Source organism: Abrus precatorius, unplaced genomic scaffold (genome assembly GCF_003935025.1).
Source record: "Abrus precatorius isolate BTA unplaced genomic scaffold, Abrus_2018 Scaffold6, whole genome shotgun sequence".
NCBI lineage: Eukaryota > Viridiplantae > Streptophyta > Magnoliopsida > Fabales > Fabaceae > Abrus > Abrus precatorius.
Genome location: NW_020874406.1, coordinates 13950914 through 14081878, shown reverse-complemented (window position 1 = coordinate 14081878; position 130965 = coordinate 13950914). Strand labels below are relative to the sequence as shown.

Sequence of the window (130965 nt, the reverse complement as noted above, 5' to 3'; positions counted from 1 at the left end):
TATGGAATATTTACTAATTATATTAATTAATTATCACAAATTTTCTTTTAGTAAAAAAGAGAAGAAAACAAAATGATATGATCGATCCATAATTGCTACGATTCAAGTCCAAGGGGGTGTGACACGAAAGCCCAATTGGGCCGAATGATTTGTATTACATAAAGCTGTTGCTTGCGTATATTCAGCAATTAATTTCCTGTACGAGTTGCTAGCTGTTGATGGCTAAGTTACAACTTGCCTTAGTTGTTGATAGCTAACTGTGTAGAGGTGAAAGGAGAATGTTTAAATATATTGTAATTATTATTTAAATTTTATTTATAATTATAAAAATTAAATTAAGAGGTAGAAAAAGTAAGTTTTTGACGATTTTTAATAATTTTTTTTGTTAATAATTAAACGTATGTTAAAGTTAATATTTTTCAAGGTCAAATATATAATATACAATGAGTAGTTAAACAAACATTACTGGATGTTTATATCTTTTAAAAGAAATTAATTTTTTAAAGCAAGAAGATATATAAATAAATATAAATTTATTATTGATTTAAATTTAAATATTTTTTTATACATGATTACTTTTTAAATTAAAAATAAATACAAATTTATTCTCTAATTATATATATATATATATTATAATTAAACTTTCAAATTAAATATTAAATAGTATCAATCATATATATTAGTCATTTATTTGTTTAAATTATCTCTTAGTCCCTCACATTTTAATTTGTCATATATTTAAGCTTCAATCATTAATTGAAGTCCAAAAACTATTATTTTTATACTTAATTGATATGTGAAAGTTAAAATAATGTAGTTTCATACTTTTCTTTCACTTTTTTTTTTTCTTTCTCCTTTTAACATTCTGTTGTCATCTTTTACTTTTCTCCTTTCCTTACATATAGGTTTCTTACAACCTTTTTAACTTTATGAGAAATAAAGCCTATCTCAATTTAAAGTAAGTAAAAGAAGAAGATTGATAATAATAAGTTCATATTAAGTATGACTCCAAATGGCAAAAGATCATTATTTTTTTATCGCATAACTTTTACACCAATAATAATAATAATGGATACAAAACATGAAACCTTATTAGTTGACTAAGAGAAGATTAAAAATGTTTGCTCTAAGCTATTTTTTTTTTTTAAACATCAACATTTTATTAAGAACAAATTTAGAGTACAAAAGATATTCTAACTCGTTACAATTTTAAAAAAAATTAACAATACATATCAAAAGATCATTAATTCAATTCACAATTGATCTTCTCAAACACTCTATTGCAAGTAACTTTCAAGATACATATTTCAAGCATTTAGCCTAAGCTTTGATCTTTTCACAAAATTTTTCATAAATTTAGATTTGCTCTAAATTATCTAACACATTGGAAGTTAGACTCCAAAATTCTTTTGCAAGTAGAGTTCACAGCTTTCACTAGATTTTTGGGTCTAACCTTAGCTATCCTCATGTTGGATTTAGGTGAATTCAAATTTTTCAAGTTCCATCAAATCCAACAAAACACTTACTCACATAGATATTGTGAATACCAACTTTTTTATTTCCCACAGTTAATCCTAAATTTTTATAGAATAAATGTTATTTTTTACAATATATATATATATATATATATATATATTAATATAAACAAAAAATAATTTTGGCCCTAGAAACGAAAATTTTGCAATGTATATTCAGCCCATCTGAACTTTAAACATGAAAAAGGAAACTGAAAATTTATAGCATTTTGTAAAAATTCTAAAAATTACTAGTATAAAAATACAAGTAAAAAATTTGAAAGAGATCTTTTTTTTTTTTTTTGGAAGAAGAAAGCAAAATTTGTTCGGAGAAGAGAGAACAAATTTTTAGAGAGAGAACAAAAAAATCAAAAGTAAAAATTCTTAAAAGAGACAACAAATTTTTTAGAGATTTAAAAAAGAGAAGAAAGGAGAGGGAGTAAATTTTTTTAAGAAACATAGAATATGAAAATGATGAAGAAGTAGAGAAAAAGAAAAGAGAATAACTTCTTTGACCACCCGTTGAACCAGCATCCTTGAACCATAGCTCGAGCCAGCATCCTTGGACGTCATTTTCTTGGGGTTTAAGTGTTCTACTCAACAATGAGTATAAAATCTACATCTTATTAAGAGTATTTAGATATGTTAAAAGTGAAAGAGAAGTAACTAGAATACTTAGTTCATGGTCCTTTACGTCTTTATTTTTATTTTTTTTACTTAACATTATTATTGTAATAATACTTTAGTATGATGGGTGACTCAAAATCATATCAATATGTGTTGATCCTTGCCTGACCACAAGCCACCCATTGAAAATTGAAAACCTGGAGTAAAACTTCCAACGTCTTTTCAAAACAATATTTGTTTACTTTACATGCTGAAAAAACTTATACACATCGATATATGCTTGGGGTGCATTTTAGCGATACCGAGACATGTGTTTTATTTTATTTCTTTATATATATATATATATATATATATATTATATACCTTTTATTTATTTAGTTTTTGATTTTTCTTTTACCCAGTTTTTGATTTTTTATTTTTCCTTTATTCTTATTATTGTTAGTATGTTTTAATCTATCTTAATAAAAAATGTCCCTTTTGTATATATATTTAAATTTAATTCTTTAATTTTTAAATTAGGACAATAATAGGAGAATTTAAAATTGACTGAAGGATAATATTATTTTTTATTTTTATAATAATGTGTACATATATACATATATATTATTTATTTATTTTTAATCTCCACTTATCAAATTTATCTCATCATAAAAAACTCTAAAAAATAAGTAGTGTAACATAAAAAAATTTTACTAATAATTCTCATACTTTTGTTTATATCTGACTTTTTTAACATTATGTTATATTACTTATTTATTTTAATTTTTAGATTGTTATTTCATTAGTATTATTATTTTTTATTGTATTGTTTAATTTTAGAATATTGATGTAATTTAATTTCATAGTTAATATTTTTTTATTTTGTAATAATGAATTATTATTGGGGAGGCCTTGGATTCATTATGCTGGAGTTGTACCATCCACATTGCACCAGAAATTAAAGTTTATTATTGATAATAAATTGGTGATTGTCTCTGGTGAAGAAGATGTGTTAGTGAGTAAGCCTTCATCCACTCCTTACATCAAAGCTTCTGAGGAAGCTCTAGAGATTTCTTTTTAGGCTTTAGAGATTGCCAATGCTACTTATGTTGGAGAGGGAGCTCCAATCATGAAGCCTCGGTTGTCTAATACATCTATCATGACTGCTAAAGTTGTGCTTGATGGAGGTTGTCAGTATGAATACGTGTTAGGGCAAGCCATGTTAAAAGCAACAAAATGGCTACAACTCCATGAGAACAAGGATAGGTTTGGGTTGGGGTACATACCCATTAAGGTCGATAAGAAAAGAGTCATAGAGGAGAAAAAAAAAGAAGATTAGCCAAGTCGAAGGGTGGAGAGCCTGAAAGTGAAGGGGTCCCCATTTGTGATCTTCTTAAGAGCTTCTATATTGTTGGATTTGAGTTTCAAGACTCAGTGGCTGCTACTGATAAAGATGTACCTAGAGAAGAGGTTGTGAACCTAGTCCATACTTGTCCGCTGAACATAGAAGACTGTAATTGAGAGATCATTGAGCTTCCTGTGATTTTTAATGGCTATTCAAAGTAATCATTGAAATTAATCCTATTGTTTTGTTCCAAAGCTTTAGGATATCATTACTTTTTGAAAAGACTGATATATGGTTTCTTTTTGTAATTTGAAATATCAATTTGTTTTGTAAGTTGGAACACATGTTTCCTTTTAAGCATATTTTTAAATGAAATGTAGTTTGAATTCTTAGTAACCTTTCGTGTCTTCCACCTTTATAGCTTGAATCTTGTCGTTTATTTTCTTTTTGTCTCAACTCTCACACAATGCAGATCTGAAAGTGACATGTTTGAAAGTAATCGTGCTAATATCTCATATACTAATTTTGATTGTCCCATTAATCAAGCTGTCGAAGATGTTAGTGATAGTGATTTATCCTCAGAATTTCCAAGATTGGTTGATCAAAAGGTGAAAAAGTTCTAACCTTATGAAGAAATCACTGAGATGATTAATTTAGGGACTAAAAATGATAAGATAGAAATCAAAATAGGCACCATTATGAAAAACAAGAGCGCACCAAGTTGATTAAACTCTTGCATGATTATAATGATGTCTTCGCATGGTCATATCAAGATATACCACGAGTAGATGTTGACATAGTCGAGCATAGATTACCACTAAAGTCAAAGTGTTTCCCGGTTAAGCAAAAATTAACGAGAATGAAACCTGAGATGTCATTGAAGATTAGGGAGGAGGTCAAGACGCAATTTGATGCAGGTTTCCTTGCCGTTACAAAATACCCCCAATGGGTTGCCAACATTGTGTCAGTTCCTAAGAAAGATGAGAAGGTTCGGATGTGTGTTGACTATCAGGATCTAAATATAGCTAGCCCTAAAGATAATTTTTCATTGCCTCACATTGATATGCCAGTAGATAATACAGTTCAACATTCATTCTTCTCTTTTATAGATGGTTACTTGGGTTATAATCAGATTAAAATGGCTGAAGAGGATATGAAGAAGACCACATTCATTACACCTTGGGGTACCCTTTGCTACAAGGTCATACCTTTCGGTTTGAAAAATGCTGGGGCAACATATCAAAGGGCGATGGTGACGTTATTTCATGATATGATGCACAAGGAGGTTGAAGTCTATGTGGATGATATGATTGCCAGATCAAGGATTGAAGAAGATCATGTTGTAAATTTATACAAGTTGTTTGAGTGGTTGAGGAAATTCAAATTGTGATTGAACCCTACGGCGAAATCAGGCAAATTGTTAGGATTCATAGTCAGTCAAAAAGGAACAGAAATTGATCCTGACAAGGCAAAAGTAATCATTGAAATGTTGCCTCCTCGCACTGAAAAGGAGGTTCTTAGATTTTTGGAGCGATTGAATTATATTGCTCGATGCATTTGCCAACTAACTGCCACTTGTGAACCAATTTTGAAGTTGTTACAGAAAAATCAGCCGATGGAATGGAATAAGGATTGTCAATAAGCTTTTGAGAAGATAAAACAGTATTTACAAAATACTCCGATACTAGTGCCGCTAGTGTCAGGGAGACTGCTCATTATGTATTTGACAATGTTAGACGGATCCATGGGATGTGTTTTAGGTCAGCATGATGAATTAGGTCGAAAAGAGCACACAATTTATTACTTGAGCAAGAAATTCACTGATTATGAAACTAGATACTCTTTGTTGGAGTGAACCTGTTGTGCCTTAGCTTCGGCAACTCGCAGGTTAAGGCAATACATGTTGAGTTACACGACTTGGTTGGTGTAAAAAATGGACCCAATCAAATATATTTTTGAGAAACCAACCCTTACTGGAAGAATTGTTCGTTGGTAGGTCCTATTGTTAGAATATAATATTGTGTATGTTACTCAAAAAACAATCAAAGGCAGCGCTCTCACAGATTATCTAGCTCATCAACTGGTGAATGATTATCAGTCAATACAGTACGAATTTTCTGCTAAAAATATAATGGTGTTGTTTAATGAGAAAGAATCTTCAGCAAAAGACGAATGGGTCATGATGTTTGATGGTACTTCTAATGCACTCGGACACGTGATTGGTGCTATACTGATTTTTTTAGAGAAACAATATATCCCAATCACCGCTAGATTATCATTTGATTGTACGAATAATGTAGCTGAATATGAAACATGTGCTATGGGAATTCAAATAGCTATAAAGTCAAAGATTAAAATTCTCGAGGTGTATGGTGACTTAACTTTGGTCATTCACTAGCTAAAAGGTGAATGGGAAACCTGAGATGCTAAATTGATCCCTTATCAAGCCTATATCAGGGAATTGGTGGAGTATTTCGATGAAATTACTTTTCAGCATATCTCTCGTGAGGAGAATCAATTGGTTGATGCTTTAGCCACTTTGTCATCAATGTTTATAGTGAGTCAAAAGGAAGACATGCTATTAATAAAGATGCAACAGCTTGATCATCCTTCCTATTGTCAAATGATTGAAGAAGAATTTGATAGTAAACCTTGGTATCATGACATTAAAAATTTCCTAAAACATAAAAAATATCCATTAAATGCTACTGATAATGACAGAAGGACATTGAGGAGGTTAGAAATGAGTTTCTTTCTGAATGGAGATGTGCTCTATAAAAGGAATCATGATAGGGTTCTGCTCAGATGTGTGGATGCTTCTGAAGCACGAAAGATCATGGAAGAGATTCATAAATGTTCATTTGGGACTCATGCCAATGGACATGCCATGGCAAAGAAAATTCTAAGGGCTGGATATTATTGGTTGACAATGGAGGCTAATTACTTTCGCTATATGAAGACATGTCATAAATGCCAAACATATGCTAACAATATTAATGTTCTCTTAACAACTCTAAATGTTTTATCATCGCCTTGGCCTTTCTCAATGTGGGGAATTGATGTTATTGGACCTATTGAACCTAAAGCCTCTAATGGTCATTGCTTCATTCTAGTTGCTATTGACTATTTCACAAAATGGGTTGAGGCTGCCTCATATGGTAGTGTGACCCGAAATATGATGGTAAGATTCATTAAAAAGGATTTGATCTGTCGGTATGGCCTTCCAAGCAAGTTGATCACAGACAACGACACTAATTTGAACAATAAAATGATGAAAGAATTGTGTGACAATTTCAAGATTTAACATCATAATTCCTCCCCTATTGCCTAAAGATGAATGGAGCAGTTGAAGCAGCCAATAAAAATATTAAGAAGATCATTCAAAAGATGGTGGTGACATACAGGGATTAGCATGAAATGCTGCCGTTTGCCTTACATGGATATTGAACTTCAGTTCGTACTTCAACTGGAGCAGCTCCATACTTTTTAATATATGGAATGAAAGCAATACTTCCTATTGAGGTTGAAATTCCCTCTTTAAGAGTAATGATGAAAACCAAATTAGAGGAGGCAGAATGGATTCAATCTCGTTTTGATCAATTGAATCTCATTGAAGAAAAAACGTTGAATGCGTTATGTCATGGTCAACTATATCAGAGAAAGATGAAGAAGGCTTTTGACCAAAAAGGTTCATTCAAAAGAATTCAGCGAGAGAGATATGGTGCTCAAAAAGATTTTGCCAATGTATAAAGATTATCGTGGCAAGTGGTCTCCAAATTATGAAGGACCTTACATGGTAAAAAATGCTTTCTTAGAAGGAGCTCTAATCCTCACAAACATGGATGGACAAGATCTTCCAAACTCCATCAATTTTGATGCTGTCAAAAAATACTATGCTTAAAAATAAAATAAAAAAAGAGAAAAGATAAAAAAGAGAAAAAAATAAAATAACTCGCTAGGTTGAAAACCCGAAAGGACAACCTAGGCAAAAGTTAGAGCAACCTGATGAGTTGAAAACTCGAAAGAGCGGCTCAGGCAAAAATTAGGGTCAAATAAATTCTGCACTGAACTGAAAACCTGAAAAGACGGTTTAGAAGGTGCATTGGACGTCAGTTGCAAAAAAGCGCTTCAAATTGGAAAATATGATGAACTGGAATACTAAATTGGAGCAATTTTGAGAGGTCAAAGTTGAATCAAACGGAAGATGAATTCAAAATACCATAGTGCGGCAATTTTATTTGGCAGTTTTTGTTAATGGATGATCAGTTTACATGAGAGATTAGCATTGTTCATCTAGAAGACGTCACTTAATCGGCATAATAGTTCACTATTTTTGTAGTCATTCTGATCCTTTGATGTATTTGTTTTCTTCGTTACTCATGTCGTAAGTCTTCTTTGTAAATTCACCTTTTCTTTATTACAGTCATCATGTTTTCTAAAAAATATTTATCTCTGACTTTTGTCACCTTCCATTCAACTTATACACCACTTTGTTTACTCGACTTCTTCAACAGCATTAACCAACATTTTTATTGTCATTTCAATAATTATATACTAAAAAGAAACATGTAAACTGTTAAAATGATAATAAGAAAATACGATTACAATAATAGGCTCTAAAAATTCACACGATAAGTATGGTGAATTTCCTCATAAGTACAACGTGATAAAAGTAGTTGGATCCTCTTGACAATTCAAAAATAAATGGTAGTCCAATTTGATTGATGCCTTACTTAGCTCCAATTTCATGAAAGATTTGATCTTGATCGATAAGCGTACTCATTCATGAACCTTGAGATGCATGTTCTGATAAGGTTGAAAAGTAGGATCTCCAAAAAAAAAAGTTTGTTTTAATTTAATGTCTCACCACATCATTTAACATCACCATCCATTAATTTTCTCCATATGTTAACATTCATCCGGTTTGTGCAATCACATCATTATATTAGCATATATTTATTTTTATCTCTTATCTGTCTTACAACCTTTATGTTTAGTCCATGTCTAGGATTTGACTGAGTACTTTACCTATTATCGAAATTTAGAAACTGATTGATCTCTTTACTTTCCCATCTCACTCTTACGTTAAGGTGTCCAAAAGCTGATTGATCTTTTTTTATTTTTCTGAACCTGACTGGTTTTCTTTATATTTCTTGTCAAAATCTCTTTACTTTTCTATTAAACTCTAGAATCTGACTGACATATTTTATTTTTCTGTCAAGGCCCAAAATTGACACATTTTACTTTTCTCTCAAATTTCAAAACCTGACTTGCAGCTTTTCACTTTTCTGTCAAAGGTAGGTCCCAGAACCTACCTGACACATTTCACTTTTTTATCAAAAGTCCAAAACCTAATTTGCTTCACTTGAAACTTTTATTTTTAGCATAAACCCAGTCTTTGCCTAGCAAGTTTTGTTTTTAATCAAAGTTCAATGGTGGTTAAATACAAATCGCCATGAATCAAGGCTCCTCTGAAAAACCTTTCACATTATCTCACTTACAATTATGTGTTCATTCCTTGTGCACCTTGGCATTTTAGAAAAAAATTGATTCACTTTTTTACTCAGTTCACATTAACTCTAACTTGAAAATATTTCTAGCTGATATGAACTAAGTAAAGAGGGACAACTGTGAATACTAATTTTTTTCTTTCCCAAGGTTAATCCCAAGTTTTTATAGAATAAATGTTATTTTTTACAATATATATATATATATATATATATAATTGAAAAATAATTTTGGTCCTAGAAATAAAAATTTTGCAGTGTATACCTAACTCATCTGAGCTTTAAACATGAGAAAAGAAACTAAAAATTTTTAGCGTTTTGTAAAAACTCTAAAAATGACCAGTATGAAAACACAAGTAAAAAATTTGGAAGGTTTTTTTTTTTTCAAAAGAAGAAAGCAAAAAAAATTTTAGAGAAGAGAGAACAAATTTTTAAGAAAAGAACAAAAAAAATCAAAAGCAAAAATTCTTAAGAGAGAATAAATTTTTGAGATATCTGAAAAAGAAAAGAAAAAAGAGGGATTAAATTTTTTAAGAAACATAAAATATGAAAATAATGAAGAAGTAGAAAAAAAGAAAAGAGAAGAACTTCTTCAACCAACTAGCATTCTTAGACCATAGCTCGAATAAGCATTCTTGGACGTCATCTTTTTGGGGTTTAAGTATTCTACTTTACATTAAGTATAAAACCCACATCTTGTTAAGAGTATTTAGATATGTTAAAAGTGAAAGAGAAATAACTAGAATACTTAGTTTACGGTCTTTTAAGTTTTTATTTTTATTTTTTTACTTAATATTATTATCATAACAGTACTTTAGTATAATGGGTGACAAAATCACATCAGTATGTGATGATCCTTGCCTGACCACACGGCACCCATTGAAAAGCTGGAGTAAAGATTCCAACGTCTTTTCAAAACAATATTTCTTTACTTTATGTGCTGGAAAAACTTATACACATCGATATATGCTTTGGGGGCATTTTTAGTGATACATGTGTTTTATTTTATTTCTTTATATATATATATATATATATATATATATATATATATATATATATGTGCCTTTTATTTATTTAGTTTTTAATTTTTCTTTTATCCAGATTTTGATTTTTTATTTTTCTTTTATTCTTATTATTATTAGTATGTTTTAATCTATCTTAATAAAAAAATATTTCTTTGTATTTACATTTAAATTTAATTCTTTAATTTTTAAATTAGGATAATAATAGGAGAATTTAAAATTGACTGGAGGATAATAATGTGTATATATATATATTATTTCTTTTTATAATAATGTGTGTATATATATATATATATATTATTTATTTTTAATCTCTACTTGTTAAATTTATCTTGTTATAAAGAACCCTAAAAAATAAGTAGTGTAACATAAAATTGTTTTACTAATAATTCTCATACTTTTGTTTATATCTGACTTTTTATGTTATGTTATATTATTTATTTATTTTAATTTTTAGATTGTTATTTCATTAGTATTGTTATTCTTTATTGTATTGCTTTGATGTAATTTAATTTGATAGTTAATATTTTTTTTTATTTTGTAGTAATGAATTATTATTTTTATAAATAGATAATACACAATTTACATTAATTTATAACACTAATATATAGCTTTTCTATATCATGTGTTATGGATTGAGAAAACCTATGTGTACCAACGTTATCTTAAGTTTTATATACCATCAATGTATTAAAATAATTTTATTCAATTTATAAAAGTAATCAATTATTATCATTTTTATCCATCTTCTATAATATTTTCATCAAATTAATGTGACAATTTATAGTGTTATTATGTAGTATCTCTACCTTTATACATTTTAAATTGTTAAAAATTTTGTATACTAGTGTTACCTTAGGTCTTACGCAATATAAATTTATCAAATTAAGTTATAATCTTTTTATTAAATAACTATTTTCTTTAATCAATTTAAATATGTTTATTTCTTTCATTAAATGAAATTAGTTTCATATTTTAAATTTTCTTAAGTCACATATCTAGCTTTAATGACTAATAATTAATTACATAATTTTATTTCTTCATTTTTATTATATAACATCGATGTGTAATTTACATTACTTTTAGTGGTTCAATAAATTATAAGAGATTTATGTATAGCTTACCCTATCTTAAATTTTCTTTGGACATTAATCATAATTAAAATTAAAATTCAAATATTTCATTTACGAACAAAATATTTTTTACGATTTGTAATATAATTATGTAATCTCCCTTCACTTTCTGTATTGTTTCTCGTATGGTACATATATAACTACGTTATCTTATATCCTAAATATTATAATTTTATGAAAATAATTTTAATTTAAAAATAAATTTTCTCTTACTATATTCAATTTTAATCAACCAATTTCATAATCTTTAGATAGAACTATTTGACTTTAAGTTCTCCATTGCACCCAGAGATACGTAGGAGCGGGAACTAGACCCGTCAAGTCAAAATAATTTTTTAAGGTATTCATCAACATTTTAATAAATAATGTCTTCTTTTAAAATAAAAAAAATTGTTGTTTAGGGGTTAAATAAATATTTTTTAAAATTAAAATAAATTTATAAAATTAATTTAACCTTACTATTTTTTTAAAGACAGACGTTGTAAGGTGTTAACACCTTTCCACGTAAATGACTTTTAGACTTATTTTTTGTTTCAAAGATATTTTTTAAAGTTTTTTTTCAAAATTTTTTTTAATAAACTTTAGTGGCAACTCCTCTGATTTTTAAAAAAAAAAATTATTCTTGAAAAATATTTAAACACATTTTTACCGTACCATTACGACTATTTGGTTGCGACAGATATCTCAGAGAGGAGTAGCAAGAGAGTGACCATTCTCATGAACAACAATGATAGTTGTCAACATTGTAACTACCGTAATAACATATTGAAGACCCTTAAAGTTTCCATAATTAAATCTAGCAATAGAAAAGGTTCTAAAATTTATCATGTTCCATCTTTTCATTATCTTGGTGATGTAAGAAGAAAGAAGAGAAAGAGGTAGCAATGAACCACATAGATTTGACAGGGTGAAGAGAGTAGATATAAGAGGTGTAAAATGAATTTTAACTTATAAATATTATTTAATAATAAAATTTAACATTTTTGAGATTTTATTATTTTTTTTAAAGAAGTTAAATTTGTTTTTAGAATTTATATTTGTTTCAGCGTGACATTGACTTTCATGAACATTGAGAAGAAAGTTTTTTACATCTAGTTTAGATCAACGTCTTATTATAAGTTTTAGACAATTTGCATATACAATTTTATTCATGTAACTATAAAACGAGTATCTTCAATATACAGATTAAAAAAAAAAAAAAGAACTTTAGGATTGGGGAGCTCAAATAGCAACTACCAAAATATTAGAACTTTGTCAAAACGTGTAAATGATTTGCTTTCCTTGTGAAGATCTTTTACCAAGGTTACTATGAAATTCAAAAAGTTATTCGTGTTACAAATTGGATGCACTTTAACTTTATACGATTTTTATTACTTCTGTAATCATTTTGTGTAAAAAGATTAACTTTTACTCTTAGCAAGTTATATTTTACTGAATAAAATGTATTTTTTTGAACCAAATGTTGATGAAAGGGCATATGATTTTATTTTGAGAAAAGAGGAATGTTTCTAATTTTGGCCAATTATGAACTCCAAATGATGAGTCATAACAAGGTCTTGTAGTTAACTTTTGTCAAATTTTAAATTATATTTTATTATTTTTGTTATGATGTTATACGTGATCTATTTTCTTTTAAAATATATTTTTTTAACCGTCGCAGTAATTCCTTAAATATCAATTAGCAATTACCTATTAATAATTATGATGATATTAGTAACAATTATTTTATCTTATACATCAGGCATATAAAGTTAATGAGTATAAAAAATGTAATAACTAATTTTGTATATTATAAATATAATATTTTTTGCTGTCTTAAAAAATTATATTTAACATTTTAATCACTACATATACATGATTAAGATATTAGAAAAATCGAATAAATAATGTCATTATCACCATGATCAGCACCTGTTATTCTAGTTCTAATTAAAGAAGAGCTTGTTGCAAAAATATTATATTCCAACCAAACCGTTTGGATGCATCTTAATTTGTACTCTTCTGTAAATTTTTAACCAATCAATATACTAATACTAATTTTATAATAATATATATTTGTCCTCACTTGAAAGCTAAATAATTGAGGAAAGTTTCTCCAGCGTAGAACTGATTCAATGTTAGCAGTTCAATCATGCAACGGTCAATTAAATTAATCAATTTTTAAAATTAGAACAAAGGCAATTTATTTGTATTATATTATATTTTTAAAAACTAAAAACTGTTTTTAAAAATCAAATCAAACATACTCTAAATTGTTCGATTTAACAAATTAAACCAAAACATGTTCGTCGTATATCACTTCATTTCATTAACAAATATAATGTTTATGGGAAAAAAGAAATCAATATTTCTTTCAATATAAATTACTATAATTTAAAAAAATGTATAACTTCAAGAGTTCTGATTCTAACATATCATATTTTAGTATTTGTTGTCTCATTTAATAAAGAGTGGATATAAAATGCAGTTTCGATGATAAAATGTAGAGTGCATTGTTGATTGAAAATTAATGATTAAAATGGAAAGCACTTCATAATTTATTTTCAACGTGCATGTATCGTGTTACAATGATCTAAACTATTTAATTTGTACAGTACTTATTATGTTTCTGCAACTTGTCTATTTAAAAAGGTGCACCTCTCACTTTAATCTTTAAAGTATAACTTTCAAAAGAGTCAGATCTCTTATTGTAATTAATACCATGTATAAGTTAAATGATGTGCACATTATGTTGCGCTTGACTTTAAAATAGTACGATAAAATGTAAAGAATTGCATACTTCATGTTTTGTAAATATCAAAAGTAAAGTGTACAAATGCTGTTAATATATTTGTATTTATCATATTTAGTTCGGAAGCTTTCTTTTTTCCTTTCAAAAGTTTTTTGGCTCCAACTTACATTCTGTATTAGACATGCTTTAGTGAACATTTAAGTTGTGATTAAAAACACTATTATCCAATAAAATGGATAAACCATCACATAGAAAAGAAAGAATTTAGTTTATAATAAAATTTTAAGAACTTTGGTAACCCTTCTCTCTTAGTCTTTAAAGTGCACTAATTCTTTTATGTTGGGCATCTGTTGATCTATCTCTTTAGTACGTCATTAGCCTCTTGACAGGTAAAATATTAAAGAACTCATTCCCCCGTGTCACTTTTGTTTATTTATTTTTATAAATAATCCAACCTTTTATATTGACCCCGATCAAATTTTTTTTCAAGATTCTAGCATTTAATTGTAACGAGTTACAGTGAAGACCCAACAGTGATTCCAAACTTGAATAGTATGAATTAGGCCGACAGCATATGGCCATGTGATGCAGAACTTTGTTGATCTCTTGCTATTTTTAATTTATATAATTGGCTCACATGATGTATTTGAGACTCTTGTTTGTAGTTAAAAAATATATATGTCAGGAGAAAAAATGTCTTCATATTAACTAGTCAAAAACATATCGAATAGGGACTGGTTCCATTCTTTTTTCTTTTTCACAGCAATATTATTATAATCATTATTATATTTTATTGTGTTGAAATAAACACCTGTCTACAGTACTTGCATCAAAAAAATTAATCAAATGGCTCATTACTATTTTTCCTCGACCATTGACCTCATGGAACACCCACCAAAACCAAGTACCATGGACACACAAGAAATTCAATGAAAATATAACTCAACGTTGCTTCGCACCAGATGTAAGTTTGTTAAGTAAAAGTCAAATTAAGGAACGACATTAACGTAAAACGGAGGGAGTACATAACGTTTATGTCAAAATGATGACAGGGTCCAAAGCATATATAGAAACAATACAAGGGTTAGAGACTATTTCTTCATGCTTAATTATTAATACATTGATAAAGCCAAGCTAGTAATCGAAATCTTCGAGGACCATTCTAGAAGCTGTCCTTTTCTTTTCCTCTTCCCTGCATCGATCTAAGCATTAGTTTCCAACTCCAATATGTTAATATGTAGCTCAAAGCCTTACCCACGATATGGATTGCTTTTACGACTTAGAGTATTAAAAGAAACGAACATTTTATGATTAACCAACATAGAATAATTATGATGTCACTGAAATTTAATTCTTTGCTTGCACGTTAAGTTTGGCTTTCTTAAACCTAGCCAATTCCAGGTTTAGTTTTCAACTCCACGATTTATCCGAAAGCAAAAAACATCTGAATCTGACTATCATGGCATTATTTTTATCTTCAAGATGCATTAATTTTATTATATTGTTGTTTGAAAAAAAAAAATTTCTAAGTTATGAAGTTGTCTACTAAACTTTTGTGGTAAAAAATAGACTATGTTCTTTTAAGGAGAAAATGTAACTCAAAATTCAGATATAACTTTTAACTAAAATCAAAGGATCCTAAACTCACACACTTTGACAAACCATATACTTGTAAAATTATTTAAGTCCTAAAATTCTGTTGATGGATATACTTTTCAAGAAGTTTTGAAGAGTTTGGAGAAGTGTCAGAAGTTTTTGAGGGATCATGAAAAGAGTTTCATTTTTCATCGAGAAAGATGTCATATTTCGAATAATCTTGAAGGGTTACGAGAAAGCTTATTCTTTGTCAAAGTGGGTAGCCTTTCAAGGAGTTTTTGAAGATTTGTAAGTCTCTAACACCCATAATTGGTTAAAAAATAGGAACAGATAAAGAAAATATTTTAAGTTTACAGGACTGAATGAACTTTCAGATTTCCTCAAAATTAGGCGAGAAATAGGAACTAACAGAAAAAATATTCTAAGTCTATGAGACTGAATGAACTATCAAATTTTTCTAAAATTGGTCGAGAAATAGGAACTGACATGAAAAATATTCTAAGTCCACAACATTAAATGAACTCTTAGATTTTTTCAAAATTGATCAAAAAATAGGAACTGATAGGAAAATTATTCTAAACCCACAAGACTGAAAGAGCTTTTAGATTTTCCCATAACTAGTCAAAAAGTAAAAATTGATAGGGAAAATTCTAAGTCTATAAGACTAAATGAGCTCTTAGATTTTTATCAGAATTGCTCAAAAAATAAAAATTGATAGAAAAATTTCTAAGTAGAGTTTTCAAATTTCCTTCAGAATTGCTTGAAAAATAATTATTAATAGGGTGAAATTATTCTAAGTCTAGGAGAGTTTCTGACAAGTTTCCCCAATTGTCAAAACATAATAAGAAATTTACTTTAAGGCCAAGGTGCAAGGTGGAATTCAGGAGGGCAGGAAACAGGACAAAAAAATCACTAGGCTTGAATAAACTTTGAAGCGGTTATAAGTAGTTATCGCTAATTGAAGGCCTTTGAGACACGAAGAAAAGATCATGGGTACGAAGAAACAAACATAGAGAACAATGATTATTGAGAAGCCACAATCATCAGCACAATAAAAAACAGTTGTAGATAATGGACAACAGTGGTTGAGGGCTAGCATGCACAACAAGCAATTATCAAAAAGTGTCTATAAAAGTAGGATAGCAGTTGAGGAGCACCATCTATAAATGTTACGAAGCTTCACTTTTGCAAGAGACAACTTTTTGTATCCAAATATTGCACCTAAATTCTCTACACTCTGAAATTCTACATCGAGCTAGACACTAGCTACCAAGAAATACAGTTGTTATTATGAATCGTACGTTTACATTCCTGTATATTTATATTTTTTGTATTTTAATTCTAATTCATTTTACTTGTTTCTGTTCTTTCAATTTAGTTTTTGTTTGGTATATTTTTGTAAAACTTCTACATTTAATTTATTTCTACATAATAGTTATTTATTATTCCCACTTAATATTTTACTTTACGACATCAATTTTGACATTACATTTAACAACACACTTAAAAGAATCTAAGAAAATTCAGTCTTCAAATTACTCTTAGATATATTTGTTTACAACTTACAATTTTTATCATAAATAATCTTAAAGGCGTAAAAATATAAATTATTATATACTAGTATTCATGAAACAAGTTATCTCATTTATAGTATAGCATACAGTTTTTAAAATATTAGCACATTTTCATAACGACAGCAGAAGGGAAGACAGCGAAGAATGGGTGGGTAATATGTCGAAAGTCAAAGGAGATGAAGTGGACGTGGACAACGAAGACCTTGAATAATCTGATTTCGGTTTGAAGAAACTTGGGTCGGGTAAGGATAATACAAATATGGGTTAAAGTTTTCATGACCGGGTTCAACTAGAGTGAGTCAAATAATTTGAGTAATTTTTTTTTGCCAGTAGTAATTTAATGATTATATTTGTTTTTTAGGTCATTCAATGATAATCATTTTAATCTTTAATATTATATAAATAAATATTAAAATCACCGATATTTAGTAATTTTTATATTAAAATAGTATTTTTATAATTTTATAAATTAAATTGATAGATAATCATAATTTTAGGAATTAATTTAATGTATTTTTAGAAAAACAAAAAATGTATGATTTGGAGAAATGACCTACCATTAGAGTGATACATGAGAGTAAAATTTTGACACATTTAAAATGTCTAATCTTTTATAGATGTTTTCTTATTTATAATTATATTTTTTATTTTAAATAAAATTAATTGGAAAATGGGCATGTTTTGCTTTCTTAAAAAAGGAATACACATTAGGATACAATTGACATAGATTCTGATAGGAAGAGAACATAAGGATATTTTATTTTTATTTTTAAATGAAACAATTAGGATATTTATAAAAATAATTTTTTTTGTTAATATATTATTTATTTTTCATTTTAAAAAACTTAAGCATATTTTAGTGTATATAAATATTTACAAAGACTATATATATATATATATATATATGTATACCACAAAATTAATAAATAGCAACATGAATTTTTAAAAAAAATTATAAAAATTATTATTAACAAAACAATCAAGAAAATTAATCAGATTTATTCATATTTATAAAGACTAAATATATTTTATCTTGTTTAAAAATTTTCAATTAAAATTATTTATTAAAGATAATAATTTTATAATTTAAATGTTTTCTATTCTTATATATATTTGAATTTTGTATTCAGTTCTTCCAAATACTTTTAGGGGATGTATTGGTTTAGGATTTCATAGGATTTTAAAAGCACAAGCTAGGATGAACAATATTGTTTTGGTGTTATTTTGGTTGCACTTGATTAAAATATTTTTTTTATAATTTAGTTGTGTATAAACACATGTTGAATTTGTCAAACTATATTGTTTTGGTGTTATTTTGGTTGCACTTAGATTGAAGTATTTGCTTTATATTTTGGTTATGTATGAATATATTTTGGAATGGTGGAACTATATTGTTTTGATGTTATTTTGGTCATACTTAATTGAAATATTTTAGTATGTTTTTTTTTATATTATTATATTTGGTTATATTCTTTTATATAGGTACAGTTTTACATTTGAGCATCTATGAAGGTAGTGACATAGATGAAGAAGAAATGAATGACGAAGAGATAGATGACGAAGAATTTTATGAAGCCATGTACGCATGTGTAATGGCAATTCATGCATTAATGCATGTTTTAATTCAGTTTCTAGTTATGATACGTAATGAACAAATTGAGTGTTCATTAAATCGACAACGAATTATTAACATAGAAAATGACTATATATACTAAGCATTAAATGATGATCCTGCAATATTTTGACAAGTTTATAGGATGTATCTTGATGTGTTTCGAAAGTTATGTGCAATTCTCAGAGAAAAAATACCTCTAGAGGATACACAATATATATATATACACACACACACACAAAATATATAGGCTAGTTAAAATTAGATGAAGCATAAGGTTCTTTCCTTTCTTCAAGGTATGTACTAATTATCTTACAATAAAAATTATAATTAAATTTGGAATTATTATATTTATATTTTTCATACGATGAAGTGCTATATATGCTAAATTTTAGGATTGCATTGAAGCTATTGATGGGATACATATTCAAGCAATAGTGAGGGGGCGAGATGTAAGTAATTATCCTAATCGTCATGGAAAGATATCACAAAATATACTAGCCGCATGTAATTTTGATTTGGAATTCATGTATATTCTTAATAGATGGAAGGGTTTACCTTATGATTCTAAGTTACTAAATAATGTTATAATAAGGAGGAATGGACTTAAAGTGGCTCAAGGTAAGTGCTTATTTTTTAAATAATAATAATAATAATAATAATAATAATAATAATAATAATAATAATTATTATTATTATTATTATTATTATACTAATATTATATATATTGCATATGTAATTAGGTAAATATTTCTTGATGGATTATAGATTTCCTAACCGATCTCAATTTTTAGCTTCATCTACAAGATTTTGCTAGTCAAGATAATATAACTCTGAAAATGAAAAAGAATTGTTCAATCTTTATCATATGTGTTTAAGGAATGTGATCGAGAGAATAATTAATATTTTTAAATTAAGGTTCATAATTTTTAAGTTAACACCTCCATTTTTATTTAAGACACATGTAGAACTTATATTAGCATATGCAACATTACATAACTTTATTAGTAAAAAATGTTACTCTGATAAATTTCTAATTGAACTGATGAATGAATCTTCATCTTCAACCTTACTGTTAATGAAGATCATCATTTTAAACCTATTATTCACATTTAAGAGCAAGAGCGAGAAGAAGCTAATACTTAGAAAACTAATATAGTCATGAATATGTGGATAAATGCTATTTAGGAAGATATGATATTACGGAGAATTATTAATATTATTTATCTAAACATTGTTGTTTTTTATTATTTTTGTCTTTAACTCTTTTTAAATTTGAATGTATAAAAAAAATCTTAAACTTTTTATGTCAAAAATTCACAAAATTCTATAAAGTTCACAAATTACTGCATAATTTATTAAAATCACGACTTAAAAATTTTGTAAAATCTATTAAAATTCTGATTTTAAAGTTTTACAAAATTTTATAAAATCTTAAAAGTTATAAAAATTTTGTTGTTAAATTCACAAGACTTTTTTCAACTAATTTTTTTTAAAATCCTAATTTAATACAGTCCTTTAATATTTCAATCTCCTATTTTTATGGTCGACACTTTCTAATCTTTAATAATTTCAAAATGATTATGTGGCTAAAAAAGGAGTTGTTATATGTCAATTGTTTATATCATTTAGTTAATAAAAGAGATTATAATATTAAAATCATCTACATGTGAAATAAAAACAAAAGAAAAATTAAGAGCGAAAGTTCATACTGTTAGTATTATAAGGTGACGATAAATTGAAAGTTGAAAAGGACATAGGATGCTTCCTGCTTCAATCATTGCACTTACCTCCGTTGAAAATTAAACACCTCTTTTTTTTTCTCCTATATATTATCCTTTTCCACTGTCTGATCCACTCAACTCAACTTCATCTTCTGAACATTTCAAACACTTCGCTCCTTCTTCTTCTTCCTCCTTTTTTCCTCAGAAAATCTTCATGGCCAACCCAGTCGACGTTTCTGCCATCAATCGCATCAAATTGCATCTTTTCGGCGAACTCTCTCCCCTCCCACCCTCTAACCTCTGCTTTCAATTTAACGGACCAAACCCAACTTCTTCTCCATCAAACTCTCTCTCTTCTCAATCTTCCAGTTCCGATTCTTCATCCACAGAGGAACGAGCATTCACTGAACTCTTCGAGTTCGCAACCGCTTCCGCGGAAAATCAATTTCCCCTCTTCGAACAGCAAACATCGGTGTTAGACATCAGTTTTTCAAACACAGAGACAACATCGGACCCTGCACCTCAAACCGTGGAGAAGAAACCTCAATCGAATCGAAAACCATCGTTGCAAATCTCCCTCCCGAAGAAGACCGAGTGGATCCAATTCGGAGACCCAGAGGTAACCGAAACGGTGTCGCATAATGATTCAAACGCAGAAGAGAAGAAGCACTACAGAGGAGTCCGACAGAGACCGTGGGGGAAGTACGCTGCGGAGATCCGAGACCCGAACAAGCGAGGATCCAGGGTGTGGCTCGGGACATTCGACACGGCTATCGAAGCCGCCAAAGCCTACGACCGAGCCGCGTTTAGGCTTCGCGGCTCCAAAGCCATCCTCAACTTCCCGCTGGAAGCCGGCGCCGAAGAACGAAAGCGCCACAGGGAAGAGGCTGAGGAGGAAGTCGTGAAGAGGAACAAAACGGCGGAATACGACGTTAGCGGCATTAATGATACTCCGTTAACGCCGTCTAGCTGGTTAGGGTTTTGGGACAGTGATTTAAAGGGAATTTTCACCGTGCCGCCGTTGTCGCCGTTATCTCCACACCCGCCGTTGGGTTATCCACAACTAATGGTTGTGTGAAATTCCCTTTTATTTTTTCTCGTGCTTTCCTGTTTGTTAAAACCTGTTAATACAGGGTACATACCATAATTTTCTCGACATCATTTTATTTATTTATTTATTCAAATTATTGCATTAATGTTACTATTTAATTTGATAGGAAGGAAAATATGTAAAAAAAAAAAAGAAAGATAAATATAATTTTTCCTAAAATTTATCATTTTAATGATCTATATGATTCACACTTGCTAAGCAAAATTTGTTATGTATCAAAATTACCGTAGAAATCGTTTGTTTGTATAATCAAAAGAGCAAATGTTGAATTACACTAAAATTTGACATCGATAAAAGGAATGTAAGATCATTAAATATAAAATTGTTATAATCATGTGGGGAGTTATTACACTCATGGAGGCCAAATGGCAACATCTAAATAAGTTTGCTAATTAATTCCATAAAATGTCAATTATTATATTCGTATGTTTAGTATTATTTTAATTTATTATTTTATACAAAATACTATAAAAAATAAGTATGTTTTAAATAAAAGTCATTTTAAAAAAATAATAATAGATATACGAGAGTGTGTTTAATCCAATAAATTAATTTTCTCGACGCAGTTCATCGAATACCATATGATAATTTTTATAAGCTCCCTTTAATGAAGTTATACAAAATAATAAAAGTAATTAAAGGTAGTTCATTTTTTAAATTGTAAATAATTTTACTCTTATTTGATATCTATGAACTTAATTTTATTGTCAACGTTTATCTTTCTTATTTTTCATTTTTAGCATAGATTCTTGGTTTTAATTTAAGTTCTTATTAATTCTATTTTTTAAATATAATATAATATAATATAATATAATAAATGCTTCATAAAATTATAATTTTTTATGTAGAATAATCATTTAAAAATTTAAAAATTGATTTATATAAAAAAAATATCTTACACACAAACTTATGATTGAATTGGATAATAGAGATGTATAGATGTTTTATAAGTTTTTTTAATAAAATATTTAGGAAGAGATGATAATATTTTATTTTATCATGAGACATTTAGTGTGAAGTTTGTTTTAAGCATTTTGAAAATTTGAAATAAAAAATATAAAATTATAATATTCAATATGAATACTTTGGAAGTATTTAAAGAAATAATTAAAATTTTTAAGAAAAAATATTATTTTAAAATACTTTAATTAAGTCATCTAATACCACTATTCAATGTAATGGTTTTTTATTTTTATTTTATATTTTATTTTTATTGTCTTATTATTACAAAATAAAATTAACGTTAAGGTTTTTCAATTAAAAATATAATTGTGAAAATGTAGCAATAATGTCTTGTACAATTGATAAATGATTGATTCCTTAGACATATTGGTTAGGGTTTAATTTCATTAATCACGCACTAAAGAAGCTTTGTAACTTATCTTGAAATACTAATTTACTTTCTATTTTCTAACTTGATCCCTCACTTTCTTACTTTTTTTCAAAAAATAAATAAATAAATTCGGTAGGTATACATTAAGAGTAAATACTAAATATATTTTTATAATAAAAATACTTTTTTATTTATTTTTAATTTCTCTCCAACCAAATAAGTGAAACTCTCTCTCTCTCTCTCTCTCGTTGTTTTCAATGTCAAATCTAAACTTAAAAGTCTAACATTTGTTTATTTATGTTCATAAATAAAAAATTCAAACCTGACATTTACCCAGTAAAAATCATAGAAAAATCAAACCTGATCCATGCATGATTGATGATTCGAATATTTTTAATTTATTCATACGTTAGATTCAACGGTTACCTGAACTTGGTCATCGTTTCATGTTTTATCATCCTCTCATCATATCATTCACTTTGACATATAATGTTTTAGTTTGGTCAAAAGGCTTGCTGAATTCACGTGCTCGTCCTATCCACATACTATAATTAAGAAACCATGTATACATTACATTAGGCAGGTAATGGGGTTAACCAATTTTTTTTTCAAATATGGTTATTTGGAAGACTTAAAAATAAACAAAAATAGAATAGAATTTGAATGCATGCAGATATAATTCATTGACCAACGAAATTAAAGATGATACCATCTAAACTCTATTAATATATTTTTTTTACTTAAAATATTTCCTGCAGTGTATAAAATTTTCACTCAGCAAATCCCCAAGTGTTTGTTTTAAAAACACAAAATGTGGCGCAAATGAAAAACACACACTGTCCAAGAAATCAAACCCCCTTTTAAGCTTACACTTTAAAGAATTAAATCATTTATCAATTATGTTAAGTTTTTATCATCACAAAACATGTTTTATGTAAGGAGTAAACTAGTATTTATTTAATTTAGAGTTTGATAGAATTAATTTTAAGAATATTAATTTTGAACTATTAAATTTAACTAATGCATATTTAAATTAATTTAAATCATATATTTATATTAAAATGAGTATTTTTTTTAGTAAAAATATCTTAATGCCGCTATTATACTAAGCTATTTAAATGTTATTTTATTAATTTTATGTAGAATTTACTTATATTCATTATTATTTTATAACTTAAATAAATTTTTTTAATCATACAAATCATAAAATTTTATTAAAATAATAAATCTCACAAATTATTCTATATATTTTTTTATATTTCTTGACATTTATAAATATAGTATAAGATGAGGGTCCCTTTTTCTTTAAAACAACTGGTTGCTTAAATAAACACCAATTGTTTTTTAGTTTTGCCAACTAAATGGAGTCCAACTCTTCTTTCCTTTAAGAAATCGACTCTTAACTTAAAAAGTAAAATAAGCACAGTCGTTTGTATAATATAAAACATTAAAGATGAGAAAAATGATTATTATACAATTTGTGGGTGTATATAACTAATAAGAAATAGAAAGAGATAAAAAATTATAAAAAATGTGATGAAATCTACCATAAAAAGAGAGGATAAAAAAAATTATCCAAGCATATAAAACATCCTTTCGTAGATATTAGTGTATGTGTGCATAAGTACTCTATTACCAATTTTCTCTCTCAAACACTTACTATACAAAAAAATATACATTAAACATTCTTATTTTAACTAAAATGTTTGTGTATAAAAAATATAATCTTGAGTATGAACAGCGATATGGGTGGGGATATAGAAAGGCTAAACAGTGAAATAGAGTCTGGTTGGTCTAAGTTGCATTTTGTTTTTCTTTGACATACAAAGTCGTCCCTTTTTGTTCTTTTTTTCTTTTAAGTCATCTTTTCCTTTTACATTGTGATTGTGAATACTGAAGTCGATCAACGAGATATGTGTAAGCAATCATGATTTGAACCCGCTTGTTGCATACATTTATAGTTCTTTTGTGTATCATAAATTAGGTTGATAGATTAAAGAATTCAAAAATAATTATTTGTTTTTAATATAGAGCTCATGATCTCTGAAATAAAAAAATATTTAGTTTAAATTCGAAATTTTTTCAGGTTCAATTTTTGTATTAAATTATACATTGATTATGTTTTATTTTATTTTATAAAGTTTAATTAGTAATTCACGGATGGATTTTATACAGGTTTATTTTATACAGTTTATTTTATACATGGACGTGATATGTGTAATCAATCATCGATTATGTTTTATTTTATTTTATACAGTTTAATTAGCACTTCGACCAAATCAAACAGTTGGCTAAATAGAATAACTAAGCCTAGTATTTCGATTGATAGAAAATATTTTGGAAGGAGATATTTTATAAGAAAATATTTTGATATAAAAATAATTTTTTTACTGTTTGATTTGGAAAAGAAAAATGAAATCTAGGAGGAAAAAATAAAAATAATGGTTCTAATAACACTAAGTATTCTATCCTACTCCAAGAAAATCATCTAAATCCTTTACAGTTTTATTTAAGTTAAAAATGAAAAAGTGATTTTTACTTAAATTTAAAAAAAATTACTTAAGTAAAAATTAAAAATTTCACTTAAAAAAAAGAAAGATGAAGAAAAGCAAGAGAGGAGCTGATAGGGAGAGAGAGCAAGGTGATGAGAAAAAAGAGAGTAGAAGGAAGAGGAGTCTAAGAAAGGGAGGAGAGGTGAGAGAAAGAAGATGGAAGAAGGAATGACTTTATCTAGAAAAACAAAGTCTAAAGAAACAATTTAGGTAAAGAAAGAGACATATCTTACATGTTTGTAAGAGATTTTTGTAAGCATTTTGTGTAGATAATAAATTAATAAAATTATATATATATATATATATATATATTATTTCTTTTATTAATATGAAATAATGAAGAGATAATATTTTTTTCTTTCGTTACAAAGAACTTTAAAAATGCATTTATTTTTTTCTTTTATTTTATTTTCAAGTCTAAATGTAAGGGATGAAATTTTTAACCAAAGTTTGCACTTACTAATTTTAGAAAAAAAAAACATTGAGAGATTTAATTATATTAGATAAATTCATTTTAATGATTTGAATCCTCATATGATATTAATTAACATGATTTAGTTATGTTAAAGAAAGAAAGATATATATATATATATATATATTTTATTAAATAACTTATCGTGATAATTAGTTATAAAATATATTAGTTAAACTTGATAAAATTTATTTATTTTTCTAATATCATCGTATCAATTTATTTAATAATATTACTAGCAAAACAATTTATTTAATAACATAAGATAATTTAAATCTTAATTTAAGATAAAAGAGAAGTTAATATTTTTTATTGATATATACATAATATAATATTTTTTATGTTTTGCTGTAATTTAGTATCCTCATTACGGTTCAAATACAGTTTCTCTTTCCTCAAAATTCAAAAATAAAAATGGCTTAGAAAACATATATTTTATAATGGGTTGACATGCTGACCGATTTAAAAATAAAAAAATATAATAAAAATAAAAAGAAAATATAATTTAACTTTAAATTAAATAAATAATTCATTGTAATATTTATTAAATTTAAATATATAAAAAGTATAATATATTAAAAGAATTTATTTTTTATTATATTTTAAAAAAAAATTTACCCGACGAATCAATTCTTTCATTATCCGCCTAACTTGTATTTTTAAACACAAACTAAATGGATTCACGAATTTAAAACCCTCAACCTGTGCTGCTGCAAAAAAATTGACAGATTCCTTATAATAATTAAATAACACTAATTTTTTTTTATTTACAAGTTCTTTGTGCCTTTTTAAATATTTCTAATCATGATCTCTGTTGAGGCCATTTCTTTCTTTTCTCAACTTTTATATTATGTTTTAGTATACATAGAAAATAATTTAAAAAGTTGTTTCATATAAAAATCAAAATGAAAAGTATAATATGTAAATAAAATAAAATAAAATTTGTATTATGCATGAGAACTAAGGTAAGAAATTGTATTTAAACATCATGTACCATTTTAAAAATGATTTTTTATTAAAGACTCGATAAAATTTTTCGTTCTATTGGGATAAATCGAAGGGAATTAAAAAGCATTTAAGCCTTATTATTTATGCGAATTTAAAAATACCCTTACTATTTAACGTTTTTCTAATAACGAACAAGAAATGTGGGAAAACTCAGAATTTGCGTGGGTAACCTGTTCCAATGTGGGATAATACTGGGGTGAATCAAGTCATAGAACACTACCAAGGACGATGAATCACTTGAACACGATACCTGTTAGAGAACTAAATCAGGCTTTCAATTTGGGATTTCGTTATCAAGCTTCTGACCCCTGATATCGATGGAGCTGAAATTCTTCTCTTATAACGTATTTCTGAGTTTTTCCCTGTGGGAAGAACAAGAACCTATGTATTCCACTTTGATCTCAAATTTCCTTGACTTTAGATTCTGTAGACAATTTAACTGTTCCGGTGGTAATTAACAACACTAAATAGATCTTTCTTTCTCATTTTGTCCTTCGGTTTGCATGGTTTCTTTTCCTGTATATGTTGGTGTATGGATAAAAACATGGTTGGTATATGGTTGTTGAATAATGAGCCACGGTTGCTTTCATTATGACATATCTAGAACTGACACTTTGCTAATGATTGATGCCCGCTTTTAACACACTCTTATCTTCGGTTTCAGGGTTATTAATTTTAAGTAGTTATTACGAAGCTTCAAGTAACACTTATTTGGTTGATAACGCTGGCACCAATTCGGTTGGTCCAGATAATCTTAGTTTACATTATCATATTAATGGCATAAATGGCTCAACTTTGAATTCTTGTTCAAGAAATCTGAGAATACTTGATGCCTTCGATGATGTGTACGAGGGGTTGGTTGTCATTAATTCAGAACGGTTACCACATAGCCCATCTACTTTTGCATCGTTTTGCGTTTTTTTCTTTCTAATTGAAAATTAGGATCAGGATTTTCTCGAGTTAATGACTCTTATTTTCTTTGTTTTTACATTTTTGTTCAAGCGAATAATTTTTTGTTTAAGTAAAAATGTAAAAATACAGACACATGAGTATTATGTTTGTGCTAAAAAATGACAGAATTTTGATCCATAGAAATTAATTGTAAACTTTCTGTCTATGTTCATGTCTGTTTAGGAGTTAGTCACATAGGTGAGAGACAAAATGTAAAAAGTAAACACTTTATCAAATATATTTATAAGTTTAAAAGTAAATAATTTAAATAATTAAGAAAGATGAAATGGTTATTAACCATAAACAAGTGTGTTAGTTCATGCCTATTGTTTTTAAAGTCACGACTTTTAAGTAAAAAGATATGACTTTCAACGATATCTCTTGGTTTTAAAGACACTACTCTTAAAATGTAATTCTTCACTTACTTTTAAATCATCAACTATAAATAATCTCTATTATTGAACATGTAATGAATTTTACTGTGTAATATGAGTTAGAGTATTCTTAAATTTCAAGTTCAAGAGAGAAATTTTTTTGTTATTACTAGACAAAAAATTTAAAAGTTTTATTGTATCTTGGAGAGTATCGTCATCAACCTATAGCAACTTCATGTGGGGGCGAATATCTCGCTAAAGATAGAGATTGATTTTGTGACTTGAAACTAGTATTTTAAATTCTTATTCATCATCTTCTACACCAATTTTATTAATTTTAGAGAGATATTATATTAAAGATGACTCAAAATCAAAATATTACTTTCAAGGTTATGAATCAAGTTTTTGTTCAACTAGATCGATTTAATGGGACAAACTTGATGGAAAGACAAAATGTTGTTTTTTCTTTCAGTACTAAATCTTGCTTATGTGCTTGATCCAAATACCACACAAATTCCTAATGTTGTTGAAGATGAAATCAATAAAGAAAAGGAAAGAATTGTCCAATTGAAGAAAAAGCATGATGATGACACTTTTGCATGTGAAGGGCACGTTCTCAACACCTTGTCAGATAGACTTTATGATCTTTACATGTCAATTCAATCGCCATTAGAGATTTAGAAGTCTTTAGAAGAAAAATACAATAATGAATGATAAGGTACAGATAGATTTATCATGTTGAAGTACTTTAAATTTAGTATGGTTGATAATATGCCTATCATGGATCAAGTTCATGAGTTACAAATTCTTATAAGTAGACTTAGTGATCTACAAGTAATAGTTCCTGAATCATTACAAGTTGGAGCAATTATTTTAGAATTGCCTTCATCTTGAAATGATTATAGGAAGAAACTCCTACATCTTGGAGAAGACTTCTTTGTTGAAAAATTACTAAGACATTTATGTATAGAAGAGGAAACTCGAAAGCGTGATGTTGTGTATCTTTCTCAAAGTTCTAAAGTGAATCATGTTGGAGAAGTAAATGCCAATAAAGGAAAAAGAAACAAATCCTTTATGGATGCTAAGCAAGATAAAAAGAGACAAAGAGAATGTTACTATTGCTACAAGAAAGGGCATTATATCAATGATTGTTAACTTATAAAAAAGGATAATAACTCAAAAGAAGCATTTAGGTCTAAGGCCAACCTTGTGGAAGAAAAAGACTTAGTTGCTATGACTATTGAAGGAGTTCAATGCATACACAATGGTATGATCACAAAACTAAACATAGCAACATATGAAAAATCCCATAAGTAGTGGTTAGATTCTGGTGCTACTGTTCATGTTTGCAATGATCGCAATCAATTCAAGACATATGAAGAAATGAACAACCGAGAAGTGCTAATAGGAAATGACAATTTGGTCAAAGTGTGTGGTCAAGGAATAGTAGAGTTGAACTTTACATCGAAAAAGAAGTTAAACTTGGTGAATGTACTTCATGTTCCAGATATAAAGAAGAACTTAGTCTCTGTTAGTCTTTTGTGTAAGAGAGGATTCAAAATTGTGATGGAATTTGATAAGATTATCTTACTTAAGAATGATATGTATGTAGGAAAATAATATTATACTCAAGGCAAGTTCAAATTTAGTATTGATAATAAAGTGAATGATTTTATGTATATTGTTGATTCTTGTGATATATGACATAATAGACTAGCACATTTAAATTATAAATCAATTGAATACATACAAAAACATAATTATATTAATCTTAGTAATAAAGATTTTACCATCTGGGATAATAGATATTGAGTTTCAAATTTTACAATTACAATAAATAAATAAATAAATACATAATTTTATCACACTTAATTTATTTTTGTAATTCTTTATATAAAACAATAAATTCATTATTTTTATTCAATAATAATTTTGTTTCTTAATCATAAAGTTTATTTTAAATATGTAATATTTTAAATAAATTTGATGAAATACTTAATATATTTTATTACTGTTTTTTTATGATTATAATATTTTAAATCTATTTATAATTATTATATATTTTTTTCATATTTTATCTATTCTATAATATAATTATATATGATGTTTTTTTATTAATAATTTTAATAAAAATATTCTATTTGCTCTTTTTCAAAAATTAAATATTATTTTTACTATGTCTAATATTATTTATTTCATAATTTTTTTTATTTCTTAATCTGCAATCATAATATAAAATTTATTATTTCTCCTACATTAATTATTTATTATTTTCATTGCATTCTATATATACTTTTTCATTACCATGTTTTTTATATTTTTTTCTGAACCATAAATTTATATATAATTTTCTTTCCTGTTAATTTATCAATTTATTACAATAACAATTTATCTTATTATTTAATAATTAATAAATATAATTTAGTTACTATAATTTTAATTTAATACATTTTTAAACAAACAAATTATAAATAATAAAAATTATATTATATAATTTCTAATAAAATTTATCTAAAATTTTAATTGTTACAAATACACAAATTAATATAATAAATATTTAAAAATAAAAAATTTGTACACCTTCACAGCCTGGGTTTCATTTGGATTTGGACCCTCTTCTTCACAGCTGTTCACCCCCCACAAATCTTTCACCTGCACCATCATCTCAAAGTTACATGCATGTAATCCAAATAAATATCACATTTAAAAATAAAATATATTCACATTATTGTTATTCTTATCTTTTATAATGTATTTTTCCACAAAAACTGAATATGAATGCCAACAAATTTTAACGGTATGCTGTTTTTTTTCCCATCAATTTACAAAATGTGCAATGCCCAAGAAGAAAAACAGAGAAGAAGGAAGGAGAAAGAGAAATTGCGTCCCTAAACAGTCAAATGCAATTGCCATGTGCACCAATCACATTATTGTTGTCCCTAACCCAGCCGATACTGGAATAGGCTTTGATCCAATCGACTCTCTAAGATTCAGACATGTGTCTTCTTTCTTTCCTAGCTGTTGATTAGTTTGAATCATTTAATTTTTTTTTTTCGATTTTGCCAACCACATGTGTCTCAAATATAAAAGTGTCGTCTATTAATTGGACAATTTTGATTTTTAGTGTCATTCTTCCTCTCGACGACTCTTGTGCTGTCTGACATTCCCTACTCTTGACTGTGAATTTGTTTCACTAAAACCCTATTTTGGTAATTTTTTTTTAAAATTTACCACAATAAGTTAAAAAAAAAACCGTGCTATAATGTCATCAACGTTGAAAAGATATTATCTGTATTGGCAGTTAAACACTACGTATACCCATTTTATTGATTGAGAATATGTAAGTGATTTTATTCCCAATGTACATAATAATGCCTTTAAAAACATTTTTTTTAGTTGTTCCTCATATTTATGATGTTCATTGCATCAAGCCTTGAAGAAAGAGTGCTACATTTCATTGAGTTCCCCAAATGATTTTTAGTTTATGAGTGCTTTCCACTCAAAAAAGAACATTCAAACAGAAAACGAGAAAGGGAAGAAATTTTCTCTGAAAAAATGTTAAAGGATGTTTCGATAAGAAACATGTTTGAAAATGTTTAAAATCACTAATTAATATCTTTTGGATGATAAGAATAATGTTATTTCTTTCTAAAAAAAATTAATTTCAAATCTTTTTATTTATTTTGATATGATTTTATAGAAAAGTATTAAATGAAAAAGGAAATATATTTAACATCTTAAAAATAAAAAATATGTATTTTAAAACTAACCATATTTAATTAGTTAAAAGATTAATAGAAGATAATTTAAGTGGATTTATAACTATTTGAATGATAATATCGATTTCGCTATAATGACAGCTTGCATGTTAATATAGCTTGCAAATTGATCTAACCTCGTGATGACTACGGGAGAGAAAACAATCGAATTTAAAGGATTTGATATTTTATGGCCCATTGGACCGAGTCCTATCTCGTCAAGGATTGAAATTTTGATTTTGAATTTGTTATTAACTTTACCATTAACTTATGATAAATACTAATTAATATTTTAAGAATACTAGCTAAAAATTTAAAATTAATTTTTATTAAAAATTATTAATGTGTCTCTTTTCATAAACTCTATTGAAATTGAATTGAAAAAGTGGGCTCCTGTAAGGCTCAAACCACTGTAGAATTGCGTTCATATCAAAATCACCGGTGAATTTGGAGTCATCATGGCGAAGAACGAGGAGAGGATTGGCTTCTTCCTCCAATCAGAGAGAGACAGCACCATGTGAAATTTCAGAGCTCCACACACGTGTAAGGAAATACCACATATCACTGTTAAGCTTCAACTATTTTCATTCCCAATTGCAGTTGATAGTTCATTCAATCTCGATGGACACACTCATTGTTTACAACATTGATTGAACAAGGTAAAAACATCATTTGGCTATTCAAATTTGAACAGGATGAAATCTTCACTATTTCAAATGAATTTTAAATTGTTGAAAAAACAAGAATTCTAATTTTAATACGTCTTTATGGTAACTTTACTTGTCCTTTATCTCATTCTTCTTTTATTTTTATTTTTTTCTTCTATCAAATTACTCTCTGCATGTTTGATTTTAAGTTTAGGAATTATAAGTTTCTATCAATCTTAACGCTACACAATATAACGTGTGTGAAAAGAACATATAGTTACAAGTTCTTAACGTTAGTTTAAACACACTTTATCTGTTATATATCTTCTTCTTTTTTTTCACTTCTCTGTTTTCTTTTCACTTTTCACTAAATATATACACCCAATGAATATATATATATATATATATATATATATATATATATATATACACCAATCAGTTTTCATTTCAAATAAGTCATTACCAATATAAAAAAAAGTGTGCAGATAACGTGTTCTTAAAAAAAAAAAAAGCTGCAAGAAGTAAATCTTACTTATTTAAAATATTTTAATCTTACTTATCACATGTTATAATGTATTTTTATAGCTATAATAATTCTTGAAACACATTAAATTTTTATGTAATTTAATATAATTAAACAAAAGGTTTTGCTTTTCTTAAACTTTCTCTTCATATTTCTTTTACTTCCTTTCTCCCTTTTTATTTAATGGTGGAACTAGGTTAATTTAATTGCAATGATAAAATACAAATAGTTAATATTTATTTATTTATTTACAATTGTTTATATCGATAAAGGTTGTGAAATAAAGATTACCTAAAACAAATAGTATTTCTCTTAAGAAAAATAATATTAGTTAAGATTTCCTTAGTTAGTATTTTAAGAATTATTTTTAATGAATTAATAAATGATAATTTTTCATTAAAAATTATAAGAGAACATTAACAATATTTTATTACAAATTATTATTTTTGACTTAATTATTTATTTATATAACTTCGTATACTCTGCGAAACGAACAGAAGAACCAATTGTCGACCACTGGACTAAACCTTGACAGAAAAAATAGAACGAAGTAAGAAATGTTAATTGACAGTTATAAATTCCGACATGGGAACAGAGGTCGTTATTATGAAAATAATCTTTGGTCAGTGTTCAGTGTTCACACATAATATCAATAGTTTGCTGCTAAATAATATTGGCGGCGAAGCCACTGAACCCAAACCTAAATCCGAAGCCATAGCCACTTTGATTTGAACTTAAGAACCAAATTCTTTTGATATCAAACTTTCGCACCTAATTATTTTTCAATTTTCAATTTCCCGTTCCTCCATTCACATCGTAAGTTACTCTTCCTTTTCTAGGGCTTTTTTCTTTCTGTGATCCACTTCTGCATATATACAATGCTTGCAAATTCCAAATAAACAATTATTTTATCAAATTAAAATCATTACTCTTTGTTTCCGCTTGAGAATTTCAGTGCACAAACTCTGTATCAGTATCTCTTGGTTTTAATTGTTGATACTCTTACAGGTCGCGACTCGCGTAGAAGATGTGGTTGTGATTCGTAATTGGAGAAGTGTGGAAACAATGCGGTGGTTTCCGTTGAGTACAAGTTCAAGCTCGGAGAGGGCGAGAGAAAGTGAGAATAATAGTCGTTCTTTGGTGTATCTCAATGTATACGATCTTACTCCTATAAACAATTATCTTTACATGTTTGGTCTTGGAATTTTTCACTCCGGTATACAAGGTTTGTCTGTGTGTTCCTTATGCTTCCTTTGTTGTAATTTTGTTTGTTTATTTACTTTGAACTTGTTTCTGTTATTTTTCTTCTCTCTGCTTATCGCGCGACATCGAGTGATATCACGAAAATTAGTTACAACTTACAAGAGAATTAATTAATTTACAGTTTAGCATTGCTAAATGATGTTATGGCACAATATTTAATAATTGAAAAAAGAGAGGAATGGATAATTCATAACAAAGTTGTTATAGTCTATATATAGATGTTATATAGGAGGGAGTTATTAGTTTGGGTCCTTAATTTGAACACTGCAATTGATAAGAATCTTGAGTGAACCGGACTACAAAAGAGCTTAAAGCTTTATAAACCCCACATTAGAATCACGTACTTCCAATGTGGAACTTAAATCCCACACCTTGCAATTGGATCCTAACACTAATGGTGTAATAGATATTTTGACAATGAAATGCAAGCACTCTGCTGAGTGTTGATGTATGTACCATTTTTGGTCATGTAAGCAAGGTAAAAGCTAAAAGCTTATGACATTTGGATGTGTTTAGATAACAACTTAGTTAAGCGCTTATTCAATATTCTCTTGTTGTATAAGGGGTTTTACACCATAACTTTGATCATGAAACTTATTGGTATAAGCTAAAAAATAATTTATTTTGGTAAGTTATATGAAGAAGCTTATTAAAATAAAATGAAAAGAGGACAACACTAAGTGACCTGTACCTTCCCTTTATTTTGAGGTTTTCTGCTCGTGTTATATTATTACAGTTATCTAGAGGCTCGTTACAGCTGTTCATAACTAAAACGTGCTCTCTGGATACAGTGATTATGAATTCTATTTTGAATCTAGTGACTAAGCTGGATAGAACTATCTCCCTAGAATATTGCTAAGGCGCTTAGATGTACTGTTATGTTGTTAATGCACCAACTTATAGCTTATTGTTTTCATGAACAGTGCATGGTGTGGAATATGGCTTTGGAGCACATGAATACCCAAGTAGTGGTGTGTTTGAGGTGGAACCTAGAAGCTGCCCTGGCTTCATCTTCAGACGATCGGTGTTGGTGGGAAGCACTAATATGTCTAACTCAGAATTTCAATCTTTCATAGAGTGCCTCTCTACAAAGTATCATGGAGACACTTATCATCTGATTGCAAAAAACTGCAACCATTTTACAGATGAAGTTTGCCAGCAACTAACAGGAAATCCTATCCCTGGATGGGTAAATCGGATGGCTCGTGTAGGTGAGAATCTTTCTGTTTGCTTATTCTTGTTGTGTAAAAGTCATAATTTGGTTATTTTTAATGCTCATATGTAACATACATAGTACCACCTTCCATTCTGTTTTTGTTTTAATAAGATGCGGCCCCTGCTTGCACCAAATGCGAATTTCATATTACAATGGAAATAAATTGTATATGGGTTTGATGGGGCAAGTGATTCAAGCATGCTTATGGGCTTCGTTTTGTGAATCTGGTGACTACACATACTAATTTTGTTATCGTCTGATCATGTGTGGTTTGATCTTTTAGGTTCTTTCTGCAATTGTCTTCTGCCAGAAAGCCTTCAGGTTGCTGCAGTTAGACATCTCCCTGAACGTCTTACATTTGCTGGTAAGATTCACAGAGTATAATGTTGGTCAAATTGGTTCACAGTCAATGTTTCCTTTCAGATTGTTTTTATTGTTTGTCCAACAAAGAAAATATTTATAATGGATGGCACATAGAATATATAATATAAACCAATATCTTTTTTATACATGTTATATAACGACCATTTTAATATTTTCGGAGTAAAGTTAAATAAAAATACTCTCCATTGTGTAAACAGAAGTAAACAGGGCTTATTTCTTCCCTTGTGAAAATCATTGATGGACATTTGGACACGTCTGATATTTTGAAGCACTTTGGTTAATTATTGAACTATTTACGTTTTAATTCTTACAATGTCTGAAATAGCTATTCAGCACTACTTGTCGCGAAGTTTTTTAAGACATAAATTTTGTCTTTGCATAGTTCATTGGATCATAGAATAATGCTATCTTGTGTCTGTTCCCATCCTTGATATTACCAAAACCAAGAGAAGATCTAAATTTCAGTCATTGCAGATGATGATGGATCAGGATCCGATGTCCTTTCTGCATCTGTTGAGAGTGAAGAGGATGAGCCCAATCACCATTTGCTAACTGCACCAAATGGTGATGTTGCCTTTCTAAAGGAAAAACCAGTTAGGTTGGCGCGGGAGCACTTATGATTTTAATTGGTTTATCTTGTGTTTTTTATTCTTTCTTTGTTCTCTTGCTTGTACCCTATGTATGATCTTAGCTTTGAATGCAACAAGTCTCTCAAGTAGAATATTTAAGACTCAAAATGCATGCATTGTAGAACAAAGACGATAATCTGCTGTATATGTCCTGTACGTGTCAAAATGGACTGGTTCTCCGATAGAAGCTATTAGAAATACAAACACAAAATCTTCAGTATACTTGAAATCTGATTGAGTGATTCCTTTGCCGAAGTCCATTAGTTTCAAGAAAAGTTTTCTGTTTCGTTTTTATTAAAAATTTGTTTCTTTATTATTTCTTGTACAAATATTTAAAAATAGGAAAGTATAATAAAAATTAGATGATATTTTTGTATTTATAAATACAAATATTTTTTTGAAATCAGACGGCCTTACTTTTCTCCCCTCATGTTGCACCACTAACTGCTAAATGCCAACAATGTTGAAGTGACGGACAAAATGACAAATTCATGTAAATCTTGTATTTGCTCTTTTCATGAAAATTAAATATTATCAGCTGCGATTTGATCTTGAATCAGTTGCAAAGTGTCACGCAAAGGTGGACGCTCTAGTTTTCTTTAGTGCCGGCATCTTTCGCAAAGACAGACTCTTTCTAAGTACGTAAAAATGGGACAACTCATTTGTGAGAAACGTCATTATGACTCAAGATGAAAGACCTGTTTATTTGCAGATTGTATTGTGCTCAAAACGATCAGAGCTATTTTGTGTTCATTATAGATGACGAGTAGGTGGAATTCAACGACCTTGGATTGTTAACGTGCTTTTACGTCTTCCAGGGAAGTAAAACAGCCCCACGGATGATGCCCTATATTCTTACCATCTTTTTCTTTCATTTCTAATTTGTATACTGTTTTTTTGGGATATTATTATCTTCAGCTGATTAGTAACTCAATTCCTATCTCCTTTAGTACAAGATTTCAATTTTTGCTAAAATACACTAATAAGTCTGAAACCGTTGCCAAAAGAGAACTACTCCAAGTCAAGCAAATAAGCCAGATAAATTTAGTTAGGACAGTGAAAGATGAATGGGGGACAAAGCCCTTGCTGCAAGGCACCGAATAGGTCAACGTTGAAGTTAAGACTTTAGACTAGCCCTTGGTGTGACTTTTGAAATGTTTATTCTAGTCTTCCTTTATTAATCGATTATTCTGCCTCCACTTGTTTGCATGAGAGAAAGAAAATATGTTATAAGTATATAGATATGTTTATTTGGTTAAAAAAAATATATTTTTATGACTTATATGATTTTGATGCTTAAAAAATTCAAGATTTTCTCATTTAGTTTATTTTTTAATTTCTAAATTATTTTTCATTTTTATTTAATCCCTCTGTCGGTTATTTGGTAACTTCTTTTATTATTTGTTTACATAACATGAGTGAATATATATTATTAATAATATTATATTTTTGTTTTTCAAATAAAATTATTATTTTTAAAATTGAAATTTAAGAAACACAAAGTACAGTACAGGTATTACATCATCATTCACATCAATTCTAAAAAATAAGTAACGACTCCGTATTGCGAAAAAAAAAAAGAGAGAAAATAAGATATCAAATTAAAAAAATGAAAATTTTGGAAATCAAAAACTTCTTTAAGTTAATTTTTATAAACAAAATTTCCAAAATTTATTTTTATTTTTATTTTTCTATTTTAAATTTTAAAAAGTTGCCTCCTCCTTTGTATTCTTTCCTTAGAACCAAACAGGGGGCAAGTCTACGACTGCTTTATAACCCGAAGCTTGTTGAAGACTTCGAGAAAGCAAGTCTTTTAATTCTTTTTGCAAAATTCTTCTAAGCGGCCAAAGCTTCTTCACGTAAGCAAGATTTATTGTTTATTATTGGTCTATGTCCCACCAAATACCAATTAATGACTTGGAAAAAAAAAAAAAAAAAACTCCTCTTATATTCTTTTGTTCTGGTAGACTTGACCTTGCATCCTCTGCATTCCCAAGTGATGGCTTCATTCGCCTTTCTCTTCCCCTTCCTATTCTGTGTTTTCAGCTTCCAAAGTTCTGTTACCAATGCAATCTGCCATATATCAAAGTGTGGAGACACTGGTCCTGACATCCTCTATCCATTTCACACAAAAGGTCAGAGACAAGACTATGATACCCTTCCTAGTTTTGAGCTTCTTTGTAAAAACAATGTCACCACTATCCAGTTTCCATCATATGGGAACTTGGTAGTGAAGTCCATTTCTTATGACACCAAAAAGATTGATCTTTTTGACCCCAAGAATTGTACCCATCTTGTCTTTATGAACCTCAACCTCTCCCTTACACCGTTCCACTACTTTAATGTTCTAAAAAATTACACATACCTCAATTGCTCTACCTCCCTTCCACCTCCTTTTGTGGAGGTACCATGTTTAAGTGCTTCAAGTTATCATGTTTACACGGTTGACCCTTCACTACCTGTGCCGGGTTCATGTAAGAGACTCAAAACCGTTGGCATTCCTTTTGCATATAGCCCTTATCTCTCAGACAACAGTCTTGGTCTTGGATTAACATGGGACTTGCGTGAATCTCAAGACATCCAATCAGGAAACCAGACAAGAGATTCCCACATAGCACGTAACGCAGGTAAATAATTTAAGGACTACTTTGGTAAACAGAACAGGAAAAGAAAAAGATACAACATTAGAATTTGATTATCTTGTTTTATAATTATTGCACACAAAAGTAATAGATTAAATATCTTGTTTGATTCTAAGTCATATTTCATTTCATTGGATAAAATCAGATAAGAAAAGATGTTATATCATGTGCACCAAAATACCTTAATTTCTTTTTCTGCTTTGGCCTTGTTGGAGTTTTGGATTGGACCCTTCAACATCGGATGGGTAATTTCGACATTAAAAGTTCTGTAGATTATATTAGTAATTTTCTTTCATAATTATTTTAAGAAAAATGTTAGCGTGAATCTTAAGCAGGGCTTTAAGATATATTTTTTTTATAAAAAATATTTATTACATGTTTATGTTCTTGACTAATAAATATACTTTTTTATAATTTCAGTTTTTAACTTCTCTAACAATGTTTTAATATGCTCGCAGTTATAGGGTTCAGCATCTGGGTTTTCGTGGTGGCAATGATTATTATAAGCATAAAGGTCGGTGGGTCCACGAGGAATCGCCAAGATAAAGAAGGAAAGTTATTGCAGAAGCTGGGGGATTTCTAGCTTAGTAATAGACATTTATGAGTTCTGTGATACTTCATTGTTTTGTTCTGAATTAAGAAAAACATATTTGCTCGTTATATATTATTTTTGTTACAAGGCAAAGCTGACAAGTAGTGTTTTTGCACAAGTATAGTATAAAATCTTTTAGTTTTTATTAATCTTTATGATAAAATATTTATTTCATTAGCTTTAATCATCATGAGCTATTTTGGATGAAGTATTTATAAAATAAAAATTTAAGTAATAAAATAAATTAAACCCTTCTTATAAATTTATTTTTTTATTTTTTTAAAAATTCATTTAACTTTTTTAAAACTTGAAGATGTAATTTATTTTAAATATTTATTTAAAATAAATTATAAAATAATAAATAAAAATTAAGTAACAACTTTAATCTCTAAAATTTAAAATATAATTAATCAAAATGTAAATAAATAATAAAATAATTATAACAAAAAATACAATTCACATATTCTTTTTAATTAATTTTAATTTTAAAATGTAAATATAACAAACTGTAAAGTTGGACTCTTTCAACAAATTTCATTTCATGGCGAGTCATGTAAGAAGCTGGCGTATACTTTGGTGTTTTTGGTCATCGTCCATGTGTACTCAAAACTGGGGTAATAGGCCTTGTGGGCCGAGTCACCGGCCCTTTTTCGGCACGTGGAAGGGGCTTAAAAGCCCTAAACACAAAAAGAAAAAGGCTTAATTACTTCTTCTATTTTTTTTACACTTTAGTAATTTTTGTTATTATTTTATAAAATTAGTGAACAATTAGCATTTTAAAATAATATTATTTTAATGAATAATTTTTCTTTAGTAGAAAAATAAGTAAGTGAAATAATTAATATAATAAATAAATGATATAATAAAAAGTTAAATAATAACATTTTTATGAAATTTAGAATATCAATTATTTTCTTAATTTTGTTCAAAGCTTTAAATGTTAAAAAAAGAAAAAGAAAGGATTACAGTTTACAAAGAGGAGCAACTCCACGTTATAAAGAACCCTAAAAATTATCACCAAGTACTCGTTTAGATGCAAGTTATTGAAATGTGATTATAAAAAAAATAATATTTGATTGCTTTTAATTATATTATTTTAATTATTATAATAAATTACAATTTTTTCAATAAAAAATATAATTTCTTTTCAAAATAACTTTTAAAAGAAGCTTCTAAATATATATTATGTTACTTTATAAGCGTGCACGAATGGATTTAAAATCTTTCTAAATTGCATAGAATTAAACGTCAAATTTTAAAAATAAATTTTTTTTACTAAACTTTTATTTTGATCCTTGAAATAATTTACATTGAATATTTTAGTCCTTAAAATATTAAAAGTCTCTTCTTGACTCTCATTTCTATCAAGTATTTTAGTTTTTAAATTCGAACATCATTAATAAACATAATATGATATTGTTTTACATAATTAAAGTAGTAAATATTGAAGTTTTCTTTTGTCTCACATAAAGAACCCTAAAATTTTCTCGTAATTCAATTTTTTCAATTTAAAAATTTTATTGTTGTCAAATCAAATAAAATAACTCTGTAGATATTCTTCGTCGCTTGATTTCAACCCTCTATTACTTCTACCTCTTCTATGATGACATACAATATGAAAAGTATGTTATCGATCAATTCTACCTTATTCAAGCCGTTGTTTAACCTTAAGTTCTTGCTATGCAAGTGTTTAAGAGCTTCTCCTTAAATTAATTTTTTGTGTTTTTGACTTTTTATTTTACAATTGTTAAAAATTCCAATTTTAATAGATAATGCAAGCGATTTTCTTTGATGTGCTTGATTTTTCCTAACTTAATGAAAAAATGATTTAATCCAAGAAGCAAGTTGGGATTGGATTTGATGATGAGTTTAGATAACGCTATGTTTTTGTTCTGGTTTGTGTGCTTGATTCACAGATCTTCTTGCTTGTTAGGTCAAATCCCTAGGTTGTCCATTGTTGTTAATGCAGGTTAGTAGGCAAGTTCTTTGAATCTTGTATTAGGCAAAATGATTTGAGAAAAAAATTTAGGATTCTTTGAGAGAAAATAAAAAATTTCTATGCTTGATACTCCATCTATATAAAATGACACAATATTTATTATATCAATCTTCTCACGTATAATTTAACGTGACATATCAATATTTATAACTATTTGTTATAAGTTTAAGAACTAAAACATAGAGCCAACAAAATGGGTCGGCCTGATGGATTGGGCCAAAAAATTCGTTAAATGGACAGGTTTGAGCTATAAAAAATAAGACCCGAAATTACCTTGGGCCATTTTGGCCTGGTCCAAATAAGCTCGGTACCCAATAGAGCTTTACCCAGGTTGGCCTATGCGGGTTCGGGCAACCCGTATATATATATATATATACTGAGATTAAATTATGAGTTTTAAAGGGTTTGGAAGAGAATATATTTTAGTTTCAAAACCCTAAAATATATGTTAATGGAAAAGAGACCTTACTCTTGATGATTCTAAGCTTTCTCAAGAAGTTTCATATTCTTAAATTTTGATATTTAAATCTTTAATGAACGTTTTTAATCTTTGTGAACTTGTTTTATATTTTTGTGGACTTTTTATGTGTATGGACTTTTTGTCGTAAGAAATTTGTTTAATTATGAACTTATTTATATTTTTGTGGACTTATTGTGTGTATAAAAATAAAAAATTGGCTGTTACAAAAATAATAATAATAAAAAAAATTAGTGGCCTTTTACATTTAAAAAAAATCAAATAAATAGTCTAATATAAAAATTGAATAAAAAAAATGAGTGGTCTATTAAGCTCTTACAAAAATAGCTTAAAATGGCCTGTTACAAATACTAAAAACATCAATAAAAACAATAATCCCATAAATATAAAACAAGTTGTTTACGTTTTTATTATTGTTATAAAAACAATAAAAAAAATGACATGTTACAAAAATAAGAAAAAAAATTATTCGAGTTGCCAAGCCGGCCCGTAGCCTGCATAGGGTAAGGCTTAGGCAGTAAGAATATAAGTCCAATTTTACATTGGGCTAATTAATCCCGACCCGTTTGAGCTCGTTACCCGTATCTGTTTTGACAGCTCTACTAAAATATCTAATAAAGATGAAAGTTAGGAACTAATGTAAAATTTTTAATATTTTTTATATTAAAATATTTGTAGGTAAATATCTCAAATGTAATATTAAAGACTTAATGTCTTGCATATGTACAAATTACAATCACAGAATTTACATTGACAAGAGGAAAATAATCTTATATATACACTTTTTGCTTAATGCCTTGAAAAAAAATTGTATGTCTTGTTAAAAAAACACTAGGAATCTATTGTGCTTAATATGTCTTTTAAATATCTATGGTACAGATATGCACACCACTTCTTTTGCACTTAGGAAAAGTTAGCATCTGGAACTCTGGAAAATATTAAAGACAAAAAATAATAAAACACAAAGCTTAATTAATTAAGTTAAATAATAAGCATATGACAGATAGTTAACATGATGAAATAGATTTTGTGATACTAGTTTAGCATATGGAAGGGTCTTACCTTAACTGGGATTATAATTTATCCATGGTGCAAAGCATCCCCAATGAATAAACACACATAATATGCATAGTTATCATTATTTTTTTGTTTTGGACACTGTGGAAGATAAAAACAAATAAACCACCACTAACACATAGAGATATACAGTGTAATTAATATTAACTTGAAAATTAAAAACACATTGTATCATAGTGTTACCTGTACAGTGACTCATCTTGTTTGATGCATTTTTTTCCTAGGGGGTTGCACTTCCCTCTCTGCTCGATGCATGACAAAAGCACTAACAATGGTGCATGAAAGAAGTTAGATACATTTGAACCACTTAACATTAATCATAGTTGTTTGACATAAATGCATGCTTACTGGTGAACTTTTTGGTAACACATGGCAAGCGGACTAAGCTTCGATGTAGTAATTTGATATCGTCCTCAGAGATTTGATGATAATAGTGATTTCCTTTCTTGTTGTATGTAAAAAAATAAAGAATGTGATAAAATATTAATTTGTTCTAAAATATATAAAAGCAACAAATTGAAATTTAGTAGAAAACCTTATGCGAGAAGAGATTGAATTCAAATATATTTTCTAACTTTTTTATCTTCATTGAATAAATATGATTCTAATTCTATTACTTCCACGTTCATTACATAACTTAACCAGATCCCTCAAAATTAAGTCATAAGGTAATTAACCCTACAACATGATTCCTCTATGTTTTAAGACTAATACCTTGCGTTAAGAACAAAACTGGAACATATGTGGCTAACAACTCCAAGTCTATTCCTAGTACAAGTGATTATTAGGTGTGTGATTCAGTTCGAGTTTTCAAAAGTGTTTTCCAACAGAATTCAAAAGCCAAAGATCATAAATCGGGTGATCAAGTTGAATTAAGCATTAAAAATAGAATCACACTCAAGTAAATAAACTGAAAATCATATAAACTCATGAAGTAATTGAGTTAGGAGTTATATTGAATCCAATCCAAAAGAAATTAACCACTCATAGTGAGGGCCATAGCAAGATGCAGAATGAAATTACAATGACAAAAAATGAAGATGCGATCCTCGTTCTGAAGCAATCCTCCCCACGTCTTCCGTTGCTCCGTTTTTCCTTTTCCCCCAAAAAAGTCCCATTTTTTCTCTGATATATTATGCTTTTATTGTCTTTTTCACTTCCTAGACGTTTTTCTTTTATGGGTCTTCAAAACAAGGAAAATTCGAACATATTTTAATTTCATGGCTATAACTATGAATTCACCGTTATAGCTGTAGCTTTGGCTTGCACTAATTCTCTCACGATTGTAGCTACAGATTCACAGCTTTGGCTGTAACTCTCTAGAATCCTCCTTTTGTTGCACACTTTCATGACTGTAGCTGTGGCTTTGGGGCTATAGCCTGAATTTCAGACTTTACCAAATTTTGCACAAAAGAGAGATATTTTAAAAGAAAACACTACCACTCTTGTGACTTCAATTAGATTAATTCATCCAATTGGGAGTTAAATATACCCATAATTATTTACATTTCAACCAAAAAAATGTTTTAAATTAATGATAGAATATGAATTTCTATCACTTAACAATTCTCCCCCAACTTACTCTTTTGTTTGTCCCCAAACAAAACAAGGACAACCCCAAGCCAAGTTGCAAATTATCTCTTTATCAACAAAAAGAAAGTTCACCAATCAATTCACTTTCATAGGACCATCTTTAACTCACTTGAAGTGCTTCCAAAAATCAATCATACTTAACCACATAATTCACATGACAAGTCAAACATGAACACTACAAATCAGTGACCAAATACGATTCTCACAAGTGTATAACTCTCATGGGTGAGTGTTTCTCTCTTTTCCACTCATCATTTCTGTGAACATAAACATTGATATCATCTCTCTACTATGACTCTTGAAAAAAAAAACATTAAGGATCACAAAGACTTTTGAGGGTTATAATGGGGTCTGGCTAACAAGGAAAGACATGATTTTTCTAGTTAAACAAAGTTCCAACTCTAGAGAGCAAAATAAACATGAATAACATCAATCAACAATGTTTCATTCTCTTCAGTTTTCAACTCCAATCACATCTCTCAGCCTAATTTCTTCTTTCAAATTCCACTTTGGCCCTCACAAATTTTCTTACTTAATTAGGAGAACACCTCCCTCTTTGAAACTTTATATATATATATATATATATATAAACTCTATATTTTATTTTTTTATTATCTTTTTTACTTTAGGTGAATTCAAAATATCAGTTTCATTCTCTTACGCTCTCTAAACTCATCACTAACCCTTCACCTTTCTTCCACTTCTCCTCAATTTCTTGTGCATTTTTAGACCTAATAATTTTTGTTCTTCAATTTTGGGCATCAAAGGTAAGTCTCTTTCTATTTTTCCTCCCTTTCTTCCACTTTTCTTTTTCCTTGTTCACCATGGAAGGAACCCAAGCTTCTTTCCTCTCTTATTGTATAATGAATTCATTGAAGGAATAGATTATCTTGCCTGAGTAAGTGCATTATGATATCATTGAGTTGCTTCTTACTTCCATGTGTATACATTTTTGAACTCCAGAGTTCATGTGCTGAACCCTAACTTTGGAAAATTATCATTATGAAATTTTCATGTTTTGGGTACCTTGATGTTTGATTCTAATATGCTGGATACCGTGATTTGAGTTGTGGATACCTTGTTGTACAATTTGGTTGAAGCATAAATGAAAATGTGTTTGAAAAATACACTTCAAATATTTGCATGCAAGGTGTTTGTTAAAATGAGTGTGTGAAATTAAAGGGATGATTGCATTGAAATGATGTGGTTATTGAAACATATCATAGAAGCTTGTCATGGATGGAATGCATTTGTATAATTTCTGTGATGATTGGTTCAAATTTTGGTGATTGATGAATTGTGCATGCAAAGTGTTTGGGAAATACTTGAATGATAGATGGATTGTGATTATGGTATATCTTATGTGCATAACTTAACCGTTTAGAAGCATTATTTGCATCCCTATGCTGACCATGGTGAAAAAGGGTCACAACCCACACATAAGATATCTGCTAACAGAAAAAGGAAAGGTGTAGCTTCCACTTCTCATCCTCAATCATCAGATTCTTCTGAAGAAGAGCAACAACATACACCACCACAAAGACCTTTAACCTTACAACTCAACAGGTTCAAAAATAAACATAAGCAACAGAAATTTTTGGATCTCCAAGATAAGCAAATAATAGCTGAAAGGCCCATTCCTAACTTGACACCAATGCTAGACTTTCATGATGAGTTGGGAAGAAGCAATTGGGACAAGAATGTTGAGCCAGAATTGCAGTATAATGATACTATCATTAGGGAGTTCTATGCAAATGCTTTCTTTACTTAAATGAATTCCAAAGATAGAATCTTTAGGATTAGAGGGAAGCGAGTACCTTATGACCTAGATGCTATCAATTCCTATTTAGAGATTCAATATAACATTCCAGAGGAAGATGACTATTCCAAGATGATGCCTACTACCCTGAATGAGGACATGTTAGCAGAGTTACTTAGTATATTATGTCTTCTAGGAGGCCAGTTTTGACAAGGTACAAAAGGGCAACTGACCTCTATTCTAAAGGCTGATATGAAAACTCTGGTTCGAATGTGGCAGGTAGTCATTGTTCATAATATCACTCCTAGTGGCCATTATTCTGACATCACCAATTGTTTCTTCTCAACTCATCATGAAAGTCTAGCATTGGTATCAAGTTAGGAATAGGCCTTTCAACTATTATTTGCTTATCTTGGAGATCCAAAAATTTCTGTTGCTTATGTTTATTTTTGAACCTGTTGGGCTGTAAGGTTAAAGGTCTTTATGGTGGCGTATGTTGTTGCTTCTCTTTAGAAGAATCTGATGATTGAGGATGAGAAGTGGAAGCTACATCTTTCCTTTTTTTGTTAGCGGATATCTCATGTGTGAGTTGTGACCCTCGTGCTGCACCCCCACCTCTAGAATGAACCATCTATACCACATCATTTACAAAAGAATTTTCACCATAGTCAACATAGGGATGCAAATAATGCTTCCAAACGGTTAAGTTATACACATAAGATATACCATAATCACAATCCATCCATCATTCAAGTATTTCCCAAACACTTTGCATGCAAAATTCATCAATCACCAAAATTTGAACCAATCATCACAGAAATTATACAAATCCATGACAAGCTTTTATAATATGTTTCAATAACCACATCATTTCAATGTAATCATCCCTTTAATTTCACACACTCATTTTAACAAACACCTTGCATGCAAATATTTGAAGTGTATTTTCCAAACACGTTTTCATTTATGCTTCAACCAAATTGTACAACAATGTATCCACAACTCAAATCACGGTATCCAGCATATTAGAATCAAACATCAAGGTACCCAAAACATGAAAATTTCACAATGATAATTTTTCAAAGTTAGGGTTCAGCACATGAACCCTGGGGTTCAAAAATGTATACACATGGAAGTAGGAAGCAACTCAATGATATTATAATGTACTTACTTAGGCAAGATAATTCATTCCTTCAATGAATTTATTATACAATAAAAGAGGAAAGAAGCTTGGGTTCCTTCCATGGTGAACAATGAAAAAGAAAAGTGGAAGAAAGGGAGGAAAAAGAGAAAAGAGACGTACCTTTGATGCCCAAAATTGAAGAACAAAAATTCATAGGTCTAAAAATGTGCAAGAAATTGAGGAGAAGTGGAAGAAAGGTGAAGGGTTAGTGATGAGTTTAAATAGCGTAAGGATGCGAAAGAAAAATGAATGAAACTGATGTTTTGAAATCACTTAAAGTGATTCTTGCGTCTCACCGCTGTAGCCATGGCTTTGACTGCTGCAGCGCTAGATAATATTACTTTTATGCCAAAAACAGAGAGTTGGTGCTATGGCCCTGGAATGAGCGCTACAGCTCTGGATATAAATTGATTTGGCAGAGAGTTGTAGCTATAGCCCTGAAATGAGTGCTACAGCGCTGGATACAAATTGATTGGGCAGAGAGTTGTAGCTATAGCCCTTAAATAAGCGCTACAACGCTCATATCAACAAATGATTTTAAGCTATTTTTCTAATAAAACGGCTGCAGCCGTGAGTGAGGGTTACAGATATGAGACTCAGAAAATATGAAATCTTGAATATTTATACTTCTAACTTTTCTTGAATCTTTGTCCTCCTACCCTGTCTTTCTACCAGCTTTAATTCACTCAATTAAACAAACTAACATAAAGCAAATCACACTAACTAATCATCTAACAACAATGCATAAGCTATATAAATGCATATCAAATTAACAAACTAACTAACATACCTTTAACCAAATGCATATCAATACTTATAAAAATGCTCAACTTTCACAACTACGCAAGCAAATGCATAACTAAAATGACTTCAACATTCAACACACACATACTTAATCACACAATATGGATAACACAAATTCAAATTCACACATAATTCACACTAAACATGCTAATTTAATGTCTTTAGCTTGACATTGCTGAATGATCAAATCACCTTGAGATGTGTGGTGGTAATGAGCTTTTCAACTTCACCACCCAAATAAGGCTTGAGTCTTTGACCATTAACTGTCCATGTTCTTCCCGTGGCAGGTTCTTCAAGTTTAATTGCTCCATATGGTTTAATAGATTTAACCAAAAATGGGCCTGACCACTTTAATTTGAGTTTGCCTGGAAATAGCTTCAATCTAGAATTGAATAACAAAACTGATGGACTAGGTTGTAAGTTCCTTTTCACTATGTTCTTGTCATGATAAGCCCTTACTTTACTCTTGTATAACTTATTATTTTCATAGGCCTGCAATCTCAATTCCTCTATGTTCTTGCAACTGAATTTTTTTTCACCAGTTATCTTCGTATCAAAATTCAATGCCTTCAAGGCCCAAAATGCCTTGTGCTCCAGCTCCACGGGCAAATGACACGCCTTACTATAAACCAGCTGAAATAGAGACAACCCAATTGGGGTCTTGAATTCTATTCTATATGCCCATAGGGTGTCATTCAGCTTCATAGCCCAATTTTTTCTTGAACTAGCTACAGTTTTCTCCAGGATCTTCTTTAATTCTCAATTGAAGACCTCAGCTTGACCATTGGTCTGAGGATGGTATGGTGTAGTCACTCTATGCCCCACTCCATAATGCTAAAGTACTTTTCTCAGTTGAGTATTACAAAAATGTGATCCATCATCACTAATGAGCACTCTTGGAGCACCAAACCTACAAAATACATTTTTTTTCAAGAACCTAATGACAATCTTGGCATCGACCTTCTGAGTAGCACTAGCTTCTACCTATTTTGATACATAGTCCACAACTACCAGTATATATTCATTGGAGTATGAAGATGGAAGTGAACCAACAAAATCAATCCCCAACAGTCAAATAATTCAACCTCAAGGATAGTCTATAAAGGTAACTTATGTTTTTTTTTTTTAAATTCTACTTGTTCTTTGGCATTTGTCACAACTTTTGCAATGCTCATGAGCATCCTTGAAGAGAGATGGCCAATAGAATCCTGCTTGTAAAACCTTGGCAGCTATATGCTCACCATTGTAATGGCCACCATATGGAGAATTATGGCAGTGCCATAGAATATCTTTGCATTCACTTCCTGATACACACCTTCTCAATAAACCATCAGCTCTTCTCTTGAATAAGTAAGGGTCATCCCAGACATAGAAGTTAGAGTCTTTGAAGAATTTCTTTTTCTTGTGCCAATTGTACTCTGTAGGAATGACTCCTGCTGCCTTGTAATTTGTCATATTAGCAAACTAAGGTCTTTAACTCACCGCAAATAAATTTTCATCTGGAAACTCCTCCAAGACCTCACCCTCTTGACTGGTCACTTGTTCATTTACAAGTCTTGATAAGTGATCAATAACATGATTCTCATAACCTTTTTTGTCTTTGATCTCCAAATCAAATTCTTGTAACAATAGAACCACTGGATCAACCTAGGCTTGGAGTCAGCTTTTGTCAACAAGTACTTTATAGTTGCATGGTCAGTATGTACAATGATTTTCGAACCAATGAAATAAGAACGAAATTTTTCAAATGCATACACTATAGCAAGTAACTCTTTCTCAGTTGTTGCATAATTTACTTGAGTTTCATTTAACACTTTACTTGCATAGTATATGATATGAAAAATTTTATTCTTCCTTTGACCCAATGAAGCTCCTATTGCATAATCACTAGCATCACACATGAGTTCAAAATCATATTTCCAGTCTGGTGTTGTGATTATGGGAGCTAAAGCAAGATTTTTCTTTAGTAATTCAAAAGCTTTTAAACAATCATCATTAAAATCAAAGTTAATGCTTTTGAGGAGAAGGTTACTAAGAGGCTTAGCTATCTTGGAGAAATCTTTGATGAATCTTCTATAAGAACCTGTATGCCCTAAGAAGCTCCTTATTTCTTTGACGTTGGTTGGTGGTGGAAGCTTAGCAATGACCTCCACTTTGGCTGGATCAACCTCTATTCCTCTTGCTGAGATTTTATACCCAGTACAATTCCTTCAGTTACCATAAAGTGACACTTCTCCCAGTTGAATACCAAATTGGTCTCCACACACCGCTTCAGTACGGTGTTTAAGTTTTTGAAGCAAACATCAAAAGAGGATCCAAAAACTAAGAAATTGTCCATTAATACTTCAATGCATCTCTCAAGTAAATCAGAAAAAATAGCTAACATACATCTCTGGAATGTGGCTGGTGCATTACACAAGCCAAATGGCATCCTCCTATAAGCAAATACACCAAAAGGACATGTGAAAGCTGTCTTTTCCTAGTTTTGAGGATTTACTGCTATCTAATTGTATCTAGAGTAATCATCTAAGAAACAATAGTATGATTGACCAGTCAATCTCTCAAGCATCTGGTCCATGAATGGTAGGGGAAAGTGATCTTTCCTATGACCTAGTTGAGCTTCCTGTAATCTATACACATACGTCACCCTATCACCGTCCTAGTTGGAATCAACTCATTTTTCTCATTTCTCACAACTGTCATACCCTTTTTTAGGAACAACTTGGACCGGACTGACCCAAGCACTATCTGAGATGAGGTAGATCATACCGGCTTCTAACAACTTAACCACTTCTTTTCTCACTGCCTCATTCATGGTCAGATTCAGGCGTCTTTGAGGTTGGGCTACTAGCTTATAATCTTTCTCCATATGTATCTTATGCATATAGTATGAAGGACCAATTCCCTTCAAATCTGCTAAAGTCCACTCAATAGCACCTTTATTGGCATTGATCACCTCAATCAATTGATTCTCTTGCTCCTTTGACAAATGACTGCTAATAGTAATTGGCTTCCCACAATCACTCTCCAAAAAGACATATTTCAAGTGAGATGGTAGTTGCTTCAGTTCTAGCTTTACAGGTTGCACTTTCTCTTCTTCCCTTACATCTTCTTGCAAATGAGCATTAGTAGAAGAACTTTCACCTTTATTCAAACTATCAATGCACTCTTGCACTTCCTTGTCTAAAGTCTCATCAAACTCCTCATTAGTATTAAACAAAACTTTTTCAAGTGGTGATGAGTTCCTAAGATTGCCTTGAGCTTCCAAGTATACATCATCCAATACATCAACTCTAAAACATTCTTTGGTACCTTTTGGAAACTTCATTGCTTCAAACACATTAAAATTAATCTCATCAACTTGAACTCACACCTTTAGCTTTCCGTCATCCATGTCAATGATAACTCGGGCTGTCTTCATGAATGGTCTACCTAAAATCAAAGGAACCTCTGCATCCTCTTCTATATCCATTACTACAAAATCCACTGAAAACATGAATTTGTCCACCTTTACTATCATATCTTCAACTATGCCATGTGGAAGCTTCATTGATCTGTCTGCTAGCTGCAAGGTCATCCTTGTAGGGCGTACCTCCACATCTCTAATTTTCTTGAGCATAGATAAAGGTATCAAATTGTTACTAGCACCAAGATCTAGAAGTGTCTTTCCCACTGATAAGTTTTCAATAGTCACTGGAAGAGTGAAACTGCCCGGATCTCTGGATTTCTGGGGTAGAGACTTTTGTATAATAGCATTGTATCCTGCTTCAAGCTCCACAGTTTTCTCTTCAGGAATCCTTCTCTTCTTGGTCAACAAATCCTTCATAAATTTAGCATATGTGGGCATTTGTTCCATAGCTTCAGTGAAAGGATTATTGATCTGGAGCTTGAAATCTTGCAAACTATCTTTCTCTCTTTCTTTGATGGTGCACGGGGGTAAGGTAGGTCTTTAATAGGAACTGTCGAAATTAGCTTCTTGCCCTTCTTCTTATTCTTTTCTTTTTCTACTCCGCTCTTTTGTTTTACTTCCTCTTTTTTATTTTCTTTTTCACTTCCACTCTTATTATTTACATCCTCACCTTTATTACTTTCTCCATCTTTCCTCTCAATCTCTTTCTCAACCACACCACGCTTCTCATGTTCTTTCTCCTTACTCTTTTTCTCACTCACTCCAACATCACTATGTACCACCTTACCACTCTTTGTTATGATGGCTTGGCATTACTCCTTAAGGTTGGTCTTTGTGTTTGCTGAGAATGGACCTTCAAACTTGTCAGTTAATTGTTTCACTAACTGACTCACCTGAACTTCTAGATTTTTTATGGAAGCCTCTGTATTCTTCTAGTTAGTGATAGATACTTGCATGAATTGATTCAGGGTGTCCTCCAACTTGCTAGTCCTCTCATGAATAGAAGGATAAGAAGCTTGTTGTTGTTGTTGTGGAGATCTATTGGAAGTCTCTGCTTCATTTCTCCATCCAAAGCCTTGGTTGTTATTAGCATTATTCCTCTAACCTTGATTTCCCTGCATGAAATTATTAGCATTCAAATTCCAGGAATTAAAATTACCTCATCTTGGTTGATTACCCATATAAGTGACTTCCTATTCATTGGTAGTTTCTAAATAGGACCCATTTGGATGGTCTCCTCCACATAAATCACACTTGAGTGGAGGATTGGTTTGAGGAATATGTATTGCATGGAGTTGTTATGGCAGCTTAGCCATTTGTTTTGTCAAGACTTCAATCTGTTGGGTTAGCAACTTATTCTAAGCAAGATTAACATCATTAGTGTTCAATTTAATGATTCCTCTTCTTGGAGATTGATATCTTCCATGTTGTGCTTGTTGATCAGAGATGCTAATGACTCAATGATCTGCGTGGCTTCATCAAGATTTGTAGACATCATAGTACCACCAGCTGCTGCATCTAACAACATCTTCACTTCAAGTTTGATTCCATTGCAAAAGAAGTTCAGTTGTGCTATATCTTCAAACCTATGGTTAGGATCAAGCCCGGTTCTGAGGGTAGGCTGAGAGTGCGATCGCCAAGGGCCCAGACCTAAAAGGGGCCCAAAATAAAAATTATAATACTTGTAATTTGCAGTTGAAAAAATAAAAAAAATAAAGAAGATTTTTCAATTTCTCACACAATCAAACTTTGCTTGCTAAAAACGTAATTACTTCTTCGACTTCTCCAGACCTTTTAACAGTGTGTGTGCAATTCTGTATTTTATCATAATCAAAAAGACAAAACCCACCATTGTTGCAGGTAGTTCTTTCCTCCTCACTTTTCTTTCTTTTTTCTTTCTTCCTCCCTGTTCCTCAATCCTTATTCGGCAAATGTTAAAAAAATCGTTTACCTAAAAAATTGATTTTGTTATTTACTATGTACAGATAACCCACTTACCCACATTTGTTTCAAAGACATCTTTGCTTTTCTTTTTAGTGGGAAAAGTAAGAGAGTTAAAAGAGCTATTCTGCAATTCAAACCCAGTTAGGCATTTCGCGTTAAGAAGGTGATTAATTCGCTATTTATATAAATGCTTTAGTAGGAATATTTATATTATGAATAAAAAGCGCCATTTTTATTTTTCTTTTGGTTTATTAATTATGTTCCATCTCCTGACTCTTGTTATAGCTGTGTTTTATTGCAGAATTTGTGCTGATTGCAATGCCATGATTGAATGTGTAATATTTGTGAGTTTCCTGGAGCTGTTTGGCATCCAAAACTAGCGACTGCTGTAATTAGGAATAATCATCACATTAATTAGGAGATTTGATTTACTATAATCCTTTGCATTGTGATTTTCAGGTTATACCTTTATGAAATATAGTATATTACATATTATATATAGCATGTTGCATACGAATTATAATTATAGTCTGCAAGTCTACAATATGTTGTTATGCCTTTGATTATCATCCTATTCCCTAATTGATTATTATAATTATATTTTCAGATTCCTAGGGACTGGATTATGCTTGTGGAATTTGCATATGTGAAAGCAAACATTTAAGTTGAATTCTTCTACCGGGTGCTATTGTTCTTTTTCCCTTGTTTTATGATTGTATTGTCTTATTTATCTTTTATATGCAATGTTACCTAAAAAGCATTTATCTGGAAGTGAAAAAAGAAAAAAAAGAAAACGTGCTGAAGAGTTAAAAAAATTATTTGAATGGTTTTTTTTTTGTGTAATTTTATTAGAAAAAAAATTCTATTTACTTAAAAAACATATTATTTTAATAGAATTATGCTTTTATTTTGTTGTATTATGTCATATAATTTTTTTTGAAAGGGCCCCAATTTAATATTTTGCCTAGGGCTCAAAAAAAGTCAGGAACGGGTCTGGTTAGGATATTTCTAAGCAATAATTTAAATCTCTCCCAAGCTTCACAAAATGGTTCATCTATGCTTTGCCTAAAAGTAGTAATCTCAGCCTTGGCTTTGTTATACTTGGATGAAGGGTAAAATCTGTTAACAAATTTGTTCTCCACATCACTCCAGCCGATCAAACTTTGATTAGGAAGAGATTGTAGCCATATTTTAGCTTTACATGTCAAAGAAAAAAGAAACAATCTTAAATAAACATCTTCTTCATCACCTTCTAGAATACTCATTGTACTATAAAGCTCATAAAAATTAGACAAATGAGAATATGGATCCTCATGGTCAAGTCTGTTGTGAGCTAACTAAGCTGAGAAAAGCTAGTTTCAATTCCATGGCTCTGGAAGCAGTAGGAGCTGCAATACTAGAAAAATGTCTTGGGCCTTGTTGTTGAGCATAATCACCCAATGTCCTTCTTGGAGGTCTACCTGGTTCAGCCCTACCATTATAATTTGCTTCTTCTTCAGCCATTTCTAACTCACGAAATGGTTGATTGGAAGAAGTTGAAAAAGATTGAAAAATTAACTCTTGTTGTTGTTCTCGAAGTGTCTCCAACTATCTGAGCCTTCTTGTTCTACTATTATTTCTCCTTGCTGTTCTCTCTATCTCAGGATCAAATTGCAAATCTTCAACTGGAGTTTTTCCTTGTATATAAGAAATCTTAACAAAAGGGTAAATCCAAGTAACAAAATAACTATATATACTATAAATATTCACAAAATTAACTATTAACAAAAATTAACAAGAAATGAATGTTATTAAATATCTGTGCCAAATCCCCGGCAATGGCGCCAGAAACTTGGTGAACTTTTTGGTAACACTTGGCAAGCGAACCAAGCTTCGATGCAGTAATTTGATATCATCCTCAAAAATTTCGTGATAATAGTAATTTTCTTTCTTGTTGTATGTAAAAAAAAATAAAGAATGTGATGAAATATTGATTTGTTCTAAAATATATAAAAACAACAAATTGAAATTTAGTAGAAAACCTTATGCGAGAAGAGATCGGATTCAAATATACTTTCTAACTCTTTTATCTTCATTGAATAATTATGATTCCAATTCTATTACTTCCACGTTCATTACATAACTTAACCAAATCCTTCAAAATTAAGTCCTAAAGTAATTAATCCTACAACATGATTCCTCTATGTTTTAAGACTAATACCTTGCATTAAGAACAAAACTTGAACATATGTGGCTAACAACTACAAGTCTATTCCTAGTATAAGTGATTATTAGGTGTGTGATTTAGTTTGGGTTTTCAAAAGCATTTCCCAATAGAATTCAAAAGTCAAAGATCATAAATCGAGTGATCAAGCCGAATTAAGCATTAAGAATAGACTCACACTCAAGTAAATAAACTGAAATTCATATAAACTCACGAAGTAATTGAGTTAGGAGTTATATTAAATCCAATCTAAAAGAAATTAGCCACTCATAGTGAGGGCCATAGCAAGATGCAGAATGAAATTACAATGACAAAAAATGAAGATGCGATCCTCGTTCTGAAGCAATCCTCCCCACGTCTTCCGTTGCTCCGTTTTTCCTTTTCCCCTCGAAAAAGTCCCATTTTTTTCTCTGATCTATTATGCTTTTATTGTCTTTTTCACTTCCTAGACGTTTTTCTTTTATGGGTCTTCAAAACAAGGGGAACTCGAATAGATTTTAACTCCACAGCTATAGTTATGGATTCACCGTTGTAGTTGTAGCTTTGGCTTGCACTAATTCTCTCACGGCTATAGCTGCAGATTCACAACTTTGGTTGTAATTCTCTGGAATCCTCATTTTGTTGCACACTTTCATGGCTGTAGCTGTGGTTTTGGGGCTATAGCCCTGAATTTCAGACTTCACCAAATTCTACACAAAAGAGAGATATTTTAAAAGAAAACACTACCACTCTTGTGACTTCGTCAATTAGATTAATTCATCTAATTGGGAGTTAAATACCCCATAATTATTTACATTTCAACCAAAAAATATGCCAAATTAATGACAGAATATGAATTTCTAGCACTTAACACTTACTTATTAAATAGGTTCTGCATATGTGTTCTAGTCTTCAGCAACTTGCATAGAGGATCCATATAATACATAGTCTTATCAAAGGTATTGATAGCAACCAAGACCTAATGTTACCTACCAAGAGTATAAATATATGTTTAAGATTACAAAAATTAAAAATTATATGCTAAATTATAAAACATAAAGCAATGCTCAATCAAATTGACTTACCCAACATTGTAAGGTGCAAAAATCAAGTGATCTTCACCCATATGACGCTTCAACATTTCAGCTATATGTTGATGTGGGTTCAGATTGAGCTCCTCATCCATTTCATATGGAGAAATAAATGAGAATCTACTTGCCTTAATTATCCCATGCAAGTAAGCTTTACACAAATATCTTGTAGTGCAAAAGAAGAATTGAAATGCATTATACAATGAAATGAACAAAAAGTTATAAATTGCTATAAAATTACATTATTTGTAAAGTAATTTACCATATGTAAAGGTTAATGCTAGAGGCACTCAATCAATATCGACGTATGACCTCTAAAATACTTTCCTTCCCCATAATGTCATAAAACTTTGTTCTCCAGTACTCATATGAATTGTAGTTGTATCAATGACTTAATCACTTCTCACAAAAAGCTTCATCATATCCAAGCATGCAGCACCTTGGGCTTGTGCCAACTCAAAAATCTCTAATGAATGACAAGCACTACTACCTTTATTGGATGAACCAGCAATCGACTCTTTTGAGTGACCTGTCTCTTTCCCTAACCCTTTACTTGATGAAGGGGCAACTTGAAATATATCAAAGTACTTGTTTATGTACCTAAACAGAATATATATGTACTATAACATCCAATCTTTCAAACTATAAAGAAACTTGCATGCATACCTTGGGTCTTAAAGTGATTAGGGACAATAACCAAGCAACATAAGTATCAATAGCATCTCTGAGGCAAATTAGTTTTGCTTGTTCATTTGAGACAGGCAATGCAAACTCTTCCTTATGTCTTTGCACAACCTCTATTGAAACCTTACCAAGCTTTAGAGGAAGAATCATATTGTGTAAGGAGTCCCCAACCACTATATGATATACTTTCACTCTTGCAACCACATGAAAAGTGGTATTCAAGTACAACATACAGTTATGATTACCCTACAAAAACAAATTTGTTATATTCTTTTCTAATTAAATCAGAAGCAGTAAATATTAAATGATAAATAATAATTTAATAGAGCTTAAATACCTCTGAAATCTCAACAGATACAACTGGTGCACAACTGCCTCTATGACTGCTAGAAGGTGCATTTGCAGGCATTTGGGGACCTACATCCGCCACTGGTTGAATTTAAGGAGCAATATTGAAAAGTGATAGCATGCATGATGATAGGGAAGCAGTAATGTTGAACAGCATCTGACCTGACATGAATGGGGCAGTCCCTAACCTCTTATCAATTGTGCCACTACATTGGTCAAATGCGTTACCCAATACTTCATTTTTTTACCACTCAATAGATGATGGGTGTGGATATGATAATGCTTGCCCAAATACAGATTTTTGGGTCATCCCAAAACCTACAGCTCTCACACAACTTGAATGCTCTCTTACACCAAATACTTAAGAGAGTATATCGTTTCTGGTTATTGATTCAGACTCAGCCTTTGGAGTGACCTGTGAAAGGGTTTCCTATAATAAACATAACATAAACTCAAAGGTCATTAAAGGAGAGTTCAAATACAAGGACAAATGCTAAAAGTACTAAGACATTAGGCCCAACTACTTACAAATTTATGGACCATTTTTTGAACTCCTTCATCATCAATACCACCTTATTTGTTTACCCTAGCAGCTTTCCATAGGACATGTCGAGGTATAGAGGTCAAATTACACCCAGATGTAGACACAAAAATGTAAATTAAATGCAAGTATTAAACAAAACAAAACATAATAGTAAAAAAAACAATTTCAACGTTATATACCACACAAAATTATATATCAAATCTTGCTCCAACTGAGCATATCCCTTAGCTAATTGCCTATATCTGTATGACATTTTTTTCATCCTTACTGCATACCTTCACTTTCTTTATAAAATTAGTAATTCAAAAATTAACGAAATCAATTACCAACTCTAAATGACACGATAATTGAAGTAAATAAAAAATAAATTACCTTTAAATTTTTTGTCCAGCTTTGGTTGACAAAGTCCATCCAGTGATCAGTCACTGAGATGAATCTTTAATACTTCTTTAGAGGATGGAGGAGACAATTTTCATCCTTGTCCAAGATATGTTTCCTCATCCATGTGCGGAATGCACGAAGATCCCATCTTGCTAATGCAAGAACAATATCTTTGTGGATATCTTCCACATCAAAAGTTTACTACATTGGAAACAAAACACATATCAGATACCAACATCATTTTATACTAATATAGAATTACTTAAAACAATAATATTTACCTCTACTTGCTCCCATATGTGTTTTTTTAAGATTACTAGGCATATTTGTCCAATCAGAATAACTGATTAGCATTGTACTCCTAGTAACAAATCTGATAAAATGTATAAATTTGGATCTGTTAAGGTCAATCGGTTATCCTTTTGAATTCCATCCGATCTATATGCAGTTATAAGGATAAGACATACAAGTGTTAATAATATTAACACAAAAGAGATGCACATTGACCTATTAGAGGTTTCAAATTACCTGTAGCTTTTGTCCTAACTTCCTTGATTTGCTAATGAACTTCAATTTGGTAATTCCTCGAGTCTTCTTTTTTTTCAATTTAGTGGAGTGATGAGGGGAATCTCCTTCCATGTTATCTGAAGAAGTCATATTTGCAAGAATAAACATAGAGATTAACATTAAATAGTTACATTCAAGTAAAGTAAAATCATAAAAACATAATATAATCAATTCAAATTTACTAATAGATGCACCTTTTTCTTTTTTTAGGAGCCTTACTAAGTTTCCTATGACCTTTTATGGAATGAAATGATGGGTTTAACCAAATACCCTCTTCATGATCATGTCTTGCATAAAAATTTCTGTCATCTGTCAATATATTTGCAATTGACGCGTTCAACACTTCTCAAAGAATCATCCTCCACATTAACTTCTTCTTCTGTATCACATTAACTTCTTCTTCTGTGAATTCTCCATCGGTGAAAGCATATACTTTATTAGATAGCAAGACAATTGACCATGACTTATTAACATGATCTAGGACGTAGAACACTTGTTGAGCCTGTGATGCAAGGATAAACGAATCATCTTGATAACTCACTTTCTTAAAATCAACTCTTATAAAGCCTAAGTCGTCAAATCGAACCCCACTATTGTTGTCCATCCACTTGCATCCAAACACTACTACTAGAAACTTAGTGTAATCCAACTCCTATATGTGTTCAATGACTCCAAAGTATGAGATATTTGAATATATTGGGTTTCTATCTTTTGCACTAGAGATATCTAATGATTTAGCAACAAGAGTTACCTCACTATTCTGCATTGTGCTTTGGTTGTCATGCTCTTTTGTGTAAAATATGAACTCATTGATTAAGTAAGAAGTATATGAAAAAGCATTGATGACCACGTCGCAATGGTATCAAACAAACTAGATTTTTTTTTTCTTAAAAATTTTGCAATAGAGGGAGTAAACCTAGGTCATCTCACAAGGACATAAAATACATTCTGTTTCTGGTTCCATCATGTAATTTCATATTGGCTTAGGGATGGATTATTTTGAATTGAATTGTAAACAACAGAAAAGGCAAGAACAAAGAATAATTCTAACGAAACAAAATATAAAGTTCAACCAAATCAAGATCTCAATCACTACAACGCAATTCTCATTGTTACACGAATACAATTCCAACGAATTTCCAATCAACATTAATTCAATACGACATTAATAACCCAAAATCTAAATCTAGACTATGAATTCCATCAAAACAAGAATTGCAATCGCAAATCCAATGCTCTAACAAAATTCAGAAAAATTGATTTATTGAATTAGGTGAATTCATTTATTTCAATTCTGAAATTCTCATTCTCTGTTTAGAATGCAAACGAAAATTCAATATCATAAAAAACGTAATTATCGTAATCAGAAAAGAGGAGGAAGAGCAAGAATTCGATAGAACCTAACTCGAAACTCAAATGCAATGTAGTTCTTGAAACCTTGAACCGATTGATGGATTAGCCTTGCTTCATGATCATGCTTGCTTCGGCCAAAACCAGAAAATACGAAAAGATGGAAGGTAGAGAGAGAGACGAAAATAAAGGAAAGAATTTAAAATAAAGACTTTGAATTCTGAAAAATAATGAGCGAGAAAAGAAAAACGAGGATTCGTACATAGAGTCATAACCTCTATTTAAAGACAAAATAATTGGGTTTAATTAAGGCCCAATTCCCTAATGAGGTTCCTAAACACCTAACTAAGTAAAAGACAAAATAATTGGGCTTAATTAAGGCCCAACTCCCTAATGAGGTTCCTAAACACCTAACTAAGTAAAATCAACAATATAATCAAATTCTGAAAATTTCAGTGCAGGGCCGCAACATTGTGACACAATTTTGGACCTGAAGATGCTCGAACTAGGCTTTTCTCCCAACAGAGAAGTTGTATATCTCTGTCTTATCTTTTCAGGGACACCAATTTTGTCTAATTCTGAGTAGTGTAGCTCCAGATATGGTCTTTGCAAGAAACTGTGTCAAAATAAGAAATTATAGCAAGAATTAAGAAAGATTTATATTTAAGTCCTAAATTACTTACTAATACAAATCTAAACTAACACATCAAAATAATGCACTAATGAAGCTCAATTAAACCAAAAACATGGAGAGAAATATGTACTAAAATATGACTATGAATCATCAATATAAGAACCTTTTGATAACCATCAAATCTTTTCTGTAACAAAATTATTATTTTCTATCAATTGTTCATCGACATATTCTTATAGCCATCTAATGAATCTCTGGTTATGTTCTTTTATTATCCAATTCTCACCTCTGTTAGGATTTCTATGCTTCAGAATTTTTTTCTACATGCTTATATAAGGTTCTATTTCATGGGTGTTTTGTAATACATATAAGTGTGCTTAATCCCATTGCAGTCTAGGAACCTCTATTTGTTGACAACCACTACTGGTAATCTTGTAGGATCAATCACTTTGCTACATATTGCCTTGAAAAGAAACACAACTTCGTGATTGCCATACAAACTTTTTTGGGTAAAATAGACCGTATAACAATAGGAATCAAATTCTCTATTAAGATATGTCAATCATGAGACTTCAATCCTTTTAACTTTAGGTCCTTAAATTATACAAGACTTTTAATGTGTATTCCATTTTCTACACTGTGAAATAGATGCCTTAATCTGGGTATTACTGGAAAATACCACACGACCTTCGCAGGTGTTGATTCTTTCTTTAGGTATCATGAGTCATTACACTTTGGACATTGACTTAGTGATGCATACTCATTTCAGAACAAAATGCAGTCATTAGGACAAACATGTATCTTCTCATGGGTCAATCCAATGGAACCAAGTACTTGTTTAGCATCATATGTTCTCGTAAGTAGCATATTATCCTCTGGTAGCATCTCTCATGTAATAAACTTAGCAAGTATGTGAAGCTCTTATCAATTTATTCATTTGAGGCTTTTAAGTTATAAAGCTTTAACACAAAACTCAATCTTGTGAACTTTGTACATCCATTATACAATGGTGTTTCTGCATCATCTTTCAGCCTCTCAAACATCTTTGGACAATCTCTAAGATCTTTTTCAACAAAAACTTGAAATGTCTTTAGCATGATCACTCTCATCTGTTCTAAATGTCTCCGAGTAATAGACACTCGATTCCATGTTAATTGATGTACTTCCACCTTCTATCTTACCGTACTTTATCCAACAAGTATATTTTTCATCTATCTCATTGTACATTATATGTTATTCCAATTCTTTTGCATTTACTTACAACATATTCAAACAATACCAACAAGGATAGGGAATAAGGTTGACATCAGTTGTATGCTTAATCGCAAATCTAATAAACTCCTTCACTCTGTCTTCATATTCTTCACTCAAACGATCAGTTACTATCTAACTTCAATCCATATTTGCTTTAACTACGGTCATGATAATTGCAAATGTGAATGTCTTATTAACTCTCACATGGTAGGGTTTATCCCATTTGAGAATAATTGTTTTCATACCTTAATTAACAACTACTACTTAAATATTATATTTTTTACTTGACAAAATTTTGGCAGCATTTCGCATTAGTCTCTTAGTACATAACTTGAATATGAAATGATTTACCTCAATCAAGTATGTACCAAGAGACAATGAGAAATGCTCCAAACTCAAATTTTGTCAAGTATTAAATACAACATTATGACAAGTAAATGGTAACCAATAAATGAATAATTTTGTTCACAAATTGTCCAACTTGGATAATTTAAGATTGCAAATAATGATTTATTAATCATTATTTGCAATCTCAAACAGGAAACTAAGGTTTCACTCAATTTTAGATTTCAAATTATACCCTATAAAGTTTAATCACTAACAATAATCATACATTCATAACATTCCATAAGGTAGAACATCAATTTCATTCATACATAGAGTAAATTTATATAATGGGGCAGAAAACACAACAATATCATGTTTAATAGATAAATTTCAATTCCCAGAACAACATAAAAGCATGTTTCTTTTCTATTTATATTGGAACCAAAAAAAAACACAATAGAATATGTTTTCAATTCACAACTTCAATTCAACAATAATCAAATGCATTTTCACATTAATCACCTGCATTACAGTCAACCAATGTCCTAATATAATATTCAATAAACCCTAAATAACCATTCCAACAATATCACAGGTTGCATTTTTACATTAATCTCCTGCATTACAATCAACTAGTGTCCTAATATCATGTTCAGTAAATCCTAAATAACCATTCCAACAATATTTAAAAGGTTAATTAACCTAAGTTCAACCTTTTAAAATCAACTTTTACTAAATAAAAACTAATTTCATGCTCTCTGTAACGCAGCAATGGTCAACATTTGAATATAATAAGTTTAACACAAATACAAACATAAGAGCACTAACCTGAAAGCAATGTAGTTCCATTAATTTGTCGCAGTTCACCTGAAGCCAAGGATGGAGAAGAGACGTTTGTAACTATTCAACATAAAAAAAAAAGGTGTGTATCAGTGAACAAACACAAAGTTGGAGTGCGAATGTCCAAACATAGCAAGAAAACAAAGAAACAATTATGAATATACATTAAAATTGCGAATGCAATGTCAATGGTGCTTGTTCTTCTATAAAAACTTCTCAAAAAACATTGAACAGAGACAAATTTAGACGTACAGACTGGGCACAAGAACAGGGATGACCAGATTTAGAGCTTACGGTTTAATTTGAAATACTCTAATATACACCTTTCAGAACGATTCCACGTGTCAACCGCTCTGTAAAGTTCTAAGAGCGGTTCCACGTGTCAACTACTTTCTAAAATATAGAATTTCTGAGAGCGGTTATTTAACGATTTTTTTATTTTTCTTAAAAATTTCTATGAAATAATATTTTTAGCAATAATTTAAAGAATTACTTATAATCTTTGATTGACATATTTACAAAAAAAAAATTATTTAACATAAATAACTTATTTTGTAATTAAATTTAATTTTTTAATTTATTCTTAAGATTTAATTATTTTAAATACAAATAACTTTGTATTCAGTTTTTATAATTCCACTCTAAAATAGGGATTCATTATACGATCCTAACATAAAATTTTTTTTGAAAGTTACCTCTCACTTATCATTTCTAAACATAAATTTTATTTTATATAATTTATTTGTTTAAATTAATCCAAACATAATTAGCAAAAAAATTAATCCAAACACATACTATTAAACTGAACGTTATTTAAGTAGTTTTTTTATAAACTAGTTTTTCAAACTTTATAATTTTTTCAATTATAAACTTTCTTATTTTTTTCATTCATTAAATAATTCTATTAATCTTTATATATATAAAAGTATATGAGTTTTAGAGGGAACTTTGCAATGCTTTTTGGATAGAAATTTGCCTTCACTCTTTAACAATAATCTTTATATTAATTATATATTATTAATAATTAATTACCATTTAAGGCCATTTTTAAACGATTTAATTTAAATCAGTTAAATCTATTGATTTTCATTTTTAATTAGCAGTTTTGATATATCTTTACCTTTAAGGTCTTCTTGAATGATTTAATTCAAATCACTTAAATGCATTCATTTCTAATTAGCAGTTTTCGTATATTCAAAAGGTCCATTCTTTACAGCAGATTTAATCTTAAATTTAATGTTTATTTTAAATGCATTCATTTCTAATTAGCAATTTTCGTATATTCAAAAGGTTCATTCTTTGCAGCAGATTTAACCTTAATATTAATGTTTATTTTAAATTTTAGTATTGAAAATTGATAACTAATAAAATTACAAAAAACTCTTGAACTTTAAATTAAGTTTATTATAAAAATAACAACAAAAAATAAGTAAAAAACTTTCTTAAAGTGAAAAATATATTGTTTGGTCTATAAAAGGAAAAGTACAGGTTGTTTTTTTTTTTAATTGTTTGGTCTATATTTTGAACTAAAATCCTTTCAAAATGGTGCCTACTATTTTAATGCTTTCTGAAATATGACCTAGGAAGGTGGATTGAAAGATAATGGTTCAGATTATTCATTTGTGATTTTTTCATGAGTTTCAAACTAAAACTCAAGTCAATAGCATGGACATGATTTTACACTTAGTGAAATTGAGAAATTGCTAGAGAGCAACAATAAAAGTTTGGCTGACTTCCCAACCATGCCTCAGCAAAACATGACAATGGTTTCAGAAACATAAAATAGGCTTATTCTTGATGAGATAAATTATGATACAGAAGCATTGGCTACTGAGCAGATTTACTTATTGTCTAAATTTACATATGAACAAAGAAGTATTTATGACAAAATTATGTTAGCTGTTTCTAAAAATGTTGAAGGAGTTTATTTCCTTTATGGTTATGGTGGTACTAGCAAAACTTTCATTTGGAAGACCATATTTGCAGCCATTCGATCTAAAAGAGAAATTGTTCTCACTGTTGCATCTAGTGGAATTGCTACTTTATTAATACCTAGAGGCAGAACTGCTTATTCGAGATTTGTCATTCCTATCAATGTGAATGAGGACTCCACTTGCAACATCAAACAGGGAAGTCACTTGGCTGAGTTAATTATTAGATCAAAATTGATAATATGGGATGAAGCTCTAATGTGTCATAAAAATTGTTTTGAGGCTATAGATAGAACATTTACAAATATTTTAAGATTCTCTAATTATGACAACCTAAACAGGCCATCTAGGGGGAAAGTAGTGGTTCTTGGTGGAGATTTTAGACAAATATTACCAGTAGTTCCAAAAGGAAGGAGACAAGACATCATTTATGCTTCTATTAGTTCTTCTTATTTGTGGGAGCATTGTCAAGTGTTGGAACTCACAAAAAAACATGAGACTTCAAACTGGAAGTTATAATTCAGAGGTTAATGATTTAAAAAAAAATTCAGATTGGATTCTAGGCATAGGTAATGGAACAATTGGTGAACAATTAAATGAAGAAATTAAAGTTCAAATACCAAATGATCTACTCATAAAGGAAACTGGTGATTCAATTGCTTTTATTGTGCAGTCAACATATCCATCTTTTTTGGACAACATGATGCATTCTTCGTTTTTTCAGGATCGTGCTATACTAGCACCAACAAATGAGATTGTTGACATGATAAATGATTACATGTTAGACTTAATGCCATCAGAACAAAAAACATATCTCAGTTTGGATTCCACATGTAGGAGTTATGCAGATTTTGACAGGCCTGATAATATTTACACTCTGGAATTCCTCAATACTATTAAATCATCTGGTCTTCTAAATCATGAGTTGAAGCTGAAGACTGGCGTTCCTATTATGTTATTAAGAAACATAGATCAATCTTCTGGCATGTGCAATGGAAGTCGATTAGTGATTCCTCTAATGGGAACTTATATCTTTCAGGCTAAAGTTATTTCTGGAAACAATGCTGGTCAAAAGGTATTCATACCAATATTATCTTTGACTCCTTCATATACTAAAATATCTTTTAAGTTTCAAAGAAGACAATTTTCAATTGTTTTTCTTTTGCAATGACAATCAACAAAAGTTAAGGTCAATCTCTTAAGCATGTTAGAATTTTTCTTCCAAAACCACTTTTTTCTCATGGTCATTTATATTTAACAATCTCTATGGTTACCAATCGAAAGGGATTAAAGATCCTTATATAAGCTTGTGATGGAAAAAGTATAAAAATTATTACAAATGTGGTGTACAAGGAAATCTTTCAAAATTTAAATTAAGTTTATTATAAAAATTATAACTTTCTTTTTTATCTTAGTTTTCAATCTATTTATATTTAATATTATTCAATATAATATAATTTTATTATTATATATTTTTTATTTTTAAATTATAATTTATAATATTAATATATACTAATATACAATATAAACAAATTTATGTGACATATAAATACATTTACTAATTTATAATTAAATTATTATTAATAACAATTTTAATGTTTAAAGTCACATATAAATTATTTTTAACTGTTAAATTTATTTTTAATAGATAATTTATTTTAAAAAATAATCAAAATTTTTATTTTATATTTTTTCTGTTATATTAAAAATAAAAAATTTTATATTTAATTATAATTATTTTATAAATAAATTATATATATATATATATATATATATAATATGTTCGGACATATTTACTAGGCATAAGAGAATTAATCTTTTTTATTTCTAAATTATGTGCTATATAATTTTGTAAGATAAGATATGTTTTTAATATTTATAAATAGTTATATTTATTTTATTCTTTTAATAGTTTTAGTCTTACAAAATCTGTTTTTAAGTATATTGTAAGTTTTAATACAATATATAAATTATTTTATATTTAAAATTTTAAAATAACAAATTAGGTAATAAATATATGATTTAATAAGAGGAGGTTAAATTATGATACATGATAATGGTTTCAGAAACATAAAATAAGTTTATTCAATAAAATAAATATTTTTTATTCTTGAATTGTGTGTTATATAATTTTTTTGTAAGATAAGATATATAATTTTATTTCTTCAATAATTTTTGTCTTAAAATTTTTTAAATATATTAAAAAATTTTAAATATATTAAATTTTTTTTTATTATGGATCATTATGTTGTGATATGTATGTATACATGTTAAATTATTATAAATTAATTATAAGAATATTTTTAAATTTTATAGATTTAAATTTATAATCTTATAAATTAAAATAATATTTAAGTTTAATTCTTTTACTTTTAAAGTTAATTTATAAATATTTAAAAATATATTATAAATCTTAATACAATGAAATAATTTTATTAATAATAATATTAATATATATTAATTAATTTTAAAATTTAAAAAAGTTTAAATATTGTTATATATATTTTATACAATTATTTTTTATTTTATAATTATTATTTATTATATCGTACTATGATATAATAATTTGTCCTAGTACGGTTCGAGTCACCTTCCTAGTTTAATAATAAAGAATAATCTATAAATTTATGTTAATAAATACACTCAAAACGATCGCTCCTGCAGTTGCGCCGGAGAATCAAAACGGCATTGCGTCTACCCAAAGCGACACTGTGAAAAAGGAAGAAAGTCCACAAGAGACGGGTGTTTGTTGGCACTTGGCATTGGGTTAATTTCATCCATTCACGTAGGAACTACCCCAACAACATTGATGCCATTCTTTAATGGTATTGCTTGACAAGTCAAACAAAGAATAGTAGATCCAATAGCGTACTTTTATGTCATTTATGAATCATTTAAACATCTTTCACCTGTCTCCATGCCTGCGCTTCCAACAAGAACTTTCCTTCCTTTTTTTTTTAATATTTGAAATTCCCTAAGTTTTAATTCACTTTAAATTAGACTACTAGTATTTTATAAAATTTGAAAACATCTTCAATTTTTTTATTTCTCTAGTATTATTTATCAACTACTCGAGATAATGTGAATTAATTAAAAAATAATTCAGATTATTAAAATTCAATATCATCTATAACTATTTTTATTTTTTACGTATTTCAAAATGTGAAAATTAGTTACAAATATTTTCTTTTAAATACTGAAAAAATCTAAAACAAAGACAGTTTTATTATATATAATTATTTTACTTTTTTTCTAAGTATTGAATACAATTTTACTTTAATTAATATTAAATTAAAATAAGTAATACTTGAATAATATAAAATTATTCAAGTCTACTTCAACGTACTTGCTATTTGCTAACATACATGTTATCACATATTTAAAATATTTAAACTTAACTTATAAAAGTGATTATCGGTCCCTTAGCAAGTGTCTATTATTATTTTTCATTAGTCTTCTAAATTATAAAATATGATGAAATTAATAATTTATTTTAAAAAAATATAAATATTTTTAAAAATTTTCTATTAAAGAAAGCATAAACTCAGTCGAAAGTTAACAAAACTTTTATAAAAATTACAATACTTTTCCTAAAAATAAAAAATAAAAACATTTAATGTTCTTCCATCAGTCTTTCTTGTTTGGTGTGGCACCAATTGCAACCAAACATGTATTAGATTGGGGACTGGGGAGGAGCAACAATACCATACTAAGCCTTCCTTAATCTTGCAGAAACTACCTTTTGTTCCCACTATGATGGCTCTTCCTTCACTATTCTCTCTCTTCATCTTCATAGCCTTCGTCTTCCCCATTTCACACTCAATACCCTTCATTGTCCTTCATGGTACTTTCACCTCTTCCATTTTTTGTTTTTTGTTCACGTTTTTCTTACCAGAATATTCTTGTTACTTTGCTCTTGCTCTTAAGTGTTAACTTATGGAAGATGCTTGATTATTACTTATTAGTGAGTCTAAATTTTTATTTTTTATTTTTTGAGATTTTCATTTCATGTTATAAGTCTGCGTTTGACGAGGTTGATGAAGGTGTCTTGCCCTTACTTGCTTGTTTTTTGAGATTCTACTTGATTAGTGCATATACATTGAATCATTGCACTGTCTTTTTTCAGTTTTTTATATAATAAATTAATTATCTTATATTACATTTAACGAAATATATTAGGTTAATCTAATTCCTTTCTGCTGCCACATCTGCTTTCAATTAAGATGGATGCATGGTATTGTAATCTGTAATTTTCGTGTAGTTACTTATATTTTGGAATTTTAGGACCTATGAATTGCCTTGTGATACTTGAATTCTGTTTTTGGTTTGCCATTCATATAAATGATAATGATTCTTGATTGCAGGAATTGGGGATCAGTGCTCCAACCATGGGGTGAAAAAATTCACCCAGGAATTGATCAGCGACTCTGGTGCTGAAGGATATTGTGTGTATGTTTGCATTAACTTTTATGTTAATATCCTTACCATATTATATAAAGGAAAGGAATTTTGATTGTTTTATGTCGCATTCTTTTCTAGTATTTTCCCTAGCCTTTGTTAACATTTTATACTAAGAAAGGAGAGGCTGTAATTTTGTTTTCATGACTAATAAAGATTCCCTTTTTGTTCAGTGAGGTAGGCAATGGATCATGGGATTCATGGTTTATGTCTTTGAACAAGCAGGTAATAGGTCAGAAGGATTTGCTATGTTGAAGATATTGACAGCGTTGATGATTTCTTACTTGTTTTGTTTTACATGTCTGCAGGCTGAGATTGTTTGCAAAAAGGTGATAAAAGGATTGTTGCAGTGTGGTGGTAACATTTCTTTCTAGGATTTTCAATTTAATCTTGCTACATTTCCCACAATGTACAGGTGAAGCAAATGGAAGAATTGAAGGAAGGATACAACATTGTTGGACTCTCCCAGGTAAAGCATTAAATGGAATTTTCTTCAGTTTTCCTCTTGTTTATACGTTCATGCAAATTGTCATTGTTTCTATCCTTCAGAGCACTAGTGGGTGCTGATTATTGATCTATTAGAAAGCAGTTGACCTTTGCAAAAGTTTTAAAAAAATTTTAGATGATGTCAACAATGTAGGGAAATTATGTTGACAGAGCTACGTTCATGTGTTGTAAAAGTTGATGTCGAATAAAGGTTCTCATCCTTCTTTTAAATTTCATAATCATCCAATAAAGTTATAATTCATAGCAGTCAATAGCTAGCTATAGGGGAGTAGCAGAGCAACCTCGGGCTTCAGTGGGATTCAAATAGCAAAAAGCTTTCAATAGCCACCAAAGTAATGGCTTTTTGCGTTCTATAGCAGTGCTACCATGATATAGGATTTGAAACCCTTCTGTTTTGACCATGCACACGTTACCTCTGTTTTGACCTTTATTCCTTCACACTTTACAGGACTATATTTTTTGTCCTGTTGTTTTGTTCTTTTCTTCCTTTAGATCTCCCTGTTCAAGTTTTGCTAATTTTTATCTAATGTGTTATGTTCTTTTTCTATTAATTTCACCATCAGCTTTCATGTTTTTTACTTCATTACTATTTTTTTATTGCTCCTAGATTGATGGTGATTGTGTGTGTAAACTGACTTATTATTTATCATGGATTTCTTTAATTTTGGGCTCTTTTTTTTTCTTGTTTATGAGTATTTATATGTGAAGGATAAGTTTATTAGTTTGTATTATAATCATAATTATAATATTTGAAATAGTGGTCACTTTGCTTCCTGCTATAGCGCTTTCAAAGCTGGTTGCTACACGCTACTATTTGAGATTGATAACTATGAGTTTTATACATTATCTTAGGCACCATTCAGCTTCACCAACGATCTCCTTCTGTTGAATACAAAGCTATTAGCATTCCTCTTCTTTCTTATAGTGGTTGCAATCCTTCAAGCCATTGTAGTTACTAGGTTCAGGCTTATAGGCCTAATACTGCACAAGCCAAGTTCCCTTGATAAAATATATCGTGAATATCTTCTCTTTTCCCCTTTTGCTTATGTGTTTTTTGAGCATGTTTTCTGGAAGTTGTGATAGTGTATTATACATTTAATTTCGTTTAGTTACTTATTTTTCTGAAAAGAGAGACAGGGATTGATATACTATTGGGGCAGATGGCCAATCTCCAATCATTCTATGTTTCTGTTTCTTTTAGTGCATGGAATGTTAATTGGCTGCTCTATTACATAATTCATCTCGCATATGCTTCTCTTTTATATATTTTAAAATCTTTTGTCCTTCATTCTTGAATTTCTGATCTTACAGGGGAATTTAATTGGTCGAGCTGTGGTGGAATTTTGTGAAGGAGGACCTCCTGTAAGAATCTAAAATTTTACTTGTGCAATCCTTTTAAATTTTTTTGACTTATTGCTTTATCTGTTTTTCTACATTGTACATACTCAGCTACATAATAAAAAATACACTAGAGAATAATGGTTTCTGTGAAATATTAACTAGAATTCTTATCTATAATTGAGAGGAGGCAATAACTGAAATTATAGGATTTAATACTTTAGAAGTGGGACTGCAATGGAAAAAGTGACCAGTGTTAAGAAAATTAAGAGAGTTGTTTCTAAAAAAATTTTAGGTTGTTATACATGTGCATATAATTTTCCATTTACAACTATAGATGTAGGTTAGCTTTTTGTTTTTAACTGTGTTTCATCTTTTATTGTTTCTTATTATGATGATAGAAATGGAAATGTCATTTTTTTTATTGGTTTGCTATTCACGTGCTTTGAATATATATCAATTTAGTTTCTTGTTCTGCTTCTCTTTCTTGTATCTGTGTTTTAGTGTATTAATTTCTCTCTCTTGTATTGTTGTCCTTCTCATGAAAATCTCTTCTTTCTTATTTTTGGAACAGGTTAAAAATTTCATCTCTTTAGCTGGCCCTCATGCTGGTACTGCTTCAGTTCCCCTATGTGGTGTGAGTATCATCTTGGCTTTCCAGCTCATGCCATTATAATTTCTGTGTTTTGTGGTATTGATTTTGGAAATACTGCATGCTATATTATCAATTTACTTTGTGCTAGCACCACGTCATTGGATCAGTCACCACTTCAATTATTTCATTAGAAGGTTCAAAGAGACATCAAGAATGTTAATGCGAATGTTAAAGCCAGAATCAAATGCTTTGAGTATTTGTATCATGATAGAAATGGTTCTAAATAAATAGGAAAAACTGGAAAATATATTCAAGACAAACTTGAGACTCATGTATGAACTGAATTAGAGATGATAAATACAAAAGTGCAGACTGTATCCCTTTCAGCTTATTTGAGAGACCTGGACTCTCCTACTATGGTAATTTTCCAATCTCGAAACCTCACAAACTCTTCCTCCTTCCTCTTTATACAAGTCCCCACCTTATTGTAATGTTCTGTCTTCTGGACAGTTACAATCTTTGCCTCTTCTGTATTAATTCCATCCCCCCACTATCTCAATTAATTAACAACCAGACAATCACTTTTATCAATAATTCCATGTGGCTCTAATAGTCTGTTACCACACTTCTTCCTGCTGTAAACTTTTTTAATGGTTGGTTTGCTAACACTATTTACTGAACTTGATCACTGACATGAAGGAAAATAGCAGCAGTCGAGATGAGTGCAAACAAGGACAAATATTAAAACTCTCAAGCAATAATAAAAAGGTTGTTGGAACAGGTTAGACCGGGGATCCTGTTCGACAGGTATGCTATATTAGGTGATGATGTTCTCATCACCGATCCACTTGTGGCAGAACAGTACCCAAGACGACTGTCTTAGCAAGATCTGAGGTGAGAAACCACAGTAGGTAGCCGGAGCCAGAGAATGAGTTGAATACAACCGACATATAATGGAATGGTGTGAAAAGCACTTTCTGTTATTATTTTACTATTTGATAGGCTTTTATTCTATTTCTCTTTTAGGATTTGATTTCTTTTTTTAGGATTTGATTGCTGTTTCTTTTTCCTATAATTACCTTAGTGATTGTATTAGGGTTCATCGAAAGTTATCAATAAAATTACAAGCAAAAAGGGGATTCCCTTTGTGTCTTCTTCTGCGTTTTATGGCAGACGAGACTAGAGCACTGGAACATAAACGTTTGGAAGAAACAATAAGGTTATTGAAGGAGACGACAGAGAAACAAGTTGTTTCTTTGTCTAATCTAACAAAGATGGTGGCGGCTATCAATTTGAAATTTGATCAATTCACCACTCTGAATGACGATTCAATTGGCAGTAGCAGGTGTGGTCGGAGTGTGTATGATTCTCAGAATAACAGTGGTTTTGTCTAAACTTGATTTTCTAAATTGAATTTCCCTAAGTTCGATGGTGAGAATCCAAGTGGCTGGGTCTACAAATGCAACCGATTCTTTTGCCTTAACGGAGTTGAAGGAGAAGAGTTGATGAGTATAGCTTCAATTCATTTGGAGGGTAAGGCTTGACTCGTTTCAGGGATACGAAGTAGCTAACACAAATGTCAGCTGGGCAAAATTTTCAGTCGATATGGTCTCTCGGTTCGGTCCTAATATATATGAAAGCCCAGTGGGACAACTAACAAAACTGAAACAGACTTCTGCAGTAAGGGCATATCAAGAACAATTTGAAACATTAATGGCCAGAACTAGTGGTTTACCTGAAGATTTTTTGTGTAATGTTTCATTAGTAGGTTGAAGGATGCAATCAAGAATCAGGTAACCATGTTCAAACCAACAACCTTAACCCATACCATTGGGTTAGCTCTACTACAGGAAGGCACAATGGAGGCTATTCTTAAAGAAGCCAAAGGGGTACATAAAGGTGGTGTTAATATCACTAATTATTCAACAAGCAAAAAGATCGATAACAATTCGCCTCCGATCACGAGAATTCCTGCCGTTGAAATGCAGGAAAGACGAGACAAAAAGCTATGCTATTACTGTGATGAAAAGTATGAGCCTGGCCACAGAAGGAGAGCCAGGAAGATGATCAGGTTGCATCTGAAGGTGATGATCATGTTGTTTCTCTTCTTGCAATCTTTGGATCAGCCTCTCATCAAACTATGAGAATCCGTGGGAACATCAAGAAAAAGACCATTATTATACTTATTGACTTGGGAAGCACTCATAACTTCCTTGACCCAGTTGTTGCAAAAAGAACGGGTTGCATAATGCAACATGTTAGCCCTATGAAAGTGGTTGTGGCGGATGGAACCAAATTTGTGAGCGATGCAATTTGTAGGCAACTTAAGTGGACTATGCAGGGGAAAGAGTTTCAACCTAATTTGAGACTTTTACCCTTAGGCGGTCGTGATATGGTCTTGGGAATTCATTGGCTAGCAGAGTTGGGGCTGATATTATGGGACTTCAAAAGTCTGAGAATGGAGTTTTCTGTTATGGGAAGAAAATTTGTGTTGAGAGGTGCTACTATGGCTCCTATTAAGATGATATCTGCAACCTGTATTCAGCAAGAACTGAAACACTTGTCTCAATCATATGCTGCCCACATCTATTCCATACGAATAGAAGGTGAAGAAAAGATAGAGGAAGATGAAAGTGAGTCCAAGGAACTTGTTCACTTACTGCAGCAACACTTGAGTATTTTTGCTAAGCCAAAAGGATTACCTCCCCAAAGGGAGTACGATCATAAAACACCTCTTGTGCCAGGGTCAGTTCCACCCAATATTTGATCATATAGGTATCCTCATGTGCAAAAGGGAGAGATTGAAAAGATGGTGCAGGAAATGCTCAAAATTGGAATGATCCAGAGAAGTGTGAGACCTTTCTCCTCTCCAATTTTGTTGGTTAAAAAGAAGGATGAATCATGGAGGATGTGCGTGGATTATAGATCCCTCAACAAAATACCATCAAAGATAAGTTCCCTATCCCTGTTATTGACGAATTATTAGATGAGTTACATGGGGCAAATCTTTTTTCTAACTTGTATCTCTGATCTGGTTTTCATCAAATAAGAGTAAATATTGTTGATATTCATAAAACAGTTTTTAGGACCCACGAATGGTATTACGAATATCTCTTTATGCCTTTTGAGTTAACTAATGCTCCATCTAATTGCTACAAGAAGGCAGACCAATAGCATACATGAGCAAGGCCTTGGCACCTAAAACTTTAGGCCTTTCTGCTAATGAGAAGGAGATGTTGGCAGCTGTAATGCTGTACAAAAATGGAGACCATACTTGGTGGGCCATCATTTCCAAATAATTACACACCATCTCAGCTTGAAGTATTTATTGGGACAATGAATCTCAACTCCGATGCAGCAGAAATAGCTCAGTAAATTGGCAGGTTATGATTATGAAATTATTTGTCGCAACGGCAAGGAAAATAAGACAGCGGATGCCTTATCCAGGTTGTTGGAGGAGAAAGATGAATCTGTTATTATGGCTTTATCGTGTCTTGTAGCTGATTGGCTGAACATTTTCAAGATGAATGGAAGAAGGATGAGAAGATTCAACAATTAATCCAAGAGTTAGTCGTTGATCAAAATTTGTACTCTAAGTTCTCATGAGCAAATGATCAATTGAGATATAAAGTGAGGCTATGGTTGGGGGAAGGATCCACTTTGAAATTAAAAATATTACAAGATGCTCTTGGTGGGGTCAAGGGAGGACATTCAGGAACCAAAAAAACCCTTAGAAAGAATAAGACGAGCTTTTTATTGGAAGATGAGGAGAGAAGTTTGTAGATTTGTGGTTAAATATGAGACTTGTTAGAGGAATAAATCTGAAACTGTAGCAACTCTTGGGCTTTTACAGCCACTTCCTATACCAGAACAGATTTGGTCTGATGTATCCATGGATTTCATAGGAGGCCTTCCCAAGTCCTATGGCAACGAGGTTATCTTAGTGGTTGTGGATAGACTAAGTATGCTCATTTTTTTGCCTTGTTTTATTCTTTTACAGCTAAAGAGGTCGCTCAACTGTTCTTAGATAATATCTATAAATTACATGGGCTGCCACAAGCCATTGTAAGTAATAGGGATCGTATTTTTACCAGTCAATTTTAGGAGCAGCTCTTTAAATTACTGGGAGCTCAATTGTTGATGAATACTGCCTATCATCCCTAAACAGATGGGCAAACAAAAATTGTTAATGAGAGTTTAGAACAATATTTGAAGTGCATGATAGTAGATAAACCCAAGGAGTGGAGTAAGTGGTTACCATTGGTTGAATGGGGATACAACACCTCATTTCATCTTTCTTCTAAAATGACGCCATTTGAAGTGGTCTATGGTAGGAAACCTTCTTATATTTCCTATATCCCTGGAGAATCCTTGGTGGCAGCAATAGATCAAGCTTTGAGGGATAGAGAATTGATGGTATGCCTTCTCAAGGAAAATTTGCAGCAAGCCCAAAACAGAATGAAGCAAATGACAGAACGAGCTTTTGATGTAGGTGACTGGGTATATCTTCGTTTACAACCTTTCAAGCAAACTTCCTTAGCTCTTAAGGTTAACCGAAAGTTAGCTCCTTGGTTTTACGGACCTTACAGAATACTCCAGAATGTTGGACTCGTGGCTTACAAGCTAGAATTGCCTCCTCAGTCCAAGATTCACCCTGTTTTTCATGTTTCATGTTTAAAGAAGAAGTTAGGCGCTGCCAATGTTCAGCAAACAGAACTGCCCCCTGTCCAAGAAGTTGGGAGAATGTAGTTAGAATCCCTTGCAGTCTTAGACAGGTGCATGATCAAGAGGAATAATAGACCACTTGCACAATACCCTAAAGATGCAACCTGGAAAGATGCTTTAAAGATCACACAAAAGTTCCCAGAATTCTAGCCTTGAGGACAAGGCCAGTTTTCCAAGAGAGGGGGAATGTTGCGACAATAATTATTTCCCTTATTTGATAGGATAATATTTCTATTATTATTTTTCTATTTGATAGGATTTTATTCTATTTCTCTTTTAGGATTTGTTGTAAAATATAATTAGGAGATTTGTTCCGTAATTAGGACATATTTGATTTGTACAGTTTTTTATTTAAATTTATTTTGTACATGCTCTTAATAATTAAGCAATTCAAATATTATTCAAATAATATTCTGTTCCTTTTTTCAAGTTGGTATCAAAGCTCTCGATCCAGGGGGCTCTGCTTCCACATCTTCTAGGCAGAATTCATTGCTGCGAATCTGCTCACTTTTAGCACCATTTGCCGCTGTCCGCCACCGACCACCGCGGACCCGACCGGAAAACACCCCAGTAAGAGCGCTTCTTCAAGGTCGACCTATCCCCAAAATTTTGCTGTCAATCGCCGGTTCAGTCTTCGGCACATGTACGTCACGTGCCGCCTTCCTAGCCTCCATTTTTGACCAAGCCACCACAAACTTGGTCACCGACCATTCCTGATTCTGTTTCAGGGGTCGTTTCATCTTAATACGGCCTTTTAAGTACTGTTAAGAGATTCTACCTTACACAGTAACTGTTCACCAAACTTCTGTTTCTGCATTTTATTATTCTCCCAATATGTCTGAAGACAAGACAACCCCTGTCCTGAGTACCAACGATCTACAAGTTCTGCAAGGTTCTTATCGCCTTGATGGGCAAAATTATTTACAATGGGCTCAGTTGATTCGCACAACCCTCAAGAGACGGAAGAAGTTGAGTCACATTGAAGGAGACCCTCTAGCCAAAATGGACCAAAAATATGAAGCTTGAGATGATGAAGACTCTCCGATCATGACCTGCCTGTGGCATTCTCTGACACCGGAAATCAGCCGAAATTGCATGTTTTTCTCCAATGCGAAGGAAATTTGGGAGAACCTTAGAAAGACATATTCTATGAAGAAGGATGCTACAGCATGTTATGAAATAGAGAGCAAGATCTTTAATACCAAACAAAGGAGTCTTTTAGTAACAGATTACTACGGAACATTGAATGGTTTGTGGATTAAGTTGGACCAGTTTCAGAATTTGAAAATGGAGTGCACAGCTTATTCAAAAACACTAATAGAATTCCTAGAAAATGTGCAAATCTTTAAGTTCCTGCATGGACTAAACTCAGAGTTTGATCTGATTCAGGTTCAGATTTTGGACAAGAATGAACTACCTTCTCTCTCAAAGGTGTTCTACATTGTACGAGGTGAAGAAACTCGGAGGTCAGTTATGTTGGAAGGGGGCAGTTCTATTGATGGTTCAGCCTTAGCTAGTGGCACGGGTCCTATAAAAGGCTCTTCTTTTGGAAGGCCACCAATAAAAGCGAGCCGTGATGATAGGTGGTGTAGTTATTGTAGGAAGATGGGCCATACTAAGGAGACATGTTTTAGGCTTCATAGGAAGGAAAAGGTCCTCGAGCGAATTAGAGGGTTCAAAGGGCTTACACAACAACGTGTTAATCAAGTTACATCTGACTATGAAAGTATGCAGAAAATGAGGTACTAGCTCTCAACAAAGCAGAGTTGGAACGCCTAAGGGCTCTTATGGACTCTCTTAGTAAGACATCTAGTTTTTGTTCGTTAACCATGACTGGTAAGAGTTCTAGCTTCTTATACTTTAAGGGTTCTGATACTGAGAATATCTGAATTATAGACTCTGGTGCTACTGATCATATGACACCTCATTCTCTATATTTTTCATCCTATACTATTTCATTTGGTAACCAACATATCACTGTTGCTAATGGTTCTCATACCCCTATTACTGGTCGTGGCAACATTCAACTTCAACCTTCCCTTCTTTTAAAAAATGTGCTTCATGTTCCACAACTGTCTAACAACCTCTTGTCTATTCATAAGATCACCCAAGACTTAAAATGTGCAGTTACTTTTTTTCACTCCCATTGTGTTTTTCAGGATCTTGCCACGGGAAAGACGATTGGAATTGCTAAAGAGCAAGGCGGGTTATATTACCTGCAGCATGAAAACAGTAAAGAGTGCACCAAACAAAAGGCACTCACATCCAACCATCAGATGAATTCAGAATCTTGGTCTTCCTCCCAGATATGGCTTCAGCACAAGCGTCTTGGGCATCCTCCTTTTAGTGTCCTTAAGTCATTATTTCCTTTCTTGTTTACGAAAAGCGTCAGTTGAGTCCTTTCATTGTGATGTCTGTCAACTTGGTAAACATCATCGAACAATTTTTCTTCCCAGTAATAATAAAAGTTCAAAACCTTTTGATCTTGTTCATTCGGATGTATGGGGGCCTGCATCTACTTCTAATATTTTTGGTGTCAAGTGGTTTGTTTCTTTTATTGATGACTGTACATAGGTTACCTGGATTTTCCTCATAAAAGATAAGTCTGAAGTTTTCTAACTATTTGTTAATTTTTACCAAATGGTTCAAATACAGTTTGGGAGTCCTATTAAGAGCTTGCGTTCTAATAATGGGAGAGAGTATGTAAATCAAAATCTCTCCAATTTCCTTAAAGAAAAAGGAGTTATTCATGAGTTAACCTATGTGGACACTCCCTAACAAAACAAGGTTGCAGAAAGGAAAAATCGTCATCTCCTTGAGGTTACTAGAGCATTACTCTTCCAAATGTTTGTTCCTAAGTCTTACTGGGGAGAAGTTGTTCTCACTGCCACATATTTAATCAATAAATTGCCCTCTCGTGTTCTTGATGGTGTTAGCCCTGTTCAAGTCATCGAAGAAAGTTAGATCATGTCTTTGGTTGCTCAGTTTTTGTTCATGTTCACAGCACTCATCGAAGAAAGTTAGATCCTCGGGCTATCAAATGTGTCTTTATAGGTTATGCCTCAAACAAAAAGGGATACAAATGTTATCAACCCCAAAGTCGTCGTGTCTATGTCTTTAAGGATGTCACCTTTCATGAAACATAACCTTTCGTCACTAGTACTCAGCATTAAGGGGAGAGTAATTTAGAAGAAGCTGAGTTCCTTGAGTTGTTATTTATTCCTTTGTTGCAAAATTCTACTCTTATGGAGGATGACAAAGATCCTAGACCAATGCAGAATAACGAAGTTAGGCGTTTTAGGATCCAATATCAGCAAAGAGAAAAACTCTACTTAGTCAAACAGCAACTTCAATTGTTCGAACCAGAGATAAGAACTCATAATCTTAAGGACACTTTAAATATCTCTTGTGATCTTAACCCAGATAATTTACTAATTGCCTTAAGAAAAAGAAAAAGATATTGTGCCAAATATCCTATATCCCAATTTGTGTCTACTAAAAATCTTTCTATGCAGCACCAAAGTTTTATTTCAGCTATTGATTCTATCATAATCCCTACATCAGTACAAGAAGCCTTAAAGGATAAGAACAGGGTTCAAGCCATGAATGATGAAATTAGTGCATTGGAAAAGAATGAGACTTGGGAGATTATAGAGAGACCAAAGGATAAGAAAGTAGTGGGTTGTAGGTGGATATACACTGTTAAATATCACTTTGATGGCTTTCTGAACAGGTACAAAGCGAGGCTGGTTGCAAAAGGATACACCCAAACCTATAGGATTGATTATGATGAGACTTTTGTTTCAGTGGCAAAAATGAACAAAGTCAGAATTATCCTCTCCTTGGTAGCATACTTTAGTTGGGAGATACATGGGAGCCTAGATGAAGAAGTATACATGGAAATCCCACCTGGATATGGTGGTGTTGGTGGAGGGAGTAAGGTTTGCAAATTAAAGAAAGTCTTGTATGGCCTTAAACAGTCACCTCGGGCCTGGTTTGGGAGGTTCACTCAAGCCATGGTATCTCTAGGATACAAACAAATCCAAGGTGATCATACTCTCTTTGTCAAACACTCAGAAGATGGCAAACTCACTCTACTTTTAGTCTATGTAGATGATATGATTATTGTAGATGACAATGAGATGGAAAAACAGAATTTGAGGAAAAAGTTGGCTGCTCAATTTGAGATGAAGGATCTTAGTAAGCTAAAATATTTTCTTGGGATAGAAGTTACATACTCCAAACAGGGTATCTTTATTTTTCAAAGGAAATACATTCTTGATCTTCTTAAAGAGACCTGTAGGACCACTGGAGCACCCATAGAGCAAAACCATAGAATTGGAAATGATGAAGAAAGCTCAAAGGTGGATAAGACATAGTACCAGAGACTTGTAGGAAAGCTCATATATTTATCCCACACCAGGCCAGACATAGCCTATGCGGTTAGTGTAGTTAGTCAGTTTATGCATGATCCAAAAGAAAGACATTTGCAGGCAGTAAATAGAATTATTCAATACTTGAAGGCCTCTCTAGGGAAAGGATTGCTATTTAAAAAGGAGAGAAACTTATCCATGGAAATGTATACTGATGCTAACTATGCAGGATCAGTTGTTGATAGGAGGTCCACCACAGGATATTGCATGTTCTTGGGTGGAAATTTGGTGACATGGAGGAGCAAGAAGCAAAATGTGGTTGCAAGATCAAGTGCAGAGGCAGAATTTAGAGCTATGGTACAAGGGGGCTGTGAACTGTTATGGATGAAGATAATACTTGCTGACCTCAAAATAAAGTATGAAGCTCCCATGAGACTGGTTTGTGATAAAAAATCAGCCATCAACATTGCGCACAATCCAGTTCAACATGATCAAACAAAGCACATAGAGATAGACCGACATTTCATTAAGGAAAAATTGGACAGCGGCCTTATAACCATGGTAGTCAAAATCGAGATTCTACGTACGATTGGAGAGGGGGTTCAGGATCATAACTCAGAATCGTAACACGGAACGTAAGATCTTATAAAATTGTATATATACATATAAAATAATATAAATAGGAAGAAAATAAAAACATTAATTCAAACTACAGTACTTTAAAAGATGAATATTAAGAACATGTCCAACATAAACATATTCCAAAGTTCTAAACCAAATACAAAATCAATATTTAAACTTTAAATATCTATTTTATCATATCTAAAATATTTTGATAATAAAAAACTTCATCGTCTCCTTCATCATCTTCATTTGGCCCATCTTCTTCATTTGGTCCTTCATCTCCTTCATCATCTAAATTGTCTATATTAGGAACATCACCAACACCAACATCTTGATTTGAACATTGATCTAAATCCAAGTCCTCATCTTCATTAAGAGTATCAACCTCAATGTCCTTATCTTCTAAATTAGTTTCTAGGCCCAAATCTTTATGATTTCTCTATCATTGTTTTTCACTATCCACTCATTGTCAGATGGAATATCATCTACATTTATGTGAAGATCCTTCACTTTCCTAGCTGTCTTCTTCTTGGCTAATTTTGAATTTGTCATAACAAATACTACATCATCCATTGTATTTTGCTTCAAACGGTTTCTTCTTTTAGTATGCACCTATCAAATAATAATATATTAAATTATAATTTAAGATACAAAAAAATAGTTGGCTAGCCTAATACATAATTTTAGAAAAAAGAATTTCTACTTACCATCTCAAAGGCACTCCAGTTATGTTCACATCAAGAAGAATTGCATGTCAAGCTTAGTATTTGAATAGCAAATCTTTGAAGCTCAGGATACTCATCTCCATGAGACATCCACCAATTAATTGGCAGACGCATATCAATAGTTTTTCTAACCAAGTGACTACCAAAATTACAAGCTCACTTTCTAAATGAATCAAGTTGACAATCAATTTTACATTGTTCATCTTGATCAAGCACTATCCTTATCAAATAATCATATAGTTCACGCTTAACTTCAAGATCAGTCTTAAATTTAGGATTATAGTGCATCCTAGGATTAAGAAAATAGCCTACAGCATGCAAAGGCCTATGGAGCTGTTTATCCCATCTTTCATCTATGATATTCCATATAGGTACGTAACTGATAAAGAGCAAACAACAAAGATTCAATATACAATACAATATAGATCACAAAATAAAGACTAATTAAATTTGATAATAATTATAGGTAGTTACCTTTTCTTAACACCATTGAAAGCAATTTGAATATTCTCTTTAGCTTGATCCATTGCCTCATAAATAAAGCCCATAGTTTCCTCATCTGAATCAACCATTCGAAGATCTTTGATAAGAGGAAATGATGCCTTCAAACAAGTTATTATATTCTTCCAAAACTCTTTATCTAAAATCAATTCTTCTATAACTCTCTCATCCTTTGTCTTAGCAAACTTAGAGGACTTCCATTCATTAGATGTGAACATTCTTATCAAAACAATTCTATTTTCTTGAAGGCACCCTAGAGTCAAATAAGATGTAGCAAAACGAGTAATTCCTGGCCTTATCAATTCTTTGCCTTTGGTAAAATGTTGCAACAGAGAAATAAGACCTGTCCTTAAATAGATGTAGGTTGTATTTTTCTACCTTTTGGAATTGTCTCTTCATGAATCTGTATCTTCTTTTCAAAGTCCTCCAACATCAAATCAATGCAATGTGCTTTTTTGCATCAACATCTCCCCTGCAGCTTTATAATTTGCTGCATTATCAGTTACAACTTGGACTACATTTTTCTCATCAATTTCTTCAACAACATCATCAATTATTTTAAATATTTTATCAGCTGTTTTTTCTATATGAGATACATCAATAGATTTCAAAAAAATAGTTCCTTTAAGACTATTCACCAAAAAGTTCAATATTGTTCTCTTCCTCTTATCAGTCTACCCATCAGTCATTAATGTGCATCCAATAGTATTCCATGCAGCTCTATGTTCTTCTAATCTCTCCTTTGTTAACTCTATTTCCTTCTTCAAATACTTTACTCTAATTTCATGATAGCTTGGTGATTTAAATTCAGGACTATGGCTAGCAATTAAATCACACATAACAGAAAATTCATCACTTCTTGCCACATTGAATGATATGGCATTATTATAAAAAAAAAACCTTCCAATAACTTGACAAGCCTCCTCTCTTCTAGTTTTGTTGAATATATTGTTGATTGTTGCTTGGGTGCTCCTTTTCCAAAAAATATTTCCTCCTCCAGTCACCTTATTCTCGTTTTTCTTTTGCTTCCACTACTTGTATCTAAAGTCTCTCTCTCAGCAAAGGAATTTGATTTTTTTATTCAAATTTTCTTGCATGCTTACAAGTAAACTTCACATTTGCTTTGACCTCGTTTGGAACAGATTTGCATGCTCCAACATTTTTGGCTGTTTGAGCCAAGTGATGCTTCAATCTATAAGCACCTACACTTACAATTTTTTGACAATATTTGCATTGAATTTTTCTTGTACCTTCAATTGCAATCCCATATTGCCATGCTACATCACTTTTGTTTCTCGGTGCATTCTTTGGTAATGACTTGGAGGGAGGAGCTTGACTACTGGTTGAAGCCATTTTATCTAATGGTAACAGACAACCATAGCACAGAAAACAAAAAGCAGAGCACAAAAACAAAAGATAAAGAAAATCTTAGTCACACACAATAGCCCAGAGATGATGAAGATGAAAAAGAAAAAAACAGAGCACAAAAATCAGAAAATCTCAGACTCAATCGCAAAAAAATTTGAGTCGCCAGAGCTAAGCCCAGTCCCCAATCGCAGAAAAGTTTGGGATTTTAGGGTTCCAATCCCTTTAATGTAGTCGGGTCGGGTCGCGGGTCAAGGGGCCCAAAAAGTCTTTTTTTTTTTTTTTTTTGCACGTCAGGATCATGCATTTCAACAATTTTACGCTCCAACAAGCATGATCCCACTAATCCTACCAAATCGTGTTTCCATCACCGATTCGACACTGAAGCTTGGCTGGAGATTGTAGAATCGTACGATTCTACGAGCTGAGACGCAATTTTGACTACCTTGCTTATAACCACCAAGTACATTCCTTCAAGACTGCAGCTGGCCGACATGTTCACCAATGGACTTCCCATTGAGCAGTTTAAAGATCTTACTTGCAAGTTGGGAATGATAGATATACATTCACCAGCTTGAGGGAGAGTGTTGTAAATTATAATTAGGAGATTTGTTCCGTAATTAGCACAGATTTGATTTGTATAGTTTTTTATTTCCTTGATTAGAAGACTATTAGTATATATAAATGTATTTTGTACAGGCTCTTAATAATTAAGCAATTTAAATATTATTCATATAATATTCTGTTCCTTTTTTCAAGTGGATTGTTGTTTCCTTTTTATAGGATTTGATTGCTATTTCTTTTTCCTATAATTACCTTAGTGATTGTATTAGGGTTCATCAAAAAAGTTGTTATCAATAAAATTACAAGCAAAAAGGAGATTCCCTTTGTGTCTTCTTCTGCGTTTGTTGTCGTTACATGAGGTCACACTTCTGACTTCCTACTGTGCTTATGTAGAACTCTAATCCCCTACTCCATTCACTTCATTTTCCTAAAATTGACCTTGGTTATCTTAGGGTGCCTAATCAATGATTTACCATAGCTTTGTTAACTTTGTCCACTCTAAATTGACAATGGAAAAAATCTTATCATTTTTTAAAAACTAATAAGAGCATATATTTCTTTTCTGTTTTATGGTATATCTTTGATAATAGATATGGTAGGGGACTGAAAAATCAAATGTGTTAAAAAAATTTGTAACATAAAATAGAGTGAAACATTTTATCAATTTTAATCTTCCTGAAGAGTCACTAGAGTGTTATCAAATAAAATTACTAAAACTTCTGCAGTTGTCTCGTTTCATCTGCATTTGTGTTCACTTGTACCTTGTGCAGAGTACTTTTGATTCATCGTTTATGCAATGCCATGTGCTGTGGTTGGTTGCAACATATTGCAACCTTTACTTTGACGCTGTGTCTCTGAAAATTATTGGTCATGTTAGCAGTAATATGCGCAAAAGAACAGATTAGAAGAATGCAATAATTCTCTTTTGCCTTGTTCTAACGTTTTTGAATGGTATTTTGTTTCAACAGTCAGGAATCTTCTGCTTCTTAGCAGACACCCTCATCAAGGGAGAGGTTTACAGTAGCTATATTCAGGTATTTATTTTCTCCTCTATCTGATCTCTATTTTCTTTTTCAGTTTTACAATATTTCCTTTTTTTCTTTTCTAGCATCTTAGGGTGCACTTTATTTGTTGTCTCATTTATTGGCATTTAACATTCATTTTCATTCACACATTGACGTACCTCAATTTTAAAATATTGCAGGAACACTTGGCTCCTAGTGGATATCTTAAATTACCGAATGTGAGTGTTATACTCTTTGTTAATAATTCCAAAGAAATTGTGTAATGATTGGTGCTTATTTATCTAAAAAGTGCTAATGGAGCAATAAGTCATGTTTTGGTAGTAGGTTTGTGTAGTTTTCAATTTCAAATATATTTTTCCACGGAGGAGTAAACTGCAGAGCCTTTTTTTCTACTCTACTATTCAATTATATAATAATCTGTATCCATGTATCATAGTTATATGTTTGCTTTAAATTTGCTCAAAACCTTGACGTTGATACAAATTTTGATTTCAGGCCATACCTGAATATTTGGAGAAGTGTAGATTTCTCCCAGTGCTTAACAATGAAATACCAGATCAGAGAAATTTCACTTACAAGGAAAGATTCAGTAGCTTGCAGAATTTGGTACTTATCATGGTAAGTCCTCTAAAGGTATTTTTCTTTGATATTGTTATAAAATTGATTATTGCCAGCTTATTTCATGAGAAAAACTTACATATATGTCATCTTATTTTATACATTAACAGTTTCAGCATGACACTGTTTTAATACCAAAAGAAAGTTCCTGGTTTGGATATTACCCAGATGGCTTCTTCAAGCCAGTTTTACCACCGCAAGAGGTATGATCAGTAATTCAACTTGGATAGATTTTTGCCTGTGATATAAGTTGCCATATTCAGAATTTTGCTTTACAACTATTAAATGATATCAATGAATTTGCTTCCTTAAGATTCTTTTACCCGTTTAAGTCATAAATGTCATTGCTATTTCAACATTGTGGAAGCTGTAGCTTCTATATTAATATGAAATTCTTGGCATTATTTACTGTTAATTGACAGCTTTAAACCACTGCACTGTGATGTAATGTTGACTAGTATGGTCTGGCAATTGACTGTTGTAACTAAAACTATTACTCTATTTTCACCAAAATAAAAAACCAACAATCTATCTGCACCAACACATTACTTTTATTGAAGGATCTTGTTAAAGGCACGATAATGATAAATAAAGGAGATGACAATTCATGATTGAAACTGTAGGCTTTGGCATATGAGGTAATTAATCAGTGTGATACAATGATTTTTATGTCATGACTTGGAAGTCATATCAAATAAGCAAACCAATAGGTCGACTTAAAATACAACTAATAGTTCTGCAAAACATCAAATGTCAACTTTCGTGTGAGATTTCTTGTTGTAGTGGACCTACGTATTTTGTTTTACTCTCTTAATTGCTTTGCAGACAAAACTCTACATTGAGGATTGGATAGGCTTAAGAACTCTAGATGAAGCTGGCAAAGTTCACTTTATTAGTGTTCCAGGAAAGCATCTGGGAATCTCCAGGAAGGATATGAAACAGCACATAGTGCCATATTTGATGGACCAGACATCATCGAAAGATAGCGCCAATATGGCTAGCTTCTGGAGGATGCGGGGAGTTAATCAGAGAGTTGTTCAAAGCAACACAATGGAGCAATCTCAAATGGAGGAGAAAGAACCATCGATCACTCCATTACTTGATGGATCGTCATCATATTGGTGGCCTACACCATTTAAGACTTTCATTGGTGAATTGATTGGTATTGATGAAGAGGAATCTACTAAAAGGGAGTCATCACGTTATACTTGATTGTTAAACTACATCTATTAAATTATGGAAAAACGTTGTGTTTGGACTGATCTAGAGAGTTAGCCCGCATCAAACTAGATACATATTGCATAAGAGTGTGATATGTGTTGTATTAATTCAGTTATTAAGGATTGAAACGCTTCATATGAAATGCTTAGGTGTTCTATTTTACTACCGATAATTTCCTCTAGTTTACTTTACAAACAGAAATTTACAGTTAGGCTTAAGAACACTGGTATAGAGGGAATAGACTAAATGTAAGCTTCACCATAAATTATCTGAATGAATTACATGGTACAAAATGGTTTACCGTATGCCAATTATGTCGCAAACATGCATGGCCATGCAATATTAGTAAATAGACTATGTCATTTATGCTGAAAATATGGTAGTCAATTTTTTACTTTTTATTTTATTTTAAATATCCAGGTTAGCTAGTATCAACTAAATAAATTATTTAAAAGTTTCATCATATGTCATTTATACCATAAATTGTTAGTCATGCTGCAAACCGTACGAGTGAATTATACAACAAATTTGTTTGCCACTTGGTATTCATGCTGCAATTGTGTTCAAACATGCAAATTATTAAATGGATTATATGTTATTCATGCTGAAATTATGATGGTCTACTTTTTATATTTTTTTTTCATTTTAAATATCCATGTTAGCTGATATGAAGTAAATAGATTATTTTAAAGTTTCACCATATGTCATTTATGTTGTGAATTGATTTGTCAGTATAAATTATGAAAGTGGATTACATGGTACAAATTTGTTTGCTACATGGCATTCATGTTGTAACTATATATTTAATTTAAACTTTTTAAAAAGTTTAATTAATTAAATAAGTCTTACTTAAACTTAAAAAAAATTATTAGGTCTATTAGAACAATTTATTTAAAATTTATAATAATATATTAAATAATTTTATATAAAGATTATAATATAATAATATGTTAAAATTCAACCGTGACATTAGAGTTTACGATTAGTGCTAGATGTAGAGTTATTAATGAATATCGCTCATTTGAAGGAGGAGTCTATTGAAGAATTAATCTGTGGTGGAGATTGGTTTCGTCACAAGCATAATTTGTCAAGAAAATCAAAATTAATAACTTCTAAAAATATTTTTAAAAATTTTTTTAATAACTATTTTTAAAGTATTTTTATTCTAATAATATTTTTCTTTATTTTGAAGGTTGATGAATAACGTGAAAAGATTTCCTTAAAAATCTAATGATATATTTGTTACTTCTCATTTACTATGAAACAATATTGTTATTTGTGCATTTTAAACTTTTGTTTGTTGCATTTATTAATTTTATATTTAAAATTTATTTAGTTATATAGTATTTGTTGATTTAACATGTAAGACTTTATACTACTAGATTTGCTTAATAATTTATAAATTTTATGTTTAAAATTTATTTAGTTATATCGTGTTCATTTTATTGTATTTTTTATATGTATAGTGATTTACTTATTTAAATTAAATATGTGATTTGAAAGTGATAAATAGGAATATGTAATTTTATTATATATATATATTTAAGGTATTAAATTATTTTTTTAATAGTTTATTTAGATATATAACTTTTAAAATGATATACTTATTTAAATGGTTTAATAGTCTGTTTATAAGGAAACTTAATGACTTGTTAAATGTCTCAGTACGAAATAGGCTATTAAAAAAGCTAATAGGTCAAATCATGTTAAGCTTAGTAAAAAGTTTATAAAAAAATAATAGACTAGACTTAAACTTTAAATTATTAAATAGGTCAGGCCTATTTATACAAAGCTTAGTCTATTTTCATCTTTAGTAACTATGCCCTAATATGTAATATTATTAAATAGACTAAATGTCATTCATTCTGAAATTATGGTGGTTAATTTTTTACTTTTTTTTTTTTTAAATATTCAGGTTAGATGATATAAAATAAATAAATTATTGATTAAATTATACATTTAATCTCTATAGTTGATACATATTTATAAATTAGTCTCTATACTTAAAAAAGTTACGTTATAGTCCCCATACAAGTTTTTTTTATTTACGTTTTGATCTTGTAATTTACATTTTAGTTCTTGATGTTATAACAATGTTAACAATGAAATTAACCAAATCATAACAAATTTAGGTGTTTTAAGTAAAAGGACTAATATGTAAGTTTTTTTAACTATAGGAACTAAAATGTAAGTTTCTTTAAGTATAGACACTAATTCATAAATCTGTCAAAATAAAAACCAAATATGCATTTTAACTAATTATAATTTTAAAGAAATTACACAATTTGAACTTATCATCCTAATTAAGAGTTTATGTAATTTTTGTAGAGATAAAATACTTAACTAAACCTATTTTTTTATATGGTATATTAAAATCTATAAAATCTTTGAAAAATATTTTTTATGTAAGAAATGAAATATTTATTGTATTTGAGATGTGAAATTTATACTATTATTCAAAATTTTGAAGGATTAACTTTATTATATAAATGAATTTTTAAATGAATTTTTAAATTTTCTATCATGATATAAGTAAACAATTTTTATATATCTATTCAAAATCTTATTAGTTGATGTATCTATCAATTAGATAATATATATATATATATATATATATATATATATATATAGACATATCTAGTTTATTTTTGTTTTATTACGTCGACTCAAAAAGACTAGTATATCTAAATATTTTTTTAACTATAATAAAAAGTCTTTGTCATATATGAATTATTCTTAATTTTTTATTAACTATAATTATTATTTTTTGATTAATTTATTTATTTACCAAATCAATAAGTTTTAACAATACATATATATGATTTTTAATCATAAATAATATTTGACTTAAATATGAGTCTTCAATACTTTTAAAACTCATAATTCTTTTATTTAGTGACTCATTTTTTATTTTTTTAAAATAAATTGACCAATTTTTTTAAAATTTTTAGTTAAAATATATTTTTAATTCCTTAGTTAATATTTATTTATAAATTAATTTCTACATTTAAATTAAATTATATTTTAATCCTTACTATTATAACGTTGTTAATGGTGAAGATCAAACTATAAGGACTGAAATGTAATTTTTTTAAGTATAAGAACTAGTTTCTAGACAATGTTAACTATAAAGACTAAATATAAATTATTTAAAAGCTTTATCATATGTTATTTATATCATAAATTATGTTAGTCATGTTGTAAACTAAGTGAGTTAATTACATGATATAAATTTGTTTGTTACGTGGCATTCATTATGCAACTATGCATCAACATGCAATATTATTAAATAGATTATATGTCATTCATGCTGAAATTATATATCTTTTATTATTATTATGTTTCATTTTAAATATCTAGGTTAATTGATACAAAGTAAATAGATTATTTAAAAGTTTCAGCATTTGTCATTTATGCCACAAATTATGTAATTTATATCATAAATTATGTGGACTTTATTATTTAAATAATAATTTTTTAAAAATAAATTATCATATTATAAATTTTTTAAAACTATTTCCTGAGGTAATTTTGGTCATAAGTCATAAGTTTCGCGTTACTGTTGGTGAAATTTTATTTTTAATTTTTTTAAAATAAATTTTGCTACTAAAAATGTGAAATTTATAATTTTTTTTATTTTTTAAATTAAGTTTCACCACAAAAATTGTCAAATTTATAAAATTTTTACACATGTTAAAATATTATAAATTTTTTAATTATAATAAAAATTATTTATTTAAAAAAATGAAAAGTTTCGCTAGATTGATGGTGAAACTAATTATTAAAAAATTAAAAAATACTAACTGCTAAATTTAAATGCTGGGTTGCTAAAGGACTTCGATCACTTTATCTAAAAGGGTCAGCCTTCTTCCATTAATTCTTTTTTCTGCTTTTAAATCTTAGACAAAAAATATAATTGACCCTTTTAGATAAAGTGACCGAAGATTGACGTTGTTCCCTGCGTTTGATTCACCCCCTTTAGCAATGCAATTGAATTTAATAATTAATATTTTTATTTTTTTTAATAATCAGTTTCGCCATTAATCTGGCAAATTTTTTTTATTTTTTAAATAAATAATTTTATTATAATTATAAAATTTATAATATTTTAACACATATAAAAATTTTATAAGTTTCACAATTTGTGTAGCGAAACTTAGTTTAAAAAAATTATAGATTTCATATTTTTAGTGACAATTTATTTAAAAAAATTTAAAAATAAAAGTTTCGCTAACAGTAATGGCGAAACTTATGACACGTGGCCAAAATTATCTCAGAAGGGAAATAGTTTTAAAAAATTTATAATTTGGTAATTTATTTTTTAAAAATTATTATTTAAATAAAAAAAAGCTCACATAATTTATGATATAAATTATATAATTTGTGGCGTAAATAACATATGTTGAAACTTTTAAATGATCTATTTACTTTGAGAAAGATTGTTTAGCATCACGAGCCTAACATTCCTGTTAAATCATGGTGGTAAGAAGGCATGAGTCTTAGAGGTGACTCCCTTGATATGTAATTGTCTTTCCAATAACTTCTTCCCCAGAACACTCGTCACACCAAAAAAATTAATCATAGAAAAAGGATCAAAACAAGAAGAAAATTTTAGCTCTAACTCAAGAGGCTTATTAATGAATGGTTTGAGCTTTTGTCTTTTCTTCTTTCTAGATGGCTTCTTTCTTGGTTTTCTTCTTGTAATTGTATGCCTTGTAGAATTCAAAGAGGGAGAAGTAACATTCACAGTGCTCACAAAGTTACAGGACTTTTGGCTAAAATGATACTTTAAATAATTAAAAACTTGAAATACAATTTCCTCATCATCTAGCCTCAATGTGAGTTTTTCTTCTTTTACATCTATAATGGCCATTGCAGTGGCAAAAAACAATCTCCATAATATGATAGAAATATCACCATCTTCTTCCATGTCAAGCACCACAAAGTCAAAGTCAGCAGGAAATATAAACTCTCTAACTTTTATAAGTACATTCTCTATTATGCCTTTGAAGTATGTGATTGACCTATCTGTCAGCTGAAGTGACATGGAGGTTGCTTAGATTTATGCATTCTAAGCTGAAAACATAATAAGGCATAAGATTAATACTTGCTCCTAAATCATATAAAGCCTTATTAATATGAGTTTTTCCAATTGTTCAAGGAATATTAAAACTTAAGTGGAAGCTTTTTAAGGTTTATAGATGAGTTTCCTCAGTAAGCTTCACAGTTTCATGTGCTCTCAGCTTCCTTTTATTGGTCAAAATCTCCTTTAAAAATTTAGCATATTTTAGCATTTTGGAGATGACTCAATGAAAGGCATATTAATGTGCACTTTGCCTAATTGGTCTAAGAACTTGTGAAACTCTTCATCATAAGGAGGGTGACCCTTCAGCCGCTGTGGAAAAGGTATCTTAGGCTCATAGAGCCTTGGTTGAACAAAAGACTCTTCCTTCTTTTTTTTAAGCTCTACGCTTAAAGCACGATTTTACCCATAAGAATGCACAGTCGTGCTTTTATCATTGACACATGCATGCTTGTATAAGCACGGTAATGCTTATATTGCAGGAGGGGCGTGCTCATCAATAAGCACGGGTGTACCTATAAAATCAGCATGGTAGTACTTCTCAGCAAGTATCGACGTGCATGTGCCTCTGTTCTGTGATTCTTGCAATTTCTTTTTACTTCTAAGGGTGATGGCATTGCATTGCTCCTCTAGATTAGGTTCAGGCTGAGATAGTAGTGTTCCCAATGTTATTTGACTCAGAAGATAAGTAAGTTGTTGAAGTTGTGCTTTTATTTCGGATGTGTCAAAGCTTATTTCTGAGAACTTGTTGTTCATTGTTTGGGCTTATTGCTCTATCTGAAGGCTATATGATGTCATATACTTCAAAATTGGTCGTTCTTTTGCCATCTTTTTTTTTCTGCACTCCTTCCTTAGCTTATGTGTTGTCTTCTCGATTTTTGGATCAAATAAAAAAAAAGTTGTAGAGCACTTAAAACAAGTGAGCATACACTAAAATATTATATATTAAAAAATTAATAAATAAAAAACAAAAATAATAAAATAAATTAAAAAATTGAAAATAAACAAGAACAAAATTAAAATGAAACAAAACACGAATTGCTCAAATCAATTAAATTTGAGATTTTCTTAATATTAAAAAAGCAATCCCCGGCAACGACGCCAAAACTTATTTGTTGGGCAAGTGTACCCATCGTGAAGTAATAAAGGGTTTTAAAATAAGTTTCTGAAATATCGTCTCATAAAATAAAAATTTCTTAATTCAATTGTTTAAGCCTAAAAAATGTGAAATTTAATAAGAACCAGAATTTAATTATAAAATTAAATATAAAAGTAAATAACACAATACACGTCTTGGTTAAACTTATAGGGGAGGAACTTATGACGTATGAGTTTTCTCATTCAATCTTTTATGTTATTTTTCTGTTTTAACTCTAAATTTAATTTTCTTGTAATTACCAATCATTCATACAAATACTATTAATACCCAATAATCATGCAATACTAATATTCTTTTCTCTAAATTAATATTCTCAATGATCATGCAAGACATCAATTAAAGAAAGCATAAAGCACATATGAACTTGTTAATTTAATAACGATTGGAAGAGAAAGATTGGTTTGGTCTACCTAATCTTTTGTCTCGTTTTACCCTATAGATCCATTAACTAATCGATGTACGATCGTCTAACGATATAATTAATTAGGATTATGATTATGCATAATAGGATAAAAGCTAATCGCAAACGAAAATCAAATATAGATTCAAATTTTAAAATCTCATAAATTCATTAACAATAGTTCTCATGACCCTAAGTATAGACTTAGTTACTCATGCTAAAGGAAAAAATTAAAATAATCATAAGTAAATTCATAATCAAAAGAAATAGCAAACTAGAGTATGAAATGAGTTCTTAATCTTCAAATACGATCGCTCGAAACTCTAAGTCCCACCAAGAGAATACCAAAGATCCTGTACAAGAAAAACGAGATGAGAAGTGTATAAGAAAGGGAAGAAGGTGTGTAGAGAAGTGAAAAAATATCCAAAGTGTGGAGTATAAAGTCTCTTTATATAAGTTATGTTCTGAGTTTTTAGTTGGTTGAACTCTATCTTTTCAAATCTGTTTTATCCACAATTAGAATCGTTTCAAATCTTCATATATAAGTTTAAATTTTAAATTCAAAATTTAAACTTATCATATAACACAGCTAAAGACAAAATATCTAATTTTTTTTATCTAAAATATCTTTATAATGCACTAATAATAATTTTTAGCTAAACTGCAATAATTAATAAGATAATTAGTATAAATATATATAAAATAAAATTTAAGTATATAAATATAAGTCATAAAATATATCAAAATATTAACTTATCAAATGGTAACACCTTGTACACTATATGACATTCATGCCAAAATTAGGATTACCTACCATATGATAATTTTATTTAAGTAAACGAGCCACTTAAAGGTTTTACTACATGTCATGTCATTCATATTATAAATTATGTTTGTCCCACTGCAAATCACATAATTGAATTAATTATTCAGATATGTTTACCATATAGAATTCATGCCACGATTATCCATTGGCATGTAGTATCTTTTAATAGACCATATGTCAATCATGCCGAACGAGTAGACCTTGTATACTATATGGTATTCATGCCGAAATTGAGGTTATGTATCATATGATAATATTATTTAAGTAAATGAGACCTTTAAAGGTTTCACCACAAGTCATTCATGCCTTAAATTATGTGTTCCACAGCAAATCACGTGAGTGAATTAATGATTCATAATTATCTTTCATATGGCATTCATGTAACAATTTTGCATTGACATGTAGTATCATTTAGAGGACCATATATTAGTCATGCTGAAAGTATGATTGTCTACCTTTCACCAACTTATTTTTCATTTTAAATTATTAGATTATTTATAAGTTGTTCTGTATGTCACACATGCCGTAAATTACGCTAGGTCGCATCTTTAATTTTTATTTTTTTTATCTGTCTTTAAATGTAACTGTAATGAGTGAATTATATAGTATAAATTCATTCACTGTAAGAGAATCATATCATAGCTACGAGTGTCTTAAATACATCTTCTATTCTTCTTTAGAAACCTAGAAGTATCTAATCTTTAGTTGACTTTCTCTTCTCATTTTATTGCAAGCATATATCTTATTATATCAAATTCTCACATCTTTGAATTTCATTCTCTCGAACAATTTTTCCATATCACCAAGTAAGTTGCTTTCCTAGTACAATTGATTTCACTTTGCTTTGCTTGTTATGAGATAACTTAGAAAGCAGTGACAACAATGTATTGCAAATGCATTACTATGGTTTTAACACTAAAACTTGCACATCAAAACTCAAAATTAAGTATACATTTTGATTTTAAAAAATGGTAAATTTTTGCTGATATAAAATGGTTATCAATGTTAACAACTAGCTAAATTATAACTATCTATCCATATATCACTTTAATGGTAAAAATCCCTCAGATCTCACCTTTTGGGTTTTTTGTTTGGTTGTGTTTGCAGACTGAGATTGTGAAGCGACAAGGCGATGAAAAGATTGGTGTATCTTGTGGTAACATCCCTTACTACGATTTTTCTATTTTATCCTCCGCCACATACAACCGAAGAAAATGAAAGAAGTGAAGGATGCAGCATTATTGGGCTTTTTAAATTTCTAGGTAAAACTTGAGATTTGGAATTTGCTTTGTTTTATCTTTTGTTATATATGTTTAAATAGTCCTTATTTTTATTCTTTGGATTGAAAATAGGTGTTGATAATTGCTCTAACAAAAAGCACTTGACCTTTACATAAGTTTTACATAAAACTTTAGAGGGTGCCAACAAATTAGTTCTAAAGAGTTATACAAAGAAAATTTTCTTTCTTTTCTATTTTTAAGCACGTGAAATGTTAATAGGCTTAATCTCATTATTCATATCAAATAGGTTTTTCTTTACAACTTTTTATATATTTTGTGATTCATTTTCAATTTTTTTAACAGGAACATTTAATTAGTCGAGGAGTTGTGAACTTTTGTGAAAAGAAGACTTTGTGTAAGAATTTATAATTTTACGTCTGTTATTCTTCTTTTACTATTTTAAATTTATTATTTCGTAAATTTTTTAATATATTCCATTTTTAGCTTGTGTATATAAATATATTAGAAAGTCATGTTTATTGTGAAATGTTAATAAGGCTTCTTAATAATTAAGGAACAATATTTAAATTATTAAATCTGCAACTTTAACGTAAGAGATTCGCTGTAGGAATAGAAAAAAAAAAAAAAAAAAAAAAAAAAGGGACCACTGCTAAGAGAATTAGGAGAGTTGAGTTTAACGAATGCATAATTTGCTCTACATGTGTTTGTAGTTTTTTCCTTTACAACAATAGAATGTAGGATAACTTCTTTTCCTATTCTTCTGTGCGTGTTTATCTCTCTAATTCCCAATTCTTGTCAACTAATTCATGAGTTTTTCTTCTTTGCTATTGTTGAAAACACGTTAAAATTTACGTCGTTCGCAAGTTGAGCCACATTAACTTGGGAGGTCGATGTGGCAAAACTGATATAATATCATCTTTAAAACTTAGCTTCGACAGAGGAAGGGAAAGAAGTAAAATATATTTTATTAAATATGAGGAGGAAGGGATTTTTGTTTTTTATTTTATTCAATATATTTATATAATATTAAAAATTAAATATTTTTTAAAATATTATTGTAATTTATTCATTTCGCTAACTCTTTATTTTTTATATTCATATAAATTGAAAAAAAAAAAAATTTACTTGTTTTCTTTTATCTCAGCCAAGTCTGGCATCAGATTTTTTTTTTCTTTATTCTTACTCTATTTCTGTACCTTCTACTTCCTCTCTGGCCAAACGAAGAATAGAATATAGAAATCGATGGTATTGAGGATGCTAAGAGTTATTCGAAGATTTAATTATCCAAAGAAATCAAGGAGTATCAGAGACAGTGGAGAAAGTACCACAATACTTGATGGATCACCTACATGTTCGATGCTGCACTGTTGGTGAATTGAATGGCATTAAAGAAGAATCTTTGGGAAAGAAGAAAAACAAACGCACACTACACTTGATTGTTAAACAATATCTAATATATAGAGAGAAGTCGTGTGTTTGTACAAATAAGAAGAGTTATTTGCATCAAATCAATTACTGGATTCAAATAGCAAAAGAGTGTGTGATACTTGTAGATATTGGTTAATTGTTATGTTGAGAGATTCAGGCGGTTCCGGAAACAATGCAATTAATGTGGGAACTCAACATCCAATTTTACTAGCTTAAGCAATTTTAAGTTGACTTAAGCGAATTTAACTTTTTCTGGGTCCCAAACTCTTCTCTCTTCCGTGCTCTCCCTAGCCCCTTGCTGTCAGCCTCCTCCCACTCTTCCCGCTCAGTTCTCCCTTTAACTCTACACCTCTCCTCCTTTATTTGCCTCTCAGCTTCTCCCTTAAGCTCTCCTCACCATTTATCTACAACATCAGGGGTTTAGATTTTTTTGAATATAGAGGATGAAGGTGGAGGGAGCAGAAGGAAGAAGCTAAGAGAAAGGTGAAGGAGAAAGGCTCAAAGTGGAGAGCCAGAAGAAGAACTACGAGGAAAGAGAGAGGGGAGGGGAGGGGTTGAGAAAAGAACAGATGAGAGAAGAGTTTGGGACAGAAAAAAAAAAAAAAAAAAGCTTGATTCGCTTAAACGAGCTATCGTTTGGCGAGTCCAATCTATTGAGAACAGTTAATGTAATAATGTAATACTTTCCATGGGATTGATTCTAGTAATAATAATCAAAATATTTTGGTCAAAAGATTAAAATTAATTTCCTGTTATTAGTAAATTATTTTGGTATTGGCATGTAAATACGGAAAGCAATTGCTGAAAAATGTTTTAGCCTTATAATAAGATAGCCTCTTATATCTTTCATATAAAAGGTTGAAGAAAAATATAAAGGATCAAATAAATGTAGATGGAAACAGAATTGCTCGTTGACGCAAAATTATGTCCTGTTAAAAATTACATTTCGATATTCTTTCTGATTTTGGTTATTCCACATAATGAAAATGACAACAATCAATCGTGAAAATCCGAAGATGCGCAACTTCGGGGGTTCTTTTTGTCCTTTTCTCAGTCTCACTGCATATATTAAATAAAATTAAAGGAAAAACACAGATAACTCCAAAGCTACTACTAGTCAAGTGCTTTTGGAGTCTCACTACTTTTTTTCTCAATAATTTATTTGTTTATTATTATTTAATTTAAATAATATTATTTAAACTTCTAAAAATTTATGTACTCAAAAGACACATGTTAAGAAATTAAAATAATTTTTTAAAAAATAAAAACATTTATTATCTTAAAATTATAAAGAATAATATATTCAATACATATTTTTATAATAATGTAAAGCATTTATATAAGGTATTTAATACTTATTCTTGAACCTATATTAGAAAAATTGTTTCATTATTGACAATACATTTTTCAAAACTAAAAAAGATAAATTACGAAAACTTTTTGTTTCTCTAAATTTAATTTCAAAAAAAAATAAGATGGATGTGAATAACAAAGTTTTTCTCTTTAAATATTTAATATATAGGAAAGAATTTTTTTATATTAATGTAAGTTTAAAAACTTATACTCGATTGATCTGAAATTTTTTTTAACAAATAAATTATAACTCTTAGGTTATTATATTTGTATTAGATGGGTGTTTAAACTCGATGCCATTGGGGGATATTAGTTGAACGGGGTTAAATTATGGCAGCTTTGGGAAATGTTGGAGAATTGAATGTGCATTAACTATGGAATAAGGCTCCATTGCAAGAACTTCCTTGCTCATTGGTGATCACATGCCTCGATCGGTCTGGAGAATTTCTGTCTGGCAGTATATATGCGCAATACCAGTCAAATTGCTAGTTGAGATCAGCTTATTCCATTCCCTTTAATTTCTAATTTAAACAATACTTTCTGTAATAATAAAATCTTACATCCAGATTGGAACACTGCGTAACCTTTAAGAGAATCTTACACCACCCAAAAATGGGATTCCAAGTAATCAAAAACGACGTAGATAAGAAAAAAAAAAAAAAAAGAGAGCATCCCTCCATGGCTGCGAACGCACCCTCGAATTTCCCTTTTTTTTTTTTTTTCTTTTTCAAATAATTTAACAGCCAACATTCCAACGAAAACTAGCGTAAGCAGTCCAAAAGAGGAATCATCACTCGTGACTACATCCAACGCTAACCATTTGCACCTTTCTTTTTCTTTTCTCAATTTCCCAATATGTCCCTTTCTCTGCATGCTAAACCAACATGGCAACATTGCTACCATGCTGATCATATACTAGATATAGCCAATTCCATTTCCATATTCTCATTCATATGGATTTATAAGAATATTTTTCGTACAAGATTTATGACAATTAGTTAGTAAAAAAATTAATAAACACACATTATGTTTAGATTAAACATTATTATATTCTTAAGATTGATCCAAGAGAAAAAAGGCGCCATTGGCATATGGCATAAAGACAAGGTTAGGCATGGTATTTTCCTTGACAAAGTAAAGTAAAGAAAGCAAATTATAAAGCCAAAATAATAATAACAACAAGGTTCATATTTGCTCACATATATATTTTCTTGGCATGTCCTTATCTCAGCTTCGTGCTTTTCCTTAACTTCTAAGTCTGCTTCCCTTCTTCACTCCCTCTGTCACAGAGATTCTGTGCATCCCACATTGTGTTCTTCAATGGCAGGTGCAATCCACAACCACAGCAGCAACAAACTCGAGAAGAAAAATCAACAAGACCCCAGTAAGTTTTATTATCATTTTCTCTACAAAGCTGTCATAGTTTCCATCTTCTTAGTTATTCTTCCACTCTTCCCTTCACAAGCTCCTGAATTCATCAACCAGTCTCTACTCACCCGAAACTGGGAGCTCCTGCACCTTCTTTTCGTTGGTATTGCTATCTCTTATGGATTGTTTAGTCGTCCAAACGATGAATCAGAGAAAGATAACAACACAACTTTTGATAACGCACACTTAGTTGTTTCTAGGTTTCTACACGTGTCATCTTTTTTCGAGGATGAAAGCCAATCTGAATCTGAGTCTGATGAAATCCAAGTCCAAACATGGGGTGTTCAGTATCACAGGAATGAACCAAAAGTTGTTATAGCTTCAAAGCACTCTAATTTTGAACAGCAGAGTGCTACAAGCTCGAGAATTGGTGAAAAGCCCTTGCTCTTACCCGTTAGAAGTTTGAAATCTCGTGTTTCTTCTGACCCTGGTGGTGTTGTTCAATCTGCATCTCCTAGTAGTGCAACATCTAAATCAGGCTCCAAAAGATTTTCAGTTTCAAGCAATTCAAATAAAGTTAGGTATGGAGGAGAGCTAGAACGTTTTGAAAGTGCAAAAGTTGAAGATAAAGTGAAGGAAGACACTGTGCTTCCTTCTCCTATCCCATGGAGATCTTCACTTTTAATGGATAAGGAAACTGAATTCAACAAGGTGGAATATCGTTCTTTGAAATCTCAAAAATCACTTTCTTCTAGGCCCAGTTCCGCGTCTTCTTCACCCAAGGGTGCATCATCTCCTTCACCTTCATTCTCATCAGAATCACTTGCCAAGAACGCAGAGGATTTGATGAGAAAGAAGGGCTTTTACAAGTTTAGTTCTCCTCCTCCCCCTCCACCACCCCCACCCATATTTCAGAAATCAATATCAATGAAACCAAAGTCTAGTTCATTCAATAAAGATGCTTCCTTTGATAAGGAATTGAAGCGAAGCTCCACAAGTGAGAGACGTGACTTGAACCGGTGGACCAGTGGGAGTAGATTTACGAGTAGAGTTGATTCAGAAATAGAAGTAATACCAAAGGGCCATGTTGAAAACTTGTCAATGAAGAATTCAGTGACAACATTAAGGAGCAGCGGAGAGAGCAAAGAAGGAATGAAAAGGTCAGAAAAAAGCCAAATGGAAGAAGAAGCTGAAGAATATTTCGTGAAAGAGCCAACAAGAAAGACTTATAAGCACGTGTCCTTTAGAAGCGACAAGTTGATGGGGCATGCAAGTGTCCCTCCTGTGTCAGAGCCAGCTTCAGAGGAAGAAAAAGAAAGGTTTATTGACAAGGTGATTGTGGAGTTAGATGAAGACACGGAAACTGAGGATGAAGAGGTTGAAGGAAGAGTCATTGAGAAAGAGAGTGGGGAAAGTTCAAAAATGGATGGACCTTGCAGCAGCAATGGTGATGAAGGAGTAGATGTAGATAAGCAGGCTGATGAGTTCATAGCCAAATTCAGAGAGCAAATCAGACTTCAGAGAATTGAGTCTATCAAAAGGAGTGCACGAATTGCTGCTAGAAATTCCACAAGGTAATTTTGAAGATTCCTAGGTATTTTGGTTACTAAATGGGATGTACATTACTTAAAATGGATCTAAGGTTGTCATTGGTATCGTGTCCTACTTCCCCCAAGAAATTTACAATTACGGTGTAGACAGATTCACTGATATTAGCTACATTTAAACTAATTGCTTTGCTAGAACATGATGTTTATTGGTTATGATTTCAAGTTCTGATGTTGTTTCAATGGGAAAATATGATCAAGCCATGTACTGAGCCGTATATTCTTCAAATCATTTTTTTTGTTACACCCTCTTATATAATGTCACATCACGTTACAGATTGAGAGAAAAAGAAAACAAATGAAATTATTTGAAATGGGTTAAGAAAATAAGAGCTAAAGGAGGTGATGTGAACCAAACACTTTCAATAAATAAACGTTGTCACAGAGTATTTGAATCCTCCACTCATTTTAATGAGACAATTTCAGGAGCAGTATAATGACTATGATCATGACACAACTTTTGATTTGTGTGGTTAGTGAATGTTGAATTGTTCTTTGCACAGGCAGAAAGGCTTTGCTTCTGAGCGTGTAATATTTGGCATCGTTTTAGTCTTGTGTGCTTTTGGGTGGAATAATTTTTACTAAGGAAGCACCATCCGTGGAAGGAAAAAAATAGAATTATTTTACTTATAGTGTTATTATTTGGTCTCCTTTGTGCTGCTGGCAACCAAGAATATGCTTTTAAATACGAAGCAGCGCTGCATTCTTCTAACTCGAGCATGATAGAATGGGGGAGTTTTGAAGACATTTGATTAATAAACGAAAATGTTCTTTGCACACTGCAAGGGGAACAGGGAGTACCACTTTTTAAATCTTTGATGAATTGATATAATATGAAGAGAAAGAAAAGAATATAAACAAAAAAGATTTTGAAATAACATAACTCACGAATAAGAGTGACATTTTCTCGTAGAGTATTCGTAAATTATTTTTTATAATTATATTATAATTTTAGCATTATGATCAGAAGCTGTCATAAACAATGCATAAAAATAATATTTTTAAAAATAAAAAATATAAATTGATATATTAAGATAAATTTAATACATTAATAATATATTTATTATTATATGTTATATATAATTTTTTAAATTAAAAATATGTGTGTTTTGAACGTTTATGTCAATCATTAATCAGATGAAATATTACAACTCAACAAAGGTAGTAACATGAGCATATACCTGAAGTGCAACCAACATCTAAGTTAACATGAAAAATATGAGGGTGCACATAATCACCCATTAGAAAAAGACAAAAGCTAAACAGAATTACCACCAAACCAACACTAGGACATTGCAAAGTAATACAAATTTCTTTAGAAACAAAGCATACAACTTAGTATGAGACTGGTCTAAAATATTGGAGGTAAAGGCGAAGCATTTAAAACATAGATCATGTATTTCTAAAATATGCGATGCAATTTCAATTGTTCATCAACATTAAAAGTTATTCAAAACCATCAACTTAATGTAAGCGATCAATTTTTTTAAAGACTGAACGTATTCATACTCCATAGAATGTCACGAGAATACATCTCCAAAATAACATATTTTAGTTAAGGATCGGAACTCATCTCCCCCATATGCATAAAACAATCTTATTTTAGAGTCATGTAATTAATATACATTTTGTTCATATTCATACAAATAGCAATAAATACATGTTCGTAATGTATCAAAACCATCAAAAAATTACAAGCATTTTCTCTCAATGGCAACTCATTTCTCTCTCGTTTACATTCTTCTTTCTTTCTCTATATTTCTTAAGCTTACGAATCTCTTAACTCCTTCCATAAATTTTCATCCTAAAACAACGTTCTCTTTCTTTTCTTCCAAAAGTTTTAGGCCAAACATATTCTTAAATAACTCAAAATAAATTACCATAAAATCACTTTTTATCTAATTTTTAAATTTTATTATTAATGATAATAACAATAATTGATCATAAATATAATTGTTTATTAAAATTCTTACGGTTAAATATTTTTGGTTCACTAATTGTCTTTCTTTCTTTCTTTTTTTTTATCAACACATAACATTACCATGATCGGCTTCCGAGGCACCAGACTTCCTGGATTTGTAGTTTTTCTTAATGAAACATTCTGGGACAATTGTTTTTGGACCAATTTGGATGCTCAACCGCAAATAAAATCCCGTAGAAGATCGCAAACAACCAATGGGCCCAATATATGATAAAATATAGGTATGTTTGGTCCGTTAGACAACTGTCTCCGCTGCACTGCTGCATTACTGGCTTTGGGCTCAGTTTTTTCGGCCTAGTGACTAGTGACCTAGACTTATTCACAGTTAACAAAAACAAAAACAAAAACAAATATTAAATCTAAAATATGATAGTAATCACAACCGTCAATTTATGCACACTTGTTACTCCATTTCTCTAAAAAAAATTAAATTACATTACATTTTTTATTTTAAAATTATACTTTTCATTTAGTCCATTTTAATATAAATAAGTGTGCTTTTTGGTGGTAAGCAATTATTGATAAACTTACAAAATGTACCTTCGTTCACTTCAACCTCTAAGGTTATAAGCAGTTAATTTTGAACATTGAATCGAAAATTTTGGACTCTATTAGATGAAACAATATTTTGAATATTCATACTACTGGTTTTGTAACTTCCCTCAAAATCTTCATTCTATTTTTAAACATGTCAAATTTAACAATAAGAATTTAGAATAAGTGATCAATAGTGATAAAAATCACAAAAATATGATAAAATAAATAAAATTAACCTTAAGAAACATGGTCACATCAAAATAGACTAAACCATAACACATTTATCGCTTAAGAAAAGATGATGTAATTAAAAAAAAAAAAAGATGCAATTAAAACACCGTGGTCAGAATCTTAGGTCTCAAGCGAGCAGATGGTTGGAAACTTCGTGTGATGCTTGCCAGCAACCAAAAAAAAAAAAAAAAAACTCTCGCTTGGAACAAAAAGATATTCTAAAGCAAGTAATCAACTGAGAGGCAATCTATATCTATAATTTGGTAATGCAAGTAGACCACGTTTTACACCCACAAAAAGCTTCCCTAATTGCTCACTAAATCTGGACAGTAGGGGACACACCTGCATATAGGCTACCTGTTTATGCATTATTTAAAGAAACAAGGTGGCCCTATCATGCACTCAATAAGGCGCCTATCTTTGTTAACTATTTCTGTGTGGGCCTTCCCCAGTATTTGGGGCCTGTGAATCATCGTTGAATTTGAAGAAATATTCAATGTAGAAAAAAGAAAGAAATCTTAGAAGGGAAAAGGAATTCAAACAGAATATAATTATTTGTTTTACAATAATCATTGTTTCACGCTTCATATAATTACATAGAAACCTTTCATCATTTGAAGAATCAACAAGCGAAATGATTGGGTTAATGTAAGCCAACGTTGATGCTATATAAATAAAGAAATCAGCTAACCCCCAGATCATGAAAGTTTTAAAAAATCATTGCACCATCATGTGCCATAATACATATTCTCTGCTATTCCCCCATTTTTTTTATTTAAAACCTCTACCGTCCAAAAGGACCAAAACATGCTTTAACACTAGCACATCCCAAATCCATTCACTATCTTTCCGGTTATACCCTCCAACCCATGCACATGTGAGGTTTCTGAGAGTAATTAACCAAGGGTATTCATGTCCGTTGGAGCACAAGTTGTGTTTATAATTCCACAATACGAGAAAGAGCCCCTACATTCACCGCACGTGCAAACCAACAGGAACTGAATCATCGATTAACGATACAACCCAACCAATTAAATGATTCGTTTAACCGTTAATCACATGATTACCAGCTCAGCCGGTCACATGGCCAGGTCTTTAAAATGCTCACCTCGGATACTAATATCAAAAACCAAGTTGGCTCTGCAACTGTTCCTTCAAGGTGGTCGCACATGCACGTGTGAAGAATCACACAACCTAAGACAGCTAGGGTATACTGAGCATGCTGGGTAAGAAAGTGGGAGGAAGCCAAAGGAGGGAGAAGAAAAGCGAAAAGTGTGTTGATTGGTATTTTACCATTATAAGAAAAACATGATATAGTGAGTATCATGAACGTGATTATGGAGAAAGTGAGGTTTGACCGAGGACCAGATCAAGCCAAAAACAAAGTAACTTTGACCCAAAGTACACGTGGGATAGACATTCTACACGTGTGCTTCGCTGTCTCGGCACCAGTTGGACATGGAGAATTGTGCGCCAAGTAGGATCCACGTGGGTTACTCGCAGCCCGAGGAGAGCACTGCCCTTGCAACCATGCAAACCCTCCACTTTCTTTCAACATTCAATATTTATATATCAAAACACCCTTTTGTTTTTGGCCTATCACCATGGTAATTATTATGAAAAAGAAAATGAATAAGCGTTAATATAAGACATTAAGAAAGTAAAACACTAAAACAGCAGTTTGGGTCAACAATACAATATTTTTATAATATAAATAATCATATGGTCAGAATTAAATGAATACTTAAGTGAAATATTTATTTTCAAACAACACTACTTAACTCATAATTAACGAGTATAAATATAATTTATTTGCATTTAAATAGGTCTAATATATATAGGCATCTGAGTACCAATACCGCATTTTTAGTCCTTTTTGCATTTGAATAAATCACAAAATTGTAGGATTAATTTCCATGGATTCATGTGCTACACTCGTGAAATTATTACCGGATCTCGCCGTTATTTATGAGATGTGAAAAAAAAATCATTATCCACTATCGCTAATTAATAGATTCATAATTTTTCTCCTTATATAGAAAAACCTTTTTATTGATTTATTAAGAGTTTAATATGCATGATTTATTTGTAATTCTTTGTGGTTCATAATTGATTTGTGCTTTGAAATATCATAGACATGTAGTAGAACCACTATTTTAAATTCAAACATGAACTCTTCACATATCACAGCATTATGGCACGAAAATGCGAGATAATAATTAAGGATAAGATAATTACTCTCGACGAACACAAAGCAATGGTCAAATAAGCAGCTCCATCTGCAGATTCCAAAGGGCCGGGGGTATAAACATCAATATTCGTCCACTTCTCAACATATTCCACTACAGAAATAAAAAAAAAAAATTATTTTCCAAAAATGAAGAATGATGTGATAAGTTATACAATGATTTTTGGGGAGAGAGAGAGAACGAGAGGAGTGTGGTAGTTGGTGCAATCTATTAATTGTTGAAGCGTGATCATCTTTGACAATGAATATAACCATTAAATAAACAAGTCATACTTGTGAAAACCATGCAATTGGTGCTCATATATAGTTGTTGAACATGCTGACTAGATTGCGATATTTTGATAGAGGTGAATTCTTGGCCTTGGAGATGTATTGTAAGTTGACACTCCCTAAACGAGATTTGTTTGGCCGAAGTCAATTTTCATCTTTCTTTGACAAAAATTATGGTGTTATTAAAATGGTTGCATTGATTGCTTTCGTATCATCTCTGCTCTCATGCTCTCGATCTCTTTTTGTCTTAATAAACTTTTATAATTAAACTAAAGAAACTAATATAAAATCTAAAACAATGACAATTTTTATTGCATATGTTGAATTTTAGATTTAATTTTAAAAATTAATTCAATTTACATGAAATTTGTATGCACTACATAAGTTTTTTGTTTATAACGTTAGCATACAGCTCAAACTTTTATATAAATATAAATTATAAAGTTATTATACCAACTTAAAATTTTTAATTTAAATGTCTCACTTATAACTTATTAAGATCTATATCAGTTTTATATTAGTATTTAATTTTTTAGACTATTTTGACTAAAATTTATTGTTTAGATGTGATAGTTAACGCTTTAAATTGTTTACACATATTACAATTATTGTCCAGTTTTAGATTTTTTTTAAAAAACATTAATGCGTGTTTGTAAATAAAGATAGAAAAATTGAATCATTCAGTCTAGATGGTTATTAAATATTGATGCATTTAAAGTGATTCAACCTAAATTTTAATATAAAAACTTTATGACCAAACTAAATAATATTCCATTTTAAAAATAATTTAAGCTGAACCGTGAACATCGATCTCTAACCAGAGTTAATTCAAAATTTATTTTTAAAAAACTATTTAAATTAATTAAATGTGAAATTTTATTTTGATAAATATTACTTATATGTAATATGACTACTAATTTTATTATAGTCATTAAATTTTTTATTTTAGTAATCAGTATTATATTATGTGTGAATTGTCTTTCGATTTTAAAAAAATACATCTAATTATTTCCTAAGTAATATGGCTATATTTTGTTGTTTACAAAAACTAGTGGAAATGAATTTTATAAGATAAAAAAAAATTAATTTTAACTTAAATAACAAATAAAAGTAAAATTTTATTTTAAAAATATTGGTAAATGCTAGCAACACGTATCTATCACATTCTTAGTTATTATATAAATTTTACCGAAGAGTTAAAAATATATAAAAAAAAAAATTATGAATAAAAAATTTGACCTATATATTTTTTATAATTTTAAATAAAACTTAACTAGTAATAATGAAGAATTTATTGTGTTAAACAAATTATTAGTATTTTTCAATTTTTTATCACACTTTTGTAATTTTAATTATATACAAATATTTTTCAATAATAATATATTATTTTAAATAGTTAAAATCAATCATAAAAATTACAATTAACGATACTTATAAAATAACAATATGCAAGAAAAGGTTGTATATTACACTACATTTGATGAACACTAATCATTTACTTTTAGTTGTTTCCCAAAGCCAGATTTTGGTGTCATAATTCGTAAATGTTATATAATTTGCAGCTAAAAATGAATGTCGAAGTGTCTAGCATTTTGCACCAAAAGCTTGATAATACCAAAATTGACTTTGAAGTACACTTTTTCTCCATGGAACTATAACATTGCTTTGACTGGATTTTCTTTGCACAAAATTAAACAATTTTGTTAGTTAATTTATTTTCATTTAAAACGCAATGTAACAGGAGTTTTTAACACAAATTTAGAACACTATTAGGTTTGTATTTAATGTAAAAAAGTAATTTTACTTTAAAGCTATAAAATTAAATCATTCAAAGCTCTTACATTTTTAAATACTTCCGTATAATGATAATAATAATTTTATTATTATCATCATTTATAAATAATTACTATTACGACTATTATTATCCATATCACTGATATTATGTCATTACAAGCATCATAAATGATAAATAGTCTACATTATTATTACTAGTCTATTTTCACCACGACTGTTACATCAATTTATTTATCATTATCACTGTTATTACAATCATAAGTTAACTATCATTAGCACTGTCAATTAATTATTATTATCATTAAAAGAGTTAAAACAGCAACATTATAAGCAATTCATGTAATTTAAATGTAAACATTATTATAAAAAATGAAATACAAATATAAAAAAAAACTAAATATGTTTGCCTATGAAATAAATGTCTTCTGTATTAATATAGATAAAAAATAAATAAAAAAGGTATTTTTTTAATATTATATCTAAGCACAAAATGTTTTTTTTTTAATAAAGACTTTAAAAAATTCATAAAAACAATTACAAAGCCGAAGCAGCCAATATATATATATATATATATATATATATATATATATATATATATATATATATATATATATATATCTTTGTTTATCATCGACTTGTTTAGTATAGTAAATTTATTACAGATATATTTAATTTATAAAGAAAATTTTAAATTAGATATAAAACCTCTTCTCTCAAAACAACCGCCATTATTAAAATTTCTTATCATTGCATATTATTGTTGTTAATAATGTGCAGATGTCTAAGGCGAGACAAGGACAACACAGAATCGGGTTTCGTGGTTGCATCGCGATTGGTGTTGAGTTGATGAAATTCGAGTTATAGAGTCCTTATTCTGAAGGCTCCAATCAAAACTTCAATTATGTTAATTTCCCTAAAGTAAAGGAGTTAGGTTGTTCATAAAAAAAAAAGGAGTTAGGTTGACACGCTCAATTCAGGAAAGTTTTGAAATTAAAATTTTAAAAATAAGATTCACGTATTTTTATATTATTTTATAAATTTTAATTAATAATTAAAAATATGCTAACAAATCTGTTGCTGACGTTTCTCGGTGACAATACAGAGCTAAAAGAGAAAATTACATGTTGATTTATCTGATTAAAGTAACTTGTTGCTGACCAAACGAACATGTAAATAGTAAGGGCTTTATAACGACGTCGTCGCAGTTGGAAACAGAAAGATAGATTTAAAAAGGGAGGCAATAATTTATCATGGCTGTGACTAAAGTAACTGACAGGTGTATTGTGATTGGTAGGGCAGATAAAATCGAAACCAGATTCTTACAAACCAAGACATGACTAAGTGAGGTGCGAAGTCTAATCAATTTGGGTGCGTGCGCGCGAGCAGGGTGCCCCACCCGTGAGAGAAATAAATAACTGAAATTGTAGCACCAATTGTCCCGTGTAACTACGACTAATCACTGAACACCAAATTAATAAAGGGGGTGTTTACTGTCTGGGTAATGGTTTGATTAAATATTTATTTAAATTTTTTTATTGTAAAAAAATTTATATTAAAATTTTAATTAGAAAAATTATTGACATAAATTAAATAATATTTTTTTAATCAATTATATAAATATATTGAAAAAACTATGAATTATTTTATATTTTTTATAAACCTTTTTCAAATGTATCCAAGAGAGTAAAATGATGATAAATAATTAAGTTTATTAGATATAAATTGAATTTACTATTTTTATTTTTTTATGTACCCTTATAGAGGAAAAATATTTTTTAAAATTTTTTAAGATGATATTAATTATTTTTGTTAATTATTTCATTTTTTATATTTATTAAGAAATAAAAAACTCTTTTATATTTTTCTTTTGCTGTTTAGTCTTTAAATGATGTATAATTTTATCGTGAGAGATAAATTTAATTTTAATGACATTTACCTTTAAAAGAATTAATATATTTAACCTGTTTAGATGAATAATTATTTTTATTAACTTGAAAAGGTTAAAAAATTATTTACTCTAAAATAATTCAAACCAAATACATTATTGGCTTAATAATATATTATTTTTTAAAAATGTCCAAAAAGTTGATAAAAATAAATAAATACTTTTTTAGTTAAATGAATTAAATCATTTATCAGCTGAAAATACCCCTGAGATGTCGAAAGGGCAAAGCACGGAAGCAGGGGCAACTTGGTAATTTCGGTAATCCGCATACATCTCGAAAGTCGAAAGAGTCGAAACAGCGATGCCAATGGCAATGAATGAACATCAGGGTCCGGAGTTCACGCGCAAATCACGTGATGAACGGACCCTAGGAGAAAAAGTTGGGTCCCATATTTGAATTGTCGTTTAACGGTGACTTCCATTATTGGGTGCCTGATGACAATTGACAAGACGTGGCATTTCAGCCAAAAAGTTTTTTTCTCCTTAAAAGATAAATGTCACTGTAAATAAATACAAGAATAAATTCTTCATTCCTTTTAGAATTCTTTTCTATAAAGTTCCTCCTTTTCTTTTTAAAAAAAGGATTATTTATTACAATGTTTTCTCGCTCCCATATGCTACCAACGATCATTTAGACAAAACAAAATTGCCATCTTATAATATATATACTTGATAAAATTATTTATCTTTAAAAGAGTCAATATTTTTTTTATAAAGCATTTACTCACGCATACTTGAACATTTATTATTTTATATTAATTAATTTTTTCATATTATGTTATTGCAACTAATCTTACTTTCTTTTTTTACACTTATGCTGCACTACGTAAATGGTTTTTATAAAAACATGCAATAAGCAGTTCTCGGCAAATAATAATTTTTGCGCTATAAAATTAATCTTATTAGTAATAATCAATAATAAAAATTGTTATAAATTTATAATTTTATCATTAATTGTTTTTTATGATGAAAAACATTAAAACCAAATAATTAGTAAATTATAAATTTAATTAAAATGTATTAATGTGATATAAAAATTATATTATTATCTAGTCACCGTTTAATGTTAGTAAATGATTTATTTTTATTATAATTATTTTAATAAAAATATACTTATAAAATATTTTATATTTAATTTAAAATGACTATATAGTTAACTTTAAATTTATAATATAAAAATAAACTAATTATGCATGAAATGAATATATTCAAAATATTTAAAGTATGATTAAATATTTTGATTATTGATTTAATATATTTTTGTATTAAGTAGTAATTATTTATTTTTCATCAATAAATATTTTAACATTTTTTAATAGTATAATAATATATTATATTAATATTATTATTTATATGTAAGATAATTAAATAATATATATTATATAATTGAAAAGAGAAAAAGTATGACAAGGTGAACAAAATTAAAATGAATAGTATTATATAATATTATTCGTGACAATACATTATTTAAAGGATTTAAAAAATTAAAAAACTAAATAAATGATATTTTTAATACAAAATAAATACTTATTACTTCAAGAATATAAATTTATGCATTTCTTAATATGAGATTTTCAATTTAATTTTAACTTTAATTTTTAAGATTAATGTTAACAAAATAAGATTTATATAAATGAGTAATATTAACTTTTCTTTTACATCTTTTGTTAGTTTAACAGTTGATTAAAATACATTAAATAAACAAATATAATTAACATATTTTTTAGTAAGTAGATTTATTAATGTATATAATATTTTAAGAAAGTTTAAAATTATTATTTTCTTAAAAGTTGCAACCACTCGTCTACGGTTTCAATTTCAACTCAATTGATCGAAGAATTTTATTTTCCTGTAACGTCCTTTTGAGTTATTTTAAGAGACATACTCATTGCATGCGTGAGAAGAAATTTATAATACAAAATTTGTGGTTGAAATTAGCGAGGGCTAACAATTGAAGATAGAAAACTTTGCGGAGTAATTGTGAAGAGTCTAATATATTTCCCAACAGTAATTTCAATATTCAGAAAGTATAAAGTAAAATATATTTAATATCATAAAAAGTGCAAATAATTGTTATTTTATTTAGTAATTGATAAAAAATGGGAAAAAAAGTTTAAAAGGTTAAAAAGAATGGAATAAATTATGCTCGGTCCTAAGAAATTGTTTAAAAAAGGGTATTTTGGATTGACAGGAACGTTTTTGTCAGTTTGAGAAGAAGGGGTTTTGGGTGTAAAAAAACTGCATTCGTGGATGACTCCAAATGGGTAACGGGTCAGGTCGCAGTTGGAGTACATGTGGAAGACATTAGACAGGGATGGCATCTAAAAGGATGCAGATGCACTTGACTTGAGGGTTGGGACCCGTATTCATAAGGACAAAGTTCCCACGTGCCATGGTCCCGTAATGTGAACCCACGCGAATGGAAGTGTGGAGATGGGTGGGGGATGGTGGAGCGTGGGCATCACGCGGTGGAGAAAAGGAGTGTGATGATGATGGGAAATAGTACTAAAATAATGAATAGGAAGGAGTTCAAATGATTGTGATGAGGAAGATGTCGGTGCGTGAAGGGACAAGATGACAGGGGCGAATTTGTCCGGGAAGGGGGCCCAAATGTGGAGAGATTAGAGAGGTCGAATGGGTGGTTGTGGCACGTGTCATGTTGGTCCACGTGAGCTGGGGGTCAGGTTTATGTTCCACACTTCCTTCATTTCCGCAGCCCCCTCGCCCACGTGAACTCAACTCTTACTTGTCTCCCCTCTCTCTCTCTCTCTCTCTCTCTCTCTCTCTCTCACACACACACAGCACTTCAATTTGCCGTTGGTGGCTAATGGCTATCCCCTAAAACGGCTCGCTCTGTTGCTTCGGTTAAGCCAAAATGTCGGAGAGCTAAGAGAAAAGAAAACACATGTTTAAATTTATAAAATACTTTTTAAAAAATAATTATAATTAATTCAAAATGTTGTAGAAAAATTGTTTAAAACATCAATCTTGTTAATTTTAATACGTAGAATTGAGTTTACGATAAATATAAAATATTTATTTTAAAACTATTTATCATATTCAAATATAATAGATATTTTTAAAGCATCTATTATTATTAACTATTTAAATTTAATTTCTTTTAGAATAAAAATTATTATAAAAAATATGCAACTAGAGTATATTTAATTCAACGTGAATTTAATTTTATACAATAAGTCATGTGATTTAAATATAAATTAATATAAAACCAAAAAATTATATAATTGAAGAAAACATGGAATAATTTGAAAAGGCATGAGATAAAATTTTTCAATGATATAAATTTAATAAAGTCACACAAAAAAGCTATGATATGGAAGTATAGTTTGGAAATAATGCAATAATTTCATAACCACTCACTAATATAAAAATAAATATAATGCGATAATTTTTATAAATAAAATTATAAAGGTGCAGTAAATTTCATTTAAATTAAAATAATTTAATTTGATTCATTTCTTTTTATTTTTTAACAAACTCTTATGGTCTGATATTTATTGATTTATATCTTAACTGTAAACTTTCACAATGTGTTTATCAAGCTTAATTATTTTCCAATTGTAGTTTTGTTGATGAACAGTAACTCTATTAAGCAGTACTCTTTGAACTCAGTCTCGACCATATACCGTGGCTTATACGCGCTGTAAATTAAAGCCATAAAACGAGGATAAACAACGCACAAGTTTGTGGCGGAGATGGGAAGGAGACATATTAATAGGGTTGTTGAGAGGGGAAAAAAGATTGAGAAAACGACGTTGTTGCCTTGGCTGGGGAAGGCCCTCGTAACTGCACGATACGAGTGTCGCATAGGATTAAGGGATAATGGGACCCAATGAGAGACAAGCAAAATAATGAAAAGGTTATCTGTTTGGTTCCAATCATGACCATTCGCTGTGTTGATTTGGACAACAGGTGGTGACGGTAAAATGTAAAACAAAGGGTGATGATGGTGTCCCTATCATTGACATTTGACCTCAGCCGTTGATGTAGGGGGTTGCTTCTTCATGAGGAGGAGTCTTCAGGTGCGAGCTGCCCCACTGGGTTAAATGCTCAATATTTCTTGCGATTTGCCATTAGACACTGTTATGAGCCAACCTAGTGGATTTAATTGGGATTGGTAGATTCACCCATCAAGCAATTTTAAATTATGTCGGGACAATGGATGAAATAAAAAAAATTAATTTGCACAAATAAAAATAAGAAAAATAAATAAATTTTAAAAAAATCAAAGTTAATTATTTTTAAAAATATACGAAGTCAAATAGAATTATAAAAATTAAAATATAAATGTGTTAAAAAACAAAAATATAATTAAACTTAGTTAATTTTGTCGATTAATTTGGCCTGTGAATACAGAAGGTAGCTAATAATGAGTACTTCCTCTCATCCTTCTATTTTCTATTTTTATTTTTTATTTTATTTTAAAATTTGTGGTTTTATATTTTTAATATTTATTTATATTTTTTAACCTATAAGTTTTATTTAATGACTATAGATGAATTTTAATTTATCCAGTCACATCACTTATTCTATTTTCTTTTTTGAACATACAATAAGACTATTTTAATCAAAACTTTTTCATTAGCTACGTCAAATAAAACGTTAATAATACTAAAGAAGTTTTATTAACAAATATTTATTATATTTTTATAAAATAAGATAATAAATATTATTTATTTTGTTCCATAATCTCTTCGGTTTCAGCACTTTTGTGTGATATTTTTTTTTTCTTAATGGATTCAATTAATTTTTATCCTCTCCATCTATTTCTCTTTATACATCCAAATTAAACATTTTTTTTCTCGCATTTGTATATTCCTTTTTTCTTTCCTGTTGTATTTCTTGTCATCCAAACACAGCTCGGACAGTACCTTGCTTCCCTATTTTTTCCATGCAGCTTCAAATTCTTCTTGATCCTCACATTAAAAATCCCACACTTTTGTTAATATTCAAATTACGCTTTTTCTGCCAGACAGCTTCCACCTTCAAACCATAATGAAGAAATTCAGTGTCAATACTAATTAATGTCTTTTTCTGCGCTTACTCATTGACGTTTTCTATTAGTATACCAGATTATTATTATTTTTGCCCGATAACATAAAACATTTATTTAAAATTTGTGATTTACATATAAACTTGGAAAAATTTGTTTACACGAGTTTAACATTAGAAGCAAAAAGCATGAAAGGTACGTCTTAATTAAATAGAAAGGTTTAGCATCCTTGTAGAGAAGCCTTAAAAAGAAAGCAATAATAAGTAATTTGGTTTAGATTAAACTCGAGAAAATAAATAATTTTCAAAAAGTAAAAAAAAAAAAAAAGAATGAATGAAACACGCATTAAAGTTATTATTATCATACTTCATTTTAAAAAACCCAGCGGGGCTAATTTATTTGCAGTGTTAGAGTGATGTTTTAATTTAAGAGCACGATATCTCGATTGTCATGGCTCACAACTAAACCTTGGTTTATATTTATAAGTTCTTATTACCAGTTGACTAGTTATCACAGTACCCATTTGAAAATCCAATAAAGCTACATAAATTATATTTTAATGTAAAAACTACAATTTACTGTATAGATATTAGAAATAATATAGAGTTATGTTAATCTGAGGCCATCCAAACATGTCAATAACTACCCACTCAGTGCGTAGAATCACGTTTTGATAGCTGTTATTGCTAAGACAATATATATGTGTATTTTGGAATACATATTTATACTAATACTGTAAAAACGGTATTTAAGAACAAATATACAACTACGATAATCTTTATAATGTTCGATATAATTTAGTTTTTCGTTTATATATAAAATGTGAATATGTGATTGATAATTCAAAGACTCTGCTTCAATTTTAATATTTTCTAAACGCATAAATCGAGTGTGATTCTAATTCTATAATTGATAAGAAATATACTTTAAAGAATCATTCTAAAAAATCAATAATATAAGTGCACCTAACATATTGAAAAGTAAAAATTACTTATGAAAATATATTTATGAAATTAAATAACAATATTGTAAAAAGAACTGCATGAAATACCATCGATATTATAACTCTAAAAAAGCTGTACTTCTTATTATACATATGCTTTGTAGATTTGTTTTTTTCTTCATAGAAGTTTTCATTGAAAAAATATGCGGTACAGTTCTATATTCCATAAAAACATAAATTTTATGTTCAATATTATAATTAAATCAAAATCATTAGTTTTTTCACCGTTTTGTTAAAGGTAACATGGTATTTCTTTTGTTGAAAGGAATGCAGCGATTTCTTAAATATATTCATATAATAAATGCTCAAAATGATTTTATAAGTCTCTATGGAATTATTTGTTCTGTAACCCGTGAACCTTCCCTTGTGAAAAAGGCGTTATCAGCTTTAAAAACGGTTATTTACTACTACAAGAGTTGTATACCCCTTTAAAAAGTTAAAATTAAAAATAAAAATGAATACGACAATTTGTACAAGAAAGAATACAAACTACAAAATGAACAAAAATTCATGTGTAAAAGATTAAAACTATTATAAATAAAGCCTGTATAATTCATAAACACTTGATTTTAAGCTAAAATAAATATAATATATATAAAATAAACAAGTAAGAAATGTTAAATAAATAATAATATAATAGTATTTTTATATAAAAATGAAAACATATTTACGAAATAGTAAAAAGTGAGATTGGAAAGAGGGAGGGGAGTTAGACTAATGAGGAGAGAGAGGAAGTTGTATTATTTGTGGGGCAAAACCCATGATTCAGATAACTGGGGCTTCCTGACATAAAGTAATGATGCAAAGCCCCATTTTCACTCCTTTCTATATAATCCCCTCCGCAGCACCTCTTCACTTCGTAATCCCTCAAAAACCAAAACCCCTTTTCTCCCTTCCTCTCTCTACAGTTGGAGATGACGGTTGATGAACAAGACTTGGGTTTGAGTCTAAGCTTGAGCTTCCCTCACAATCCCCCTCTCATCCCCTCTTCTCCTCACAAACCTTCTTGGAACCACCCTTTCACTTCTGCAGGTCTGTGTTTTTCGATTCTCAAGCTTTTCTTTTCTTTCTAGATCTGGTCCTATTTATCTTTTACTTTAACCAGGTAGCTTCCTTGTTTTTCAAAAAAAACAAACGCACCTTAGCGGAATAATTTTACCCCACCTTTTCTCTTTTCGTTCTTGCTTTTCATGCTCGTTCAAAGCTTCTCAATTTTTGCCTTCTCTCTTTTGCTCCTCACTTTAATATGAGTTGGTTCAATTAATAACCGATGTTTTTGCATGCTGCAGAACGAGATTCGGAAACATGCAGAGGTGAAGCTGGATCGTTCCTCCGCGGAATCGACGTGAACCGTTTACCTTCTGGGGTTGATTGTGAAGAAGAAGCGGGTGTTTCATCTCCGAACAGCACTGTTTCTAGCGTGAGTGGTAAGCGTAGCGAGAGGGAGAACAATGGGGAAGAGCTCGACACAGACAGAGCTTGTTCCAGAGGGATCAGTGACGAAGAAGACGGTGAAACCTCTAGGAAGAAGCTTAGGCTCTCTAAAGACCAGTCAATTATTCTCGAAGAGAGCTTCAAAGAACACAACACTCTTAACCCCGTAAGTAAATCAGAAACCATGCAAATTAGTACTTTTTCTTTATCACCGTGTTTTTAGTTTTGTTTGTGTTATTTTGACACGTTTTTTCTTACAGAAACAAAAACTGGCCCTGGCAAAGCAATTGGGTCTTCGAGCAAGACAAGTAGAGGTGTGGTTTCAGAACAGAAGAGCAAGGTATGTTCATTTTATTAATCATGTTGTTGTTGTTGTTATTAGTTGGATTATGTAAAATTTACGGTTTGTGAAACTGAAATTTCAGGACGAAGCTGAAGCAAACGGAGGTAGACTGTGAGTTTTTGAAAAGGTGTTGTGAGAATCTGACGGAGGAAAATAGGAGGTTGCAGAAGGAAGTGCAGGAACTGAGAGCACTGAAACTTTCCCCTCAGTTCTACATGCAGATGACCCCACCCACAACCCTCACCATGTGCCCCTCTTGTGAGCGCGTAGCTGTTCCGCACTCTGCCGTTGATGCTGCCACGCGTCACCATCCCATAGCCCCGGCTCATCATCGGGCTTTCCCGATTGGCCCATGGGCTACTTCAGCTGCTGCTATTCCGCACAGGCCCTTCGATGCCCTCCGTCCCAGATCTTGACCACAAGAAACAAAATGACAAAATTAAGAATGGAAAAAACGGTTGTAATAGCGTACCCATGAATTCTGTGTTCAAAGTGTGGTCTAAGATATGGTGGTTAGAAAAACTGATTTTGTGGGTCTCCAATGTTTAGTACTAGTTTGACCCTGCGTCTTCTTTTGGTTTTGGGGGGCATGACCCAGACCTATTCTCTATAGGATTTTTTTAGTTTCTAAATACTTACTTCGTCCGTCTCATTTCTCATGATTAATCGGAGACTTTGTGTAAAGTTCAGTGGTTTAATTAATCATGTATATATTTCCTGTGTTAGCAGATTTTGTTGCATAACCTAAAAGTCAAATTTGTGTTTGGGTTGATTCCTAACCCCTCGTTACGTGTTCAAAGATCTTCGTTTGATTTCGAAGTGCGGGAATTAGTGGGGACTAACTACGGGTTTTGGGCACGAATTTGACAAAGCAAAGGAAATAAACATTTTTTTAGAGTTTGCCCTAAATGACCAAACACTGCTCAAGAATTTTGGGTCATTATGGGCCCCAATTGATAGTGGTTTTTAATGTATGAGGGAACCTTACATCCATGGATTATATGTGAGCATTACCCGATTTTTAAGTTTATACATGTTTGTTTTATTATAATTGCCCTCTCCCTACTCCACACGGCTATTTCCATTGTCTGGTTAAATTGGTTAATGCTCATGTGTGCTCAAGTGATTGATCTCTATTTGCTACCTTGTCTTTCTTTTCAGGCTGTGTGTGTGTGTGGACATAATGATAGGTCCCCGTTATTATTGGAAGAAAATTTCTCATATTTGCATGCAATTGGTGACTATAATCGTATAACGTGTTAATAATCATTGGTCAATTTTCTCTCTCATGTTTCCATATTTTTAGTAGAACTTTATCCTTAATTTTATCTATAACTGTTATCATTTAAAATATACTATCTGAGTATCCGCTATTCAATTTAGAAAAGTCTAAACGATTGGATTCAATTAGAATTGAGCCATATGCTAGCATAAAAATCAAAATAAGTGATTTAAATCGTGTTACACCATTACATGTTAGTAATTATAGTTTGGATAATTTTATTATCCTGAAGTAAGGGTCAAATTTATTTCAATATTAATAATACTTTAATATAATTGTGTAGTAATAATGACGATCCGACCAATAAGAGATATAGAAACGAAAAAAACTGATCTACGAATTTACAATTGTATAGTAATTTATTTATCAAATTGTGCACAATACATTTTTATGTAAAGAAAAAGGTTTTATTTTATATATTAAGTATACGATAAATCTAGTGAACGAAAAATATTAGTAAGGGTTACAAAGATTAATTTTTAAATAAGAATTATTTTCACATATTACTATAAAAATAATGAATCTTAATTATATAACAACATATGAATGTCAGGATTAGTTTGATTCAACTATACAAGTATACAACCATGCTGATGACAATCCTCTGGTACGTGGATGTTATGACGCTTATGTCACCTTTATGGAACAGTTAAATAAGATATCTAACACTAATCAAGTCTTAATTGGGAAGCTTTATTTTATGAGCATGGTATCACCAATATGGGGTAAATATATAGGATATAAATAGCAGTATATATGTATATATATACACAATTGAGTACTATTTTGTGAAAAATTTAATGAGGTATTATCATTTCATGAAAAGTTTCTCCAGCACTATTTTTTATCTCTTTCTATTCTTAAAAGCTTTATCCTACTTCAGACATTAAATTGTAAATTATAAAAAAGTAATAATTACATCCTAACAATATCATTTATTATTTGTCATTTTCTATACTAGCATGCTATCTTAGCAAGATGTATTGGAACCTATTCCAATAACTCACAGAGGAAAGAAAACTCAATGAACATCTAAAAAAATAAATAAAACCTATTACCAAGCAGTCTATTAAAAATTTGAAATCAGTTTTATGTTTTATGTGCTCTATGGTATTAAAGTTCTTTTTGCCTACCATTACAAAACTTTTGCAAGTGAATAGAAGAAGAGGTAACCAGTGAGTTTTATTTCTTCTGTCATCATATTTGGTTATTCCTTATTTTATTACTTCTTCATATTTGGTTTACCCTTCTTCACATTATTTTTACATATTATGTTCTATCAAAGGATTTTACTATAGATTTTTCTTTCAACATTTTCTTGCCTTCTGCTTTTGTAAAGAATTTTTTAAATGAAATCACACGGCAACATTACGCATGATTCTTATATATTTTTTTTCTATAGTATAAATTTGAAATCAATTTTATGTACTTTGCAGTCTTGAAGCACTTCTGCCTACCATTACAAACATTTGCACGTGAATAAAACAAAAGTTAAGCAATAAAGTAAGTTATCATCTGCATTTTGCTTTATTGTGTCTTTATATTTTGTTCTTCCTTCTTCACATTGTTTGAAATCAGTGTGGTGTGTCTGACTCCATTGCTCTTTCTTTCACATTTACAAACCTTGCAGATAAATAGAAGAAATATTAACCAATGTAAGTTAGGTATAATCTATATTATATTTTTGTATGCATTTATGTTTAGTTTATTCTTATTCACATTGTAACTATATAAACACCCTAAAAAATAAATTCAATCAGCACTCTCAACTCTTTTTCTATTAATTTTGTGTACTTTGCGATTCTGCTATTCTACATCCTTAACAATAAATCTTGCATTTGAATAGAAAAAAATCTTAAAAAAGCAAACTCAGGTATCATCTCTATTTTTTTCTTACATCTTCATGTATGGTTCATACTTCTTCTTCCTCTTTCTTTTTTATTCCTTCCTTTTTCTTTTATATGATTTATAGAGCATTATTGTTTTTTTATATTTTGATTGCTTACACAATATTGTTATGCATTTTTCCATTGCTTGACAAGAACAAACTAAAGTATCATCCCCACTTTGATTCACCCTTCTTTCTTTTTATTATTATTCATTACTTTGTTTTTGTTTTATATAATATTTATATAGTATTAATTTTTTAATATTTTGATTGCTTACATACTTTTGTTATGCATTTTTCTACTATTTGGCAGGAATAAACATTAATAAAGATTAACTAAGGAAACAAAAGTATGACCTTTGTTATGCATTTTTTTTTTTTTTATTGTTATGCTTTTTTTATATTTTGATTGCTTACACATATTTTTTATGCATATTTCTATTGTTTGGCAGGAACAAACATTAGTAAATGTTAACTAACAAAATTCAAGTATGATCTTTTTGTGTATTTTTTTATTTTTTTATTATTATGCTTTTTTATATTTTGATTGCTTAGACACCTTTAATATGTTTTCTTTTTCTTTTTTTGTCTATGATTTTCACTTTCTGTCTGCAATAATATGTTGTTATAAAACATAATTATTTTATTGTTTAGTAGTGTAAATATAAATTCAAGGTTGACCATTATTTCTTTACATCTTTATTTTTTCTGAAATGATTTTATAATGCATATTCTGTTCAACGCTTTCTTTCCATTTTATTTTGCAAATGATCCTTCGAATGCATTCAAATTGTCAAACGAAATTATAATGTTTTGTATATTTAACGAGTTTGACAAGGTAATGTTGAAAACGAAATTAATTATTTCTTTACTATAGCATATGTTTTATATACTAATATATGAAGTGATTACTATATATATTTTTGAAATATTAGTTAAAAAAATTGTTTTATGTACTAATATTTAAATAGATATCAATATACGATTGATAAAGTTAAAATAGAAGTTAAGACTTTTGATTCTTAGACTTTTTTCATTTAATTGTATTAACTTATTATCATACTACTAGAAGTCAATTGATATTTTCAGATTTTTAGACATCTATGTTTTTATTTAAATATACAATTATATTGTTCTTATGTTATAAAATATGTCAAAGAAGATGATTGCAAAATTTATAAATGGTGAGAATGAAGCTTGAAAGTTATGTGGTTCAAATAAGATATAAGTTGTATACAAAATTTTAATTTACTGTAAATCTAATATCAAATTTGAAAGTTGATAGAAATAATTTTACATGTTGAACAAATTTAGAAAGGGAGACAAATGTGTTTTTGCATTTGATGATTCAAATATGCAACTTTAGATGTTTCTTTTATATTATTTATTTTTTGTTGAAATAATTTCTTTTATACAAAATAAGATCTTAATAAATTTATTATAAAAAGTTACATTACTCGAACAAATAAATACACATAAGAAGAAATATACCGGGAAGAAAATACTTATATTAATATAAATATTTATTTGATAAAATTATCATAATATATATAAAATACATATTTCAATAAAGTTGATGAGAAAAAGTGTTAATATTTTTTTTTTATCAAAATTTTATTTATTATTTTTATGTTGTTGAATTAAGCTAATAAAATATATTAACAACATTAAATTTGATTATAAATTATAACTTCTAACGTGTTAGATTTTATTCAGTTTAACTTAATTTTAAATTGTAGAATAAAAATATAATTAAATCATGTAAAAATTATGATTAATAACGGGTTAGTATATTAACATAATTTAGATGATTTTTTTATACTACTAATTAAATACACTTAATTTTTTCATTATAATCAAAGTAGTTTTTATTATCTTCTATTTTGTTGAATTAAGCTAATAAAAAAAATTAAATATATTAAATTTAATTATAAATTATATCTTCCACTGTATAAGATTTAATTTAATTTTTAATACAAGAAGAAAATCTAACTAAATCACGTAAAAAATACGATTAAAAATAGGTTAGTATATTAAAATAATTTAGTTCGAGTTTTAAATATTACTAATTAAATAAACTTAATTTTATGAAAAAGTTGACACACTTATTTATTAAACATTTTTTTTTACCTTTTTTAATGATAATTTTTTTTATTTTGAATAATATTATTATATTTTTTTAATTTTTAAATCTTATTTATAATAATCTCTTTTATATAAAATAAGAAATTAAAAGATTTAGTATAAAAATTTATATTAGTTGAACAAACGAATGCAGATATATATATATATATATATATATATATATATATATTGAAAAGAAAATATTTATATTAATATAAATATTTATTTGATAAAATTAGTATAATATATATAATATGTATATTTTAATAAAGTTAATGATAAAAATTGTTAATTTTTTTATTATAATCAAATTTTTATGCTATATTTTTTATGTTGTTGAATTAATCTTACAAAAAATATTAAATATATTAAATTTAATTATAAATTATATCTTGCATCGTGTAAGATTTTAATTGATTTAATTTAATTTTAGATACAACAATGAAAATATACCTAACTCACGTAAAAATAATGATTAATTACATATTCATATATTAAAATAATTTAGATCGATATTTTTATTTTAATATTTAAATAAACTGAATTTTATAAAAAAACTGACACACCCATTTATTAAGTTCTACTATTTTACTTTTTAAATAGACTGATTTTAAAATTTGAATAATATTATTATATATTTTTATTTATAAATTTTTATTTATAATAATTTCTTTTATATAAAATAAGAAGTTAAAAAGTTTATTATAAAAATTTACATTATTCTATCAAACGAATGAGCATATGAGGATATATATATATATATATATATAAGTTAATATAAGTATTTAATTAAAAAATTAGCATAATATATACAATATGTATATTGTAATAAATTTGATGTCAAATTTTTTATTATTATAATCAAAGTGTTATTTATTATTTTCTTTTTTGTTGAATTGAACTAACAAAAAAATAATAAATATATTAAATTTAAATATAAATTATAAATTATGACGGATAAGATTTTGTTTTATTTTATTTTATTTTAAATATAAGAATGAAAGTTTAACTAAATCACGTAAAAAATATCATTAACAAAATTTTAATATATTAAAATAATTTAGATTAATTTTTTAATATTGCTAATTAAATAAACTTAATTTTATAGAAATACTCACATACTTATTTATTAAGTTTTACTATTTTATTTTTTTGAATGGTAAATTTTTTTGTATTGAATAATATTATTATATAATTAATTTTTATATTTTATTAATAATAATCTCTTTATATTAGATAAGAAGTTAAAAAAGTTATTATAAAAACTTATATTACTTAAATAAACAAATGCACATATAAGGATGGATATATATATATATATATATCACAGGAAGAAAATATTAACATTAATTAAATATTTTTTTTATAAAATTAGCATAATATATATACTTAACATTAATATTATAAAAATTTGATGTTGACTATTAATTTTTTTATATAATCAGGTATTATTTATTACTTTTTATTTTGTTGAATTAAGCAAATAAAAAATGATAAATATATCAAATTTAAATATAAATTATAACTTATAATGTGTAAGATTTTATTTTAAATACATGAAAAAAATCTAAATAAATCATGTAAAAAATATGATTCACAGTAGGTTAACGTATTAAAATAATTTAGATCAAGTTTTTAATACTACCAATTAAATAAATTTTATTTTATGAAAAAGTTGACACTGTCATTTATTAAATTTTATTATTTTACCTTTTCAATGAAGAAATTTTTTAAAATTTGAATAATATTATTATATAATTTAATTTAGAAATATTTTTTTATAATAATCTCTTTTATATAAAACAAGAAGTTAAAAATTTATCATAAAAATTTATATTGTTCAAATAAATGAATGCACATATGAGAATGAATATATATATATATATATATATATATATATATATATATATATATATATCTTAGGAAAGAAATATTTACATCAACATAAATATTTATTTGATAAAATTAGCATAATATATATAATATGTATATTTTAATTAAGTTGATGACAAAAATTGTTATTTTTTATTATAATCAAAGTATTATTTATTATCTTCTATTTTGTTAAATTAAGCTATAAAAAATGATAAATATATTAAATTTACATATAAATTATAACTTACAATGTGTAAGATTTTATTTAGTTTAGTTTAATTTTAAATAGAAGAACAAAAATATAATAAATTTTGTAAAATATGATTAACGATGGGTTAATATATTAAAATAATTTAAATAAATAATTTTAATTACTAATTAAATAAACTTAATTTTATGAAAAAATTGACACAATTATTTATTAAGTTCTATTATTTAATGATTTGAAAAAAATTTATTTGGTTAGAGGTTGAAAAAATTATCAAAGCAATGGAAGGTCATTAAGAGACTACACCTATATACAAATTGTAGAAGATTCAATGTTCAGTTTAGTAAAAAATAAGTTCATAGCATATGAGCTCAATTACAACAACTGAACTAGTTGAACAATACCGTAGACTTCTATATTTTTTTAACATTGGATCAAAAAGTTATTTACCATGAAATCATGAGTTTAGTCTTAAATAAATCTGATTGTTTTTTCTTCTTATAAGGATATGGAGGAATAGGAAAAACATATATTTGGAATATAACATAAAGCAAAGAAGTTTGAAAGCTGATTTATTAATCAACACAAGTCTTATCATATAGGATAAAGCCTCATGCTTAATAAATTTTGTTTTGAAGCTCTAGATAGTATGTTGAGAGATTTAATGAGAGTGAAAAATTCAAATAGTATGAATGAACCTTTTAGTTAAAAAGTTGTTGTATTGAGAGGAACTTTCAGACAAGTACTTTCGGTCATTCCAAAAAGTAGTTGTAAAGATGTTCTTTTCGCAACTGTGAACTTTTCTTATTTTTTGGCTCATTGCAAGGTGCTCAAGTTGACAAAAAATATGAGATTATCGACATCAATAGAAAACACTTCTGCTATATTTGAAACTAAGTTTTTTGTAGATTAGATTTATCAAATAAGCGATGGACAAATGAGAGTTAACGATGATGAAGATTGTACATTTAAAATTCTAAAAGAGTTTCTCATTATTGAAAAGGATAATAGTCTTATGCATTTAGTAGAATTTGCATATCCAAGTTTAGTCCATAATTGTGTTGATTTTAAATTCTTTGAACATAGAGCAATAGTAGAGCCTACTTTAGAAAGTGTTGAGAAAGAATATTTAAGTTTTGATTCAACTTGCTCATCTAATGAAAATTCTGAAACAGAAGGTGAGTGATTTATTATTGAATTTTTGAATAAAGTTAAGTGTTCAAGATTTACAAACCACGTATTAATTTTAAAGATAGGTGTTCCAGTTATGCTTTTGGGGAATATAGATCAAGCAAATGAATTATGCAACAGAACTAGATTGATTATTAATCAATTGGGAAGAAACATAATGGCAGCCACTAGCCACTGTTGTTGTTACAGGAAGAAATATGGGTGATAAAATATTCATTCCAAGAATGAATTTAGTTCATTCAGATTCTTGGTTACCTTTTAGGTTCCAAATAAAACAATTTCCATTAGCTATTTGTTTTGCAATGACTATTAATAACAGTCAATGACAAACACTTTCTAATATTGGTCTTTACTTGCTAAGGCCAGTGTTCTCTTGTAGTCAATTATATGTTGCTGTTTCAAGAATGAAAAAGAAAAATGGATTGAAAATATTGATTTTAGATGAAGATAAGAAGCCAACCCAATTTATATCAAATGTAGTATTGAAAGAAGTTTTTGACAAGATATAAGAAGATATTTAAATATTACTTAATGTTATTTAGATTTTGTTTACTATATTTCTTATATATTTTGTTGTTATAATGTGAAAATGATTACTAGACGGAATACAACTTTTACACAAGAATTAACAGGAATATATTCATTAAGGAGTTATGTATTAAAGTTATCTATATGTTATCCAACTTATATTTATTGAAATAGTTAGAAATAGTAAGTATTATTACCTTATTTAATTATTTTTCACATAAAAATAAGGAAACAACAAAGTTTACATTAATAATTAAAATAATTTTTATACTGACTAATTACAAATTGTAAAAATAAAAGTTAACAAGAATTCACTCAATATAGATGTGTCTAATATCAAATTTATTTTATTTATATTATTGTAAAATAATACTATCAAAAATTACTTTATTTAAATAGTAAAAATTAGTTGATATATTTATATTATTAAATTAATTTTTTTGTCAAAGAGTGAAAAAATAATTATATTTATATTAATTATGATAAATAGCAGATAATCACTCATGTATATTTGATCTGTTATATGTTTATGTGACAAATATATGTTGTATAAATATATGTTTTAAGTCAAAATTATCAACAAAATATTTATTATTGTATTATATATTATATATTATTAATAATTTTTTTTTTGTTTTATGGCAAAATAACAACACTTATTTTAATAATCATAATAATCTTATAATACAATAAAATTAATGATATTAATGTCTTATTTTAAATATTAGTGATATTAATATAAATTTTTTAAATTAATTTTTTTTATTAAAGAGTAAGAAAATAGTTACATTTACATTAATAATGATAAATACCATATAACGATTACTGTATATTTGATATGTTATGTTTTTATTTGACAAATTTTTGATATATAAATATATGTTTTAAGTAAAAATTATCAACAAAATATATATTATTATATTATATATCATACATTATTAACCAATAATCTTTTTTTAATAATAATTTTTTTTATTTTATGACAAAATAACAACGTTTACTTTAATAATCACAATAATTTTAGTTTTATTTATGTTATTCTAAAATAATATGATAAAAATGTATTTTTTTTGAATAATAAAAATAATTAATATATTTATATTATTAAATTAATTTCTTTAACAAAGATTGAGAAAATAATTATATTTATATTAATAATGATAAATAACATTAATCACTGATGTATATTTAATATGTTATATGTTTATATGATAAATATATGCAAATTAAATTATTAAATAGTTTAAATTTATTTTATAATTTTTTAATAATAAAAATTTTAAAATTTAATAGTATAAATTATTCCTTGCATTGCACATGGTCCACACTAAGTATATATATATATATAAGGTTAATATTTGTGTAAGTTTAAAACTTCTTACACTCGATCTGAATCTTTCATTTAACTTATATTTAAGAGGTTATAATTTATTATTTCACTAATCATAGTAAGATTTAAATTAAATGAAAGACTCAAATCGAGTGTAAGAGTTTTTAAACTTATACGTGTATTAGAAAATCCTTCCTCATATATATACGTATATCATTAATTAAGTCTTAGTTGGAAGCTTGGTATTACCCATGTGTCACAATTTTTTCTGTAAAACTCTTTCGGCATGTTACAATTGTCCTAAAAGTAATCGTTGATAAATATTCAATGCATTTTAATTAATACTATATTTTGTTGGTGTGTATTATATTCAATTTTTTAATTACTTAAAAAATGTATTCAATATTTGTATAATTTTAACATAACTAGATCAATAC

At 29.5% G+C, this 130965-nt stretch overlaps 7 protein-coding genes and 1 pseudogene across 10 annotated transcripts; 7 read left to right on the top strand and 1 right to left on the bottom strand.

Moving 5' to 3' along the window:
- Nucleotides 1–20502: 20502 nt before the first annotated feature.
- On the top strand, nucleotides 20503–21663 carry LOC113869126 (ethylene-responsive transcription factor 5-like). The gene has a single exon (XM_027505287.1). It carries the CDS (start codon nucleotides 20579–20581, stop codon nucleotides 21440–21442), a length of 864 nt encoding a protein of 287 aa, XP_027361088.1. The 5' UTR covers nucleotides 20503–20578; the 3' UTR covers nucleotides 21443–21663.
- Nucleotides 21664–33588: 11925 nt separating this feature from the next.
- LOC113869281 (deSI-like protein At4g17486) lies at nucleotides 33589–36806 on the top strand. 2 transcript variants are annotated; one of them, XM_027505526.1, is made up of 5 exons: nucleotides 33589–33909; nucleotides 34102–34318; nucleotides 35280–35567; nucleotides 35856–35936; nucleotides 36431–36806. In XM_027505526.1, exons 2-5 carry the CDS (start codon nucleotides 34159–34161, stop codon nucleotides 36574–36576), a joined length of 675 nt encoding a protein of 224 aa, XP_027361327.1. In that variant the 5' UTR covers nucleotides 33589–33909; nucleotides 34102–34158; the 3' UTR covers nucleotides 36577–36806. The 2 variants fall into 2 exon arrangements, with proteins under 2 accessions (XP_027361327.1, XP_027361328.1); XM_027505527.1 differs by having other exon boundaries at nucleotides 33717–33909; nucleotides 36409–36804.
- A 1771-nt stretch (nucleotides 36807–38577) lies between these two features.
- Nucleotides 38578–39810, top strand: LOC113870223 (LEAF RUST 10 DISEASE-RESISTANCE LOCUS RECEPTOR-LIKE PROTEIN KINASE-like 1.2). The gene is made up of 2 exons (XM_027506818.1): nucleotides 38578–39212; nucleotides 39686–39810. Exons 1-2 carry the CDS (start codon nucleotides 38585–38587, stop codon nucleotides 39808–39810), a joined length of 753 nt encoding a protein of 250 aa, XP_027362619.1. The 5' UTR covers nucleotides 38578–38584.
- A 12269-nt stretch (nucleotides 39811–52079) lies between these two features.
- On the bottom strand, nucleotides 52080–52568 carry LOC113870222. The gene has a single exon (XM_027506817.1). The coding sequence runs from the start codon at nucleotides 52566–52568 to the stop codon at nucleotides 52080–52082; it is 489 nt and encodes a 162-aa protein (XP_027362618.1).
- A 13888-nt stretch (nucleotides 52569–66456) lies between these two features.
- LOC113870221 lies at nucleotides 66457–67503 on the top strand (annotated as a pseudogene).
- A 2312-nt stretch (nucleotides 67504–69815) lies between these two features.
- Nucleotides 69816–89094, top strand: LOC113868617 (palmitoyl-protein thioesterase 1-like). 3 transcript variants are annotated; one of them, XM_027504365.1, is made up of 12 exons: nucleotides 69816–70042; nucleotides 70563–70647; nucleotides 70830–70881; nucleotides 70965–70985; nucleotides 71072–71125; nucleotides 72475–72525; nucleotides 73076–73138; nucleotides 86942–87007; nucleotides 87178–87216; nucleotides 87494–87616; nucleotides 87727–87819; nucleotides 88442–89094. In XM_027504365.1, the coding sequence occupies exons 1-12, from the start codon at nucleotides 69952–69954 to the stop codon at nucleotides 88826–88828; spliced, it is 1125 nt and encodes a 374-aa protein (XP_027360166.1). In that variant the 5' UTR covers nucleotides 69816–69951; the 3' UTR covers nucleotides 88829–89094. The 3 variants fall into 3 exon arrangements, with proteins under 3 accessions (XP_027360166.1, XP_027360167.1, XP_027360168.1); XM_027504366.1 differs by having other exon boundaries at nucleotides 87733–87819; nucleotides 88442–89040; XM_027504367.1 differs by lacking the exon at nucleotides 72475–72525 and having other exon boundaries at nucleotides 88442–89040.
- Nucleotides 89095–101553: 12459 nt separating this feature from the next.
- On the top strand, nucleotides 101554–103464 carry LOC113869583 (nucleolar and coiled-body phosphoprotein 1-like). Its single transcript, XM_027505977.1, has one exon. The coding sequence runs from the start codon at nucleotides 101648–101650 to the stop codon at nucleotides 103271–103273; it is 1626 nt and encodes a 541-aa protein (XP_027361778.1). The 5' UTR covers nucleotides 101554–101647; the 3' UTR covers nucleotides 103274–103464.
- A 15664-nt stretch (nucleotides 103465–119128) lies between these two features.
- On the top strand, nucleotides 119129–121083 carry LOC113868917 (homeobox-leucine zipper protein HAT4-like). The gene is made up of 4 exons (XM_027504915.1): nucleotides 119129–119357; nucleotides 119615–119925; nucleotides 120020–120099; nucleotides 120185–121083. Exons 1-4 carry the CDS (start codon nucleotides 119240–119242, stop codon nucleotides 120516–120518), a joined length of 843 nt encoding a protein of 280 aa, XP_027360716.1. The 5' UTR covers nucleotides 119129–119239; the 3' UTR covers nucleotides 120519–121083.
- The last annotated feature ends 9882 nt before the right edge of the window (nucleotides 121084–130965 follow it).

Bases quoted from the DNA above. Each gene is read 5' to 3' on its own strand.
- LOC113868617 (XM_027504365.1), top strand. From the start codon at position 69,952: ATGATGGCTCTTCCTTCACTATTCTCTCTCTTCATCTTCATAGCCTTC. The intron at 70,648-70,829 runs GTATGTTTGCAT...CTTTTTGTTCAG, and splicing joins GGTGCTGAAGGATATTGTGT to TGAGGTAGGCAATGGATCAT. The intron at 71,126-72,474 runs GTAAAGCATTAA...CTGATCTTACAG, and splicing joins ACATTGTTGGACTCTCCCAG to GGGAATTTAATTGGTCGAGC.
- LOC113870223 (XM_027506818.1), top strand. From the start codon at position 38,585: ATGGCTTCATTCGCCTTTCTCTTCCCCTTCCTATTCTGTGTTTTCAGC. The intron at 39,213-39,685 runs GTAAATAATTTA...ATATGCTCGCAG, and splicing joins CCACATAGCACGTAACGCAG to TTATAGGGTTCAGCATCTGG.
- LOC113869583 (XM_027505977.1), top strand. From the start codon at position 101,648: ATGGCAGGTGCAATCCACAACCACAGCAGCAACAAACTCGAGAAGAAA.
- LOC113869126 (XM_027505287.1), top strand. From the start codon at position 20,579: ATGGCCAACCCAGTCGACGTTTCTGCCATCAATCGCATCAAATTGCAT.
- LOC113869281 (XM_027505526.1), top strand. From the start codon at position 34,159: ATGCGGTGGTTTCCGTTGAGTACAAGTTCAAGCTCGGAGAGGGCGAGA. The intron at 35,568-35,855 runs GTGAGAATCTTT...TTGATCTTTTAG, and splicing joins AAATCGGATGGCTCGTGTAG to GTTCTTTCTGCAATTGTCTT. The intron at 35,937-36,430 runs GTAAGATTCACA...CAGTCATTGCAG, and splicing joins TGAACGTCTTACATTTGCTG to ATGATGATGGATCAGGATCC.
- LOC113868917 (XM_027504915.1), top strand. From the start codon at position 119,240: ATGACGGTTGATGAACAAGACTTGGGTTTGAGTCTAAGCTTGAGCTTC. The intron at 119,358-119,614 runs GTCTGTGTTTTT...TGCATGCTGCAG, and splicing joins CCACCCTTTCACTTCTGCAG to AACGAGATTCGGAAACATGC. The intron at 119,926-120,019 runs GTAAGTAAATCA...TTTTTCTTACAG, and splicing joins AACACAACACTCTTAACCCC to AAACAAAAACTGGCCCTGGC.
- LOC113870222 (XM_027506817.1), bottom strand. From the start codon at position 52,568: ATGGAACAAATGCCCACATATGCTAAATTTATGAAGGATTTGTTGACC.